At 40.2% G+C, this 134,027-nt stretch overlaps 5 protein-coding genes and 1 long non-coding RNA gene across 9 annotated transcripts in view; 3 read left to right on the top strand and 3 right to left on the bottom strand.

The window, feature by feature from the left end:
• LOC104929475 (ribonucleoprotein PTB-binding 2) overlaps positions 1-23,350 on the top strand; it is a 33,609-nt gene extending 10,259 nt beyond the window's left edge. Inside the window, exons 2-13 of the mRNA XM_027290432.1 lie at positions 2,355-2,546; positions 8,340-8,460; positions 12,386-12,468; positions 12,563-12,661; positions 13,268-13,379; positions 14,991-15,349; positions 16,412-16,520; positions 17,366-17,547; positions 18,276-18,386; positions 19,079-19,180; positions 20,231-20,446; positions 22,268-23,350. Of these exons, the coding sequence (XP_027146233.1) occupies positions 2,442-2,546; positions 8,340-8,460; positions 12,386-12,468; positions 12,563-12,661; positions 13,268-13,379; positions 14,991-15,349; positions 16,412-16,520; positions 17,366-17,547; positions 18,276-18,386; positions 19,079-19,180; positions 20,231-20,446; positions 22,268-22,408 (1,740 nt within the window). The 5' untranslated portion in view covers positions 2,355-2,441 and the 3' untranslated portion in view covers positions 22,409-23,350. The remainder of the gene's footprint in view (positions 1-2,354; positions 2,547-8,339; positions 8,461-12,385; positions 12,469-12,562; positions 12,662-13,267; positions 13,380-14,990; positions 15,350-16,411; positions 16,521-17,365; positions 17,548-18,275; positions 18,387-19,078; positions 19,181-20,230; positions 20,447-22,267) is intronic.
• Positions 23,351-31,426: 8,076 nt separating this feature from the next.
• On the bottom strand, positions 31,427-63,140 carry jak1 (Janus kinase 1). The gene is made up of 25 exons (XM_019265251.2): positions 62,863-63,140; positions 55,452-55,663; positions 54,266-54,389; positions 51,546-51,699; positions 50,792-50,946; positions 49,775-50,043; positions 48,899-49,014; positions 48,544-48,726; positions 47,529-47,686; positions 46,878-46,992; positions 45,111-45,309; positions 42,324-42,433; positions 41,651-41,803; positions 41,432-41,519; positions 41,205-41,332; positions 40,905-41,043; positions 38,550-38,701; positions 38,297-38,447; positions 37,394-37,482; positions 36,786-36,978; positions 36,417-36,541; positions 35,848-36,020; positions 35,066-35,183; positions 34,416-34,526; positions 31,427-33,701 (listed from the first exon to the last, which is right to left on the bottom strand). The coding sequence occupies exons 2-25, from the start codon at positions 55,654-55,656 to the stop codon at positions 33,582-33,584; spliced, it is 3,528 nt and encodes a 1,175-aa protein (XP_019120796.1). The 5' UTR covers positions 55,657-55,663; positions 62,863-63,140; the 3' UTR covers positions 31,427-33,581.
• A 3,823-nt stretch (positions 63,141-66,963) lies between these two features.
• LOC109141050 (uncharacterized) lies at positions 66,964-69,447 on the bottom strand. The gene is made up of 2 exons (XR_002042640.2): positions 69,023-69,447; positions 66,964-68,502 (listed from the first exon to the last, which is right to left on the bottom strand). It is a non-coding gene; the product is annotated as an uncharacterized LOC109141050 (long non-coding RNA).
• Positions 69,448-70,103: 656 nt separating this feature from the next.
• On the top strand, positions 70,104-77,923 carry ak4 (adenylate kinase 4). The gene is made up of 5 exons (XM_019270001.2): positions 70,104-70,600; positions 71,358-71,477; positions 74,421-74,593; positions 75,264-75,382; positions 76,004-77,923. The coding sequence occupies exons 1-5, from the start codon at positions 70,459-70,461 to the stop codon at positions 76,128-76,130; spliced, it is 681 nt and encodes a 226-aa protein (XP_019125546.1). The 5' UTR covers positions 70,104-70,458; the 3' UTR covers positions 76,131-77,923.
• A 1,432-nt stretch (positions 77,924-79,355) lies between these two features.
• On the top strand, positions 79,356-117,952 carry dnajc6 (DnaJ (Hsp40) homolog, subfamily C, member 6). Of its 4 annotated transcripts, XM_019270031.2 has the most exons (19): positions 79,356-79,698; positions 85,192-85,336; positions 91,963-92,113; positions 98,715-98,764; positions 100,292-100,440; positions 102,099-102,221; positions 103,723-103,856; positions 105,584-105,778; positions 105,889-106,006; positions 106,848-106,927; positions 107,023-107,216; positions 108,999-109,343; positions 109,471-109,614; positions 110,484-110,585; positions 110,820-110,957; positions 111,042-111,344; positions 111,453-111,601; positions 112,023-112,199; positions 115,091-117,952. In XM_019270031.2, the coding sequence occupies exons 2-19, from the start codon at positions 85,324-85,326 to the stop codon at positions 115,190-115,192; spliced, it is 2,667 nt and encodes an 888-aa protein (XP_019125576.1). In that variant the 5' UTR covers positions 79,356-79,698; positions 85,192-85,323; the 3' UTR covers positions 115,193-117,952. The 4 variants fall into 4 exon arrangements, with proteins under 4 accessions (XP_019125576.1, XP_019125575.1, XP_019125573.1 ...); XM_019270030.2 differs by lacking the exon at positions 79,356-79,698 and having other exon boundaries at positions 84,669-85,336; positions 109,471-109,539; XM_019270028.2 differs by lacking the exon at positions 79,356-79,698 and having other exon boundaries at positions 84,669-85,336.
• On the bottom strand, positions 112,210-114,616 carry LOC109141055 (syncytin-2-like). Its single transcript, XM_019270032.2, has 2 exons — positions 114,131-114,616; positions 112,210-114,019 (listed from the first exon to the last, which is right to left on the bottom strand). Exon 2 carries the CDS (start codon positions 113,900-113,902, stop codon positions 112,658-112,660), a length of 1,245 nt encoding a protein of 414 aa, XP_019125577.2. The 5' UTR covers positions 113,903-114,019; positions 114,131-114,616; the 3' UTR covers positions 112,210-112,657.
• Positions 117,953-134,027: the final 16,075 nt, after the last annotated feature.

The raw sequence follows: 134,027 nt of genomic DNA, 5'->3' as shown, positions 1-134,027 counted from the left end.
CCATTAGCTTTAAGCCATGAGAGCCTGCCTGCATTATTTAGCTGCTCCTCACACACTGGAAATGACTTCATGACAGAACTTTTTCAGAAGTAATGTTAGTGGTCAGCAGTACTGTCTGGCCTGGAGGGATTCATTTATCGACCAATAACCATAAAGAAAATGTAACATGTTGTTGGAGTCATTGTTCAACTTTCCATGTCGGAAATACAAGATAAGTATGCAAGAAGTAGCATGAGATTATTATTTGGTTCAGATCACTTCCAATGTTTTGTTGCTTGTACACACACATGGTGTGTGTGTGTGTGTGTGGACAAGCAACAAAACATTGTGTGCGTGTGTGTGTGTGTGTGTGTGTGTGTGTGTGTGTGTGCACAGTCACTCCCTGGAGCAGTGCAGGATGAGGATGTATCTCTTACATCATGTCATTTTTTATCTATCCTTTAGGAGGAGGAGCTGACACAAGCTATTTTAGCTCCCCCACAACACACAGTTATCTGTGGGTTACTTTCTTTTCACACAGGCCCACACACACACACACACACACACACACACACACACACAAATATATACATGCACACTTGAAAGTGTAAAGGTTGGTGTGAAAAGTTACACTTAACGTACCTTTGATTCTTCCTGTAATCTCTTGTTGCTATGTTTGCCTGAATTTGATGAATACATTTGTACATTTGCCTAAAATTTCATAAAACAAATCGACTGAATTAGCAATGAGCTAACAACTTTAGACTGACCTTACAGTGTCACGCTGGTGCACACTTTTGAGAGGAGTTCATCACCATGGTAACTTTGGCTACATAGATAGCCTGTTCTGAGGAAGATTGCATTTTGGCCATTGAATCCAAATCTATTTTTTTATAGCTTTCTGGATAAATGGTATCACTATTCCTAGATTGAGCCATGGACCTGATGCAGAAATAGAAAAGAGGCTGTTTGCAGGGACCTCCTTTACTTGCCCTGGTGATTTAATAAAAGACAAAATAAATGAAAGTAATGTTTCCAGGCATTTGGCCCTCTCTGGTGAAGAAAAAAAGAGGACTTCTATTAAGCATAATGGACTTATATTAGATGATTACAATTATCAGTGAGTACATTTTCTTTTGCATATTGAAGAAAAAAGAGCTACTCTAACAGACATACTCTCCATTAAAACAGCTCTTAGTGATAATGCCTCTGATGGTGTATTTATTTTTCACTTTCTGCGGATAACTGGCAGAGTCTGAGAGGGGGAAATGGGCGGTGTGCATTAAGTTTTAGTGTTGGTTAATAAGAAGTCAAGATTTGGCAATCTAACAGCGGCTTGAGTGTGATCATGTCTGGGGCATAGTTTCATAGTTTCTTCACTTCTGTCGACAGATTGCTGTACATGTATAAATCCACAGGGGTTGCGTATTTCATTTTACCCACATGCTCCTGAACGTGAACATCTCCAGTGAGGGATTTCAGAAAATACATGAATCTGTGAGTACATGAACCCTTACAGATCTAGTAGGCTACCTGCTCATCCTGTTCATGGTTGCATGAGGGGTGGCTCCTCTCCATCACACTCGACAAATCAGCAGTTCACAATCACAGGGCATCATTTCACTTGATCTACATGTTCTTGGATTTTGGGTGATCAAAAAAAACGAGACAGTGTAATAAAAGAGGAGTGATGATCAGAAGATGGGTAACATGTTGGTACAACTGATGAGGCATGTCTGGAATGGAAGCGTGTACTGGATTTTAGTGAAAGTGTGTAAAGCAGATTTGGATATTTTCTGTGAGCTAACAGGTGAGTTAGCTCAGATGCTTTTATTTTAATCAGACCCTTGAACAGGGGAGAACAGGCATCGGCTTGTGCACATAACCCTAATAATTATATGAATATAACCCAAGTAATAATGAGATTATACTGTGCCCCAGTAACACACATCACACCGCAGAAAGCCCAGTTATGAAACAGTGAAGGTTTAATTAAACTTTTCTTGGAGCAAAGCTGCTGGAGAAGCATGAATGATCTTATTGGTGGTCAATAAGGGAAGTTTTTCTTGCCCTGAAGAACAAAAGGATCACAGTGCACTGTGTGTGCGTATGTGAAGGGTTGAGAGTAAAGTCAATACCAATTATTTCACTGTGTGCTGACTTTTCTGACTTCCCAGTCTCTACTTCTCCTCATGGCAGAAAACAAAACAAAAAAGTGTGTGTGATAATATTAAGCTCACTTTGTGTGATGTCACACAAACGTTTCAAATTTAAGCGCACGATATGGACATCTTGAAAACATATCTATGTAAAATTTAAAAAACTGTGTCTCTAATCATATCTAATAGTAATTGAATGTCTTGTCTATCCTCAAGCTTGCTCAGGATGAAGGCAGCCCAGTCCGAGGCTTCGGTGTGGTGGAGTACGAGAGCGCAGAGCAGGCAGAGGCTGTGCTGATAGAGATGGACCGAACATTGGTGGGAGGACAGGAGGTCCGTCTGTCACTCTGTTCCCCCGGCACCTCAGGGAGAAGCACCCTGGCTGCTCTCATCGCCGCCCAGGGTATGGTGAGTATGATTCACGCAAGAGCAGCACAAACCACCATATTGGAGACGTATACTTAATATACTCACCATCACATACGATTAATGTTAGTAAATCTAGATGTTAGAGATCACTGGGGTCCTCAAGTAGGCTATTGTTTTGTTAAGAAGACTTAAAACGCAATAAAGGATAACTGTTGATGGTATTTTTCTCTTTCAGTGTTTTAATTTCCCCCTGAGAAGAACAACACAAGTCAGATATCCTATATATCAAATGAGGTCTCTTGTAACAGATGCCAAAATGCTTCTAAAGAGCCAGAGCCAATTATTATTTTACACGTTTTGCCTTTTTTATATGTCTGTGTTATCCTGTCCACAGAAACTCACATTTACACTTTATCATTACTTGCTAATAATCTACACATTTTATATATGCACCCTGTCAACCAGGGTGATGATGACTTTCGTCCATGGGGATCTTAGTTGTAGAGCCTACAGGGGGATGGCGCTGCTGGTGGTGGTGGTCTGGAGGTGGGCTTATGAAATGCTTTATGAACAGGAGTGAGTGTTGCAATTATAGCAACAGTTTCCGGTGAGCAGTGTAGCAGAGCAGAACAGGAACACGAGAGCAGAGCAACATCACCCAGTTACAAGGGCCTTGTTGAATGCATGTTGCGGAGTTGAGCAGAGTTTGTCCTGCATGAACATAGAAGCTTGCAGACTTTATGTATGCATCCTATCTGAACAGCCTCTCATTGCGCTGGTAGCCTATAGTACATGCACAGAACTGAATTGAGTAGATCCATCTCTGCATCAAACAGAAATATATTAAAGGAATGATTTTAGGAAACAAATGTTTAGAAAAACATTTCCTTAAATATAGAAGTCCAAAACATCAGGCTGGCAAGTAAACATGCAAACTAGCTACATCTAATTGTGAAGCCAGTGCCAACAGGTTATTGCACATCCAGCACTCATATATACTCATATATACTGAGGTTTGACATGGTGCACATGCTTGAACACTCTTGGGCTGAAATAGTGTTTGTAGCTGTGGTATCCCTCCTACACAGTGCTGTGGTAGCAGAGAGGCACTGACACGATAATTATAGTTCTATAGACTGATTGGGCTCCTCCACTGTCTCCTGCTGCCTGAAATAAACCAAACTCACAGCCTGCGACACAGTACGACATTCATACATACGCGCGCACACAAACACACTCACATTCAAATAGATACACACCGGCAGACTTACACACACAAGATGTAACTACAAGTTGCAATCAGTTGTGAGAAAGGAACAGTACTTCATAAGTACATGGATTTCTATAATTATGTATGCAGAGGTACGGAATTTAGATACAAAGGTGGGTAAGGGAACGTTTCAAGCTGAGTTTTAAGGTTTTTGCAATCAAAATCTGAGTTCCGGGTGTGTGCACATGGGTGTAATCTCCCACAATTTTCAAAAGAGAGAAAATTGTTCCCCCAAAAATCTGTCAAGTTCAAGCTCCCAGTTTTCTGTGTTTAATTACACTTGGTCAGCTGAAGGCATCATTCGTTGTGCTGAGGGAAGTGATGTGCAACAAAAGAAACAACAGAAGACACTCATGAGTCTGTGGGTGTATGTGTACTGGTACGAGAGACAGTGGAGGACAGAAAAAAAGACTGATGAGGTGCAGGTTTTAGATGACCATGTTAAATAACCTTCAGGTAACAATAATGTTGGCAGCATGTTCCGTGTTGTATTCCAGTTCAAGATTTCAGTTTGTTTGAACAAAAAAAAATAAGTTTGCAGAAGTTGTCTAAGCAGTCAACCTCCAACAGAGTCTTTGTCTGTCTTTGAGTTACTTGCTTTGACATTTGCATTTGAGGACAAGACTCAGATGTCTTGATAAATTTGCACACTATAGAAAGATAAACAACTTTCTGTGACTCTTTGTCTCTTTCTCAGTAGAGGAGGGTAGAGGTAGCTGAGAGGGAAACTAGTGTAGTGTATTGTATCTTCACCAGCTGGTTAGATTAATGTTGATGGGAGGTGTTAATACACCAATCAGCTGTAGTGTAGCTACAGGAGACTGCAACTACGGTCACTCTTGCATCTTTTCATTTTAAGGGTCACTCGATGTGCGCGGTGTGACCCTTCAAATGTGGGGCGTGAACAAAAGTGGTGTAAAATGCTTCATCAATACTATTAAAAGACTTTATTTACTAACTTTTTGTATGTCAAGATGTGTAAAAATGTATCTGTTATTGAATATTTATCATTATATCATATCATTTAAACAGAAATCCTGTGCATGTAGTTGCATGTTTTTAAGATATTGTTTTTAGAAATTTCATTTATTTTATTTAAAAGATCTAAACACTGACTGACTTTGTGTTATTCTTCCCTACAAAGATATTAAAAAGCAGGTATTGTGGAGACATGGTCTTGTAATCTTGTAATCTTACTACAGTTTATTTATTGCAAGAGCCACACCAGGCCCATATTATAATGCACATTTAGTATTTCTTTTTTATTTGTTTTAATATGACTCTACCAGTAAACTCTAATCAGCCAAAGTTAATGGTGCCAATCATTCACAGTGTCCGCAGTCATTTTAAACAGCTTATGGGCACAAAATACAACAATGTTGCTCCAGTCACATGGAAAACCTCAATTATATTTCCACATGAATTGCAGGTTTATGGTTCATTATGAGTTACCCATAGGCCATGGAAAACCATTACAGCTTTTTTACTCTCATCTGATGATAAATATTTTAGATTAGACTCAGTGAGTGTACAAAGGGCCACAATTAACGGAAAAAGACTAACTGCAACTGCTGTTGATCCAGTTTTCACAAAATGTCCTGTACACATTAACCAACAGTCACATTAGTGACCCTGTAAATTATGGCACCATGTTACTGTGATATGGTTTATTCATTCTTAAATTTCAAACTTCAACACTACCACTTTAGATTTTCTTTTTCTAATTGGTGATTTGATTTTTATTCTCAACTGGAGGAATTTCCAGGTACAGGTAAAGGGGTTGGAGCCTTGAGGTGGATGGTTAGAAGATTACAGGTTGAAAAGCAGAGCAGTGACGTTAACAGTGCCTGAATTACAATGAGGAGGATGTAAAGACATTGAGGGGAAATGTGTTTCTGAATAAATTAGCCTGAGAAGATAAGACAGACGTGAGGAGGAAGGAAGACATAAACACAGTGAAAGTAAAAGGTTGTTTGAGAGAGAGACCAGTAAAAGAAAAATGAGAAGGCTCCTTTTTAAAATTATTGAAGTGAATGTGAGCAGCTGGTGAAAGAAACATCAGACCTTCAGAAAGAGATCAAGACCTACTCCTGGCTACACTTCTCCTCCGAGGCGATTCTCTCATTTCTCCAGTGAGTGAATGTGAGTGTGAACGCGAGGACCAGATGGCCTCCTCCTCCCTCCTCCTTTCTTCTCCCTTCATCTCTCTCCTTACGCGATACTTCTCGCCTTCCCTTCTTCGCGGCTTCCTTACCTCCCTTGCGTGTGTGTATGTGTGTGTGTTGCTGCGTGGGTGTGTGGCTGGATTTTGTGCCAGTAGCCAAACAGACTGATGCATGATGACATTTTCTTCAGCAGAAAGAAAAGAAAAGGAAAGAGCTCTTCTCCCCCTCCTCCTCCTCCTTCTCCTTCTCCTATTCCTTCTCCTGTCCTCCTCCTTTCTCTCTCTCTTCCCTTGAAAGACACTGTCAGCCACGACTGGCCTTGTTCAACACCGCCATACACACACACACACACACACACACACACACACACACACACACACACACACACACACACACCAATTTTCCATGCTATAACACACAAATACACATAGTGTATGTGTGGACCAGACTCTCCTCTTCCTCTCTTTGACAGGCTGGAGTCAAACCCACTCCATCCCCATCAGTAATGCTCTCTCTTCAGGATGTGACAGGGAGGAAACAAGGTTGACTTGAGCTGAAGTCATGCTGTAGCTCAGGGGCAGACGAGGAGGAAATATCACCATCCTGCTAATGTTGTTTTAAATAGCCGTGTCTTTTGGCCAGCCAGCGAATACTGCCTGCACTCTGTCAGTGCTGAGGAGGATCTACAAGGGCTGCTCCATTCGATTTGACGCAGTCTAATTCAATAGGATTTCATCTGAGTCCGTTGAATTTAATTTTGCAACGTAATGAGTGATTGAATTCTTATTTGGGGGTGAGCCTTACAGTACGTCTTTGGATTATTCCTGGATCTGTTTAGATCCAGGAAGTGCAGCTCATGTCAAATATAATGCGTTGCTTTTAACGGGGGAAACACGCAGAGTAAAACTTGTCTTCCATGTGTGCTAAGAACAGAATGAAATTGAACATGCAGCTACAACAACACAACGCGTGAGACGCATCTTGTGGAAGAGTAACTAAAGCCTGGGCACCGAACGAGCAGGCAGAAACAAGTGAGCCGTGCTAAATAGATATACTGTAGACTGACAGGTTGAGGTGAAGCTAAAAGCTGAAAACATAAATCAGTAACTCTAATTACAATGGTGCAGACTCTTTTTCCTCCTTCTACTTAAGACCTATTTTCTAACATTTTTAACAGCTCAACCTCCTTAGTTGATGCAGACCTTACATGGCTTCAATTTAAGCATGGGACCATTGTTGGACTGTCATAAAGGCCACTCTCTCCACTCATTTCCTTCATTATTTGTCCTGCTATCAGCTGTCTAATAAAAGTGAAAAATGGTGTGTAGGTCGATCACAAGAGACAGAATCAAAGTTTAAAATGATCCACCTTGATCACAGAGACCAGCTTCAAATGGCATATTTGACTGAGAAATTAGTTTAGAGTGTAATCTGGTCAAATGCTGAAATTAGGAAGCTGTTCATCCCCTTTCAAATATGGATTCTGTGACATTTCTGGGTCCATCTGTCTTTGGTCCTTGTTATGTAGCTTTCAAAATCTCTCTGACACATAAAATATTTGAAGGTCCCAGGAAGCGATTTTCTGTATTATCCTCTTATGAACCAAGATGTCCTCCATAAACACACAACTTTATGACGGACTGAGCCTTTGTACATGGGGCAGTTCCTCTACCAACTGAGCTAACGCCGCCCCATGGTTTCAGCAATAATGAAATCTGATGACAGTTGTTGGGTTGTTTGCTCATGTTGCAGAGTCAGTGGCCTTCCAAAGTTAACTTAACCATGTGTTTAAGGGCATAAAGTCTCACTTGCTTTTCTCTTCGTCTCTTGGTTTGTACACTGTACAAATAATTGTCATATGTAAGACTGTCTTGTTTGTGCCTTTTACTCACAGTGTGATTTCTCCTTCTCACACCTCCGTATTGCAAGATTGCAACAGATTGCCACAACTTGGACAAGAAAAAAAAAAAGTCTCACATGCCAGTTTCACATGTTGACATGTGAAACTGGCACAGAACCAATGAATTAGTGTATGTCTGAAAGTAGCCTCTGCTTTGTCCTCCCAATTCTTCTTCTGCCCTTTTTTTCCACATTTGTTTTCACATCTTTCCCCCTTTTTTCTTTTCTGTATCTCAAACGGCGATGTCCCTCGCTCTTTTTTTCTTGCCCATTTTCTTTTGTTTCACAGATCGACTCCCCTCTACTGACATCTAGACATGTCCCGATGATGTAAACTAGTGTAATGATTACTACAGCCTTCGGGGACTCCTAATGATAAGATCAAAACACATACTGTACACACACACACACACACACACACACACACACAGTCTCACTTTTCTTCCTATAACTTGTGTATGTGTGTACATTTTTGTTGTTGTTGTTGTTGTTCTCCAGATTCTGAGTAATCGGAAAGGTCTGCTACCAGAGCCAAACCTAGCCCAGCTGTTGACCAGTATGACCAACCCTGCTGCTCTGCAGATCCTCATGAGGCCGTATCATACTGGGAAAAGAGGAGGTATGGTTGTGAATAAAAGCAGGTGCATTTCAATCCACCTGTTTTTAATGCACATTTTTAATTTGCGCATAAAAACAGGTGGATGGAAACAAAATGAATCACACAAAAGCTTTTCCACTTGGATGAGGTGGAAAAGTTGGTGTAGCGAATAAAAGCAAAATGCAACAGTGTGCAACGGAAACATTGAATGAATCGTGACATGCATGGAGCGTTTAACTTAAACGTCTGAAGAGACGAACAATGATGGCAGACGAATACAGATCAGATCTGGGTGGTAAATGAGTGGACTGTAACATTCACCTGGCAATAGTGGGTAAAAGTGGATCACTGATCGGCTTTTAATTTGTTTTTACGTCTTACAATAAAACCCCAGGAGTTAGGATCTATAGACATTATTTTAACACTGAGCCCTGAATTTGTAATATACCCAATAATTTTTTCATGGGTTCTTTTAGCCTGAATTATACATAATGGCTTTTATTCATCAGCATATATTATGGAGTGTGCGACACCTTAGGCTGTTGTTGTAGATCAAGTGCAAAAACTTATATACTGTATCAAGAGGGTGGATGGGAGTGTTGATAGAGATCGACTGGCACGGCTGAAGATGTCACACGTCCAGTTGAAGCTGAAGGTTTGGTCAGGAGAAAAGTCACAATCAAACAAGAATCCACACTCACAAAATGACGATGAAATACAGAAACACATAAATGTAAAAATGTTCCAAAACGCACGTTGTCATCCAGTTTGATGATAAGGTTCAATGATGAGTGAAGAATATAGAAAGTAATATATTTCTATATATATATAGGATATTTAAAAGAAAATACCAAGAGCAAGGGCCTTAATTCAACTTTTCCTGACTTCTCCACCCTATTCCTGAGAAATCATGTTTTATCTGTCAGTCTGACATGGTGGACTCATAAGGCAGTCAGAGGAGTGATTACAATCAAAATGCATCATTGTTTAAATTTGTAAGAAGACATGGTGCTATATTTGTTGAATTCAGCCAAAACTGAACTGATTCAAATTGCAAATTGTGTTTTAGTTTGGGTTTGTGTTTGAGTTTTATGCTCTGTGATTGGATGTTGTTTTTTTATTATTTGCACCATAAATGTTATAGTTAACTTCTCCCTCAAAGGTTTTCTGTACACAGGCTACAGCCTGTTGAATTTTCATCAAAGACCCAGACGTTTTCTTGCTCATTTGTTCCAAGCTGTAAAAATGCTTCAGCTGTGAGTCACATACAGTAATGTTGTCTGTGGAAAGATGAATAGAGCTTTGACATCCAGAACCAGGGGTGCCCAAAGTAGCATCTCCCACTCTGAAACTCCAGTTAAAAACTTTCAACTTTAAAACAGCACATCAAATTTACATGTACACTGCACATTTAGACAATTTTAAAACGAATAAACGTCCTGAACTTGCTCTTCTGAGAACTCGTTCCACACTAATCAAAGATCTCCCCTGTATTAGCCTGTCCCTCTGTTAGGCCCTCTTATATACTGTAATCACTTTGTCGACTGCTTCATTATTTGATGAATGGCTAATCAGGTATTAAAATGAAATCGTGTGACATTAGCGGAACAAATGAGAACAGGAAGGAGAGAAAATGGGAGAGGTGGGGGAGCTCTCTTAAAGAAGAGCACGCACAATTAAAGTCTAAAATTAGGACCTTGATTAAATGTTAAACTTTCTCTACCTATTCTGGTGGAAGCTACCATTAGCATTGACGCTTACATTTATTATGAGGAGACCTTGTGATTCAGACAAGTAACGCATGCACACACAAAAGCCAAGAAAAGGGGTGTATAGGTGTAGGGCGACAATTGCCTAAAGGTGAGAGACACCTTCTTGATGATATGAATCCTGAACATGGAAAATGTGTTAATTGTGTGAATGTGGGCAAACCCTCTCAAATTTTGGAAATCGACATACAATTTGTTTCATGAAATAAATAAAAAAAAAAAAAACTGCAGCTTAAAAACAAGTCATGTCCACCAATGCAAACTTACTTATTGTTGTTGCTATGGTGACTTGGTTAGCGAGGCGATTGATTATTCTGTGTTCAATTCAAATTATTCAGCACTGCGTAGAAAACCACACATAGTTACAAACCACCAAAATTTGGCGGTACTTCTTCTTCTTCTTCTTCCTCCAGACTTTGTCAGCATGGACAGCAGGAGGAAACTGTTGTTTATTCATCGCTTGATTCTTCTTGGAAGAAAGGACGACAATTATCGGTGGACAAAAATACACAGCTTTAGTATTTCATTACAGTTCTCAACAACCAGGTTGTCACAGCTACGCAGTGCTAAACACACTGCCAATAAAAGTTAGAGACAGCAGTTGGTCATTGAGTTTCTAATTGAAACATTGTTTTTATTTGAGAACAAATTCAATAATAGTGAATACAAATGGTGGGATACCATCAAGAGTTAGAAAAAAATTTTTTGTAAACGTGAATAAAAAGGATCAAAGATCAACTTTAAACCCCTGTAGGAAATCAGCCAGTTTCTCTACCAAAGGTTATTTGATTATGTTGCTATCGAAAACAATCAAGGTCTGAGTTGTAGCCCAGCACTCTGTTCATGGTGAAGAAACCATGTTCACAGTTCAGTGTTGTGCAAGCTCACACTTTACAAGAGCGAGCTTGTGTAACTCTCTGATGGCAGTGGCACTCGCAGGTTGACTCATGTTGCAACAGCGCTGCACAGATGCGCCCACAAATACATTGATTTCTGTTAGAATTGATATTTGGCGTTATTTTTAGCATTTAAAAAAATAGCTGAAACCCCCACCAGGCCAAAATAAATTCTACTATTGTAACTGAAACACTGCTGCCTTTTTTTAAGATTGCAAACTAGTTTCACAGCCATTTAGTCCTTTACATTACAGGGAATGTACACAATGTACATCAACATCTCTCTTGAAATTTTGCATGTTACAAATACAGGCAAATACTTTCTGAATTGTGAAAAACAACCAGTGAGGTTGACTGATTTAAATCTGTATCATAATGCCTGTGTGATGCATCAAAAAAAACATCTAATCACTGGGAAAAAAAGAAGACTAAAAAGTACCAGCTTCTGGAACGAGCTCGATGGGAGTTTAAAAATGATGAAATCCATGTCCACCTTCAAGAAAAAGCTGAAAATTAAACTGATTCTTATATATAGAGCTGCAACCTCTGATAAAGCTACAGTTAGTATGTATGGGCACCATGTTGTCTGTCGACTAATGTCTGTTAATGTTCTATGTAGTGTATTGTCTTGTTTTGTATGTATTGTATTGTTTTGTTCTGCTTGTACACAGGCTCCCTCAATAAGCTTTAGATAGCTTCTACGGGAGACCTGATTCACACACAGGTGTATAATCTTCTTTTCTTTTTAAGTTTAAATAATGACAATTACTGGATGTCAATATGTTGTGTGCGTGTGTGTGTGTGTTTGTGAATAAAGAATAAAGAAGCAAAGAAGGTGAAGCTAGAGTCTGTTTCTATTGTTTCTGAGAAAGCTGTCGGTCGGACTCAAAAAACTCTTTGAAGAAGTTTGAAATTTGCATTTTTCTGCTTTTCTTCTCTGCATTGATTTTGTTGTTGTTGTTTGAGCTTCTTTTCAACTGTGTCTTCAACATCCAAAATGAAATCTAAGCTTGGAAAAAAAGTTAAAGTTATGAAGGTGGCAATTTGCTTTGTGCTAACATAATATCTCAATATTGTGCTTGTTTTAAAACAGAAGGCCGGGTGATTGTTTGAAATGTGCTGTATATGACTGATGGTGTGCTTGTTTGACTAATAATTCTGCCTGTGTATCACTGTTGAGAAAATGATTGATTGCTGCATGAGTAGCAGAATTTGTAAAAGCCAGTCCCAAAGAGAAACACTGAGCAATGCTTTGATTTGTTGTTTGTCTGTGTGCTTTAGGGAAGTATGGGCGTCACACCAGCCTGCCGTTCCTCAGACCTCCTCTCACCACGGCTCTGCTCACACTGGGAAAAGCACACCAGGTCACAAAAACATCAACATCTGTGTGGGATTTATTTTTTTGTCTGTGTGTGTGCGTGTTTGTTACAGTAATGTCTGTTTTCCTTTACTTTGCAGAGTGCTATGCTTGGCAATGGACTAGTCCTCCAGAACCTCTTGCATATGCAGCTCGCGCAGCAACAGCTCCTACACATCAAAGACAAACGCATCAGCAGTGTAAGAAACCTGTGTGTGTGTCTGTATGTGTGATCATTTGCATAGAGCAGTGGTGAGGGTTAAAGTACTATCTGTTGGCATGTGTCCTTACGTTTTTATCTACAGCACTTTATGCATAATGAAGCTAAACAACATCAAAATCATGAAACCTAATTGCTTCAGGAAATACCTTGAGGTGTGAATATTCCCTCCACATTTTGATTTACATATTTTAAAATGATTCTAATGTTTTCTTTAATTGCAGTGAAAGCTAAGTCACAGAAACTGATTTTTGGAAGATTTGATATTGTTTGTTTTTTTTACTTTAGATTTGTTTATCTGCCGTAGTTGTAATAGCGCAGAAGGGGATGTGAAAAATGTATTTATTCATGTATATTTATACTTGAATAGTCACTGCAATAGGCGGAGCTGCTGTTGACTTCATAAAATCGCATGTGTGTGTTGTTGTTTCTGCTTTGTTACCATCCTGGGCTCTTCCATTTCTCTCTCTCATCTTCTCTCTAAGCTCTGCTCTCTCTGTCTCTTTTTTCTTTTTTGATAACGTGTCCCTTCTTCTCTGCTTTCTTTCTTTACATAATGCTCTTCAATCTCGTCTCTCCTCCACAGGTCTCCAGTCTGCTCGGGGACCCGTCCAGGCTGTTGATGCAGAAGGCTTTGTCTCTGCGGCCTCCAGGCCTTGTGCCTTTGGGGAAAGGCCTCCTGGGAGACTCACCTACAGGTGAGCGAGGCCAAGTACGACTTGGTGTAATTAATGCTCACTAATGACATCTTACCTTGTCTCACAGCTGTGTTTTTGTTAATGCTGCATTTATAAAATGCGTTAAATCTCTTATTTTCTCATATCTCATTGTGGGAGCATCTGAAAACGTTTGATTAATTATTAATCAGTGCCGCACCCTGTTTATTTTATGGGCTGTAAAATAGACACATATGACATATAACCTATGACTTCTCAAGTAGATTTCTTGCCCATCTGTTTTTTTTGTTTGTTTGTTTGTTTTTATAATGCGACCTCAGTGTTTTCAGATTTCATGCAATTTTTACGTCACTCTAGATCGACATTTGTTACAATCCTGTCACCCGGCAAAAGGTAGAAACATGGAAGACAGTTGTGATGGAGGAAGTCAGTGGATGGATTGCTCGAGGTGTAGCAGTATCTTTGAACAGTAACTGGTGTAAAATAAAATAAAAAAAGGATCAAAGCACAGCAGAGATTGTAATGTACAGGTACAAGGATATGTAAATAACTTTCAATCATAATTTGTTGATGTCAGGTGTCAGAGTTGCCCCTCTGCAGGTCCCTGAATGTCTCACAGTTGTTTTTTTACTGTACAGCTGCAGTGCATTAATGATTCAAATCCCCAGCTGAGGAGAACTGTTGTTTTACATGTAAATGATATATAGTAGACTGAGTGTACACACACACACCTACACATTTGTGTTCCTCTTTGATTGTGTGCATGAGTTTGCAATTTTGAGTGTGTGTGTGTGTGTGTGTGTGTGAGTGTATGTGTAATGTGATGTGAGGCTTTTATCGGTGCATGCGTCTGCTGGGATTGTTAGCTTAAGGCTTGTTAGAGTTGATTCTTTTATTGTGCTGTGGAGGCCATTTGTCACGACAATATTGGATTTATAATAAGTGTGTGTGTGTGTCTGTGTGTGTGTGTGCGTGTGTGTGTGAGTGTTAACCTTTAGTGTCTTTAAAAGATGTGCTCATGCTTTTATGTCTGTATGTTTTTTTGTGCTCGTGTATATGGGAGTGTGTACATATTTGTGTTTATTGAACCCCGGAGTGAGTGAAATATTGGGATTGTGGAGCAAAGTGCTGCGCTGTAAAAAACAAACGAAAAAAAAACATGATAAGTGATGATGTATGAGCCATTCTCTAATATTACTACTGGCTCTGCAGAGATGGTCGGACTGAGCTCTCAGTTTCCAGCCGTCTGGATGATTCGTCTCCGTCCAGATGAGACAGAGACGCTGATGGTCATCAGTAAAAAACATTTCACATGTTTATCTGGCATCTCTCCTCTCCGTGCTTTCATTTCCCTTCATTCCATTTTCTTTTCATTGCTGCTCTGCTATATTTTTTTTAATGTATTTTCCATCTTTTTCTTCTGTTGATCTCTGTTGATTTTCTTTCTTTTATTTCCCCCTTCTCCTTTTTCTTTCTTTCTTTTTTCCTTTCCTTTCCTTTCCTTTCCTTTCATTTGCTTCTCCTTCTTGTCCTAATTTTCCTTTTCCTCTTTCTTCTGTTCCTTTCCATTTCTTTCTACTTTTCTCTTCTCACTTATCCTTTCCTTCTCTTTCCTTTCCTCTCCTCTCACAGAGTTGAGCCAAGAGTCAGTGCCATCATCCACCCATAATGCCACAGTAGTGGTATCAGCAGCAGGTGTGATGCCATACCTCCAGGGTCGAGCTGGAGGGGGAGAACAAAACATCACCCATTCTATTTCCACAACTCCTTCTGCTTCTTCCTCCTCCTCCTCTTCTTCTTCCACCTCCACCTCATGTGACAGGCAGCCAGCTCCTCCTGGGACCATGGTGAGCTCCCACCCGCAGGGACAGAGCTACTCCTTGGGTATAAGTAACTCAGGCCTTGGTCCGCCTCCACCTAACCTACCTGGAGGGGTTTATACGTCAACAGGCCAGCACAACAGCTCAGATGGCTGCCCCCTGGCTAGCATGGTGAGCAGAACGAACACAAATTCACACACACACACACACACACTCACACACACACACACACACAGGAAATACACACCACAACTTCTACATGCGGCATCATCCTTCATCACAATTTCTCCATGTGTCATAATGTATCTCTCAGGTTGACAGAAAATGTATTTTAGTAGTAGACTGAATATATTTTGACTTTTGGTTGCCCCCCCCTCCTCAGTTACTGTTGCTACACCTGTCAAGCTTTCCATTTTGGAACTGTCTGCACTGTTGCAGTTTAGATTGATAACTGTGGCAGATATTTTGCTCAAAATTTAGAGTCATTTCTGAAAGGATGGGTCCTTGATATGAGACGGAGGTAGACAAATACAGCTTCTCATTTCTAGCAGTGGGGAAACGCTAAATAGATGGATACGCCTCTGTCTCTTGTGGATTGATCTTTATATTTAATTTAGCCTCAAACACACACATTGCATGAGCATATGTATAAACAGCCTCTGTCCCTCGAGAGCTCTTCCTTTTGGAAGTTCATGCACTACAAAATTAATACTATACTTGTCAGCCTCTGCCTGCCTAGCCTTGTCTCTTCTGGCCTGTCATCCTGTCTAGAGCCCCATGCCTATGTTGCCTGTTCACCTGTATGCCTTTCTGCACACTCTGAATACCTGTCTGCTCTTTGACTAGGCCTGGTTTAAATAAAGCACCGCTATGCTTACATCACCCTCCATCATAATTCAGTGTACTGAGATAATCACAGCGCCGAAGTTCTTCAGGGAACTGTTTCTGGTCCCAACGCTGTCTTCTGTTAATTCTCCTTAATGGAGTCAAAGTGTAATTAAAGAATACAATCCTCCTTTGAACAGCCCTTCAGCACTTCAAGGGAATCTTTAAAACATTAAAAAAAAAAACATTGAGGTTGGTAGAATTGATTTTCACAGTAATACACCTGACAACATAGGCTACAGTGCTGCTTTGGCCAACCCTGCTGTAATCTAAAGTGAACTTAAGATTAAAAAAAAAAAGCGGTGTATCAGACAATATGACCATTTAAATCTGTTTCTGTCTCTTTAGGTGAACAGTGGTCAGAGCTCTCTGTTGGGTGATCCTCCTAAAGAAGTCAGACTGCCCTCCAATCCTTACCTGAACCTGGCCAGTGTAATGCCAGGTGTCGTTCTGCAAGGTGAGCAACACAAACACACAACAAATGAACAGGCAACAAGTGAGGTTTGCTCATGTGCAAACTCTTACCCTTGTTTATAGAAATAGGAGTTGACAAACTCTATATGATGTAATATTGTTAATATACCCTAAAAATCTGCCTTTTCACTATCAGAGGCTAACTGCCTGTAGGGCTGAGAGGTGCCTCTAGCTATGTGAGGAGGCAGCTGCAGTCAGCTTGGATTCAGTGCGGTTACAAATAATTTCAATAGAAATCTGGAGTAAGGACAGTGTAACCTGTTAAATTATATTCAAATATGCACAGAAACTTTCTCAAAGCAATAGTTCGACATTTTAAGATACCAGGAAGTCACTGCCTCTGGCCAAGAAATAGTCCCGCTCATCCTACCCCACATAAAGCCACAACCTTACAGCAAACACTTTGGTTTTTAAACAGATAAAACAAATCTGATTTGTGTTGTTTAGTGAGCTGTAGAGGAGCCGGTAGGCAGTTTTGTTTAACCTTTGGACAGAGTCAGTTTTTATGCTAAGATAGTCTAACCAACACCTGGTTGTAGTTCCATATTTTATCGATCTTCTCATCTAACTCTCGGTGAGAGAGTAAATGAATATATTTCAGAAAATGTGTGCTAAATACACTGTCACTATCGCCTCTTCAATGTTCTTCCACAAGTTGAGTGAGGACTTTGGTACTTTGATACAGATCGACTCTGGGGAAGGGGATCATACTAGTTTCAATGGCACAAGCAGATATTTTTCAATGTTGGATGCTTATGTTCGTGTTATTACCCACAACATTATCTCACTCATTATGCCTCCTCTATTGTTCCCTCCTCTGTTGCTCAGGATCGGTGGGGAGTAAAGCCCAGGGAGGACAGCCTGGCTCCGGGATGTACGGCACCTCAGTTGCTCCCGTTGCCTCCCAGGGTTCCAGTTCCTTCTCCCACGGCTCGGCAGCAATAACCACAGCTCCATACAGCACCGATACCTCCACTGACTACAGCCAATACAACCAGGCCTACACACAGGTACTGCAGCTCATACAGACACACCTGTTGAGAGAGGCAAATGAAAAAAATATGTTGGTAGGTGCATGGTGTGCCTGCCTGTTCACCATTGTTTTAAGTGTTACTCGGCCTAAAATGTGAGAGAGACAGATAATGGCTGAATAGATGATGGATGGATGGATGCATAATGAGTGGATAGATGAGTGCGGCAGTGACAGAGTGAGCTGTAACTATGAGAGGAAGGGAGGTGATGAGATGAGGATGGGTATGAATATTTGGACAGACAGAATGAGAGAGGATTTGGCAGAGAGCGCTGTGTCTTTCCATCTGTCCTCACTCCCTTCCTCTCTCTCACCACTCCACTCAGAACAAGTCATGAATCCTCCCTACTGGGTGTTTGTCTGCATCTCTTTCTCTCTCTCAAATTTTTTTGCCTCCTCCAGCAGCAAGTGGCATATCTGATATTTGCAGCGTGGTACAAACCCAATTTTAAATGTTAATTACGATCTACTCATCCAAACAAATGAATCATGATTAGATATCCAATAAAACGGTCGGTTTCATTTGTCTGGAAAGAGGAGACAAAGGAGAGGAACAGGGGAGAGCCGCCGGCAGGAACAATAGTTAATGAATGACAAAGAAAGGGAAATAAAGGAGGGGGAAAAATCGACAAAGACAAGAAAATGGCCGAGCATCTGCTCCAGCCGCTTCACCTGTATGCGGTGTGTGTGTGTTTGTGTGTGTTATAGGAGGCCATGCAGCAGTGGTACCAGCACTACCAAGCAGCACAGGCTCACACCTACAGCACTGCTGCTCCACAGGACGGTACGGCCACAGACTACAGCAAGGAGCACACACAGGTAACACGCAGTACACGTGTGAATGCACACTAAGATCCAATCACACATGTAGCCACGTTCTTTCTGCCTAGACAAAAGTATATACTCATTTTGCATCATATCAAAGACATAAACAACAGGCAAAATGGATTCTGTGGATGGAGTACACACCAACACGAAGAGTCAGTACAGCCGAAACTGGATGATTCACATAGCAACCAGAAATGCTGCATGTGTTTATTTGCACATAGAGCAGAGAAGTGAGATCCGATTACAAGTGGTGACTCGAGACGAATGTGGAGATGTGTTCTAATGTCTGGTGTGAACCGATGTGCTTACAGCTGTCGACTTGTGACTGGTTCAACCAAAGACCATGTTAATGCCAGGCGCAAACGGTGCCACGCACTCATTTGTAACCGTGAATCGGCGTGTGTGCTGTTATGTGTGTTTGTGTTCGCAAGAATTATGGCTCGTTCACTATAACACGTCAGGTGACAGAAAACAGGAGAGTGTAGAATAATGACGGCAGCTGATAAATGGAGAGAAAACTATTCATCCAAGTTACTAAAAAATGAACACTTAATGTTTTCACTGAACATGATCTTTTAAATTTTTCTTCATTAATCAATGAGTTCTTACAGGATTAGTAAAAAAATAAAAATGACAATAAAATAAATAAATAATAAAAATAAATAAAAATAATTTTGTTTCAGGCTCCACCAGTGACGACCTATGGGGATTACAGTTCCTACATGCAGGCGGTCACTCAGTACTACTCCCAACCTGCAACAGCCAACCAGGCCTATGCCAGCAAGGTACCCACACACACACACACACACACACACACACACACACACCACCAACCATGACATAATTCTAACCACAACCCCAACAGAACAGCTCAAACAGCTCATTTAAAATCCACATTAAATGGACCCCCCAAGAGGTCCAAGGCTGACCAGCAAAGGGCGCACACCACAGCCCATTTCAGATATGCAATATGTAACACTGATGGCATTACTAACACATGACATCTTTCAGAAGCACAAAATCACATAGTTTGAGGCAATGAATCACTCATTTTTTTGGGCAGTAGTTTGTAGTCCCAGCATATAAATGACAATTTTTTCCTCACAGATGCTCAGAAAATTTGATCCATGATACCTGACACGCTCCAAACAAAACAGAAGCTCTTTAAAATCCAACTTATTTGAGTCAAACAACATCCTGTCCTGCAGTCACAGTGTAAATGATCTGGATCAGCAGCCCTCAGAGCAGCATGCTGGTATTTACATGCACTTTGTCTGCATGTTTATTTGGAGAAAGTGACCTCTCCATGAGACACTGATACCGCTTTAAAGGGAACATATCACTCGGCACCCAGCAGCTGATACCAGACATCTCCACACACCCTAAGCAGCCAGGTCCAGGCTTAACGGCTGCTGCTGCAAGAGTGTGTGTGTTTGCTTTAAGATGCAGCTATGGATCTCACTATGTGGCAGGGTTACCATCGGCTACACTCAGCTCGATGGAGTTTATTTGTGGTCTGAAACTGACCTAAAGAAATGTTGATACGGCACTGTAGCATTTTGTTTTGGCTTGTTGTCCTCGTGAAAAATAACAAGCCAGTACAACAGCAGACGGGGGGTGAATGAGTGATCCTGGTTGAGTGAAACATGTGTAGACATTCTCTCATAATAGCCACTAGAGGGCAGAAAGGTTAACATGAATAAATAAATGAATAGATAATAGAATCATGAGGTGCTTTCAACAACAACATGCCACATATCAAAATAATTGACCCCAAAATGTAGCCTGCAGTCAACCACCTGTCTTTCACTGTGTTTATGTGTGTATTTTTCTAGGAGGTAGATGTGTGTAAGCCTCTAGGAGTGTCTCTGCACGCGGTCAGTAACGGCGCGGCTCCTCCACCAGCCGTCCTACCAGCTGCTGCCGTGCTCCCAGCCTACAGCACCCTGCCTTTAATGCCCGGCTTCCTCGGGGCACCACACCCAGCGGCGGCGGCAAACCCCGTCACGCATGCACACACTGCCGCCACTGACTGGAACACCTACTACTATGTGAGTAGAGAAAAGCCATGCTTTTTTATGTGGGACATGTGACACTTTTAGTACATCTGTGAGTGAAGCTGGAGGAAATATCTTTTTGGGGGGATTTTTTGTTTTGAGTTAGTGAGCACGATCAGCTCAGGTGACAATCCAAACATTTCATATTGCAGCTAACTACTTTATTGTTTCTCCTGTTACTTGTGATATTAACGGGCGGTTTTGTGTGTTGAGAGTAGCTGAGGGAGAGGAACATAGTTCAGCTTGTTGAATTTAAAGTAATATGTCAGTACTGGGTGCATTTCTGTGTAATAAAAGACCAAAATAATATAATAAATATTAGTACATACTATTATCTTACACATCTGCAATTCTGTAGTGAATGAGTGGTTAGTCATAACAATGTTTTCTAAATTAAAAATGAATCCCTGAGGCTCAGTGGGAGTCTCAGGACAGAAGGCAGACCTAATTTTGAAAAGAATAATGAATTTTTTAATTTCATTCCATCCAGTGTTCACCATAGCAACATCTCGTCACATGTGTTTGCTGACCCCCCATTCCATCAAATCTACAATATAATCAGTACAACACATTTATTTTTTCAGACTTCACTCTAATGTTTCGTTGTGAATTACTGAATCTTATCACCTACATGTATGCGTTACTCTTTGACTGAACTGCTTGCGACCACATGACACACGCAGCTGGTTGCAAGGAGTCACACGTATGCATATTTGTTTTCAAGGGTCACAAGCCGATTATGGAGATAGTAGATCACCTACTAACTTCTTCATGTGGTGACAGATCCACAATACCTCCTCATATACAGGCTGTGGAATCAGTAGAAAGAAGACGAGAAAAGGACTCAGAGAGACAGAGAGCATGAGGACATTAGCAAGTAGGATCCAGACGCCTGATCTAAGCCCCGTCTCTTGAAAGACTTGGATGTGTTTGTACAGACAGCCACTGTGGCCCAAACTTATTGACCTTTAGACTGCTAAACCCAGAACACACACAAACACAGGATGTTTGCCTTGTTCAAATTCCACAATTAGTCACATTTTTAGCTTTTATTTTGATTGTTAGTTCATCTTCGGTTTAAGGTGTCAATCAGCTTATTGGTGCAAACATCTTGTAGACCGGGGCATCTTATATTGGAAATAGCAGCTCAGCAGTGTATTCACAGAAGTATTCTACAACATCTAAAGGCTGAAAACTTGAAGATTAAATGCAGCTCAGCACGCCGTGTTAAGTTTTAGTTCCGGCGCTTGTTCAGTTATTGAAAGTGTATAAGGGCTTAGAACATTACGACCAAAGTATATGATTGACATTCCTATGATGTATTATGTCTCAGCTTGTTGCAGCAGTTGTTTGTTTTTTGTGTCATTTTTCAAGCTTTTATCTGACAGAGACAGCTGAAGAAGTGACAGGAATGTGGGGAGAGAAAGATGGGGAGTGACATGCAGCAAAGGGCCGCAGGTTAGATTCATACCCTGGGCTGCTGTGGCAAGGACTGAGCCTTTGTACATGGGGCGGATTCTCTACCAACTGAGCTAACCAACACTCGTCTCAGCAGTTTTTAATGCACAAAATTGGCCCAAAAGTAGTCATTTTTAGAACTAAATAATTTATTTAAAAAGGTACGGTAGGTCTCTACTTTGTAGTTGTTCAGTATCACGAGGCTGGGATTAGCCTAGAAAGCCAAAGTTTAGCCTTCTTCTGGACAAGCTAGTAAGACAGTAATGTTGCTGCAGAGTGGAAAGGGTTAAATTGAAATGAAAAGAATAAAATTATTATTATTATTTTTTTAAACTCTTCTCATTTCTCTCTCCTCAGAACCAGACGAGGGGCCACAAGAGGGAGTACCCTCAGTTGGCGGTGCAGGAAGTGACATCTTCAGACGGCGCCTACATTGGGCAACACTCCCAAGGCCTGGGCGGCCAGTACGCTGACTACTTTAAGAGGAAGAGGCTCTAGTATGAACCAAACCACCTTAAAGCCTAAAGCTTATGGAGGGAGGCACACATACACACACACACACAGCGTCTGCTGGATGTCACAGCTCCCTCTAGTGGCCTTTCTGTGGCAGCCATTTTGCATCCCTAAAGTAGGTATTGCGTTTAATAGAATTTGGGGTCGCAAATGGCTCAAGTGAAAGTAAGCCATAGTGCTCTTTGATCCTGGCACTTATGTACACACACACACACACACACACACACATACATACACACACACAAACACACACAAACACACACAAACGCACACACAGACACAAACACGGTGTTGCTTTTGTCCTGTTCAAGCCTTAACTCTTTAACTTAAACTGTTGTTTCTCAGTGTGTCAACTGTACTTAACTAATATTCTAATCTTGTACATTTTTTCTAATATGATGTAAACTTAAGTATGCTGTATCTGTACGTATAAGCTGCTTTTGTATTTGCAGCCAGGCGACCTGTCTGCCTGCTGAAACTGTCTTAGGACTGGTCTTACAGTCAGGTGTCTCCCTCTCTGTCTCCTTCCAAAAGATAAAACGTGTCAGTTGTTGCACACTCACGCTTTGATTAGTCAGTCGAACTGACATCTGTTCGTTCCCGCTTCAGTGTCTTTTCTCTTTTCCTTTTATTGCCCAGGTTCCTCTTTTATATCTCCCTGCGGGGATTTAGAGTGTGTGTGTATGTGTGTGTGTGTGTGTGTGTTTTATGCGTGTTGTTATGCTGTTTCTGTAGGAAGTGTCAGCCATTTCAATCCCAAGGTTTGGGAGCACATCAGGAAAAAAAAAAGGGCCTGAACCAATCAAAGCTCTTTATTGTGGTGACTTACAATAGCTTCCCTCGATGAATGGACCTTTCTTCTAAAGACTGGACACAACATAAAAGGCTGGTGTAAATACAGTGTGTAATAAAGAATATATAAAGCCATGCGTAACAGACAATATCGTAATCAATGGACATTTCCCAGCTCTTTTGTGGGCGAATTGTACAACATGAATGAAAGAAAAACATTTACTACATGTCTAATTTTTCAGTATATGCTGTTATCTATTTGTAATATAATATAATAATATTCCAAGGCAATTCAAGTCATTTATTAATATTGAAATTGTGTTGACTTAAATGTAATTATCTGCTTTGGTTTTTAACATTTAAGCCAAATATTTGAACACAGTCCTCTCCTCTCCTCTCCTCTCCTCTCCTCTCCTCTCTGCTCTAACACATTAAGGTGTTTTGGGGGATGATTTGTTGGGACTGTAACAGGAGCTTTACTTCCATTTGCAGCTACCATTACAACATAAGGGTTTCAGACTGTAAGTGTGTCCTGAATCTATACTACAAACTAACTCAAAGCAGGTTTTGAGTGTGTTTGCAAACTGAAACCACTTTTTTTTAGTGCTCGGTTGATGGAAATGTAGGAGCTGCTCACAGACAGTGAACCGGCTCTAGGATCACCTCCAGAAAAAAATAGCCATGTTGCTGTGTCTGAAATTTAGGGAAGATATTCCAAAGTATATTTCATCATGTCCTGCAATAATATTCAGTTATGTAGTCTGTAGTATGAGTTTGGGACACAGTTTTTTTTATCATTTGAGGGGCTGTATGATTTTCTGAATCAAGAAGTTTTAGCATTATAGTTATTTTTTACTCATCACTTGCTACTATAACAGGCCACTGTGCATGTGGAGTTTTTGTTTATAACAGCTGAATAGAATTTCTGCACCTTTTTTTAAGTTCTTAGGGCAAAGAGGAAAAAAAAACAAGTATTAAAATCTTAATGTTTATCTTTGATTTCTTCTCAACTGCTTTTACAAAAAAAAAGAAACGATTATTAAGAAAAGATTTAAGAATTATTATTATTATTATTATTACTATTACTATTAGAGCCAAGGCTGGGAACTGAATTATACTTCATGTCCAAAAGGTTTGTTCAGAAGAGGGCTTGGTATTCTAATATTACCGCTTGGACACTGGGTTTGTTATGTGCACAGGGCTTTTGTCTCACAGACTGGCAATAACTAAGGCTCCTACTACTGTAGAAAGATGAATGTAAATCTTTATTTCCTATCCACCATCCACAAAACATCATATACTCCTATGTAACAGCTGTCTTTGTGTCTTTGCGTTCTGCTCTTACGGGCACGGCAACCACCACGCTCACACACTGTGATTATCTAATAGCAGGTGAGATCAGATAATGTGTACCTGTAACACATGTCTAGATGTGTGTTGTGAGTTTTTGGGATAAGAGCTGGTTGTAAACAGGATCTAGTCGTTGTTTTACATGTGACACGATATCAGGAGAGTATCTGTGGTTCATGTACGTGTGGTGGTGTGCAGGTACGCTTATTAAGTACTAATAAAATGGCTTAACATTAAACTAAGGGCAATACATATCCCTCTATTCTTTGTATCATTCCATCACCTCTTTGTAGACTCTCTGTCTCACTGTCTGCTCTCCAGCCGATTATGTTTTGTAACTCGGATGTTTTTATGGTCTGAGTCCAACAATGAAATATTAGAATATGGTCAAAACAAAGACAAAAAAGGGGCCCTTAGTGCATTAATTCTGATAAATATCTGCAGAAATACAGGCAGGAAGTGTTGGAGAAATTTCTGAAGTCAAAGGTCAATGGTGAGATCAGGAAGGAAGAAAGAGTTCAGGCGCCTCTGATGTCTTATGCTGTATTATTTATTGACGCTTGGCCAAGGAGAATTAGAGACACTCTCAAAGTACATCAGAAGTGTCTGAGTCGGTCTCACATTCTGCCCAACTCATCCTGGTGGATAGACTTTAAACCCCAAGATAACACCACAAATGCTATGTGCCCAGAACTAGTCAAAGAGAATGTTTTTACCCATGCAGGTGTTATTGTCAGCATATTCTAGCATGGAGACACAGATGTCTGTTTACGCAGATTAGAACATCAACAGCAAGCTATGTATTATGTCTAGGAAGGCAGCAATAGGTTTCTTCGACCACAGTGTTGAGATAGACTGACACCTAATGTTCCCAATCAAAGCCAAACAGTTAGTACTGCCGAGGACCTCAAGGCCCACACATGACCTCGTGTAACCTAAAGATAGAAAATTCCATCACAGGAAGATCAGCCAGAGTATCTGTTGATCTAATGACATTTCTCAGTTTTTTGCGCTCATTAGCTCCCTTTCTTTTGTCAATGTCCTATCATAACCTGTTTTTCATGGATTAGTGGAGAAACTTCCTGACATTCAAATTCAGAGAATTGATTTCCTGCTGTCATTTGAGTAAACTTGAGTTTATGTATGTTGTGTGTGAGGTACATTTTTTATTCAGCTTGTAAACCTTTTAAAATTTTGTAAAAGTTTTAAACACTTTCTATTTCGCACACATTTCTATCTTAAAACATGTCTTTGCACTTTTGTTGCTTATGTCTTTGTCTGTGTCCTGCACAATTGTGATTTCTAGTGTCTGTGCTTGTTGAAATGCTTTTATTTTTGTGGTTTTTGTTCGGCTTGCAGGCCTGCATGGTATTATTAAAGTCAGATCACCTTATATTCAACCATCTTACCTTCACCAAATGGACCAGTGTGACTCCAAATGAACACCTTCCAACCTTTTGTTGTTGTTGTTGTTGTTCAGGTTTGCTCTCAATCTGTCTTTGCAACTGATTTCCTTTAATAATGGTCTTCAAAGGGCTGCTCTGTCAGACACAAGTGTCACCTTACACAAGAGAAAATGTTATTTGAGATGCAGCTGGGACTCCATGCTTTAATTCTGTTTTTCAGTTCATGTATCACAGTCCCTTCGCACAAAGACAAAACATCAGTATGTAGTACAATAGTGTAGGCCTGTAACATCTTCCCTCTCTTACTCGGCTGTGCTGCTCCAACTCCTGAACTGTCTGTTTGCCTAGTCTGGTTTGTTGATTTTTCTGTCTTGAAATAGCAGAGAAAAGACAAGAGATCCAGTCAGCCAGCCTGCTAACACAGGGAGTTTCTGTCTGTAATCAAATCTGCTCCAACGTGACGTTTCTGTCTCCATCTGTGTCTGTTTGTAGAAGCCGTTCTACATTCTCTCTTCTTCTGAAGCACTTCTTTTAATTTATTTTTCATACCATACCACTCTTTCATCAACCTGACCCATCAACCTGAAATGTCTGCGTGAGTGCGTGTTCGGACCAGAGACCAGAGGGCCTCTGTGTTTGTGGATGTGAACAGCTGAGGCAGCAGATTTAAGACAGCACTGTCTGCTTGTCTGTTTTGTCCCTGTCTGTCTGCCGGCCTGCCTGTCTGTTTTCCAGACCGACTGTCTGCAGGTACTAAAGTCAGTCAGGGCTGAATTATTTTAGTGGTATTCCAACAGTTGTCAGCTTTTTCTCTGCATTATGTCTCGCTTGCTCTGAAGCCATGACGGTATATACGACAGGGGTGTGTGTGTGTGTGTGTGCATGTCAAAACTAGGACAAAACTAATTTTAACTCTAATCTTGCAAGTCCTGAGTTGAGGGCACAAACACTGAATCCTGAACAGAAGAAGTTTGGAAAGTTTGTGAGGACAGAATCAGGAGCGCAGACTTGAATGAGCTTCATTCCACTTCAACAAGAAGTTAAGGTGTCACCCTGTTTCCAGTGTAGTCCACCCACTTTCACATTGTTCACTTTGAGGTGCAGGGAAGTCAGAACATGTAATTCGATAGGTGTTGGTTGGGTTGCCAACTCAAGTGTAAACATCACCCGTTGGTTTGTGGACAATTGTTTTGAAGCCTTAAGTTTTGCACTATGCAGGTTTCCATCTTGGTTTTTTAAGAGCCAGAATTGAACATAGTTGGACAAAAGCGTGGATCTTGTGCATTGCTTTTGACTCTATACAAACTTTCCTACACAGTAACTAAAATGTCTCTGAAAACATTTAGGGAGAGTTAAAGGCCGTGAAGTGACAGAATCTCCATTCAAATTTGAGCAGCACTGCCTTGTTTGGCAGTTTGAGTTTCATGAGTTTGCCCCAAAGCATACCCTGCCTTTTCATGTGTTTTACCTTAAAAGGAAACAGAATTTACAAAATGATGATCATGCTGTACGGAAGAAGATTTGAAACTAGTGACTACTGATTGAGACCATAAACATAAGGAAACTGTGTACTGAGGTAATAAATCAAGTGAGAAGTAGGGCCCACGAGACTCAGTACAATTGGACTTCTTTTTGCAGCCAGTGAAGCTGCTGGCTTAGAAAGAATGCAGGTTTGAAAAACACTTACAGTATGCATTGGCTTCACTTCACAGCCGTGAGCTAACAATCCACTATTGTTGTTACTGTCAACGGGCTGCCACCAATTAACTGTTAAAGGCTCCGAAGACCTTGATGTGTTATTGACAGGCGATTAGTCTAATTGGCAAGTTGGAGTTGAGAGAAGGTGACTGTTAGAAAAGCGAACCTGGCTGAGTTGTCACCATAAAACTTGCAAGCAACTTGTTCAAAGTGAAAAAAAAAAGGATGTTGGTGAGCATCCAGAACTGGATCAGTGAACAAGAACTAGTGCAGCTCCGTTGTTTGACAGTAGTGGAAACAGTTGTCTTTATTTTCCAAATGAATCTGGCATTGACCGCAATGCTGCGTTTACCTACTTATACATGTGTTAAACAGCTTGTTGGCGACATTAAACGTACAGCTTCCCCCTTTTTCCGTCTCTCTGCCTCAGATACACACATGAAAATACAAACTATAGTGGGTTATTTTGTTGCCCTCCCATTGTCACGTTGTCATAACAACCCACTGTGTAAGACATGTGGATGTGTTGCGGTGCGGGACCTTGAAGTTGTTGTTCCCTCAGTCTTTTTTGATTTTATTCGCATCTAATAGAACCGCCATCCTGGTGTCTGTCTTGGTGATTTCTGGTGGACTGTTTCAGTTTCTAAATCAAGTTTCCTGTACCTTCAAATGTGAGAAAGGGATGACAGCCAGTAATGTGAACGTCTTGCTGAAGACTGCCTGCCAGAAATTGTTGGTCAGAGATGTGATTATACACAAAATTTGGGCTCCAGACATGGTTTACACTTTCAAAACTGCTCTCACAGCTTGACTTGCAGATTGATTAAAGTGTGTGTTCCTTCGCACAATTGCTCGTAATAGTTTCAGCGTTTCTGAGCTTCCATAATGTTTCTGAATTGCAGATAACGAGAGTTTAACTACTTCTACTGGTCGTGTGTGTGTTGGACCCAGTAATTGTGGATACTGTCGGTGTGTGTGTGTGTGTGTGTGTGTTTCTGTGGGTGCAGCTCTCTAAAAATGTGCTCTTGGCAGGTAATGGGGGTAAGGAGAGACAGGCTGAAAGAAAGAGAGGAATGGAAAAACAACTCCAGCTGCCTCCAGCCACTCAGCCTGCAGGGATTTTATTTAAATTTTTTTTGTTTTCTCCTCTTCTGTCTGCTCGCTCAGTGAAGACTGTTGGTTATGTCTGCCAGACTCCTGCATGTTGCACGTACCTGTAGAGCTGTTACACACACACACATATACTCCAACACACTGAATATGTCTCCACTCTGCTCTGGTATTTGTGTTAGTTGGACTCTCATAGACCATTTCTTCCCAACACTCCCCAGTGTGATCCAAATCTATATGAATACATTATCGCCCTCCTGTTTTTATGCTCATCATCGCCTCTCCTGCAGAGTAAAAATGCCCAGTCTTTTCGATATCAACAGAGAAAAAAAATCACAGTATGCTCTTTCTTTTCTTCACCTGACAAACATCTATCCTCACTCTGTGGTGAACAGAGATCTGAACAGGAGTCTTAATTGTATTGCTCAGATACAGACACGTGAGGTCAAGTGAGATGTTCAGAAAAAATCTGTCCCATTGAAAAGATAAGGTGAACAAATCCAATGAAAAGACCAAATAACAACACGTTAGTCCATCTCTTGATACTTTCTGGCTTTTACTCCGACTGTAGACATAAATCTTTAAAAAATGGATTACAGTTATACTAATCATAATAATAATCTCAAAAAGATTTGTCTGGGACTATTTTCAGCTGCGGATTGATGCTCTAGTGAGAATCTGTAACAGCAAACAACTCTCATTGATGTGTCTCTAGTATTTTTGTACAATGAGCTCTACAGCACAGAGGTCCTTGTTGATTTTTATTTGTCTTTTCATGTGATTTTATGACAGGAAGAATAATATAGACAACCCCTTACTTACCTTTTAAAAGAACCTATAATGTAGTTATAACTGCTGCATCAGTATAGCCTGGTTTAGCTTATGTGATTAATCATTAATTTTCCAGAGGACTCTTCACTCCCATGGGAAATGTGACCAAACTGTCACTGCAAACTCTGATCCGGTGAGTTCACATAAACCGGATCAATAAATGCCACTGTTTGTTCTTGTTAGCAGCCTGGACATGTTCTCCACACAGAGAGTGACATACAGATAACACTTATATAGATATAGTTGGGCTTCAGTGTTTATTCTTGGCCTCCTGTCTGTCTTCAAGGACCTCCTCTTTTATCTTCCTCCGGCTGACTTGTGTTGATGCTGTGAACGGATTTGTTCTGGTTACACAGACAGCTGTTTTTTTCTGATTTAGTCTTATACGTCAGCGCAGTTTTCCTCTCTCTAGGAGTGTTTGGTTTTTAGGATGTACAAGCAGAGGTGTGAAGGTGTTCATATAGATAATCTAGTTATGTTTTCCATGAATCTGGGATGATCAGCACTGGATCAAAGTGGGGTTGAGGTATAAGTTTAACACCTTTTATGTTGAAATGTTTTAAGCACCTTCGGGAAGGAGGTGCTGATAGAGCCCACCAGCCCTCATACTTTCATCCTCCAAGACACGGCTTAATGTTTAAACGAGAATGACGATTTTTGTCGTTTCATCACATCACCTACATTTTTTTAAACTCGTTTGGTTTTTTTCAACAAAGGACTACTTCAGTTACTCTCTATCCTAAGGTTTTGTAAGCCTTGAGTTTTTTCAAATGATAAATATATCATTAAACTGATGTTGCAATATTATCTTTTAAACTGCCTCCCACAGTTTCAGCGTGATTGTACAAAACACAAATAGTTCTACAACTGGGTATGTGTGTGGTTGATTACCTTTGAAAAATATTAGTCATCTTCTTTTGTATTGGGAAATGTTGCGTGCTGTTGACTGGTTGGACTGACGGAGGAAAGGTTGTAACTCTTTCTTTTTCTGTGCCTCTCTGTGTCGCCAACTAGACGTGACGTCCTTGTAATGATTGTACACAAAGGGTTCAGGGTTCCCCCTGAGATAAACATAGCACAAACAAAGCCCGGTCATGCACACAGGTCAGAAGGATGTTGTTCAATCTCATATAAGGCTGGTAACATGTTAAGTGAGCCAGTTGCAGTTTGCACCTCGGAGAGTTCAGGACAAATTCTGTTTGGGTGTAAATGCAGCCTCAGCTTATTTTTGTTGGGTCTTTAGTTGTTAATAAAGTATGATATTGAAAATGCAGTCGATTTTATCGTTAGAGAGTTCTTTTACATTAGAACAGAAAATCTTGTTCGTAGTAAACGAACACAGCTGAATCACTTCAGATTTTTCTGTTCTTGTGTAAACGAAGTCTCCTCTAAGCTTCAGTGCTTTGCCATTGTATGTACTCTGCATATTACACAAGGTCAGTGGTGGGGCTGGACTTTGCAATAGTGAATGACTGTGTGTGTCTGTGTGCGTGCGTGTGTGTGTCAAACACAAAGCTTTGCAATACTCAAGTATCTCTGATTTCCTGACACATTTTAATGGCTGTAGATAAATCTAGATTTGCTGTGCTTCTTGCTTTGTAAACGGTTTTTTGCTTTTTAAGTATGTGGATTTTTTTTTCTGACCTGAAATATACTGTAGATTTTGCAAAATTTTATATCACACTGACATTGCTATTGTTTTACTGTGAATAAGGTATTTCTAGAGCAATTTTAGCATGCCTACTTAAAACTGTAATATATAGAACAAATTGTTTTCAGTAGTTGATAATATATTGCATTTGGACTGACACAGACAGAACACAACAGACGTTGATTTTATTTATTTTTTCATTGTGTATTTATGGATACTTTTACCTTCCATAAGTCATACTTTCTGTCTTATTTTTTGAAAAATATATATATATATATTTCTTTTCTCTTATTTTGAGCAGAAGGAATTGTCTTTTACATTCCTAAATAAAATGTGGACTGAAGCGCAACTTTGTCTTCTTGACAGTCCTTTTTTTTGTTTTTGCCTTCCTGCCGACATTCACAGTTAAAGCCATACAGTTGCATTAAGTAGAACTGACCATTTCTGAACTCATGACAATATCTGACTGAGCGAGATTTTACACAGCTCACATCGACTGATGGATTTAAAAACAGAAAAAACCCTCTGCTCAAACCCTTTCACATACATGCAGATAAAATACACTTTTAAAAATTTTAGGACAATATTGGAGGATTAAAAAGAAATGATACAAATAAAATGCACATACATAATATGAATGTTTCATGTCACTGAAAGAAATAATATTTTTTCAAAACAGAAAACATAAAAATGCCATGTCAATCAGTAACTGATTATACTTTCTCACTTCAAACCATGTGTATCGATCCAAGTCCTTCCAATATACAATCTGCAATAATGGCAATTGGCTCTTTTTTTGCAATATCATATAGGGTATATAGACATTTCTTATGGTGGTTTTAGAATTGAAGTGAAACTCTACAAACCAGAGAGAAAAAGTGAAGTGATACTGCCCTCAAGTGTCTATCACATGTATTACATCGCTAACTCAACAATTAACAAAAGTGATGTATATTCAAGGACTATATAGATGCATACAGGTCCTCATTAAAAGATCCAGTACATGATTTAACAAAAGTGAACTCAATCAGATTACTAACAGAACCACCTTAAACAAACAGAGGACCTTACAAATCTTAAGATCAGGCATCCTGCAAAAGAAGTGATTTGAAGAGCATGAAGACAAGAAACAAAATCAGTTAAAAAAATAAAATAAATGTAAGATTTTCTGTTCATGTGCAGATGCAGCTCAAACAGCTCCCTCACAGAGCAAGTATTCGAATTGGTGTCTGTTATGTATTTATCACATATTTAAAGAATGCAGTTCTCGTTATGGTTTCATCTGTGCATTCTTTTCTCGGTTGGTCTACAAAAAAGTCCGTAGAATTGTGAGAAGGTTTCCTTGAAGCAAAAAGATGCCTTCCAATTTCTTGTTTCGAAATTTTCACAATTAAGAAGCTAAAACCAAACAAATTAAACAATTTCTCTAAAACTATGACAACACAGTGAGAGGAACATTGCTGGATGATTTCTGGCTTCTGCACATGAACAGAAAACAACAGATCATTTCATGGCTCTCTCTTTAAAAAAACAAACAAAACAAAACATTTGATTTTCTCCAACAGAAGACTCCATGGAACAAACGGCAGTGGCACAAAATGCTGAAAAGCAACCTCTTCAGTTTCTGTGTTAATGCCCGTGTTCCATCTTCTTTATCTTATCCGAGCACTTCTCGACATGATCAGTGATCCATTCGGTGTCCGTCACAAAGTAGATCACCACGCAGCCATTTGACTGTGTGAAACGCGACCGTTAAAACCATTCCTGTCCGTGCTCAGTTTCCATCTCTCAAGCTTCCATCATCAGTGAGAGCAACATCAGCCATAAGTCAACAAAATTATAAGGCCTTTGCAGCACATTATGAGAGCGACGAGTCCACAAGTTTGACATTCCTCGCAATGCACACAGCTAGAACTGTTAGATACTTTTTGAAGTCCTTTTTTGAAGATATAAAGGTCACATTAAGCGAGGGCTAAGGCTACACGATCTGATGGGGTTTGCTTGTTTCATTCAACTAAAATAAGGAAGTATCAGAATAATATAACAAATATTGTGAGCATCAAGTAACAATGTTAAAAATATGGCAGACTACATTTATAGTTGATTAGGAGTAAAAGTTCTTTATGCCAAAGTTAAGGAAGGTTTATTTGATTAAGAAGGAGCATGGCTTTGTGTGACGCTCCTTCACGACTGTCTCTCAGTACTGTAAAGCTGCACAAAGCAGATGCTGATCTGGGGTCAGTTTTGCTGTTCTGCGTCTGGTCCCAAGTCTGCAAGCAAAGTCAACTTCACTCCCAAATCGTCAAAGACCTTTAAAGGTTTAAAGATCGTTTTGCGGCTGGAGCTGTTGCTGCATGTTGGTCAGCTCCTCGATCAGCCGCTTGAAGGTGATTCTCCTCTCGGGCAGTTGCTCCCAGCATTTGCGCATCAGCTCGTACACCTGTTGAACACGATTTGTATTAGACCACAGGTGGTAAAAAAAAAAAGTCAAACATAACACAAATAAACTGCAGCTGCAGAGACATCAACACGTTTCCCTCCCTGTAGGTGGCGCTGATTAGCCTGTGTTAGCTCAAAGGTAGGTCAGGGAGGTATTGTGCATCAAATAATGCTCCAGTTTTTTAAGTAAGGATGCACTGGTGCCAGTACAATCTTTTCCCAGAGGTAAAGTCTATAAACTCTACATTATTTTTATATTTTAAGCCAGAGATTATTGTCTGTAAACTAATGTGGACACCCAAACTCGGCTTACAAAAGTAAATACAAGCACAAGCAACCCTACTTTAAAATATAAATCTACTCAGAAACTGTCAAACCATTTGTAGTTTGCCACTATGGTATTATATACTGTATTTCATGTGCAATTCCAAAGATAATCTGGATAACAAATGTTCATTCTGAGATGATTTATAAGAATTGTGGTACACATAATTTTCAGAGGTAGATGGAGTCTGAATATTTATAAAGACAACATCTTTAAGTCGTCTTTCTCCAATCTGTTGCTCCTAACCCAAGCATTCTCACCATCTCTAGTTGGTATTTTCCTTCTTTATGCTGTCTTTGCATTCATTCGGTAAACAAAGACAATCCTTCATAACTAAAACAACAGCGTGCGTCTATGTCATTGCTGTGTTGGTCAAGAGATGACACTTACGGGCTCAGGACAGCCTTCAGGACGTGGCAACCTCCTCCCTTCTGTCAGCACCTTCACCAATCGGATGACCGTCATCTGACCGTGACTTCGACCAATCATGCTGAGGAAGAGCTGTGTGGGTGAGGACGATAATGGGTTAGAAAAGAAACGATGCACAACAATATTCAATGCTGGCTCTATTTTTATTCAGACGTGAAAAATCTGACTGTGATGAGTACAGAGTGATGACAGCTTTTATCTTTCAGCTTCTTTTTTTGCTTTTAACATGTCTCCTTTTCAACCTTCATTGACCTGTGCAGGTTTTTATTACTAACTGCCTTCCAGTAATAGTTAATGAGGATAATGGGGGCAGTTAGCAGCCTCATGTAAATGAAAGATCTTCATGATAAACTAAGCTCTTTAGTGTTGGCACGGGCTGTAGTTTGGACACAGCTCCTGGTGGAGTCTGTCATCTGCCGCACTGGACAAAGACTGACACCATCTGCTATATACAAATGAGTGTGTGTATCTGTGTGTGTGTGTGTTCTTTATTGCTGCAAGACCAGTACAATATCTGTTATATGTATTTACTGTGGAATCATTGTCCATTAATAAAGAATTTGAATGTCTGTGTCATGGTGAAGTCGATCAGAAGAGTGCTGTGTACTGACCGTCATCGGGCTCTTGGAGGAGTCGCAATAGGTGATGAGTTCATACATCGTGACTCCGAAGGACCAAACGTCTGAAGCAAGGTAGAACTTACAGTGAGTCAGACACTCTGGAGCATACCTGAAAAACAAAGTGCATGAGCGTGAATACTTGTCCGTTTGAATGAATTGTTGCACAGTAAGTTTTTGTGCTAATGTGAGATATTTAAAATGTTGTCTTTGTCTGACTGTTCTAAATGCAAATTACTCAAAATGTCTTATCAAATCCAGCATTACAAAAGACATTCTCCAAAGTAACCAGGGGTCAGTGAACCAGGGTCATCTATATATATATATATACACACACACACACACACACACACACACACACACACACACAGTCATTTTAACAGAATCTCTTCCAACTCAGTAAATACAGACCCAGTCTTTTGTAATTTAACCACCTGACTCAAACTACTCCACTCCTCTCATCTTGCCTTTCTGTTCATTAACTAATTCACTTCTTATTCTTCTTAGTCCTTCAGCTATACACTCAAAGCAAAATGTCACCTGACACCAGGTTCAATTCACTGCCAAAAATAATTTTAATTAAAGTACCTGATGGATGAAAAGTACTTTTTAATGAAATCCCTTCACCCTCTATATTTCTCCTACCCCTTTTTATTCTCTCCTTCCTTTACAAATCTCCCTTTTAACAAGAAGATCTCAACTATCATAGTCGGGTCAGAGGGTAAAATGAGTAAAATGCGCAGCTCTTTTCTAACTTCCATCTCCCCTCGACTAACCAGAAAACAGGGCTGTCGTTCTCGTCTTTAACCGTGTAGTATCCCTCGTTGTCCTTGATGCTCTTGGTGAGGCCAAAATCTCCGATCTTCACCGTCCTCTCGTTCTCCACCAGAACATTTCGGGCAGCCAGGTCACGGTGGATGTAATTTTGAGATCCAAGATAGTCCATCCCCTAAAAATAAAAAACACACAAACATCATTATGCAGTACTTTTGAATGAGCCGTTTGGCCAAATGTGCTAAAGGTCCTCTCTTCTCTTCTTCTCCTCCTTCTTTAGCACCAAAACAATACCGTTCATTCACAGCAACCATTTAAAAAGGTTCACACCTTTACCAAATCATTTGACAATCAAATGACTACTGTTTTGGAAAACAGTTCACCACCACTATCTAAACAGGAAAACATTTCAAAACAGTCTGAGTGTGGGTGTTAAGATTTCCATGTCATTTATCTACACAGTGGTCAGGTGTTAAATGCTGAAGGCTGGTGTTTTACTGTTAGACAGCTAAATGCTAAAAGAAGACACAGAAGTGCCTGATGGTGCCAGCTGGTCTGAAGAAAGCATTACCTTGCATATCTGGGTAGAGTAGCTGAGCAGGGTGCTGAGGCTGGTGTCTTTTTTGTGCCTGGGTAGATAATCCTTCAAACTGCCCAGTGAAACGTACTCCATGATCAGCTTGATGGCCTGTCCACCTACAAACAAACAAACACACGGATGCAATCAGAGACAGAAACGCAGCAGCAGAAATTGTGCTTCATTATATATAAATTTTTTGGTCAAAGCGCTTTGTAAACTCTGTTTTTAAAAGGGTACTATATAAATAAAGTTATTATTATTATATTATTGATGGAGTGCTTCTAATACGCATGTGGGTTTCTATTTGTCTGCAGCGGAATATATGTGTTCATTTTTGTGCATCCACTCTTTACATCTCACCTTCCTCTTGGCATATGCCCTTGTATTTCACAATGTTTTCATGGTAGAGTGCCTTCAGGATGTCGATCTCACGTGCGAGGTTGGTGCTCTGCTCCTCCCGGTTCTCAGGCTTTAGCGATTTCACTGCCACCTGTTCACCCGTTCTATCTCCCCGAGGATCATAAAGACAAAGCTCCACCTTACCAAAGTGGCCCTGTGTTAGAGCATGGGAGAAACTGAAGTTATTTGCACAATCATGAATGAGTTTTAGTCTACTTCCTGTGCCCTTGCTTAACTGTGGTCTTGTAGATACTGTTGTCTGCATTTTAATACATTTATAAAGCTCATGTTATGTTCAGAGATCATACTCCTGGTGGCATTTTTTAGTAGAGGTAAGCTGAAGTCACCTGTAAAATGAGAACATATACACACCAAACTACTCACAGTACAGAATGCACTTAAGGTAATTAGAATTTAATATTATAATAAAAAACATCTACCCATACACATAAAGAAAATGACCAAGTTGTTTTATTTGTGCAAATGGTCAGTTTGATGGTCCTTATAAATGGTATGATCTGCTGCACAGAGCTCAGCACAGAAGCATAAAAAGAGCAGGGACAGTTTACCTCTCCCAGCTCTCTGATCTTCTTCAGGAATCTCTTTTCAAACACAGTGGGGTCTACCTCTGGTGTAGGTTTGGGTTTGATAGATGGGTCTGAGAGACAGAAAAAAACGAAACGTGAAACACGCAGGGTTCTTTGCTGAAACGTGTGCACACATGTGTCATAGGAAGTCCATTGTGGTTGGCAGTGTCAAAGTTTTCATCAGAATTTTCTGTGGTTATGTAACTGCTCACTTGCTCTGGTTTCCACAGAAAAGGCAACTTATGAAAGACGATTTATTATTCAAGCATGACTCTTTCAGTCTCACCATTATCAATCATTTAAAATAGTTTTTAGGTCAGATTTTTTTAAGCCTTATTATGTGCAATTTATTATGTGATATAGTTAAGGGGACTCTGTAACTGTTGTGAATTTATATAAGGTTAATGAGCTTTTGCTTTAGTAAGACTGACTGCAGTATCAAAGTCTGAACAGCAGGTGGAAGAACAGAGTTCATAATGTTGCCATGGGGCCCAGCTGAAGGGCAATTCAGTGATAATGCACCTAGTGAACTTCCTCATGAACATCTGAGTTGAGTAAACAACTCTCTCTCTCTCACTCGCTCTCTCTTTGCACTGCATACTAGGCTGGTGCTAGGTAAAAGACAAAACATGCAAAACATTCAGATCATATTCCAACTGTTAACTGCCTTGAATGTTTTAACCAGTAACTGCTCTTTAACCTGTTATTCACTGTACACTCAGTTCTATTCGAAACATCTATTGGGAAACACCCAAAAGACAGAAAAAAAAAGTCTGACGCAGTGGAAATAAAACTGCTGTTAACTGCAGAAACAAAATGAGGTTTTGGTTCATAGATGCATGCACAACATGATGTTAAATTACCCAACAGATAGCTGATACATACTCTTTTCCTCCAACATGTCTATGTCTCTGACGATAGCCCTGAAGAAAGGTCTCTTCTTTGGGTCGTAGTTCATGCAGTGGGTCATCAGTTCAGCCAGCTCTTTGCAGTCTGGCGTGGCCAGTGCGGACTCGGTTTCATAGAACCTCTCCTTCTGCTCAGCAAAAAGACATGAAATAAAATATGGCATTAGTTTAGCTGTATGTATGAGTATATACAATCGTTGTCATTTAAAGTTCTTGCGTGTGTCCCCTACCTCTGTGAGTTTCTTGTCTTTCAGGGGGACCTCTCCATCATAGCAGATCTCCCACAGGGTGGTACCAAAGCCCCACTTATCAGACGCGACGCTCAGGGAAGATGTGCTCTTCACACACTCTGGAGCGATCCATGGGATACGATGCACACACTCTGCAGAGTCAAATAAGGTCAGCTTTATCAACTGTAAATCATTTCAAATGCATCTGTTTCAGTCTTGAGAAAAACAGAAGAGGATTTTGGGAGAGGTGTGACATATAGAAGACAGGAAGATTCATGAGGAGGATGAGTGTGGAGGCCCTCAGAGGCAAACCTTGCCCTGGTGAGACACTGGAAGATGTGATAATGGAAATGTTTCTTCCATGTGTGAAATTTTGATTTAAAATAGAGAGAGAGGGGGACACGTTTTTACTGACCTTCTTACACACAAAGACCTTTAACAAACTGAGATCTCACATTAAACAGACATTTTTAGAATAGCTTAGAACGACCTCGTCCTCATCAGACCTTAAACATTCATATTTCTAAATACATTTTGTGGTCAAGGCTTACCAATGCACACAAAGTAGCTCAAAAGGTTTCGCTGTTCCATATTCTTCATAAATGTTTGATTTTTTTTTTTATATGTCTTCTCGACATCTTGTATTTATGTTGTTCAATATTGTTATTTGTTGTTATGTATGGCATCTATTGACTGTTGGGCCTGGAAGAAGGATCCCTCCTACACTGTGCTGTTCTTTTCTTCCTTTTCGCTGATTTCTGCACGTCATGAAACTAAGGACTTGTCATTCTGGGCTAACTAAATAAACCTGTCAGAACATCAATATTTATATGTCACTTCACATATCGCAGCTCCATCAGCAGTACATTGTAAAACCAGGAATGACAGGAATGCGCAAACTAAGAACAGTTTTTTTTAAAGAGTAAAAAGTATGATCAAAACAAAATCTCAATGCAAAGTACTCATAAAAAAAACTATTTGGCAGTAACAGGTGCAACCTCATGGGTCTGAGACAACTCTCACCATGTTAATACCAGTATACGACTGTAAAATACGTTACAGCTCTGACAGCCTGACTGGATGGGTAGCGGCCGTAAAATGTTGACTGAGTGCACCCACTGAAGCTAAAAGGCCTTGGCATCGTCTGGCTGAAATATATTACTCTGACAGGAAGGCAGGCTAACTGATTGGCTGACCTCCACTGTTGGCTTTTTGGCTCCACAAATCCATAACATCAGATGAAAAAGGGTGTATGTTAGTAAGTGCATGCAGTTCAGACTGGAACACAGGATTACTGACTGTGGGGAAAAATGAGGAGGAGGAGTTAAGAGAGGAAGAAGCAGTGGAGGGGCTGAATGGAGAGAAGGGGGGAGATGGAGACAGAAATGAGAGCAGGAACAGACATAATTGAGTGTCAGGACAAAACAAAAGAGAAAAAAGAAAGTGAGGAAGCAACAAATAGATTTGAGGGTTTGAGTAAAGTGATCAGAGATTGCTGGGAAGAAGAGAAGCTCCCAGTGGGTTTCTCAGCACTTTATCCACTATATGTTCAATCAAATCTATGCACAAGGACATCGACGTGTAACTGGAAGACTGATTGTTCTGCAAAGTGGTGGAGACAGAAGAAGAAATCTTAAGAGTTCTGGGAACAAAGAGGGAGGAGCATCCCCAGGGGCGTGTGGCGATGGACATTTGTGCGGAAACATTTCCAGTCCGTCCTGCGGTTTGCCGATCCATCTGCACAGCCGAACTGTGTTACATCACACAACTTCTAACTCTAATAGACAAAAAGAAACATGAGGCGGCCATTTGAGGGGAACTGTGCAATCTGAGAAATGTCCTTGTTTTGCCATCTTCCCTGAACTCAGATCTAGCTTTTACAAAACAAATTACAGTCTAAGAGGGAAATGTGCACAATGTGTATTGATTATGTGACAAATATGATTCCTATTACTGAAGACCTCTGCTTGATCGGAAAATGCTGCAGAGGACGACTCAAAGCGAAAATGGTCAACAGGACAAGACAGGGATGAAAATCCAGCTCAGACAGGGCGGTGCATAGAAGAAACTACTATTTTTTTTAAAAGTTAACAGTTGAAAGTGTTAAGGTGCAAGCAAGAAGCATATTTTGAAATTAGTTTGATGTGGCCGATCATCAGCCTCACTGACCAAGACAGTCAGTGTGTGTTAGCACACGCGAATACACTTCATTATCTTGGTTTCAGAGTTTTACAGCTGAGTGAAAAAGAAAGTGGAAGTTATTGTGAAATTTTCCATGGTATTTATTTTGTAACCGGTTAGGTTTCATTTTTAGCAACCATGAGTAACAGAGTACGTCTGTACTTTTAATCTCACCCTCTCTGGTGAGTACTGTGATTGGTATTCCTGGGTCGCTGAGCTTGATGAAAGGCCCTCCTTCGTCGGTGCCCAGTCCGTCTCTGGCCAGCAGGATGTTTTTAGCACACACAAAGCCATGGACGAGCTTTTTGTCCTCCTACAAACACACAAAACACAGCAAATCTATTGGTTCACAATCAAAAGGGCAACAATAAAGATGAGATTAGCCTGATGTGGTGCAGTTAATCTCATGCTTGCATGCTTACAATCACACAGTTGGTGTGTATGTGTGTGTGTGTGTGTGTTTTTCTGTCTCACCAAGTAGCTGAGGGCTGCAGCCAGCTGCTTGGCCACCTGGAACTTCCATGGTGTGCTGAGTGGGCTCTGCTGTCTCCTCATGAACAAATCCAATGGTCCTAGCTGGACAAACTCCTCAACCATAATATCTGTTCCACACACAAAAAAAAGAGGCCATGTCAAAAATGTTAGAAAAAGGCCCACACACTCATACATGTGCGCACACACAGTTCTCAACATGCACTTACTCTCCTGGTGGCGGACACACACTCCATACAGCAGCACTATGTGTTTGTGAGAGACTTGTCGCATCATACTGGCAGTTTCGAAGAAGGCCTGTGAACAGAAAGACAAAGATGGCTCAATGCATAGCACATGACTCAAACCCTCCTGGTCAAATACATTTTGAAACAACTTGTATTAGCTCTCAGTATGTTGAAGAAAACATAGCTGTGAGTGTTTCTCACCAAGGAGATGTCCCTGTGTCCAGAACCCAGCACCTTCAGGACCACCTTTACCTCCTGGAAGGATGAGTAACCTGCATCCTCATCCTCCTCACTCTTTACCCTCAGTGTGCCTGAGTAGATGTTGGTTCTTGTGCCCAGGCCAAGGTGCTCCTCCTGGTTAACACAGCAAGGAGCAGAGATTAGCATTAAACAGTTACACCCAGTATCGAAAACTTCTCACATACTTGGGTTTTCAACACAGTTATGGGGAAACAGAAACTACCGTGGAATAATTCTAATGAATGAATTAATTAATAATAAAAAGACAAGTAATCATTGATAGACAGAAAAAGGAACAACCGCTCTATGTGGAAATACATACGTGTAAGATCAGAGAGTCATATCGATCTGATCACACCAACACAAATGCAATCTTCTGTGTTAATACTAGACTTTCAGTTGTTTGTGTGTCGCCTGAACTAAAGTATGTTTTCAGGCTGTACTTGGGGTGATCTGGTATACGACTGAATTATATACAGTAGCAGGCTAATATTTTGTCATTTACATATATAACATGCAACAACACACTGGGAGCTTAAACTATATAAACAATTATTTTTAACATTGTAACACATTATATGGACTACAACAGGTCCATGGTAACATGGGAGACACACATAAAGATGAGGTGTACCTGTTCAATCTCCTCCTTCAGAATGCGATGGAAGCTGAGCTGACTCTCCTGCATTGGTGTCTGAGGGGCCGGTGCTCTCTCTTTAGTGACCACCAGTAGGTTAGATACCTCTGCAACACAAACAAACACTTTTTTAAAAAAGAAAAGAAAAAAAAGGAAGCTCAACAACAAGGTGTTCACATTGCAGCTGACAATACTCAAAAGTACGACAGCGTTTTAGATTCTTCTTAGTCAAAATCATTGTGTTACATAATCCCTCACAGACAAATGCAATGTCTGTTTCTCCTGTTGCCAGGGTTATGTTATTGCAACACTGTGGAGCCTTCAGATTGATTTAAAAAGTCTGCACTGCATTCACGCAACAGCATTGAACTCACAGTGAGGTAGAAGTGTAAGAACGCTACAAATGTCTAGGCGCTCATATATGCACAGTTGGCATAAAAGCAAAAACTGTGTTTACATGTGGTAAAACAAGTTCTCAACAATTACGTCAATGTGGCAATGATGTGAAAAGATATTCAGGTCGGGTTACCATACTGATTCAGTTTATTTTTTGTATATACAAAGCTGTGTGTGGGAGACAAAATGTGTCTTTGTGCCCGTACTTTACGTGCGTGCGTGTCTGTGGGTGTCTAATGTTGTGACAAAACCAGCGCACTGTGGTTAAAGGGGGGAAAAAGGTATCTGCACTCCATCAGCCTCACCCTACATTCTCTGCCAGGGACTCTTAAAAGCATTTTCATGAGATTACAACGCGCACCCACACCTACCATCATATATCACATACTACACTGCACCCACTCCTTAAACTCTTGACCTAATCCACGACTAACCTTTAACCACTCCAAACCATTAAATCATTTTTACACACATCTTATTATTTTCATAATAGGTTAAAAAGATGCACAGATCCAAAACAACACTAATTAACAGTGAACTATATTATATTCTTAGTATATAAGTGTACCAGTGTGTTAGAGCAAAAGCAAATATTATAAATATTTTATCATCAGGGGCAACAACATAGCACACATTCTTTTATTTATCTCTAAAGCAGACGCAGACCATGACGCCAAAGAGTCATGCTTTATGATAACGATCAGCACGACATAATCCAAACAAACAAAAACAGCTCAACACATCCATGCACACATGCAAACATAGCTCCACCTTTCCCTGAGTGAAGTAAACAAAGAGTGCTAGTTTGGCTCCGGAAACCCACATTTACAACTCTCTTCCTCCCTGACACCATTTCATACAGACACACACATTGTTCATGCCAGATTCACACATCTTCTGTCAGTGAGAGACACAAAAAAGATACATGTACTGTAAAGAGAAACTCGACTCTAAATTTTATACGGAGGGAAGGTTTTATCTTTACCGATATCTATGAGTTGAAAAGTTTGTTTCTGTTGCACTTCTGACCTCACCCAACATCAGTCAGGTGTGGTCTGTTGTGCTAGTTACCACACCTAGCTGTGATGTAGTTTTGCAGATGTGCATAGAGAAGTGTAGTACTGCACGGGATGGGGACTGAGGAAGCAGGTTGCTGATTTCTCAACCAGCTGCTCCTGTAGCATCTTTCTGTTTTAAATAAGTGAATGCAGCTCACTAGTCAAAGGGTTTTGTTTTTTTGTTGTTTTTTTGCATTTGTTGTTGCTTCTTGAAATGAGGACCTTTGGATCAAAGTGGAATCCATGTTTTCACAATCATAATGGAGATTTTCCACTGATAATAAATCATAGGTGCTGCAGGAGGGTAGAAATGTGTTTCAACACTGTCCTCAGAGCTTTATGTGAACATTTTCAGTATTTATTAATAAAGCTACTTGCTTCTAAATCTTTTTATACTACATGCCTCGTGTTGATGACATCTGTTGGTTCTAGACACGGTGCTGCGATGTGGCATCCGCAAAGCCGTTTTGGACCGTCCTCCACACTGCTTCATGTTTCACCAAGTTTTGTCAGATTTGGTCGTTTTTCTGTGATTTTATTATTAAATAATCTCCCCTTTGTCTGTGTTTACAATCAAGAGTTTGCTGTTTCTCTGCATCCTACTTCCATCCAAGTGCTTGACACTGCTGGTTGCACTTTCGCCAAAAATAGACATTCCCTGTGGAGACCCCTGTGGAGTAGTGTGGAGAGCTGCTTCTAAGATGCTAGTGGAATCACAAGCTTCAGCAGCCATGTCACAACCATGCCCAGTGGAAACAAGCTGTCACACAACACCAAAGCTCCTAATCACACCAGTAACTGTCTGCTGTCTATCATCGCAGGTTCTCAATCATTCTGACAAACTGTAGTCATTTCAACGGTTTTCTGCTTGAATTCTAAATGGTCCTTCCCTTTTCATCCGAGTCATCAACACTTCTATTATCTATTGTCTCCGTTGTCTTTTCTTCTATGCTCTATCGCTGCTTGCTCTGCAGTCGCCTGTAATATGTGCATTGCAAATTGTTTGACAGATTTTCATTTTAAACGCAGCTGGCTTTCTACAGTTTTGTTTGCTTTCTTGTAGCTGAAGAGAAAGAACAAACTGAAGGGGAATACATATTGTTTATTTAGCAAAAATCCAACATTTTTGCTGTCAAGTCAATCCTTTTCTATGAATTATTTATTATTCAAAGTCCCTTAAAAGCACTGCTTCCCAGAGGCTGAACGTCTGTGCTGAGCCTTTTCTGGATTAGTGAATTTTGTGTGCCTATTTGGGCACTGGATGTTACTGCGTGCTCCTTTGTGTAGATCACCATGTCACTTTCTGTATCTGTGGAAGGATTAAGCTTACCTCGAGGCTGTGGGGGGCAGCAGTGCAGAAGCTGGAAGTGGAGGTTGTCGGTGCGAAGACTTTGGCCCTCCAGGTGCTCCAACAGCTCCCCGAGAGTGTTACGAAATGTCTCCGTGCCGTACAGGCGGTATCCATCGTTGGACACTTCGATCTGGAAATTCTTATACTGACGTATAGGACGAGACTCCCTCAGGTCGATCTGGAAGGAGAAAGAGAGAAATCTTAACTGACAACACAACAAAATGGCAAACATGGTGGAATGTGAGACACAAGGTAAGAAGGACAATTTTAGATCAGGAGACCAAAAATTTGAAAACTTTAGAACACTGAACGTTAGATTGAATGAGGGGGTAAGAACAGAGAGTGGGAGTGCCCGATGCCAGATGCAAAAAGTGTAATAAACTCAAGCAAAGCAAATTGTCATTAAAAACTAATGATTTAGCAGCCGATCACACTAAGATGTATTGCTAGAAACACATCACCAAAAAAACATTGTTTTTCTTCTGATGTGCGTCGGTACAAGAGATTGTACCACGTGTGTGTAGTTCTAGCATGTTTCAGACATGCATTTCCAGTGCAAGGTGCACCGCTCATCAATGTCACACTTAGCCCAGGCAGGCAATCAAATCAAAGAAGGGGAAGGTTTGATCAATTATTTATTGTTTTGATGCTGGTAGATGTGATAGTCATCGTGGAAGAATGGAAAAAGCAGAGAGGTTCGTAACACACTGAAGGGATTGTGGTAATCACCATACCATTCCAGTTTGTTGTGAACCTAAACAACAAACACCTCCACCTTCTGACTTTTTTCCTTCCTCATCCAGTAGCACCACAACAGCTAAACATGTCATGCATGCAACCCTGCTCCACCTGCTGTTTTTACTGACACGCTTCGTCAAAATGTTTATTTGAAGTAGCTGAGACTATATCGATGCACCTCTGTTTGATTGGCTGCATAAGAGTTTTTTTGTTTTGTTTTTTTAACAATACTCATCGTTGAATCAGTTGATTTTTGGAGAGAAGGTTCATAAAGTTCTGTTCTACAAACACACATAAACACCCCAGAAATGTGTCACTGCTAGAACACTTTAACATTTATTCAGTCCTCATATAAACCCACTAGGTCAGCTTGTGTGTGTGTGTGTGTGTGTGTGTGTGTGTGGGTGTGTGGGTGTGTGGGTGTGTATGCGTGTAAGGGAGTGTGGGCGTTTCCTCCTGAGGAAGTTGCAGTGCAGTACTGTAGTGACCTCTCTTCACCTTAGCATCCTGTAATCCAATATAAAATAAACAGACAATATTTGGTTTGGTGTGTCTATGCGTGTGTCCTGCCATCTGGTTGGTTAATATACTACACAAGGGGCCTGTCCACTACATCACTGGGATGCCAGTCCTTATCTGTTGTGATAATACAGCGCTGAGAACAATTTGTAGAATTAATTTGCTAATATGATACTATGAGGACAAGGATAGATTACATAAGATGACCTCAGCTTTTTATCCCTAAAACATTTTAATAGCAGAGTGGGCTTTAGTAATATAATAGACACAATAACAAAGGCAGGTATGGTCTTGATTTCAGTCTTAGTAATAAAACTTAGTTACAAACCTATTGTCTTTTGTCATTTTCAGTTTATACTTATAGGGACTTGTGATCTAATAATGCTTACAATACTTAGTATACTACTAATGCATGCAACACATATATTTACCAACAGAAGACCCAGAGATGTGGAGGGTGAATTGAATTCAGCTTCCTTGCAGACCTACCTCATTGCAGACCACAGTGATGATGATGTACTGGTAGTCAGTGCAGCTCCAGCGCAGGATGTAGGTGCCCTCCTCGTTGCCCTCCTGACGCAGCTTGTGGATGGCATACTCCGTACTAGAGGGGGCGAAAAACACAATAAATGGAGGCAGTGATGGGGTACTAGTATTGGATTGTGTCTTCCAAACTGTATGTGGTTTGTTGTGACATGGCTTACTTGTTTTTTCTATTTTGGTTTTCTCTGTTTCTGTGACCAAACCAGTTTTTCTGCTCTGGATTAAAAACAGTCACCTGTCTACCTGTAATTGATCTATTTTGTGTGGCTAAAGATAGAAAGCACTAAATTATATTACAACAGATAGAACAGAGGCAGATGGTTTGGTGACTGCACTGTACAAAAACAACTTATACAACTTAAATGAAAAATGTATTTTAATGATGAGGATGACAATTAATTACAAAACCTTTATATTTCTATGCTGACTTTTAAAAGCAGGGTGATCTTTGTGCAGTAGGAAGCAGACCGGGTGTAGGCAAATACAGATTAAGGTCAATAACAGATGGTTCATGATGAACGTGCATAATAAAAAACGCTGTGTTTTTGTGAGACACAACACACACACTCCAATACCAATAAATAAGCCAGTACAAACCAGATGGGTCCGTGGCAGCCGTTGTTGATGTTGTGCACCACTGAAGCAGGGGCCACCTCCTTGCACAGGAAGTGGTGGGCATCCACTGTCAGCCTGAAGTACCCATCCACAAGGGCTGCAAAGGACAAAGCCTCAGCCCTACAAGCCATTTGCAACTCCTGAAAAGAGAAGAGATGGGGAGAAAGAAGAGAAGACGAGGGGAAAGTGGTGATAAGAATAAGAGCTCTTACAAAGCCACAATACTGCAAAGGGCTCTAAAACGAGTGGTGTAGGGCTTTTCCATACACGTGTGTGGTGAATCATCCTGGCATGACAGAGATCTGCATATCCATTACAACAGAAAGTAAACAAGGAGAGGGAGTTTCTTTAGCGAGAACACAGCAGTGAATCAGAGAAATAAATTTTCTTCTGATAGTTTCACAGCAGTTACGTTCTAGAGTACAAATAAAACAGCCACAAGGCTAGAAGATTACACACTGTTAGATTTTGCCATCAGCTCTATTCTCTCTGCTCTGTGTGTAGGTCAGCCCTGCCCTCTGTCAAGCGGACAGAACGGCAGCTCTTAAAACATCCATGTACGACGAAGCCCATCTGACCTGCTTTGACCCACAGAGGGATCGGCTTTAAGACTCACCGTGTTTACATAGGGAATAGAAATGCAAATCAATGTGGCATGGTTTGACTCACCACTGTCTCTTTTGGTGTATTGCAAAACTTAATCATTCCATTTTTTTGATGAAGCATGGTATCATCTATTTATAGCTAACAGCATGTCGGCACAATAACTAAAATAAGCAAGTCGAGGCAGCAATTCAGGTTACTAGAGAAATGAATCCTATTATCACATCACAAAATTTTGATCTTTTAATTATTAGAAGGCTTCAGAAAAAAACCTAAACATGTTTTGAAAACGTACACACACATTAAAGAACACCTGGATATAAAATATGAGTATATTATGGAGGTCAATCCAAGTCAAAACACTGATCTTTTCTGATTTGTTTCTATGTCTCACCATCCTCTTGTTGTCCTGTCTATAGATGGTGACCGTTGCCTCTTTGATGACAGTGTGGGTGATCTCATGGAAGTCACAGAACACCTGCCAGCCTTCGTCTGCCTCTTTCTTTCTGTCGTTTTTCTGTTTTCCATCCTGCTTGTTCTTCTTTGACTTGCTCTTTTCTTTAGAGATCATGGCAGTCTATTTAAAAGATACACAAAGCGGACACACAAATTATGTAAGAAATTAAACCATCGGTATTCTCAAGTAATGTCAAATGTTGCCAGCTCTTCAAAAGAGGTTAAACCTTACAGTAATTCAACGCTGCCATTTCATCTTGCAAATGGTTAAACTCACACACAGTTGTACTTACTGTAGAAGGCTTCTTTCTCCAGGAAATGCCAGTGGTACCGGTAATCAGGACATGCATGTCATTGCTTGTCTCTGTGTTCTGACTCTGGCTCTGCCCTTGGCTCTGGTTGTAATACCCTAGAAACAGAAAGCAAACATTACAGTTACACATGCAACCACAATATTTAATGCTAGAGTTAACACACAAAGACAGCGGACATCTTAGTCTTTGGAAAAATGTTTGTATTTCAATTAATTAGTTTCCTAATAATATGTTTTTGGAAAACCCCACATGGATTATGCAGAGATGAATGAGTAAAGCCAAGGAGGTGCCTTATTGGCTGTGACTACTGTACGTTTAAAATGAAAGAAAGTTTGGATCTTAAGCAAGTTTCTCACACCGTCGAGTTCAGCCTCAGTGCTTTAAACTTCACACATTGGCTAGAATAATCCAGGGTCTGGTCTACTCTGTGATAACTGGGTTAATGTGACATGTAAACATCTTTGTTCCTTTCACTTTTGGTTTTCACGATTTGCATAAATTCGCACAATGTTTTTAGGTATATTCACATGACTATAATCCAATGTAGCTGATTAAAACTTTGTAATAAAACTATAAAAACAAACAAATTTGAATCCCAGTTTTGTAATAGAGTAATAATAATAATAATAATAATAATACTAATAATAATAATAATATTATCTCTTGGCTTGCCACCATGGCAAAACTATCTATCTTCTATCTTTTCTACATCAACTCCCACTTTATGCTGGTAAACAGTTTTCTCTGAGTCATCTACAATCTCCAGAAATTCTAGCAAATGCAACCCTAAGCTGTTCCCAGAAATTTAGCGTGGTGTGTGTAAACTTCTTGATCGTTATCTTTGTGAAATCTTACCATAGTAACCTCCATTGCAGACCTCTCCTTCCTGCACTACGCTGAGCGAGATGGGCTCAAACAGCTCGCTGCCCAATCCGCTGGTCAGGCCCTCCAGTGTGGCCAGGTACTTGATCTTCAGGTCATATGGCGTGATGTTGCTGTCCTTGACTGTGCGGCGATTGAACTCATTGAGGAATTTCTTAAAGACGTTGCTGATGCGGATGCGTGTCAGAAAGTTGCGCTGCTTGATGTTTCGGTTCAGTGACTCTGGGATGAAGCGTTTGTAGCTGGTGGGATGAAGACAGATGGAAATTTATAAACAATTTCTTTCAGTACTTACTTTGTATGCTTTGTGCAAATTCTTAGAATGAAGAAGGGAAGAGGGGAGGTAGGGGGTCCTGAATGGAATTCCAACAATGATCTGTCTGAACAAAACAACATTTGTTTTCCCACAGAGTGTGAATACACCTTGACGGAGTGCAAACTGCTGCTGCATTTTTGGAACAATATGTGTAAATGGGAAGCAGCCCTTGAAAAGGAAACTTAGGACTGAGCAAGTAGATTCCATCAAAGTTCTCCAGAGTGCAGGGCCACTATCATTCTTTTAAAATGATAGCAAGTGTTTTGGCTGCATAAAAAAAGGCCCACCTACACAGATACCAAGATAAGGCAGTGGCAATATGTCAATTATAGGTTACACTTCAACAGGAATTGATCTTTTTTAGATGGCTAAAACACATTTTTCTGCTGACCCCGTCCACAGCAACGCTTTGCTCTACTTCTGTGATGGGACTTCTTTCTGCTTCTCCAAACTGGGGATGTGCTGACCGCTGTCTACTTTAGACAACACACTGGCTATCGATAAATACCTCATACCACCCCACTTCAAAAAAACCCATCTTACCCCTTAAAATCTCAATCAAAGCCTGGTGCGGCCATTCAAACTTGTCTAGAAAACGAATTCAAGCACACACTATAGTGCTTATATGTAGGTGTGTGTTTGTGTGTGTGTGTGTGTGTGTGTGTGTGTGTTACCTGTTTTCATTGGAAGTACCCATATCCTTGTTCATGTCATAGTGAGTGATAGCAAGCACAGCCATGCCCAAACACTCATTTTCTATCTCGTGTTGCTCTGCCTCCGACTGGGATATCCTCAGTGGAACCACACCTTTCTGAAAGTCATGCTGGCCCTGTCCAAAAAAAACAAACAAAATGTATTTACGTTTAGTAGAAAATCAAACAGAGACACACCAAACACATAAACATAAACACCTAAAAAGAACTCAGGATTTTAAGATAAGACTGTATGAATTTGTTATTTTTTGTGGAACACAAATTGTGTCAATATGACCAGACCGCCTTATTTACAGGACAGCTTCAAATAAGTTGTTATTTGAAGTCTGGAAGCACATATTTCACTGTATTATAACTTCCTTCTGTTTAATATTTTGAAAAAACTGAAAGAATTGAATTGACAACAGTGTGTCTAAATTACACAAAAGAGATATGTTGCTCTCTATTGTTAAACTGCTTAAATGTGCACTTCCTGGTATTGTTACATTTCCTCTCAGGTGTTGGTGTTTTTAAGCTCAACTGTGAACTGTATTGATGTTTAGGCTTTAATCAGAATGTACTTTCAAATGGAATTCCAAGAAAAGAAATAATTAATTCAAAAGTAACTGTTTTGGTTATATACTGTTTTGTTTTTTTTAAAAGGTAGTCTGCCCAAATATTTTCTTGAATGCTAAAATCCTCCATGACACCATAAAGAAAGTCATTATTTTTCTACCTGGGAAAACAGGTAGTTGAGAGAGGCAGCATCCAGTAGGGGTGTCCCTTCTGGTGTTTTCTGTGGGCTAGGTCCTCCTCTGAGTTTACTGATGCAGTGTCTCCAAACTGGAGACTCTCCCTCAGTGGTGCCATGCCAGTTTTTGAAATAAAACCTGAGAGGACACAGAAAGGAGACAAATTAACAGACGTAATACAGGAAGTATGTATGGCTGTTAGAAAGTGCCCAGAATATGCAGTGACATTACAAGATAAGATCATCTGTGTCCAGGAACTTTGAAATTACTGTACAAAAAGAAGTAGGATGTTAGTTTTCATAAATAAAAAGGTGCACCATTAGTTTTCCATTGATGGAATTTTGGCCTTTGGGTAAAAGTGAAGGCTGCCAGCAGTGGAATTTCAAAGACATAGTGTTGAATTCATTATAGGCATGTGGCTGAACTACTGGTATGCACTAAACAAAGATCCAAATAACTATGAAGTAGTGAAAGTAAAAATGGCAAAATCAAAAGCTTTACCTCGCTGACCTGTATCATAAATAAGCTTTGTCATGCACATGAGCGTGCACAGTGAAGCAATACAACAGGATGTTCTCTATAGACTCCTGTACTGTATGTAGTGATCAAAAAGTGTAAAAATATTCATGACTAACACTTGCCCAAGCACATTTTCCCCCATTTTGTTATCTCAATTTTCCCCTTTTATGCAAATATCACTCAACCAGTTAGTATTTTAGTTCTGGGTAACATTTAAGTTTTTTTTTTTTTGGTTTTCAGCTATTTTCCTGTTTTCTGTGAAATGAGGCAATATTTCAGGTAGCCTGTGATGTATTTCAGAGGAAATACATCATCTGTGTGTTCTGTGGCAGTGGACAGGGAAATTGGTTAACATTTGAAGAAGGAACAAAAGACGACATACTGATGACACGACTCCGCGATGTTTGGCCAGAACAAAAGACTCGGTGACAATGTCATTCAGGAACAGTGAGGGCTGGGGGAGGAATGCACCTTGCCATTCTGGTACCTGTCCACACTTAAGGTTGATAATATTGGCCTGTCTGTTGGTCTGTCACCCAGTTTTGTCCAGATTGATATTTCACCGACTATAGGATGGATTTCCATGAAATTTTGCACAGACATTCATGCACCATATTTCACTGGATAAGTGAAATATCTGCAATTTAATTTATTTCGATTGGCACAAATGTTTGTACAGACATTCGCACCTCCCTGATGATTCCCCATTATCATCAGATCGCAGTTGTATCTTGTGTTAAGCACAACTTAGCAAACGTTAACAGGCTAACACGCTGAAATAAGCTACTGAACATGATCAACTCTATACCTGCTAAACATAAGCATGCTGTATTGTCACTGTAAGCATGCTGATAATAGAGCCTTCAGCTCAAAGCACTACTGTGCCTAAGTTCAGCCTCGCGTACCTGCCAGTGCGGCTGTAGACTCTTGTTATTTCCTTTCTTTCTTTTTTTTTGTTGACCTGATGGGAATCCATCCTGGTGGAACTTTAGTTAGCATGTGTGTGTGCTCAACATTTGTTTATGCCAAAGACTGTGAAGACTTGACCACAGTACTCTTGTTTGTCAGACTGCACTATAGTATGCAAAGCAGGCTGCAGCAAAAGACAAACACACACGAACACAAGCCACAGTTACACTCTATGCACACTTGCTTTTCACTCCCCTTGTTATTGTCTAAGCAGAGCAGAGAGAAAGAGGAAGTAATTTACACCACAGTAGTGTTTTCTTTCCTCTTGCTATGCTACCAAACTTGGAGAAGGACTCTCTTCAAAGCAATCCAGCCAGGTACAAGTATGACAATGCTAGGCTGTCTCATAAAATGATTCACTCCACACTGATTATAATGAGCAATTTAGTCTTTTATCATTGGATCAAGTACAGTTAGAATCTACTCTTGGCATCACATGCAAAAGTTGTAAGACGTCATCTATTCCTATTCTAAGATTCTATTTGTGTCTGACCAAAGGTTTAAACCACCCTCTGAAGTACTGCTAAGCTTCAGCTTTTTCTGAATTACAAACATTGTTTGAGATGCCCTTTTCTTTCTTCTTACTAAGCACTCTCCAATACTCCAATACTCGGATACAAGGAAATAGCCATGCCCTTATCCAGGGGTTTGATTCCACAACCTGTGCTTAATGTAACAGTGAGTTCAACTTCAAGGGTTAGCTGCAGGCTGGTTTGCTATGGTATGATATTGTTCAATCTCTTGCTCCTTCCCGGAGACATTCCACATCCCAGAAACCAGTTTTAATACCCATGAGTCAGCATGCCAAGGTGCAATCCACCGCTCCCTACACCTAATTTTGGAGTCGAATGAAAGGGCGCGATTTAGAAAAGTGCCAGTTTCAAGTCTGGACAAAGTTGCTCTCTCCTGATTTGGGCTATCCATATAGCTAGGATATAAAGGCCAGTAGAAATGTCAGAGCAATCACGTCAATATTTTATTACAATGTTATATACAAATGTTTAGTTGGCAAGGAACAATATTACATGATTCAAAAGTTAGTGGCCATTATTTAGCGACATCATTCTTTAGTCCTGTTATCTCTTGTACAGTACATAGACACAGAAAAAGAGTTCCTAAGTGAACGAGCCATCTCTCAAGTGTTGAATCATAAGGACATTAGACATATGGTATATTCTTAACTTGCTTAAAAAAATGTATTAATGCCCATTCTTACCTCATGCGATAGCACAATTTGAGATTGGTTTCATCTGTGACTTTGAACTCGTAGTTGGGCGGGTACCACGTGCCAGTTGCCTCATTGTACAGGGCAAATAGGTTATGGCACAAGGGAGAGATTGCTGAGAAGGGGAAGAGAAAAGAAGGAAAAAGATCAATATTCAGACCGATTGTTGGATTGGGACAGTGGCTGATGTGTGTTAAGAAAGTGACTTTAAGACTAATGCCAAAGAATCTGCTTAGAAAACAAGATGAAGAGAGAGAGATCTAAAGGGTCCGCCATCTTAATCTCACTTACTTACACTGTGTTTTTATATCTTAGCATTGTAAAAGAAATATAGGACTCCTATTGTATTCCTGTGTTTAATGCAGGACATCAAATGCTTGAAATGAAAAGAGACATTTTTTATCTTAGTCCAGCTAAACTGAGCCAGCTACGGATGAGTAACTGAATTATTACTTTTGAACTGTGGTTGCAGCTGATTTGAAGCAGCGCGATGTGTTACGATTATATTACTAAGGGGAGTCATTGATTCTCCAGCAACCACAATGTCCATCTTGCTAATGCATTTTATTTCACATGTTAGCAGCTCAAAGGTACCACAGCAGTGATCAATGTCCATCTGGAATATAAGAAGTTCACACAGGTTGCTGAAAAATGACATGTTAATGACATTAACAATTTTGCTTACTTGTTATAGAACAGGACATTTATAATGATAGCTAATTACCTGTCAGGGTGGCTAGTAGAAGAGACACATTTGATAAACAGGATAACTATACTAAATATCAGTGTTTGAGTAGTGCAATCTGTGTTTTATGTCAGTCAATCTGTACTACGACAATGTCAAATCTTGTGAATACCACTATATTTCATACTATACTGTAACACCAAATAACCAACATTGGATGTGTTGTAATCATATTTATTTGGTCTAAACAGTTTTTTTTTCTCAAAAACATCCTGAAAGAAAAAAGCTAAGCCCTGGCAGACAGCATTATCTAATGGTGAGTAGGGGCGTGTCCATATTAGAGCTGAACAGCAAACCTTTACTACCAATTAATGTCATTTAAAGCTGGATTTTGTTATCCCCAAATGATTTGGCACTACATTCCACATACTATATTCCTAAAATCTCGAGCACACTCGTCATTATCAACTTGTCAACGGGTCAGTTACTCACAGCATTTCTTGGCAGCAGCGACACAGATCTCCTCAGCAGTGTAGCAGCCACTGAGGTACTCTAGCAGGTGCACCTCCGGTGTGTAAAAGTGGATCTCCAGGCCCAGAGTGGAAGTGGGAGAAGAGGAGAATTGGGCCTTCCTACTGGACCTCCTCATCTTCCCACAGAGTTGCCTGCTCAACTCCATCACCCACAGAGTTGGCATTCAGACACTGGATAAGTGAAGTGAAAAAGAGGAATGGGGAAATGGAAATGTTGGATTAAACGTTTGTCTTAAGGTCATGGTTTCTTTTATGCAGCAACTTTTTGTCTTTCATATTGTGTACACCATTTGTAAGCATTGCATTTAATTCAGTTTGGGATAGATTACTTACATTACATTAGGTCACACTTTCTAATAAAATGTGTGACCACAGTGTAGTAGGTGGAGAATAATTACACACACATCCCTGAGCTGCACGGCCATCAGAGGACAGCATCTCACTAAGCACTCTCTCCAGGAACCCACGGCAAGACTCCAAAAAGGCCACATACAAGCAAACAGGCCTGTCCCTATCCAGGAGTTTGGCCTAAGAATCCTGTGCTTTATGTATTAGCGAGCTGAAGAAATGGTAACGCCTGACCTGACAAAGATCCAAGTGGGACTGAAATGTATATTGGTGTGTGTGTGTGTGTGTGTGTGTGTGTGTGTGTGTGTGTTACAGTAAGGCAGTATTGATTGTGTGGTGAGCTCAGCAAACAGCCACAGAGATTCTGGAGTTCAATGTTCATTAACCTGATGACTCATACCAATATAGTGCAGAGCCTCAACACAGAGCACGTAGAGGAATACGGTGACGTCTCACTAAAGTGCAAATGAAATGATGTCAGCCTCTAAACTCAGCTGATGACATCAACACAAGGGACAGATGTGCATGGACTATGGGGCTGAGTCTACTGGATGTGTATAATAGCCTGTCTACACCAGCTGCATAACAAAGGCAGCATGTCAGCAGAGGCAGCCATGAGTCCTCATCAGCGTTTCTACGGGATCTATTCACTCACTGTTTTGTACTGTTGACTGCTACGTCGATCTGAATGCTAAGCCTATGCCACGAACTGCAACTTCACCATATTGCATGTCATTCCCCATCTCTCTCATCCAATTTCCTGTCATCTATCTACTGCCTGGCTATTAAGACAAATTAGTCCAACGTATTATTAGATAGATCAGCCTATTTAAATATATATCAATTTACGCAACGCTGATGATAGGCTATCTATGAATCCACATCCAGTATATGCAGTAGGGAGTGCCTGCTTCCGCTCTCATGGGGCAGTTCCCCCGGGCTCTACTGAATCTGTCTAATAAAATATCACTTGAAAAAACGCTAAGACACACAAATGCCTCTGACAGATACAGTAGGCAAACTGTATCCCTCACACTACTTAGTAAATACCAAAGGGTTTGTTTGTTTAGTTTATTAACAGTTAAAAGACATGTCACATACAAATCTAGGGCAACAGTGACATCCTGCAGGCTGAGCATATGAACTTTGTGTTTATTTTATTTCAGCAACAAAAAATAACCAAGTGAAATGTGAAGAGAGATTGTGATGTCGATCTCGACATCAGCTGAAAATGATTATCTTCCCATGGTTTATTATTAGTATTCAACTTTCAAAAGGAACAGACTGGTTCTCGGCACAGAGCATGTAAGTTGATCACTGACATAAGACAGGAGTTTGTTGACTTTATCTCCATGTACGGAACAGATCCCTGCTAAGCTGCAAACAGATGTTATGCGGATCTTACTGGAATACACACACAAGTTTCAAGCCTTGTTTCAATCAGATCTAATACTACTAGGCTTTGTAGGTGAGATGGACTTTAGTATAGCACTAGGTCTGGCTAAAAGCTTTTAAACAGTGGGTCTACTGATTTCAGATACATGAACATAACAGTATGAAAAGAGGTCAGCGAGACCCTGCTCTGATCAGGAATCGAATTCTTGACAAAAGAGACAGAGACGCATCGTGGGCCCTCCGACATAAATTGTTTAGGTTAAGTAGCGTGAAGAAGACTGATATGTCTTTGTTTTATCACTCTCCTTTCGTGCTTGTCAAAACACCTGTCAAGTTCCCGTTAAGCAGACAGGTTGGACAGAGGACTTCTCTGAGCTTAAACTGATGATATCTAAATCAACTGCCAAACGAACAAAGAAAACATTGGGCTGTCCTGTGTTTATTTTTCACTTCAAAAGATAACTTTGGGTACACAGAGTAGTCAGCTTAGCAAGAGTAAAATCTTCTAAGAGTCATTGAGAGTTACTCATTTCTTATGGCTGAATTTCTCAAGAAGAGATTTTCAGTGAGTCATCCGTCCGTCTTTCACGGGAAGTGAATTAATCAGTCTGTGTTAATTCGCTCACTCTTCCTACATCATTTCAACAAAATACTTCTGAATGTTTGTTAAATGCAACAATGCCTCCGTTTTCCTAGAGTCATAGTTTTGTAATCATTAGACCACAGTTTTACTACTTTTCCAAAAGACACTTCAGCTGAAAAGCACGTTCTTCCCTCTCCCACTCAGTGACGTGGTTCTGCATCATCGGCATGCCTTTATATTTGAGAAGGGAAAGTGACTGAAACAAAAGCAGAGACACTGGAGCAGCAGATAATGAATACTTCAGCCTCCATCTGTGCCCGTCTATTCCATGAAACCAAAGTATGCTTCAATATGGCTGCAATAATTACTTTGCTTATCAACACATGACGCATTGCTTTGGCCGTTATATCAGTGGATGGGATGTTCTACAAATTATCATTATCCCTCAAACTTGGCTCTGAAAGTGGCCAGTGGCTCCACCAGTCGTATAAGGAAGTAGTGTAGCAATCGGTGCGCACACACCCCTATGTTACACACCAACACACCAATCAACTGAGGGAATATCTGAGCTGACTGGATAAATAGATAAATAGAGAGAGATAGAGAGACACAGATGCACAGCAGCAGCAAATCAATAACTAACTATAAACTGTAACCCTAAACCATGTCTCCTAGTCAAACAGCTACTGTACATCACAGTTTCCACAATCATCAGGATCAGAATCATAAAGAGGTTTATTGTCAAACAGGTTTTCGCATACAAGGAATATACTTTGGTGTGGTCTGTGGTTATTTCAAATAACAATATTAGGCTAGCTTAGCTTGATTGAGATTCCTGTAGATCCCTAGAAGATCTTAGGGATCCCTAAAGATCCATGAAATCTAAAAGATCCCCAAAACTAACCAACTAAAACTTAAATCTCCAGCAATGTGTTACAGGGTTTGGTAACTTGGGTAGCCTGAGACAATATTTGTACAATTATACACTATGCTGGTTGGGTGGTCCAAAACAATTAAAGAAAAATAAGAAATAATACAAACAACAGACAACCATCAAATAAGCACTTCTGCATCACTTGCATGAATTCAGAGAAAGGTGACCCATCTAGAAAGTTGAAATTAAAAAAATGAAGCATAACCATCATGAAGACAAAGTACTGCTGAAGAACAATAACTGAAATGGAATGAGCTTCCTTTTCCCCATCACATCCTCACCATTCATTACAACTTCCTTCCTGTACTTTCACAGTAAAACCCTCCCAGCAAAGACTTTTTGTTATGTCTTTGGTAAGCCCTTGTTTACACCATATAGTTAGGTGCTCATTCAATTTTCTATAAGTCAGTTGATTTTTCCATGCAGTGACTATTTGGTTATTACAAAGCACCATGATAAATAATCAAGGTAAGCAATGATTATGGCGTTTCCTTGGCAGGGTTATAAAACAAGGCTACACAGGCGTTCAAGTGACAATGTACACAAGGAAACAAGCTAACAGCCAGCTTCTCTTACTGTCAAAGAAGTCACGAATTTCCAGAAGAAAGAAGTGAAAACTAACTGAAACAATGACATGTCACTAATTCGCAGCAGATAATTGGAATTGAGAAGTACATCTCAATCAGCCTTTAGTCTGACTGTAAGAACGATTCATTCTCACGCAGCTGACTGCAAGGCTCTTGGCAACCTGACCATAGCTTATCCCAATTACATTTAACGATCATTTTGTAGCCGGTGAGTCTGACTGTTTTTACCATTGACACTTTGTAACCAAACTGTTTCTAATGGCTGATGTACAATTTAATTTGATCACTGGATAAAACTGAGTTAATCTCAAAAACAAAAAAACGTATATTTGTGACTTCTTGTAACTGCTGTAACTTATGTTTTGTTCCAAAAATGTTTCTAATTATCAGGTGAAAGGACATCCACCCATTAATTAATGCCAGTTGTTAAAATAGTTTTATGGCTTTACTCAAACAATTGGTAAAGATTCATTTAATTTGAATCATATATAAATAAACTAAATAAACTACTCTATAAACTGCTGCTTTTGCTCCTGCCAAGATTGGTATAAATGAAAAATGACATAGGCAGTCAGGTCTGAGAGGGAATTCCTCATCAAACATTTTGAGCCTTTACTCTCCAGCGCTTATGTTTCAGATTAGAATTATCAATAATGAGTGTACTTTACTCACTGAATAAATATGTACTTAGATTTAGTCATACTTAAGGGCGGACTAGATAGCGCTAAGTTAACTGTGTATGGTCAGCTTATGTTTGTCTAGACTTATCATCTCACTGCCTTACCACGTGTCAATGATGTGTGTCATCAACAGTTGCTGATGATAATTATCTTATTATATTATTATTTTAAGTATTTAAAAATCAGTCTTGTTCTTTATCTTATGTTTTGTGAATCCTTTTCACCACTTTCTGTGAAGCTTGTTTGTCATATGGCTTCATTGCCATGCTTACACAAGGCAATAAAACTTATCAGTGCTTCATTAAGGATAAATTATTTAATTAGTGCACTGCTGTACCAGGGATATTTCTGTACCTGTTTTTGATGATTCAGTATGCCTCTGATGACTGATCTCAGTCACCCAACAACTCAAAGCTGTAACTATTTTTATATGTGTTGTTCATTAAAATGGCTCTATTGTGCTATTTTGCAGCAAAAGATAATAAAACTAACAAGGGCATGAACAAATGATTCAAACTTGAGGTCTTCATTATGGGCTCCTTTAGGATGTAATTTAACCATATGTTCATCATAATCACCATATTAACTTAATATTAACTTTGCTGTAAAACATGGGCTCTGAATTAGGAATAGTGTTTATAGTAATTTTACTGATTAACAGACTGTATACCAAACTGATGAGTGAAATATTATAAGGCAATAACATGGTCTTTTACTTCAGCAGTAGATAATGTACAGAGCAGGTACTCAATCATTTAATAAGTCAGTTCAATAGCCCATGCCAACTGAATTTTATAAACTAAAATGTAAGTTTGGAAATGGGGAATGTTATTTTAAAAACACTGTTCTGTTATTTGGATGAGCAAAAATGTATTCACCCTTTTTAAATTACCATCTTGCTTCATTTAAGCAAAGTGTGCTACACCCGGTTTGAAAGCCACAAAACCAATGAGCCTGAAATGAAAATACAGTGGGCAGACGATGGGCTAGTAAAATAATAACGTCACAGAGGCCCCTTGGTTATCGCAAGAAAATGTCAACTAAGTTACTAATCAAGTGCTCTTTTATGTTAAATGTCAAGTTGTCATGGTGAATACCAAAAGTGGACCTAGTTCTCCTCTTCAACTGAAATAAACTTCACACTTAACTAAACTACTACGAATGGTTTAACTTTGATAACAAGTTCATATCAAGTACATTAAAGATTTGAGATTATTAATCCATATTTATTACAACTTGATAATCATGTTCTGCTTGTCATTTACTATTCCAAATGTCAATTTCTTTCATTTTACATTAGCCACAGTCTATATTTGGGTAAAATAAATGACCCGTCATTATTTAAAATGCTGAACATGAAATCCAACTTTATTGTGTAAAAAACAACAACAAAAAACCCACTTTTGTCGATGTGTTAGTAGTAAAAAATAAAATCACTCGGGAATAAGTCTGCCACTTGCTCATTCTGTTGTCAATAAAATACCGATCAAATGTAATTGTGTGGTTCAAGTGCTTTAAAAGTTCAAAGTCTGACAGTTCGGGTTTCTGTTAAGGGTATACTCAGAAAAAGCTACAAGAAACCACGTCCTTTCATTGTTTGACATGAAATTCTGGTGAGTGGTGATGAAGCCAGAAACTGTGTGTGTGTGTGTATGTGTATGTGTATGTGTGTGTGTGTGTGTGTCTTTGTGTGTGTGTGCGCGCTGGGCCCAGGAGGAAGTGCCTACTTTTTTCAACCTCAAACGTGTGAAGCCACTTAGTAACAATATTTATATTACAGGTACGGCTGCAGCTGATGATTGTTTTCATCTATACCTGTAACATCTATTAGATTTGCCTAGTCTCTAAAACGTGGAGTGTAGAAATGTACAATGTAGAAAAATTAAGAAAATGTGACTTCAAAACGACATGTTGAGAAAAAAACCCAATAGTATATTGAGCTTATTATCACAGAGACAAAACATAAAACAGAAAGCATTCACATGTCAGAAGGAGGAAACAGGGAATTTTTGAGATAGTTACTTGAACAAAGACAATATTGCTCAACATCACTCATCAAAATAATTACTAAATTAATTAAGTGTCTATATGCTTATGGTTTCACCTCTGAATCTAATTACAGGTGATCCAAAGAGCCATTCTCTGTCTGTCTGTCTGTTACTGTGTTAAATGCCAGCTGACAGAATAACAATAAAATCAGAATCAAATCTTTATTTTAATCCCTGGTTTAGCGATAAAGCGACAGTGCTCTCTGTCACTTGACAAACACGGTGAATGAACGTGGATCGTTTGGATTCATCAAGATGTTTTTCGCTTTCTCCGCTTTCGGTTTTGCAGTCTGTGGTTTAACTGGTCAAATGTCCCCCAGTAGAAGTCAATACAACACCAAGAAACATCACGGAAACACAGATTCACAGTCCTTGTGAATATGTTTCCCGGTATTTGTCTTTCGATGGAGTCAAACTTTTTTTATTATTATTTAATGGTAGGCCCTGCTTATCGATGGCGTTTTTGTATTGGATTGCATCATATTTTAAGATATTTCTTACATTAATTCAGTATACTCCTCTTACTTTAATTCCATTTTAATCGAGCCGTCCTTCTCTCTGCTTGTATTGTGCTCACAGGACCTGGATGCAGTCTGACTGCTACAAAACCAAGTGGACTAACGTTGGTTGACATTAGCTTGTTAGCTTTTAAAGGCGGCCAAAGCACACGGCAGCTGGATATTTCCCCGCTTGACAACAACGGAGAACGATGACACATATGTGCTTGTGTTCAATGGGCCAGAAGACAGACGTTTTCTTCGATGGGAACATTTAATAAACTGATATTTTACTCACCTAGCAAGCTTAGCCAGGCAGCTGGCAAGTTACTTCCGTTTCGTTTAGTACATTAGACGCTTCAACCAAGTTGGAGCTCCTGGCTGAACGGGTTTCAAGTGTCGCTTGTCGTTTTTTCGACTCCAAAACTTAGCAGGAAAATGTCCAGTATCCGTAGGGAAAGAAATATTGGGTTAATTCCACCAAATTAGTTGATATTTTCTGAGCTTCAAGCCGAGACGGAATCCACCTCCTCAAGCGAACCCTTCCTGACAACTAACGTCCCCTTCCCGAAAACAACGCCGTGGCCTTCTGTAGAACTTGGCAGCTGATTGGCTACTCAGCCCGTCACTCGTCGTGACGTCATTAACCCATTGTTGGACGCTATTGCGCGTTCAGACATGGACAGGCAAACCTTGTTTTACTGCTAACAAAAACAGTGGGGACTCACCAAGGCGTACTCCCCATAAGATCAAATATACAGTGTAAGTATTTTTTTTCTTCAAATGCTGTTTCCAAGCTCAAAAATCTCAAAATTCAGCTTTCAAAACCTATGTGTTTAAGATAAGAGATAAGATGGACTTTAAAGATCCCACACATTCTGAGAGGTCTCCAAAGTGTCTGCAAAATAATGACATTTGTATTTGTCAGGTAATGTGCAAAGGTTCACGGTGTGCAGACTATTTTAAATGTGCAGATCTTTATCAAAATGAAGTGAAGAGTCTGAAGATCCTACATCAATGTGACGTGTAGTGTCTGGGGTGGAGGGTGAGAGTGTCAGAGGGGGCTCCCACCCAGCCTTTATTAATGCCAATTAATCCATCACGTTTAGGTCCTGATAGACGGCAGGGGAGTGTCTCAAAGAGGCTTTAAGTTTATATCTGAATTATTGTTTACACAGATACAATAATTCGTTTTTTGGACTCATAGATACCCTCCCTCAACCCACCCATGATGATATTCAGAGGGCATACAACAACATAATCTCTGCATATTGAACATTCATAGATATACAAATAATGTTAATTAATGTTAATTAAAGAACAAACAAATAAACAGAAATATATGATAAGTTATTAGGGGTCAAAACTAGTACACCCATATATGTAGGAAATAGAAACAAGCACCAGAAGGAAACATTAAGACATATCAGGGATCTTTCCAATGCTTAAATTCTGATGCTCATAGTTCCATACATATACCAAAGACTTTAATCAGACATACAGTTATCAGTACAGCTACAGAAAGGTTAGCATATCAATGCAAACCTTTCAGCTAAACCAACAATAACCTAACAAAATACAGCACATTCCTTATCCATTGTGCAAATGTTGTAACATTAGAATCTTTCCAATTAACCTCAACAGAATTTTAAGGTCAGGACTCTGATTGGTTATGTTGTGTTTATGTTGCAAGGTATATAGATCTTGTTTTAGGACAACAAAAAAGGTTCTTTGAATAACAGTTAGTGTCAGATATGTTTTTTCTTCCAAAAATAACAATTCACTTAAATTTACTAAAATTACAACTACTCCTTCATTGAGCCATCCAGAATCTATGAAGCAAATATTTTAATTTCTGAACAATTTTTGTGGTGACGAAATTATGCTTTCATTATGATTTCAAATTCACAAATTCTACATGTATATCATTCTGTAACATGAAGGTCAAACATCCAAGTGAAGTAACAACACAGTTTTGAGTGTAGATGGTTTAGATGAAGGAAATTTTCCAGGGAAAGAACGTAACTCAATGTAATGTTTCTAAGTGACAAAACAAAAAAACTTTTTACTTTTATGGACACAGTCGTGCACACCTTATTGTTCATCTTTGCCATTCTATAGGTGGTAAAAATGTAGGTAGTTCCTTCCAGGCTTTGTGATTGTGTTTCGAAAACCTGACTATATGTGGTCAAAGCCTATGTGCGTGATTGGCACCCATTGCTTTAAATTTGCATAACTGTCCTTTTGTATGTGGTTGTTTGATGAAACTGTCAGTGCATTCCTTTGGCGAAGCAGTTCCCGTTTCCTAAATGTGTTTAGGCATTCCACACTTCCAAGTCATACAATACATCCGTTTCTGCTTTTTAAGAGAATTTTGTAGCAGGGTGAAAATTAGGAACCTCGGACCTACAAGTCAGACTCATGCTTAAAACTAGGAGTCAGCAAACTCTCTGGATGATGTCACCACAAAAACAAATAATGGAGTTTCCCCTCTGACTGCTCACAAAGATCAACAGAGAACAGGTGTGGGTATTGACACATTTATGATTATTAATAAATAGTACTGTTATAGCACTGTCTTTACTATGGAAAAAAACACAAACAGGTCAAATATGTCACTATGTGTTATGAAGAATGGAAACATTTTATGGTTTAAAACTCACTAACTGTGCACAACTATAAGGACATTTATTTGTCTGTAGTTAACTCCAATGTAACCATATTTTATGTATATGTTTTATGTTTAAAATAGTGTTTTATTTTAATACACCAGCCTCCCGCTTTAAGCATGGTCACAAGGAGTCAAAGTTGTGACACTTATATATTACAACTACATTATAATGTGTTATAAAGTAAGTTATGTAAATGTTTGTGTTCTACTTAGAAATGCTAAATACATGTTTTATTTACAGTAAAGTGTCCCTAAATTGGTTTTGGTATTTTTGTATTTTCTCATCCTTCAGTATCTAGCTTGTAGTGGTCAGTATCAACAACTGTTGTTGGCCTTTAGCATCATATTACATCACTGGTGCATTTATCAACTGCAGGTCACTTGGTCTATTGTTCCAGCAGCTTAGGCCATATGTGTTCATGAAATAGAAAACTTCCTACTTCCTACAACAAAGAACAAAGATGTTAAGACATAAAAATGGGTGGTTCAATTAAAGAGAAGGACCTCCCATCCCACATCTCAGTAATCGCTTTGTCTTCCATTAAAGGAAGTATGACAGAAATTCCCCATGATCATGGCCGGCCAATGCTAAGTAGAGTTTTTGATGTTTACAAAGACAGTGGAGAGTGGAAAGCCTGCTCTCGTTTGAAAAAAAAAAAAAAATCCCAGTTCTTTCAACGTACGTAAAACTGACTTGGCTTTTCACGTCCTATTATCAAAAAAATATGCTATACCACAAAAACACATGTGAAAAGTACATGTGAATCAAGGCGAGTTGAGCACATTGAGGTTAGAGTGAGACAAAAACAAAATATGTATCATGACTCTTTGGGGATTTCCACAGAAGCTACAGTATGTACCCTTGCATGAAACATTGTATGGACAGGTGCAGACTGACATGATAAGACATGACTCAAACAGTGCATATATTATTCAAATCACTCTTCTGAAAAGTATGATTCATTTCGGCGTATTAACATCACAGATCACTGTACTGTTTAAGTGTGGTTTGATCAGTGACACGTGTATATCATATATTAAACATTACCTAAGATTCACCAAAACAACAATGACTTAGCAATTTATACCAAAATGGAGGTCGTAGCTGCCATTGTTGTGAATCATGCATACTGTATGTGTGTTTATGGTTCAACTGCTCTATTTTATTGGAAAGCAACTCTTAAAGTAAGTGAAACAATTAATTAGAGTTTATTTTGTGTTAGCAAAAATATATTCAGCATGAATCATCACAAATATTTCAATTGTTTTAGTAACTTTTCCATCAACATATCTATTACACATACTCATTATTAAGGTTTAACATAGATGACAGAGTGTGACAGAGCTGGATATCTTGTCAGTCAAACCACAACGCATATCCATAATAGACCTTTAGCTCCCCCTGTTGACAACAATGTAGAACAGCTGTTCAGGACACTTCTGCATGTGGACCAGTGCTCCCAGTGAGCCACAGCCCGATGTAGATCCTAATAGTTTGGTCAATAACAAATGTGAAGAACACATCGTTATTTTGAAAAATAATATTCATAAGTTTTATGATGCATGTTGCAATCAACGGTTCATGAGCATTCATCATTAGGGTAAAGCAGGAAATAAATGTGGACATTAGTTTATAAAGCTGAAGCTAAACTTCAGGCAATGGATGAGTGGCTGCAACTTTGAGAATTTTCAAAAGCAGAGATAGATAAAAGAACGTACGCATTTAAATGAAAGTAAATTCACTTTATTTCATAAAGTTAAGCAGATGTTACATGAGAAGGGAAGATAATATTAGAATAAAAATGATGTTTCTTCAATGTTTCCTACACAATAAGAGTCAAATTGAATAATTTGTCATTCAGCAAGCCACAACCCACAAATGTTTCTCAATCAACATACCACAACATTTTCCTCCTTCTTCTTCTTGGTTCTCTTTCTTGTTAAACTCAATGGACTTTGATTCACTGCACTCGTGTCAAGTTGGCAGCCATCCTTCAGTTATCACAGTACTGTACCTTCGATGGGGACAGCATCAGCACTGTGATAACTGAACCAGGGCAGCCTGTCAAATCTAGCAGTCCGGGGGCTTCGCTCCATTTGTCATCCACCCATAATGTCTGCGCTCTAGGTCAACAGGTTGTCAAAGATAACAACATGTACCTCTTGCATTTTATTTGCAGCTTATTTAACCTTTAACATATTGAAAACATAACAACGATCACTAGTAAAAAAAAAAAAAAAAGCTGTCAGGGAAAAAAAAGGTGCAAAACATAAATCATATTTCATAGTTTGATTTGGGGAACAGAAATAAACACAGATTTTGTTAAAAGAGGATGTGAGAACTGGACAAACTCTGGGAAAGTTAAATAAGCCCTAATGCCTTATCTTAAGGTCTCCAGGTTTCCTTTATACTACATCCTACTGTTTGTGTCAGACAAAGAAAGGTCTAGATTTGGTGAAATCAGATAGTCTGGGTTTTTGAGATTGGGGTGAAAGTGGGTCAGCATTAAGTGTCGGAAGTTATAGGAGTTAGCTACTATATGTGCTTTTGAAGATTTTACTGTCTCCACAACCAAAGTGTTTGATTGTGCTCTGCAGCAGACTGACTCTGTTGTTCATTATATGACGAAACCTGAAGGGTGGACAGTTAATAATGCACAACCCTGCGTGTGTAACTTGAACTCAGTGACCTACAGGATGCGAATCTGTGATTACAAACAAGATGTGAAATGTGAGCAGGGTGCTTTCTTCATAGTGATACGGTATTTTGCGCATGTTTTGCTCTGTCTCTTTCCATGAAACTATTCTTTGATTATTTCTTTGTTTCCATCCTGCTCCTGCACAGTTGGCTCGTTAATGTTTCATTCCATAAAACAATTACAGGCACAAAGTTGTTTTTGTTTTTTTTGTTTTTTCCTAACCTTTCCTTTCCTTCTAGGACCTGGTCGAGACAAACTACTGTATATTATTCATACCAACCACAAGGCCGAGTGACGTCAGACTTGTTATGATTCTCCTCGCGGGCTCCGCCCCCCCTCCTCCTCCTCGGCGCGAGCAGCCTCTTCCCTCTCGAGCAGTCCGGTCGCGTCTCTGGTCGACGTCGAGGCTCCGCCTCCTCGCCGTCGTCAGTCCGCCCTCCGCACTTCATGTAAACAACTCCATTAGCCCCGCTGCTTCGGGGCTCTGGCCAAAAATGTTCCGTGTCGGACGTGAAAAGCGGGGCAGTGGACAAACACACCGTCGAGGTTGAACGGTCCCCGTTTGTGCCTGTGTAAAGAAAAATAATAATAATAAAAAAAAAGAGAGCGAAAGCGCGTCCATATTGCATAAACCCTCAATGTAAATAACTGGCTTATAACCTGGTGGAGACAGATAGATAGATAGCACGCAGCCATACATATCAATGGCTCCGAGGCTAATGCCAGAAAATGAGGATAACAGCGAGAAGTGGGAGCTGTGCCAAAAGCTTGTTGCTGTTTTCTACAAATAAAACTAAAGTTAGCCAAACCTAAGCAACGCCGTTCATAACGGCAGCGCATTAAAAACACGCACGCCTGCTGTATTTATGCTAGATATGCTCTTTAAAAGGCGACTAAAGGCACGAATAATAAATGCAATGTTCGTACTGAATAGTGTGCAGCCAAACGTTAACGCCCAGCATTGCATACACACCCCTTTCCTAGGCAAAAACAAACAGCATGCTGTAGGATCCAAATATAGGCTAATCGTTTATTATTACTTACATTCAGTCCGCATTCAATATATAACAAATATCTGACTCACTTACCTGCAATTTGCCCGTCCGATCCCCCGTGTTTACATGAATATTTTTAATGACGCAGCAAGACCACACAGAGCAACGTGATTGTCGCCATTTTTTGTTGTTATTGAATTCTCCAAAGCCATGTGACAAATTGATAATGACTTTAAAAACAGGCTTCCGGGTGTGGACACATCAACTAGTTTTCGCGAGGCTAAAAAAAAGGTTAATCTTTCCGAGTTGTTTGTCTGATGGATTAGTCTGGTTACTCCACTGACTGAAGGCTGTGCGCAACATTTGACAGCTCCGGGACGCTGCCGCCGCCGTATGGCTCGCAACAAGTACACTCACTCGATTCCTCTAGTCCGCAAACGTTGCGCGGAATGACAGCGACTCATGTGCTTTTGTGCTCCCGCTGCCAACAGTGCAAACCCCCATGCGAAATAACAACTCCTATGAGCCGCAAGGAGAGAAGAAAGAAAAAAAAAAGACAGCTCTGATCTGAAAGAAATGCTGTCAACAAGTGGTGGAATCCAAGAAATTCTCACTTTGTCAATTAGTGAGGGAACATGCATGGAACAGTAACTCTTAACTCTTCTTTAATATCCTCTAAATTTCTCTAAATTCATCAAGTGTCATTAAATTAGCCTTTTTATGGCTTTTAATAAAGTATTTAGATGACACAATCATCTCCACAAAGTCTTTATTAAAGATGGGATTTCCTGATATCCCTAGAAAAATAGTTGTACATCAAAATTCTTTTAATGTTTTAATGTGTTATAGTGATCTGAAATGGCTAAGTGACTGTATTTTATATGATTTTTGTGTTTTTGCTTGCTATGAAGGAAAACATCCTGTCTTAAAACCTTCTCCCTCTTTAGAATATACGTGTAAGGACGTTTTCACAGTTTCCTCTCTTTCAAATAAAACTAACCAGTCACCGACAGTAACGGACTACATTTTATGTTGTTGTACAGCGCTCCTGTATACATATATATATAAAAAACTACAGTAACCAGTTTACCCCGCGAGGTTCGTGCGACTCAGTCATCCGCATTTTTCCTGGATGATGTGCGCAGAAAAAATAGGGCGTTGTGGCGTCTCCCTCATTCATTCGCAGGGAAAAGTCTCTGTCCTTAAAGACGTAGACGTGCGTAGTGTATCCAAAAAAGAGCTGAAAGGGAAAAAAAGGAAAAAAGGGAGAAGAGAGAAGGAGAACCCCAATGTGCGCAGAGAGTGGGCTCTGCGTAAAGAAGCACAGACTCTACAGATAAGCTGAAATTTACTTCGGCAAGATAAGTTCATAAGCCATCCAGGCTTTGTGGACCCGTTTGATCGCCCATGCGTGCATCTGGTCAGGAGTTTAATTAAGGTAATTTACTTTGTCCAGACGCGCACAAACGGGAACTACCAGTTGTGCATCCAAGAGGTTTTACAGTTGCAAGCCCGTCTTTGAGGAAGACATGGCCAAGTTATTTCGAGCTGCTATCATGGGTCCACCAGGATCAGGGAAAGGAACGATATCCAAGAGGATTGCGCAAAGTTTTGGCCTGCAGTATCTGTCCAGTGGCCACTTTCTACGAGAAAGCGTAGCGACAAATACAGGTAGGATACGTCTGCACAGACGTCAACACTGTGGTGCCAACATTTTGAAGAATGGGTTTTCAGGAAATGTGGGACCAAACGCGTAATTTTCTACTCTGAACGTGCATTTTTCTGTTTCTTTCCCTTTATGTCATAAGTGTCACAATCATGTCTGTTGCAGAAGGAAGTGAGATTAACTCAAATTTTCTGTATTTGATTTCAGTCTAGTGTTTAGCCTCTGGACGATATGACTCACAATTATTCAAGTTAAAACCCACAATCACAACTTTTGCAATAATTATTTTCTCAAACTTACACCGTAAACTATTGATTGTGTTTCTTTAAACTTCCTAATTATAGCCACCAACTGGCATTAATTTAATTCTCAGAATGTGCCAAGCCCATACTGATAATAAAATTGGAGTTCAGTGCAGAGAGCTTAAGTAAAAACATATGTGCTTGGTTGCCATTAGTGAAACATTTCAGTAAAGCTGGGTCCTGCTGCATAGGGTAACTCTAAACAGCCTAAACCTAAAACAGGTTTCAGGATTGTAAACCAGTGAGTTCAGTGGGTGTTTGTTTAATGATTTCAGTAACTTCATTTATCCATGTCATTGTTTGTGTCAAGAGTTTGTGACAGTTTGTATCTCTTGACAGATTAACCAGTGGTATTAAAATGTTTTCTTTTGGATTCATTCAACAGTTCCCGCCCTGTCTTGTTTTTGAAATTGTGAAACAGACATGCATTGTCTATCTTTACCTGTCTATTGTGCATCAGATGCAGGTGTGCCGGTGATGACCTACATAGAAAGAAGCATGCTGGTACCTGACCATGTGATGACCAGATTGATGCTGCCCAGACTGGAACAGCTGAGAGGTCAAAGCTGGCTGTTGGACGGTATGAAAAATAGCATGTTTATTGTTTATTTCTATACACAAACTCAATGAATGAGTTCTCACAAACAAACAAAAAATAATTGCGCATCATCTGGTGTACAGTGGTACAATAACTTTGCATTTTTTAAAAATCTTATAGCAGCCTCCGTCTTCATTTTAAGTGAAGGAATATGTTCTTTATAATGCAGCGTCATTGCCAGTGGTGGGAACTGCCAGCCAACCCTTGAATCTGATTGGCCACCCCAGGTGCCACCCCAAAAATCTCTGACCAGACTCATAGTCATGTTAGAGGCAACCTTTTTTTTTTTTTTTTTTTTTTTACACTTCTGTATGTTTAGAAACATGACCCACAAATTGTCATACTATATGTAGTGTCTGTTTTATTTCTGAGTCTGAGAAGTAAAATCCTGCTCTACATTATTCTACATCTGTAGGTAATTAATGCTCTGACACACTGAATCCTGTACCAGTAGGTCTGTACATGCTCTTAACAGTCACTCAACTTATATTTATAGAGGATTAGCATCCGATTCATAATAAAAGGTCAAATCAGTTCCCTTTTTATTTCACAATATAATTTTCTTCCTTGTCAAGCTGTGACTCAGTGACTTTTGTTGCAACATTAGTGATTAAAATAAAACATGTTTATATGCCTTTTCTGGTGGAGATCAAGTTACTACAAAGTGATAAAACCTGTAGTAATATTATTACATTCGATATGTTAATACATATATACATAATAGTTCACAAATATATAAAAGTACAAGTGGAATTTGGTGTTTTAGGTTAAGTGGGTTATTGAATATAAAACTGAATGTTTTTCCGATGTTATCTGTTAACATATTTAGTTTGAGCCATTAGTAACATATGAGAGTTAAACATTACCCACTGTCTTCAAGAGACATGCCAAACATTGATGAAACAAACTGGTTGCTGTTGTATATATGCTTAAACCTTGACACATGATCGCTGAACAAATAATTTGAGTTTAACAAGAAAAAAAGGCAGCCATATTCAAGGTCACGCACACACAAACACAAACACACACACGCGCGCACGTGCTTGCATTTATCTCATTTCATCATGTTTGTCTCATGACTCAGATAGGCTGAGTTAGTGCCCACAGCATATTGGCAAGGATTTTATTCTTCATGAGCTCACAGACACATCTACACACACATTTATATATACTGAAATATGTACAGACATGATTTTGTGCCTGCTCGTTCTCTCTTGTAACTATTGATGCCCTCCTATCTCTCATTTGTGCGCAGCAGATACTGGTGGTTAGAGAGATTTAACAGCTCTTAACAAAGGAGAATACAGAGTGGTTGCCAGTTTCCGTTCTTACACATTAAGGAAGCAATAAACTGAATCCAAGCCCAAATGTTTGCATACCAAAGCGTACTAAAGCATACTTGTGGGTACTATACCATCCTATCAGCTAGCAGTACTTTGTATTTAGCGTTAATCAGCAAATGTTAAAAGCTAAACTAAGATAGTGACCATAATAGAGACACATGCTATGTATTATGCCTAGGAAGGCAATAGGTCTCTTCGACCCTGGCCACCACAGTGTTGAGATAGACTGACACCTACTGTTCCCAATCAAAGCCAAACAACTAATACTGCTGAGGACCTCAAGGCCCACACGTGACCTTGTGTAACCTAAAGACAGAAAATTCCATAACAATTGTGAACATGTTTATTCAGTCTTCAGTTTTCATGGGTAGTGACTGTGTCGATCATGAGGGAAAGGCAGATTTCACAAGTTTGCAATAAACCCATGGGACTTCAAGCATGAGACAGACAGAAGAGTGAGTTTGATAGGGTCCTGTACTCCAGCATGATGCTGTCGTTATACACAATGCCATTATGAGTGTCATAGGGTAATGAGTCTGAGAGCAGAATAATAAACTGATTTTGGTGTTTGAGAGTACAAGCAATGCATGTCTGTACACTATATAAATTTCATCTAGAACTGAACTACCCTTTAACAAGGGAAAGATGGATCTGTTTCTATACAAAAAAATATAAATTAATAATCAACCCAAATACCTATATAATTATACCGTGTCATTCCTACAATATTGCTACCGTTCAGTGTAGATAGCTGTAGGCTATTGAAATCAGTATCATTCATTTTTCATTCATCAAAACATTATTTTTCTTACATTAAATATTAGTTTGATTTTGACAAGTAAATGAGAGTTGTAGGTTCTCAGCAGCAGGTCAGAAAAACAAAACAGAATGGTGTCATCTATCTATCTATCTATCTATCTATCTATCTATCTATCTATCTATCTATCTATCTGTTCTGTCTGTCGTGTCTGTCTGTCTGTCTGTCTGCTGCTGTCGGCTGTCTGTCTGTCTGTCTGTCTGTCCATTTATCCGTCCGTCAACAGCAGGAAAGGTAGGCTACTATACATAGATCTGAAACTGCACCGGTAATGTTAATAATAATAATGTAATAATAATGATAATGTGAATTGGGAATGTGATGTTATGTTAGCATGTTGATCCCCTATGAGACGCTGAAGGAGAGGCTGAGTGACGGCTGGATCCATCCAGCCAGTGGTAGAGTCTACAACATGGGCTTCAACCCGCCACGAGTGCAGGTCTCAAAAGTCTACCATTGCTTGGCATTTAGAATTTTATCATTTAACCAAAGCAGCACAAGGTCTGAGTACAGCCTCGCAGAGCTGCTAGCATCATTGTAGACTCTTGTCTGGTTAGTTCATCCAGGTCGTGTAACTGAGAGCATTGTTTTTCATTAAGTTCATTAACATGTACATAATCTTGTTATTATGTCACGGCTACAGACTATAACTATAGTAGAAAACCAAACGCACATGCATATGCATTGCAGTCTGAAATGTAACTGATTGAAAATTACACTGTTCTTGGTTGACAATGCCTCACTTCTCTCTGTTTTTTTGTCTAGGCTTTCCCCGGACTCTGGCACAGGCCCAAGCTCTGAACAGTTTGTATCAGCTCGACCTGGTCATTAGCCTTAACATCCCCTATGAGACGCTGAAGGAGAGACTGAGTGACCGCTGGATCCATCCAGCCAGCGGTAGAGTCTACAACATGGGCTTCAACCCGCCACGAGTGCAGGTCTCAAAAGTCTACCATTGCTTGGCATTTAGAATTTCTGTTGCACTTTATTGATTTTCTGGAGGATAATTTTGTCCTTTCAGTTTCTTTCCCACCAGATTTGTGACAGTGTGTTTTGTAGCTGGAAGGGATTTAATGTCTGGTTTCAGCAGGGTGGAAGAAAAATGAGAGACTGCAGCTAGATGAAGGACAACTCACTCACTACTTTACCCTCCTGCACAGCACTACTACAGCTTCTTATTTTACTTTACAAGGTCCTTGTAGACATGCTGACTATTAATTGTTATGTGTCTTAATCTGTAGTAATAACCTTTAGTGATTTGAACTTTTTCAAGTTGACAAAGAGCAGCTTCACAGACATAAGAATTGATAAACGGTGAACAAGTAGTCAGTTGAGTTATGTTGACTATAAAGTTTATACATTAACAGTGACTAAGAACGTGGAAATCTACCAAATTTCATTTCAATGTTGATCTTCTTGTCCCATTTATAACATCTGAGCTCTAAAACATCCTGATACTGATGATGTAGATATATGTCTACTACCCGCAGAGTGATTATCTGCTTTCTGCGTTGTGCTGTAAATCCTCTGTGCTGAGATTTCAATGCATCGTCTCGAGCTGATCTTTGTTGCATCGTTGCATGTGTGACCTTGTGTTGCTTTCCTCAGGGTAAGGATGACGTCACTGGAGAGCCACTGATTCAGCATGATGATGACAAACCAGAAGCCCTGATGGCCAGACTGAGACACTACAAAGATGTGGCCAAGCCTGTCATAGACTTATACAAGTCAGTAAACACATCTTTTCATGGGACAGTCTACACTCAGTATTTTTTGCGATTTACCTATGAGAAGCCAGCAGTGTCAGTTATTCCTGTCAATATTCCCTTAGGTTTTTCTGGGTGAGGCCCGGGGTATTCAGTTGGTTGCAATCTGCAATGATGCCACTAAATTCTACACTCTGATGGTTAAAGTGGGAACTCCATCGAATAAAAAATAATCCAAGTTTTTGGGGAGTACTACTGATGCCTTTAGTGGGTCCAGAGAGAGGTGCACAAAGTCTGTTAAACTGCCTCAAGTGATGTCACTCAAGTCAGAGTCAAGGTTGAATACTACGAGTTTGAAAATAAAAAAAAACCTCTATGAATTACACCTCTACAGCCCGCTTCTCATCTCTGCTTAAGACCTTGAAACTAAAGGCTCAAGGCTACATTAGCTGCAACTAGCATAGCACATCTAAATCTCCGACCAAACTGTAGGTGGTTGGTGTAATTGTAATATTGTAATATTGTAGATGTCAGTACTCCTTGGACATGCATTCTGCTATTAAATCAATTGATCTATCAATTAACCAGTATTATAATTGAACCCAGCTTTGTTCTTATTTGCTCTCTTGATTCTTCACTCAGGTCACAGGGAATCTTGCACTCCTTTTCTGGTACAGAGACAGATCGGATTTGGCCTTATATCAACTCCCTCCTCAGCACTAAGATGCACATACAGCCATCAAATGTCTTCCAAACCCAGACGCCCTGACATTCCTCTGAATGAAAAGACCAAAGGGAAACATCGAGAAGCCGCCAGAAGAAGTGGGGTGATGTTTCAACTTGCTGGCCTCAGCTCTGAGCTTCCTCATTAATAACGAAGTTTAGAGTGATGGACAAGGACACTGATCAAAAGTCTAGGTTTAGTCCAACATGTTTGTGATTCAGTAATCTGTTGGTTCAGATAAATGCTTGCAAAGTTTTATTGGTTATACATTGTCAATGTTCAAATCCTTTAAAGGAATATTAAAACTGATCAGTTTTGTAAATAATAATTTTACATAAGCACTCACCATCAAGCGATTCTTTACAATTTAGTCTTTTTATTTGCAAGTGTTACAATTCCCACACATTGCTCTCCATTCTAAAGATTATTCCTTTTTTTTTTTACTAGAAACCAATTCCAGAGTTGTAAGGTAACTCCAGCAATATTGTAAACCAAAACCAAACTCTTAAGTGTCTCTCTCCAACATTAAATATGCAAGAACAAATTATTGTTGTAGCGAAAATAAAACTTGAAATAAAGGCAGATGTAGGAAATGTTCTTTAGATAGTCTGTGCACATTTGATTGAATGCACTTGGATTTGAAAATGAAAATTGGATTTTTAGAAAGTAAGAATACCACATTTTCATCTATATAAATAGACAAATTTAAGACTGAAACCCTTCTTCTACTCTTAAATGTGTGGAGTTGTATTTTTCACTGAGCAGAATACACAGCAAAATACATTTTTATTAAATTCAGCCTTAACTCAAGACTAACATATCTAAAATCAGACATAAGTCAGACATAATTTGGGTAATCATTTCTTTTCTAAAAAGTTGAAGCATGTCTGAGTGCTGTGTAATATGCTGTGCATTATGCCTACAGTTCAGCTGTAACATTCTAGGTTTTTAATTAGCTTGGTGTTTCTGGAATATAACCATCAATTATGCAAACAGTGTGCACTGTGTAAACTGCTATGCTTTACTTTTCCAATGAATGAAATGCTGCAGATTATTATGTAATGTGCAACTATTAAGATGCAGGAGAATCTACTGAGCGGGTGTTGGTGTAGGAAGCCTTCAGAATCACTCTATAGCACACTCTGTGACACTCGGGTGAAGACCAACGCACAGAATATAGAGTGCCTTTATTGTTGTTACATTCCTTTCAATATATATCCGTACTTTATTTGCCTTTTTTAACCTTTGCCTTGCCACAGTGAACAACGTGTAAGACTTTTTGAACATTTGTTTTTGTAAGTGATTAATGAATATCTTCTCGAGATGTGAGTCTGCCTTTTCCAATAACTTTCGCACTAGTGACTAACCTGTGCAATAAAGCCCAGCAAATAGGGTTTAATTGTGTTTTCCAGCTCTGTTAACGGTGCCTTTTGCAGTTCTCAAACGTTATATTGAAGTGTTATCACCTGAACTCATTGTGAGGGCTTGAAAAAACTGCTATATTTTTGGCTTGAGTGACATTTGGATAAGATGTCTCAATGTCCTCAATGCTAAAATATGAAATCTGTAGATTTAAAGCAGTGGTAATGTGTCAGGAGGTGTCTCACTTACAGCCTCTGATTTACACTTTGGTTTCATGTTGGGTGGAGCACAGTATGCCTGGATGCTCAGTGTGTGTTGTTGTTCAATTATGGGCATCGTGTGAAAGTGTTGTGTTGTGTATGACTACACCCAGCTGCTGTTGTGCAATACCACAGTGGATTTTTTTTCTTCCCTATTTTTAAACCATGCTGTCCAAACATGTTACATTCCAGGGGCAATAAAACTATTTTCTCATGGCTGCATTCACTTTATTGTAAGTACTGCACATGCACACATCTAGTGTTGTGTCTCTCCTGAAGTACAGTTTTGAGGTATTCCACTACAATTTTGGAAGTCTTTATATTTACTTGCTGGCTGTAGTTACTTTACAGATTTAGACTATTCCCACAAAAGACTAAATATTAAAGTTAGTTGAAAAAAGGAGCGCACACACACATGAATGCATCACTAACCGAATACCCCCCTCACCTCACCCTGTCCTTCCAAGCATGTAGGAGAAATACACAATGAGTTTTGGCCACAAATCTCATGAAAAACACAAAAGGTCCTATCTAGTGCCAGTTGCTACAGTAGAGCCATGGCAGTGCAACATGGTGGACTCCTGCTCTGACAAAAACATATTTTCTGGTGATTATACACTTATGAACACATAGTTATAAATGCTATATTACATTTCTTCCAACAGATCCCTGTAAATATTACCCACCGCACCGTTAAGTATATTACAGCTGATACTTTTGTACATAAGTAAGATTGTAATTTCAGGACTTATTGCTGCTGAATATTTCCAGCATAAATGTTAGACTCAGCTACTTAAAATTAATTTGATTATATGTCTAGATGCAAAATTCTAAAACATTCAAACAAAATTTACAAACTTTGAATTATTTGAATCCTATATTCTTTCTTTCTTTCTTTCTTTCTTTCTTTCTTTCTTTCTTTCTTTCCAGCAAGCATAAAAATAATAGGCTTCTTTGCTCCTCCCTTCTTTGCTCCTTGATCTTTCACATCATGTGAGAAAAACAGGAAGCATCAGGAGGGTGTGCTAACTTGCACTAAACAAAAGCTATGGTGTGTATTTAAAACACGTAAACACGCGTGCGCGCGCACACGCACGTGCACGTACTCTACATAAGAATACTGTATCTCCGTCTCCCTTGTCCAGTCCTCTCAGATCTGTAAATGCACGCCCTGTGAGTCAGAGCTTGTTGGTCACGGATTACAGTCTCATCTGTTCACCTCTGACATGCATGAAGTGTGACGGGGATTCACTGTGTTGTTACCTGTGTAACAACATTACCTGAGTGTCTCAGTTGTTTTCATGCATTTCAGGGTTTTGTCATCGCCTCATGATCACTGTTCATATGGGGACCTCTACTGTAGGAAAGCGGTGTTTAGCTGTGTTGTGACCAGATAAAAAAGTACAAATAAAAAATAAAAACATTTTTAAATCTCTATAATAATCCTTTCATCATTGCTACATATTACTACAGTTGATTAGTCGACTGCGGCACTTTAGTTTTTGTGCGTAAAGACATTTTTCTGCAGCAGATCCACATTATTCGCGATACTCAGCCTGTTTCTGAAGTCCATCCCAGGTTTTACCATGCTGGCTGTGCCTCGCTGTCAGCTCAGGCAGAATGCGCTGAGCGGCGCAGTTTCCACTCTACAGATTCATGAACATCCACTCTTCCTTGTTTAGGCTCATCCACATTTTCTACAGATCTACGAATCGCCATAGCTGGACCTTGTTTGTTGCTCATATGCCAAAATGTGATAATATGATGCAGTAGCCCTGTGCTGCTTTTAGTAAATTTACCGACAGGTCAACTGGGAGTTACCGGGGGGAATCCTTGCAGGGCTGTTTGACTCACGGGACGTTTTGACCTTTGACTGTCAGCGAATGACAAATCAAAGGTCGGTGTCTGTGAGCGGAGCCGGGGTTCAGAGCGCATCTCCACCACGGCACAAGACGGCGCTCCCGGGAGAATGGTAGAAACCGTTCTGACAGGTAAAGTCATCTGCACCATTTTCTGTTTCTGCTCAATTTGATGTGATTCACGAGGCATGTTTTATTACCGTGGGCTCTTTCTTAGACCTCTAAGCAGCCAGAGAGAGGGAGAGCATCACGATCCGTGTTTGGATGTTACGTAATATTAGGCTGCCTCTGGAAATCCACACCTCCCCTGTAGTGCATCTCTGCACGGTGGATAGAGAGGATATGATCATCACGCACTTGTTCCACGGAGGAATAATCGGTTTCATTTATGTAAAATCATAAACTTCTAAAGTCTCTGTGTTTGGGGCCTCTGTGTGGCTGGATGCGCACACGAGCATCATGAATGACATCATTTGGGTTATTTCTGTTCAGCATGTGTCGATTTTTCATTTCATCTTTTTCTAAAGTCAGTTCATTGCTGGTGTTTCTTTAATCCCACGATGATTGACACGCTCGGGATTAGTTTGAATAGACAGCGTGAAGGTTGCCACTTCAGCTGGATTTTTCTGTCAGCTGATGATTTCGGTAACGGCATTTTAGGACACCGGTTAAAGGCACAGCACTCGGTCGTCAAATCGATGAATTACTTTAAGAGGACAGGTGTTTGTTTAAACAAAACAACACAAAACAAACAAACATGATCAGGTGTTCGGAGGTGATCGGCCGAAACCAGATCCACAATATTATCAGAAATCATCATCTTCATCATCGATGGCAGGAGAGCTCCTCTCTCGTATCGTCCAATGGCGATCGTCGCATCACCGCCAGCGTCACGCACGTCACGTGAGCACCTTGACACAGCTTGGTGTGCGCTCGTGTTGTGATGATGCGTCACCTTTTTCTGCCTCGTTCAGCTGTCGCGATTCGGTTTGGTGCATTAAAAAAATTACATATCAGACTGACACCTGATGTTAAAGTCACAGTGAAACGCAAAGCTGAAGCTGTTCACGTAATATGACGTATTTTCTACAGGATTTACAGGCGCGGGGTTTAGTGATCCAACAAAAGTGTACTTGGGGAATACCCATGGACAGTATAGGGAATACCTTATGGAGCCACTGAGAGATACAGAGCGCCAGAATTACAAGGGGAGGAGGGTTACACTAATAAATTGCATGTTGAACACATTGTTTGGAAATGTAACCAAAGTTGTCTCCAGTTAACATCCAAACACAAACCACCTTCTACCATATTGCTCTGGTGGTGGAAGAAGTACTCAGATATTTTAATTTAATGAGTAAAAGTAGCAATATCACAGTGTGGAAATACTCTTTTAGAAGTACAGGTCATGTTCAAAGTAAACATACACAAGTATGGTTAAAAATGTGCAGTGTGCAAGATTTCAGGGGCTATATTTACAGAATATTGCAGAAATTGAATATAATATGCATAGCTATGTTTTCATAGGTGTATAATCATCTTATGTTTTTGGTACCTGGTAGAATGAGCCTTTTATCCACAGATTGCGTGGGTCCTCTTCCATGGAGTATGCCATTTTGGACCACCATGTTTTTACAGTAGCCCAGAATGGACAAACTAAACACTGGCTCTAGAGAGAGTGTTTTTTCGTGTAGTTTCTCATTCATGCTCAGGTTAGGCGATCGGACAATCAGCAACTACACATCTATAAGCCACGAAATCCTACATATTGGTCATTTAAGTTACCAAAAGCAAAATAGGCCCATTTCAGAATAATGTTTATTATATAATTGGATTATCATTGTTAGTGTTGTTTTATTAGTCTTAAAAGTAGAACACCTGTCATAGCTGTCATGATATCACATTTTCACATCACGATTATCATAGACATAATTATTCATTGCAACATTATCATTGTGATATCCATGAAAAATCTTGAATAAAATAGGTCAAGTGATTTGAGGCATAGATCTAGAGTAAATAGGCAGTATAGAATCTGTGTCATACTTCAACAGGATAAAAAGGATAGTTTTCAGTCCCTAAAGTAGGCCACCGTCCAGCTCAGTGGTAGTGGCAAACCAGGACAGCATGGAAGCTATTGTTTTGCTCTGAAGACACACAATAGCCAATGCGATGTTTTAGCTTTTACCACAGGGATCGAGAAACCTCGGATTACAGGATCTAAAGTCTCACTGACTTAGCCACAGATTGTCAAGTGACTCCTACAGCTGATCCAGCAGATTCCTGGATTCTGCTTTAACTGTTATGGGGATAATCATTAATCCTCATTCTATCCTTCAGAATGGTGGTAAAAACCAACGTCAGCATTGTAATAAAACATTTAATATGGCACTCTGCATTGTGTTTAAAGGCTTTTCATGAATTTTTACAACAGGTGTGTACATGAATGCGAAAAATTAAGCAGCAGCCTCTGTGGCTATGAGATGAAGCCAATGCAGAAGTGCCAAAAACTGCAGTTCCTCGAACGTCCACTTGAGGCTGGCTTTAGAACAAGTCAATCTCCATAAGTCCCAATATTAAAATGTCCAACTTTACAGCAGAAATAAACATGTTTCCATTCAAATTATATTTAGGCTAAAAATTATGCATAATTAACAGCATCCATTGACAAGTGGGTGCCATTACAGGTGGCTCTTTTGGGCACCCAGGTGTCATTCGGCCAATCTCAGGTCCATTGATGATCCACACTTAGATTAGCTGGAAGGCAGCAGTGGCAGGACTGCCAAGATGGCGACAGCCAGATCCACCACCCTCTGAGCTTCACATATGGCTGTTCAGAAACCTGTGGGTGATGTCATAGATACTATGTCCATGTTCTATACAGTCTATGCTCAAAAGTCATCATAAAGTCACCAAATCTAGTCTTATGGGTGTCGTGATATCACTGCAGGTCACTAAGGCCACTGGTGCACATGCTTTTCTTGTGGGATTTACTTTTTGTTGTGAGCCATATCTATGCAATGGTTGGTTCAACTAAATTCCATAATACAATGTCTAAAAATGTTGTTGATATCAAAGGTCTAATATAGACCCAAATATTCTATTAGCTTTTTAATGTCTGCACTGTTATTGTACTTTATTAGCATGCCCAAGACATTGTGTTTATTATCATATATAACTGTTTCAGCTCTGTGAACATGTTTGATGGGGTTTAGGCTTGTCATGTCGTCCTGTGCAAACTGTTTAATCATGGCAGAGATTGTGATGTCCTTACTGCACCTGCTGGTTGTATCCTGAGCAGGGCAGGAGGAGGAGGAGGGCATCAAGGGGTAAATACTGGTAGGCATGGTTAGGAACAAGGCAGGAAGCTCAAACTCTACAATGGAGCGGCAGCGCTTTGCGTCCGGTTATGGCGGGGGTATCTTTCCTCCCTTTTGGACATTCCGTTCCCGCTGGGCTTTGAGCACCCGTCTGCTCTCCGAAAAGAGTTTCCCAGGCTCATGTCCTCTTTTCAGAACCATGCAGGGTTTCTGTTGCCAAGGGACAAGGCCAAGGAAAGAAGCATGCCATCAGTGGTCAGTGTTTTGTCCTGCACAGATCCAGATCATTGCCCAAAAATGAGAGCTAAAATTACAAATTTGGGCTAAGATTAAAAATCTGTTGGATTTGAATTATATTACAAAGAGCCTATTAAGATTCAAGGCTGCTGCTAGTCAAGTAGAGGCTGAGAAAACTCCCTGTGATGCAGAGTGAGTTTCCTTTTTCTGACAAAGCATGGTGCTGTTGACTTGCAATGCTGACTACAAGACACCTCTTATTTGAATTTTCTATTATGACGAGACCAGGGGTCCACTTCACATTCAGCACAGGACTCAAATTAGAAATTTGCTCCAAGTGCCAAGACTCATAATTTGCTCCTGATTTATACCCAAGAAAGCAGGCCATAGCAAGAGAGCATTTTTAATACAACTCAAGAAATCTTTCAATTCTTTGCACTTTCTTGTTGAGGACATTTGTTATATTAGTAGATGACACTGCAGAAGTTCTGAGCACACTTTAAACCATTATCACTTGTGCCCCATCCATCACACATCCATAATGCATCGGTCTTGCATTTGCAAGTGGGGCAGTTACTTTGGTCTGCTACAGAAAATTATTTGTCAACTGTTTTGATAATCAGTGAACCATTTGAGTCATATTTAAAGCTAAAATGTCAAACATTTGCTGATACTACCGAACTTTGAGCTATTCTGCTTTTCTCTGTCCTATACAATTGTAAATGTAATCTTTTCTTGAGTGACAATTGCACAAAATAACACATTGACATATCATAGACAACAATGAATCAAGACAATAATAAATAGAGAAAATAATGAGTCAAAGATAATATTTGTATAGCCTACTTAAGGCTGCAAATCTAATTCACATAGGAAGTATTTAGTGAGAACAGCTAATAAGATGCAGTATGGAACTACCACCTCTTCATAGGACGAAATTATCTAGAACCCAACAGACTTTCTGTAAAAAGCCTTTAAATGAATGATGAATGATGGAAATACACCCAGAATTCAAACTGTGACATTACTCACAAAACTGGGACATGTGAGCAAATTCAATAACATCAAATGTGAGAGTCGTGCCTTCAAAGCTAAAGACACATATAACATTAATATACTGTTTTTAATGTGTCTTAGTTACTATGAGGCATATCAATATGATATTCCCATAATATACTGATGGGGAATTACTCGCCTCTACTTTATGAGTAAAAGTACTAAATGCAAAATTGCTTTAAAAAGTACCAAAGGTAAAAATACTCATTGTGCAGAATATGCATATAATAATGCAGCTATAATAATATGTCATTATTTATTAGTTGATTCATATTTTGTATCAATAATCTAAATCTGCAAAGTAACAAGTAACTGCAGCTGTAAAGTAGCACCAAATGGAAATAAAAGTACTTAGTACTTAGTTACATTCCAAAATTGGTTATAGTATCCCTGTGGTTCTCAAAAGTAATTTTTACTTTATGATATATTACTAGGACATTATTTTTCTAGTTTTTACGTGACATTGTCCTGTATTGAGGCTGAAAAGCGTATTCCCTGATTAGAGTATGTGAATAATAGATGCAGCAATAACATTAGAGGATTGTGTGTTGGGGTGGATTTCCCTTTTACTCAGTCGGGGACTACAGCAGCATAAGCAGCAGCAGCAGCAGCAGCAGCGTCGTCGTCGTAGTAAAATGCGGTGCTGCTGAGAAAAGCGGAGGCGATAGACAGAGAGAGAGAGAGAGAGAGAGAGAGAGAGAGAGAGCTCCAGGCAGAATATTCCTTTCAGCAGAAAACAGAGGAGACCGGTCGTCCTCTCCTCCTTGGACATGTGGTGCACCCAGCAGCAGCAGCAGCAGTAGCAGCAGTTACAGGACAGCAGCAGCAGCGGCGGCGGCGGCTGTGGCGGTGGCGGCGGTGGTGGTGGTGGTGGCAGCGACGGCGCGGCGTAGCCTACTACGTCTTTGGAGCTTCTTTTGTCTTTAATTTCATTTTTTTGTGTCCTTCGGTTATGAGCTTGCTGGGGGCCTACAAGAAAAAGACCAGTTACGATGGCTATGAATCTTTGCAGTTGGTCGATAGCGGCGGAGATAGCTTCAGCGTCGGCAGAGGGAGCAGCAGCGGCAGCGCCACACTCGCAGGCTCCATAGCGGCCACCCTTGGACCGAAGGCAGGCCCGCTGAGAGAGGAGGACTGCAGCACCATGGACAGCTCAGGTAAGAGTCCTCACCGCCTCCGGCGACTGGGATGGCGGATGTAGGCTGTCGTGAAGAGTGCTTGAGTGAGATGTGCTGACTTTACACAGTATTAACGTGGCCTGTAACACAATGGCTAACAATAGTGAAAGTAGGTATACAACGATGCTGGAAGCCCCCCCAGAGCTCATAGTGGCTCCACCTAAATGGCTATATTGGGCTATTGTGTGCAGAAGACATGTCCTAGTGCCACTGGTTTTTGTGTAAAATCACCTGCACTGTGCCCACTTCTATACGTCTCACCTTAAAAGGTGTGCTTTAGAAAAGTATTAAAAAGTATGTAGACATTCATATGAACGTGCAAAATATTTAAGACACTCTAGCAGCACAAAATACTCTATTCTAGTGGCTATAAGTATTAAAGTGTACGTATAAAAACTCAGTTTGCAGCCAGTTTTCAGTGATATCTACCATTATAATCACCTTTTATAGCCTCTTTACTTTTCAATATGGGATTTAAATATGAAATGATCTCTCGTTAGAGGAGTAAAATAAATCCTGCTTCAGTTTTAAACAGCAGAAACACAAAATACTCTGTTGGAAGTTTACTCAACTGGCCATGATGGATTATAATCTAATTAAAACCCCAAAAACCAAATACACACGCTAATCTAATAATCTATCAGTTTATCATTATTCTGATAATGTATTTTTGACAGGCTTAATTGAATTCAGTCGTAATGAACCATTTGTTCTGACACTTGGTCCTCACTGAGTTGTATCTAGTCCTCTGTAAAAGAACCTCTTGTGAAGAATAAAGGATTTATTATGACAGTTAATGTGACTACTGCTACCGAGACCATTCCTTCTGCCACTACTACAAGTACTACTCATATAACTACTATTTTATGTGTCATGCCAAACCTTTGGGGCATCCTATATGACGTTACAAGACACCACTATTTAATTTTTTTTTTACCTCTATATTGTTTCAGAAATGATATTTAAATGATCTGGGGTGTTTTTTTTTCAAGTATATTATACACTGAATGGCAGAAGAAAGAAAACGATAAAGGGCATTGTGCATTTCCCAGTAATAATTCATTCTGCTATAGCTAATTTGGGGTGTTTCAAGTTAAAGTCTGTGGAGCCAGCCCTGTCTTCACCACACTGCAGTGCTCTGTGGAGTCAGCCTGCCTCCAGGGACAAACACTTGTGTGAAACAAAAGAAGCTGGATCAGGAGGGTGGAAGGGTCAGCGAGGGAAGGGGATTGGGGTTGCTGATGGCGAGGATGGTTCGGGGGGGGAGGGGTGGTGGGCTCCAGTGTCAGATGTCTGTCTGGCCTGGCAGGCCTTACGGATGGGCTCTTTCATGTGTGTGTGTGAGTGTGTGTGCTCGTCCCTGTCTCTGTGTGTCTATGTATCCGTCTGTCCCATTCACGCAGCCTGATACTGAGGGCTAAAGGTTGGCACACTAGAAGGAGGCAGACACATTCAAACAAACCATTGATCCTTCTGGAGCTCTCTGTTATGTTGATGTCCCGCTCTCTCTTTCTGTGAGTGTTTGGGCTCTCTGCTGCTGTATTTACCTGATGGAGCCTGTATCATAGCCTTCTCTTAGCGTGTTAGCAAGGTTTGTCACTGTAACTGGCTCAACAGTCTGCACACTCCCACATCCATCTGGCCACTGACACAGAGGCACACGGACCAGCTAACAGACAGAGAAATAGATAGAGCATAAAACAGAGACAAAGCACAAGACATGCAGGAGGAAAGGAATTTAGGGAGCAAAACGTACGCAGACATTGCTGATTTATACAGCATCATTCATACGGAACTTGGGAAATTAAAAGTAAATAAACAAACAGCTAAATCAATATTTGATAGTGTTAGAAATGATTACATAGAGGCAGTTATTCAAGAAGGTTTTAATCAATCACTTTGGCAAAGGGACTTTGTCAAGGAAACACAGATTAGTTTGACTGTATTTAGACTGATTTCTTTTTTTTTTACATGTATGTAGTTAGCAGTCAGCAGCTAGTTTATGTTTCTAGTTTGTATTAGTCTCCAAACTAATCTACAGACCAGCGGTCCCAAACTCCCCTAAGATGAATCTGAGAAGTCACGTGAGGATTATTATTAAGGCAGGAAAGATTTTATTTTCTGGCTTTTTTTGTAATCTTTTCTTATTTCCTGTGAAAAAACAAAAACAATCATCAACATGATCTCAGCACTGCTCAGTTCTAAACATTACTTTATGTACTTTTCTGTGAATAAGGCATGTGTCTCCCCTCTCACTGGCCTTGTTTACATTTTAATCAATGGTGGTAAAAACCAGCCTGACTCTCAAAGTGATGGATTCAGCTTGTTATGCAGCGATGGACATACACAGTTGAGGCGCTGACCCCAAACCCTCTCTTTCCTTATTCGTTATCATATCACTGCTGTCAGAGTGATAGACAAATTAATCTGACCTGTCACATTTGATGGCAAGAAGTACAAAAAAAAGCAGGATACTAATGCACTTTAAAGAACACTGGGGTGAAGAGTTAGTTAAGAATTTCATACCTTTTATATTAAATTTTGTTTGACCATTAAACTGACCATTAAACACCTACAATTTGTCACAGTTTCTATTAATGTGCCATGCTTTCAGCAACCTGTAATAGCTTGCTTGCCGTCCATAGCAGTGTAATACTCCCCTTGTTAAGCTGCATAGTAGATGATTAATCAAACACCCCTTGTCTCATAAGCAGTATCTATAATTAAGCAGATTAGAATACAGGTTTACGTCGCAGTCATTCAGGTCCAGGACATGACAAGGCCCGGCACATTGTAGTAGCACTGAGATCGAGTGCAATGCACTGCGTTTTCTTGTCAAGCTTTATTAGTTTGTGTATGCGTCTGTCTGTCATTCACACCAAGCCGGATATTGAGGGAGAAAGGTTTGGGGCCGTAGGAGGAGGGAGACATATTCAGACAGCTCACTGATCCCTCTGGACATTACTGTCTTTCTCTCTCTCTCTCTTTTTCTGTCCCTCAGCCATCTCTCTCTCACCCTCTCTCTATGTCGGCTCTGTGAAAGACATAGGGGGAGGTGGTGAGGAGGCAGAAAGGGTGAGCTATTGGCCTGGTCCTGTTTTCATGGAACAGCTCTCCCTGTAGTGAGATTTCTTTGAAGTATATATTTTTTCATTCACCATCACAGATGCCTCTTTGCCTGTGCAGACATCTGATTGGTAGATCTCCCATAGCTTTGGATTTTCAAGTCAGGATCCAGGTTTTCCTAAAACATTTGAATAGTAAGGAGTTTAAAAATCGACAAAGACGTACAGTGTTGCATGAAGAATCCAAGACGAATACTTCAGTTTGTGTTCTTCAGCATAGACATATTTATGTGGCTACCATATTATGGACTATTCCTTATAGTCCATGATTTTGGGAAATAAACTTACTCTCTTTCTTGCTGAGAGTTAGATGAGAAGATTGATACCACACTCATGTATGTACAGTAAATCTGGGCTAGTAGCTGGTTAGCCTAGCTTAGCATTAAGGCTGGAAACAGGGGAAACAGTTAGCCTGGGTCTGTCTGACGGTAACAAAATCTGTCTTCAGACCCTTTTTTCATGGATTAAAGAATAAAATATAACATGTTAATTAACATGTTGATGGTAAGAGCCAAGCTATCCGTTTCCTCTTGTCTTTTTGCTAAGCTAAGCTAACCAACTGCTAGTTGGACGTGATATTAAACGTCTAATGTCAGCAAGAAAATAAAACACATATTTACCAATGTGCAAAACTATTTCTTTAAAAGAAGGTTAAATGGTAACTGTATGGCATTAGCCCAGAATACAAGCAACACATGAAATGATTAAAAGTTAATTCTGTCAGCAGCAGAGTAACAGGGTTATTCTCTGCGTATTAGGTTTGGCTGTATGTCATCCTCCCTTTCATTTTCTCAAGTGTTGACACATAAATAAAGATGAAATGACCTAAGCTCCTAGAAATGTCACCTCAAAAAGCTGAGGACAGTACATCAGTTTCACAGGATGCAAAAAACTAGGCCTGCTGTCAGCTAAAGGTTGCAAGGTTTAAAGGCACAGATGTGGTAATGTCAGTGGTGTAGTACTTAACTGGAATTGTGTTTCCATATTCGTGTTTTCAGGCAAAAACATCAAAAATCTAATTTCAGTGTATTTCTGCTATTCATTTCAGTTGAAGAAATGCAGGGACACACATTACAGCCATTGAGCTGATTATAAATGTGATTTATGACTGATCAGACCTTGCTTGCCTGGGTCTGTCCCAGTTGGTGTTGACTGTTGACAGATAAAATCATGCATGTGATATGTAATGATTCTAATAAGCCTTCAGATCCAGTTGTCTGATATTTGCAACTGACATCTGTGAAAGAAACTGTACCAAACGCCTCCTTTTTTTGGCCCTTTTAGCGCAAATGTCACTGCATGTAAACAGTTGCTGCCCATGTTTGTTTTGGTACAGAACATAAGATAATTGGCTTTCTTGCTGGAGATCTGCAGGGTTGACCTCCAACAAAACTCCAGTTATTGCTGACCAGCCGGTTTATTTTTTATTTCATACATTATATGGGTCATAAGTTTTATATTCTTTCCCGACTGTCAAAACATGTCTTTTTCAGTGAAATAGGAGGGCTCAAACCAAAGTAGAGGCCGAGATGTCTGTACTTCTAACCTAAAGTTTGGATCAAGCCATAAATCCCTGGATCCTGCAATTCAAATAATGCATACACATCCTAAATTTATAAGCCTATAACCCAGTCTGAAAGAACTCTATAACATATGTATTAAACTTTTTTTAAGGCAGCCATTACTGAACTTTAGTCACTATGTGAGTGCCCAAAAATGCTATTCAGTTGATTAGACAGATATGTTTTGATTGGCACAGACAAAGTTCTATTTAAGTTCTGGAAAATGTCTGTGCTTGTGTGCTGTTAAGCAGGAGCTTTATTCTTCAGAAAAAAAATAAATCCCTGTCACACATTTCAGGCCTGTGGAGTCGGAGATGAAAAGTCTAAATTTGGAATTTAGTGAAGAATCGTCAGGGAGGAGGTGGAGGACAGGATGGACGGATCTGAAGAGACAAGTCATGTTTGTGAAGCAGTAAAGAGAAAAAAAAAGAGAAAGTAGTTAGCGTTTAAGATAAATCAGCAGATTCTCTCTAGACCTCTTAAGAGACTGTGTTTGTAATATCTGCAGTTAAAATAATCAAAGTGTGCTTTTACATCACACCACAAATCTTATCTAGTTATTATGTAGCTGATAACATTGGCACTGTATTTGAGGAGAAGTATGACATGGACATGAACCAGAGACCTGAAAGCAGATTTAAACCAGCCTGAGCTTGAGTTCTTTCATCAGACAGACAGAGATATGATTGCTTTGGATGCACAGAATAGTTTTCTCACATATGAAGAACAACTATACTGTAAGTGGCCATAATATCAGTAATAGGTCTCCACAGAAGGTACAGCGGCTCAATCAGCACAAAGCAAAAGTATCCTGAAATAGCCAATTAGCTATTCCTCTTAGGTTATGTCTAAGTGGGGATAATATGAAACAAATTGCAGCCAACTACCAGGTAATGACACAATACGTTCTCATTATAATGATCCCTCTTCTTCACCTCAATATGATGCTCAACTTCTCTCAGTATTGGTGGTATTGACATGGCTACTATACTCAGCTTGTTTCCCAGCTGAACTTGAAATGTTAGCCCAGTGTCATAATGCTTCACAATACAGCTATCTCCTTCTGGATAATTGGGCATTTCGAGAAGCTCCTCTTTTAACAAGGTTTTATGTAAGTCCTTCCATTATTGATTGCAAGGTTGAGGTAAAATTGATCAGAAATACAGCTTTCCAAACTAATGAAACATGTAAACTACAGTCTTTGTGTGTCTTCATCTTTTCCCATTTTGGAAAAATACAATAAAATATACATGCAGGTAGTAGGACTTAGCTCAAGGTCCTGATTGTAGGACTTTTACAGAGCCCACTGACCCTTCAGACTTCAGACAGATGATAGGCTTAGAGCACTACATGATTGATTGTTGTTTTTTCTGTGGGTGGTTTCCTGTGAACAAGAGTACAAGAAATTTTTAATGCACCCAGGCGCTCAGAGGAGACTCTAGCTGGAAAATGCTTAAAAATCCCCTTTTGTCTGTAGATTTGTCAGCGCTGCCAAGCCACATTTCAAGTGATGCCACTGTGTTTCAGTGTGTGGATATATGATGGGAAGAAATAGAGAGGGAGAGGGGAAGCAGGGAAGATCTTAGATCACTAAAGGGGTGCTGACTAAGATATGACACTTGAGTCTATTCCAACACTCGCTTATTCTTTACAGTGCACTCACGCACACACACAGACACACACACAGAAATAGCAAAAGCAACACACAGCTCCAGATGGTATGCATTTTTATTGTCTCTTGTGTCCTTTTCCATCATTCCTTTAACACCTACGCAAATGTTTACTTGGTGTGTTTTGCGATGACTCATATGCTCATGACTGAAGTCAAATGAAGTCTCTAAACTATATCATTTGCATAGAAAATAGCAAGTATACTTCTGTTAAAAAGTAAGACAGAACTTCTTCTCATGGATTAAAGGTCCTCTGTCCCCAGATATGGAGGCCGGTTATGGCGGAGGACTGTTGGATATGGTGAAGGGAGGAGCCGGGAAGTTCTTCAGCAACTTCAAGGACAACTTGAAGGACACACTGAAAGACACATCCACCAAGGTCATGCATCAGGTCTCCACGTAAGTTACATTTGCATTCATACACATGCTATTACATAGCACCCACTATGAGCTGCATCATAAAAATACCTTTGATTCAACCTGCTGCTGTATAACATTAATTAAAGGATCTCATTTAGGGACAGCTAGATGTGGAATAGCTGTGCTCTAAGCTTTTTAACAGGATTCTCCTACAGGACTCCTTGAAACTCTGTCAACCCACAGCGCGTTTTCTTTTTCTTTCTTTTCTATTGTCCTCTGCATCCATGTCCCCTTTTTTCTTTCAATAAATAAAATCTGGTCATGAGCTCTGCCCTTTCACATTTTCCTTTCTAAATTAATCAGGACAGTGCGAGAGGACAAAGGACACGGGTTGACACTCGCTGCCTGCTGGTGGTGCAAGGGAAAAATTGCTTCATTTGCAGTTTTAAACGGCTCCTGCTATCACCTGTAATTTTCTTACCTGTATGGCACAGGTTTGAAAGTATGTATAGGTCTGGAAAGGGCCAGTGCCACAGCTCTGAAACCGGATAATATCCGTTGGAGCTGGTTCAGCTTCTCCATATAACATAAGATACTTGTGTTGATGAGGAAAATCAGATCCTTTAAAAAGGTGCCCTTAGCCTGCAGTGTAATTTACAGCTTCTGTGACCAAAGTCAGCTCCTGACAGTGTCAGAAATTGAGGATCAAAATCCCACAGTGTGACAGCGGCTACAGCCCTGAATACACCTAAGAGCTAGTGCAATCTACTGCTGAGAAACATATTTACCCCAAGGTTAGGTTACGTAATCAGCCCATCAGTCCACATTCACCTACTCTTGTTTTTCTTTTTGGGCCAGCACTATGTCAACTTGTCTACATTTGCAAAGCATGAGAGCCGTGTTGATGGATGACATGAGTTGTCTTGGCTAGCATATTTTAAAGCTTGCATTCATTGCATCTGAAATATCTTAATACTGATCAGGATATTCTGCAATAAATTTTGACATCTCAGTGTGACTTAACTTACCTGAAATATTAAAAATACTTGTCTTTTGTTCATGTTCTTCTAATTCATATTAAAGGCAATGATTACTTTGATTGACTGGATGTTGTTTCAGCTGTTGATTACAATGTAAAGTGAGTCTCCAACAGTTCTCGAAGTGAAACAGAGCAGTGTGGATGAAGGGAGGTAGCAGAGTCTGGCACGGCTCGGTCGTCCCAGTGTGTTTGTGCACAGGCATCTGCACAGGGCAGCACAAAGGGGCCTCTGTATTGTCAGACACACACACACACACACACACACACACATTCGCAGCTCCTCTCTCACTATTGACTCAGCAAGTTTGATCGTGATTGTTTTTCTCTTGTGTCTCCCCTCTCCTCTGCCGATCGCATCTTTGCAAACTCCCACTTCTCCTGTCCCGTCGCTCCCTTATGTATTTCAGGCTGCCTCTCCCCTCTCATCTCGGCTTCACCTCTTCCCTCCTCTCCTCTCCTCTCCTCTTTGCCGTCTCTCGCTCCTCTCCTGGCTGCATTATTCATGGCAGTTCATTGTGCCAAATGGCCAGTGTGCTGCTGATACAGAAGGATTCATTTCATTAGGGCCCTGTCTGTGTTGGTGTGGGTTTGTGTGGCCTGTATATGTATGTGTGAGTGGGTGGTTTGGATAATAGGGCGGTGGGAGGCAGGCTACCGTGGAAACCGGCTGAAAGCCTCAGAAAGCAAAGGTAGATGGGCAGAGGTAGAATAACGTGCCACAGTTTAGTACATTGTGATAATGATTTATTGTGAAAAAATGAACTATCTGGTTGCAATCGGGCACACTGAAGAGTTAATTGTGCTGCTGTGTGCATAACATTTAATAACTTTATTTAGAACTGCAATGACGGGAAAGAAACGGAGACAACACACAGGTTATTTACCAAAGTTGAGGGTGTGCTCTATGGCTTATTGCCCTCATAAATAAATAAACATCTTTTGAACGGAGCTATACGGCTGACCATAATGTGATGATGTGCAGAGCGGTTTTAAGCATAATAGTGAGATTAAATATGATGTTTTTCTGCGTCTTGCCCTTCATTGATGGTTTCTCTGTGTTCCTCCATAAGGGCAAATCTTGGAGTCAGCAGTTAATTAGGGAGATAGAATAAAGAGCTGCAGGATCTAATGATGTATTCCCGAGAGGTCGGCTGCTCTCTTTAAAGCTGCAAAAAAGGCGATTCAAGGAAGCAAAATATCTTATTTTAGCATGATGTAATCAGGTTTTTCTTATTCAAGATAGATAATCTCGTCAAGCACCATTTGCTTTAGACCATTAAACTTTGTTCAAGGTAATTGGCTCTTGATTTTCTTAATAAGGGATTCACTCGTTTCCCTTTTTTCAGCTAGAACTGACATGAATTAAGTCTAAAGTGTGACTTGTCAGACATCTATTGAGAGGAAGGTATAATAGTCACGACTCAGAGCAGTCAAAACAAAAACAACACTGCAGATTTTGTTGATTTTGTCGAAGCTGCTCTCATCTTTGTTTTTTATAATAACAATGGATGCATAACGTAAAATAGATCATCGTCTGACTCAGCTCATTGTTTCAGCTTCACAGTCTGTAACTTCCCTGTTTTGATTCAGTGTCAACTCCTCTCATCAACCTTGTTTTCAGCCACAGCTGGCTGCTGTTTTCAGTGAGGAAAAGTGGCCCATCGCACGCTGTACAAGACAGGTCCAGCACCGAACAACAGACAGCAAAGCTAACAACTAGCAGTTGGACATAGTGGAACAGCTAAGGACAGTAAATATTGGAATATTGTCGGAAAAGACTCAACAACTAGTCTACAGGAGTAGGCAAGAAGGCCAAATAAAAATCAATAAAAGCAGGTTTAAATCAGACGTAACCAAGGAGGAGGATCAACTCCTCAACCGTTGTTTTTTGCTTCTTTAAGGTCAGGTATTGGGCGTTGCGCTGATATTTATTCTAGATTCCATAATCTTTGTGATTTCTGTTTACCCCATTGGCAGAAGAGGATTTAAAGAAGAGGATTTGTTGCAGCTTGAAGCTTTTCTGGTAGAATATGAAGCAGAATTTCTTCCGGGGGTTGAATATGTGTGACATGGACTTCACTGACCATGCTTGACATAACTCAAAACCCCTGTGAGTATTGCTGGTAACCATTCACCTAGACTTGATTGTTTCCTCTCTGCTTCTGTCTAATCTACATTCAAGGCGCAAAAGGCAGTTGCTGAATTATTTAAAGCAGCGTCCTCATTTGTTTACCTGGCTGAAGAGAAATTTTTGCAAGGAAACCAATCTGGCAACAACTGCTCAACTGTGTGTCTGTGAGAAACACAACGGCGGAAGAGTCTGGGTGGCTGTTCTGGGTTTGTGAAAGGCACAGTGTCCTTGGTCTGCACCCAGACCGTCACCCCTCCCCGCCACCCTCCCCCACCAGACACACATTCATCTCTCTCTCCTTTCTGTGTAGTCTCGCTCACGTTAACTGGTTCTCATCGGTCCTCTCACACTTATTTTCATTTTTGTGTCTCTTTTGCCTTTACTTCATGAACACTAAACTCTCTTAGTTTCTTTCTCCATTAAAGAACTGCTCTCCTCTCTTTCCCCCAGTGGGTATCTTGTGCTAAATTTGGATCGTGTAGGTTAAACAAGTCAAGCGGACTGAGATGAACTGAATCAGTATCAATTAGAGAAAAATCTGGTGTAGCGTTAACTTCTGGCAGCATTTTTGATTCAGTCAGTCCCTGTGGTTAGCGGGCTGCACTGCAGAGATTACAAAGCCAGTGCCTTCTGTTACACTTTATATTGGTTTTCATTTTCTGCTTTAAAATGTCAATTATGAAGCAGGTATGCCACGAGAATGCAGTTCTAAAAGACAAAAAGGTTGTAAAAATGCAGGAGAGAAACATGGAGGGAATGTAGAAAAGCCTAATCTTATATCCATCGGGATCTAACCCACTTACACTGTGTTTGTTTGAATGTGTCTGTGTGTGCCTGTGTGTGTGTATAGCCACTGGAGACTCAGTTATTACTTGCTCACTATGTGTGTAAGTACTCAGCTATGCAGTGAGCTAAAACACACTTTGAGGTTTTTACTGAAAGTAAAGTTATGAAACTGTGCAAAAACAATATTGGTCAACAAATTAGATTATAGTGATTCAGTTAAAAAATATGAGATGCCATAAACAAGTGGTAGACCAGAGGTACTGTAACAGTGAATAAGCAAGAGTTAGATTCCTAAAAGTATAAACTAATTGCCAGATTAGTTAGAAGGATCAAAATTAGTATTCTTGGGAAGTACAGTACTGTTGATCTAGTCAATATACACATGGAAAAAACATAGAAAAATGAAAGAGTCAAATAACAGTGTTATTTACGGTTAATGGACTACAGAATGTGGTGAAAGTGTATTAGCGTGTGTTAGCCTCAGACAGCGAGTGTCGTGGCCAGCATGGTTTGCAATTAATGGATCGCAGAAAAAAAACGAAATTCTCCTAAATCAACAATCGCAAAACAGTGGTAATGAAAATAGCATTTACACTTATGTTTTGTAATGCTCTAACAATGACATTTGGCATTATATAAAGGCCAAGTGCAATAACCAATGATTTGCTCTTTCTAAACTTGTCTTGAGCAATATATATGGATATAGACAATGCAGGAACTCTTCATGTCCATATTTCCAAGCTTAGCAGTGTCAGTGTTTGTTCAGTGTGTTTCAGCTATGTATACTTATGTGTGTGTGTGTGTATATATATACAAATCCAGGCACACAGCCGATATAAAACCAATCTAGTAATAAATGTAGTCATGATACAACATTGCATCCATCATATTGATGGTGAACATTTCCTGATCAATTTCCATAATTAAAAGGAAGAAAATTCCCCAGGATCATATTTGCCCTTCTTCCTTCCAACCATGTCCTTACCCTCATTTCACTGTCCTTGCAGTATATTTGAATTGGCTGGTCAGGGAAACTTCTAATTTGCATAGTGCACGGCTATTGGCCATGACCGTTTAAACCTGAATCCTGACCTGTTTCTCTCTTCTTATAGGCAGCTAGCTATTTCAGGATAGAAGCAGGTAAAACTGCAGATTTACACAGCACATTGATGGCATCTTGCAGAAATCCCATCACTTAAAATGGTAGAAATGAATGCATTCTTTTCAGTTCTTTAAAGTATTTTTTTTCTGCAAGTAATTAGTTGCGCTATAGCAACCCCTCATTAAGGTTATGTAATCTGTGTACTGGCTTAAATAGTCCAGATAGTCACCTTCGAAACCTCCCTGGGATAACCACGCAGAATCGGTTGAAAATAGAAACCTGAACTGTGGTCTAATTACTTCATTATCCAGGGCTTACAGACACAACAGGAGTCTCCTCCCACCATTCACTCGGATGAACTCAGGTTGTTTGTCCCTTATATTAGCGGTCTGCTTTTTCAAGGCTTATGCACACATAGTTTTGATCGCCATATATGATGCTGTAAGACAAATCACAATATTTTATGTGGAAATCCTAAGACACACTTAGCTCTCACTTCCATGCACACTAGTTGAGAGTAGCACAGTGTTACATAACTAGGTCTAGGATTGCATCAGGGCCATATGGCACTCCTCCATGACCACACAGAGTTGACTGGCCCAGATCAGCTCTGCTTGGGGGATTTTCACAGTAGGCAACAACTCAACTCAATCTGATACACATTAGCCTGCTAATGTGTTTTGCATGATAATTGCAATACAGTGGGTAATCGAGCCGTCTGCTGCATGCTGTTGGTGTTGCAGCTTTCTGTTGCTCTTGATTTTTCTTAATAGATATTAAGATATTCAGTTGCTACTGACAAGAAAGTAGTCATGGTTTGAATAATTGTCACACACATATTAAGGGCATCTGTCGAGAGAAAACTAGATTGATTATTCCAAGAATAAATTAGACATTTTAATGTGTCTGTAGTCTGTTAAAACAAATCCCACTCTAATTGCAAACACCCCACCCTGCACCTGCTTCACAGCGTTTCATATGCGCCGTGTTCCTCTGCTTCTATGATGCAGTAGTACTCGATTGCTTGTATGTGTGTGCACTGCAGCTGCTCTCTCAGTTTCAAAAGAAAATCTCCATCTGGGTAGCTAAATTTGGCTATGAAAGGCAATGATGCTCAACTGAAGAATTCACACATGGTATTCCTTTGATCTCGAGCAGTTCATCCTCATGTGCTGAGACTGAGAAAGACAAGTCAGACACACGGAAGCTTCTGGACCAAAGCCTGTTGAGTCTCATTACTTAGATATGGACGACATGCAGCCTGATTCGCTTGACAGCGAGAGGCAGAGAGGTGGATCAACCTTCTGGTTGTCATGTATTGATCTCTTTTTAAGGATTTGATATTTTGACCCGACTGAGTAAATGCTTGTCTGACAACAATCAACACGTGTGCCTGCTGTATCTGATATCACACTATACTTGTAATACCACAGACTTCACAAAAGATTTGGGGTGTCAGTGGGCTTTATGATGAGGTCATTTGAGCTTTTGTTTGTAACCTTTACTTCCCTCATGTCTCTTTCTTTCTCTGTGTCTTGGGAATTCCATGTAAAAAAATGTTCTTCTGAAACATTTGTTTCAGGTACACTAAAGGGGAGCTGGACATTGCCTACATCACATCGCGGATCATAGGTAAAAACATTTGATTGTACAGTAGTTGATGCATGTGTGAGCTGTGTGTGTATAGACATTGTCACCAAAAAATAATACATGAGGGAAACATCTGTCTGATCCTTAATATCTAAAAAGCTGCATTACACCCTTTTCACAGCAGCCATCTTGACATGAAATAGTAGGTAAACACAGTCATTAGCAATGATACTAATTAATGAAACAGAGCTTTAATTAGTATCATTGGTAACACCTGTGTTTACCTACTATTTCATGTCAAGATGGCTGCTGTGAAAAAGGTCTGTTGAAGTAGAAAATAAGTTAAAATGGTTTCATAAAGAACTTAACACTCACAAACTTGCTAATGAGCCCTCTTTAGGACTGTTTAGTTTGACCAGAATTGATTGATAGTGACCAAGAGTGGCAGGAAAAACAACAAAGGCCACAGACATGAGGAGAGGGAAGAATTACAAAATAAAACAGGAAACACTAAACCATGAAGCCAAAACTGTGACCTAAGTATCATTAGTTAAATATCCAAATTTTGTCGAATGCTGATTAGTGCATGGAATGGAAAAATAGTGTTTTCCTGTATGTATGTAACGAGATTTGCTAATTTAGAGTTTATAAACCAGAGATGGTGCCTTTAAGAGCCCAGTGTGTATGAATACACACAGACACACAGGTAAGGTTTAATGATACTTGTATTACATTTTTTAACAAATATAAGTGCAAACACAAAAATGGGCATTTTAGTTCAATTTATAAAATGTAACACTGAAATCTATTTACTTACTAACCACCTTAAAGTAACAGTTTGTCTATGGGAGTTCTACAATGTTCAGTGTACTGTACAGGAGCAACACCAACAGGCCATAAACAGGTTACGCAGAGATAACTCATCTCACTGCTGACTGGAGAGGATTTGATCTGTTGAGAACGCTGGACATTCAGCTTTGTCTGTAGAGTTGAATGTGCGGAAGAGGATGCGACCTCACCTGTGACCTGGATATTTATGTGTTGACGAGCCGTCCAGGACTTGCTAGATTATTTTTTATCTTTTTAACCTGGGTTACAGGAAGGATCCCCTGAATACAGAGTAAGAAGCTGATTAGGAAAACTACTTAAAACTTACAGATATATGGTTAACATGTTATATCTGCCTAATGTAAGAGAACAAGGGTTCATGTTTCATCCTAAAATTGTATTGCACATAAATAGACACCTGTACCCTCAATTTCTACTCTGTCCTCTTCTTTCATTCTCAAATTGCTTACAGCTTCACATGGAGCAGCAGTGTGTCCTTTACAGAACATAGTCAGCCGGACATTTGTCACCTAAGGGCTTTCTATCCCATAATGCTTTGTGTGCAACCATTGATAGTCATGCTTGGATGTGGACCTACTCTCCTAAATCCACTTATTGTAGAATAATAGTGCAATAGAGTGAAAGGTAAAGAACATTGTGCATATAAACATCTGTACCAGCAATTCATGAAACCCTTTGAAACATCTCATCCACCAGCTGATTAATGGATTCTTCTTTCAGTGATGACCTACCCAGCAGAGTCAGTGCAGATTGGCTACCAGAACCACGTAGAGGACATTCGCTCCTTCCTTGACAGTCGCCATGCCGACCACTACACTGTCTTCAATCTGTCACAGCGCAACTACCGCGGCGCCAAATTCTCCAACAGGGTGAGTGTGCTGCGTCCTCATGAAGCTACAGATGAAGCCGTTACAGAATTATTAGTTTGTACCTAGTTGTTAGTGGTCGCTCTCTGGATTATTACAACACTTGAGACAGTTTGCTGCCTATTTTTGATGTGCCAACACTTTAAGTGGGAACCATCGCTACATGTGTTCATAAACTATGGCAACACCCAGAGTGAAGTCTCTAATTAAGTTTACCCATTTGGGTCTGTCATTGCTGGGCGCTCCTCTGTCATTAAAGCTAGAATAAAAGAATTTATGTCCACTGGAGAGTTGTCAGGCAAATCCACAGAGAATTATCACTCCACAATTTAAATCCCCACATAACATTTTGCATCTTTCTTATTGTTTTGGTTTCACGGCATGCAACTCCTTATAGTTCAGCCTCAACACTTTCATCAGTGTCACTTTCGATCACAGAAGGCAGCTATTTTTGGACACTACCTGTTTAACACAAAACAGTAAATAAGGGACAAAGTTAGAGACTAGCTGGTGAACATAGTGGAGCATTTAGCCACTAAAGAGAAAGATATGTCCCTCAGGAGTTGGTGGAGACCAATAATGGAGCTAAAAGAAAAGTCAATATTCGACTTAGATTCATCAGTTGGACAGAAACAACTTTGTACAATGCTAAAGTTGCTGCCGTTCGTAATATCAACTATAACTAAATTCAATCCAAATTAATGCTAATATTAATATCTACCTAAAAGGTGATGATATGTCATGTTGGATTGTGTTTACAGATCGTTTCTTCTGGCCTAACCCTAACCCAAAAGTCAGTTCATGCGAGTTTAATGTCTGTCTAACAACCAACAACTTGCTGACTTCAGTTTTTTTTTATAGTTTTATGGAGTGCTTTCATGGAATACTAGCAACTCTGTCATTTTATTGCAATATTAAAAAGACAGACTCCATCTGAACTCATAACTACATTATACTGTAGAGCAAACAACAAAGTCTTCTTCCTGCTAACTGTTTTTGTGGATGAACTATGAGCTGGAAGGCTCATTTTGGGATTTGAAGATGGTCTTCAGTATATATATTTTCTGTAGAAATAATAAGCATTATTTGCTGTTTTTAATATTCAAAAGACGTAACACAGCAGTGATTTAACATGCAGTGTATTTTTTTTTACACCCTTCACCACAGTAATAACCACTTGTGACCAGAGACGTCTCTAAATAAAACATATAATTGATGGGTCACTAATCCAATTATCCCAGCTGAATTGCCATTCGAAAACAGAATTAATTTGGATGTGGATTCAAGTCAAGGCACATGTGGGACCTGTGTAGATAAAAGACTGCCACCCTCAGGCAGAAACATTCAAGAAAGCTGAGGAGTCAAGATGTGGAGTTAACTTGGCTAAGATGGCCCCCTGTCTGCTTGTAGAAGTCCTGTATCACTAGTAGATGACTCATCGTGGCAACTGGTATGTTGTGTTGCTCTGTTCCTGCAGTGCTGTTGCTAACACCACCTCTCCTTTCTCCTCCCTGCCTGATTGTAATCTTTTTTTTGTTTGTTTGTTTTAAAATTTCCTATCCCATCCCTCTGCCTCCTTTTGCTCTGCCTGTTTCCGTGTCTCTCCCTGTTTTCCACATTCGTCCTCCCTTTTCTTACTTCATTTGTCAACTCTTTTCCAGGTTTCAGAGTGTAACTGGCCTTCTCGCCAGGCTCCCAGCCTTCACAACTTATTTGCTGTGTGTAAGAACATGCACAACTGGCTCAAACAGAATCCCAAGAATGTGTGTGTCATCACTTGCTCGGTAAGAGTTCACTCACATAAATTAATGCACCTTCATTTTATTTCCCGTTGATTGTTTAGATTATTATCGTTTTTAGTATATGCTTTGATTGTCACAACACATCCCCGGATATGTTTTAATTACCAGTTGAAACTTTCCCTACAGTCCTTTGGTTTTTCTTCTACAATCAGGGCCACCTTTTGTTAGAGGGTCACTGCACTATGAATAATTTGATGTGCATTTTATTGCCATACATTTCACTGAGAAACTTTGAGAAAGCCCAGATGCTGAAAATCTCTCCTTAATCTTGTTTTTCTTCTATGTAAGTAAAAACAAAATTTGCTAGCTTTCTATCAAATGAAGGCTACAATAGCACACAGTGAAGGGAAACAAACAGATCTTTCAGCCTCTTTCTCTGCTCTTCCTCTCTTGTTGCCAAACCCCGAATTCAGCAATGTTGGTCTGCCTTTTTAAAAACATTTAAAATACAGTAAAAATACAGCTTGGAGCTTTGTTTAGTTCCTAGTAGTCCTTTCGCCTTTTTCTACCTCTGCTGTTGCTTAGCAGTTTAGTGGCAGACAAAGTAGAGGACAGGAGTATTTTAGTCCAGCATGTTGGCCATGGCGCTCCAAGTTCAGAGAAAGTGTGGATGTGAGTCATATTTTAATAGTTGGTCATAAATAGGAAATGTGTCTATTTTAGTGTCTGTGCTTTGTAAAAGAGATATTACACACTGTAAAAAATACATGTATTTAGCTTGACAGAGCTCAGTTTGGAAAACTCAACAAAGTTTCCTCAGCAACCAGTCACACTTTTAGTACCTAACCCTAATGTCAGACATATTGCAAGCAAGCATAACTAAAACCCTAAATACTTTGAAATACTTGTGTTTTGCACTTGAGTTGCTACTGAAGTATTCCCTAAAACTGGACTTTCTGTCTTTTCTAATTCAGTGACAGCAATACTGTACACTGTCATGTGGTGGAGCATGTTATTGCCAAGTCACTGCGGCTCGACTGTGGCTTGGCAAATTGCTCCATCTTGCATAACCTCCAGCAAACGGTTCCTGTCTAAAAACAGTTTTCTCTGCTTCAGATCACAAGAATGTTTTTGTCTCCCCATAACCTGAAATGAACTCACATTTGATTTATAACACTGAATACATTCAGTGAATAAAAATATGCACAACCATAACGTTTAGTGTCGGCCTATTTGAGCACATGACTTCATCATGAGGTGAATTTTTATGAACGTCTTTGAAGCGTGACTTGAAGCAAGTCTGAGGAGTTACAGTGCAGATGTACATTGAGCATTCTGGAAGTTTGAGTCACTAGGTTAAATAAGGTGATACTTGAACATGCATAGATGAACTTACTCAACCCAGTGAACCACTGTGATTTCCTAAGATGTAAATGGAAACAGTGCAGAGGTTAAGAAGAGAAGTATAAGTGAAGCTTTAATGTGCGTTGCAGGTCAGGCACACTAATAATCTCAGTCTCTCTTTGGTTGTGTGTGTTTTCAGGATGGTCGTGCTCCCTCTGGTGTCTTGGTTTGTGCCATGTTCTGCTTCTGCCACCTTTTCAACAACCCGGTTCCTGCCATGCAGCTGCTCAGTGCAAAGAGACCAGGCTCTGGCCTCTGGCCGTCACACCGCAGGTTTGCATCCTTGAACATTTGTGTCTGAAAGAGAGTACAGTTTGGCTTCAGACATATTTCCTCTTAGACATGATTATTTATTGTATGCAGATTTGATATTTATCAACTGTGTGTATACATGTTTGCAAAAAGGTTTCCAGTATACATATGTGACAGGGAAGGTCACAGTTTGGTTGTAGCATAGCTAAAGGCCCTGACACCCATCGTGCTGGTGACAGTAGACCTGCTGACCAAGACTATAGGGAGCGAGAAGGAGTCTCGAGGAGGTCTGTGAGATAATGAGGAGATAGGTTGAAGTGGTATGTGCTTTAAATGAGATGTTTGCAATCCACTAAATATTGGTTATGTGTCTGGAGAGTATTGTCCACCAACACCAAGACTCTTAACCTGTGTTTAGAAAGGTATGGTGGGTTGGGTAATGGGAAGTGAGGGTTAGACTGTAGATTTAGAACCATCCATCTATCCATTCATTCATCCATTTTCTTCCGCTTATCCGGGGTGGGGTCACGGTGGCAGCAGGTTTTGCGGGGTGCTCCAGATGTCCCTCTCCCCAGCAAAGAATTCCAGCTCCTCCTGTTGGATCCTGAAGCGTTAGATGGAATTTATAGTGGTTGTGGTTCTGGGTTTGCGAGATTTCCTCCCAGTTGGACGTGCCCTCCAAAGGGAGGCGCCCAGTGGGAAGGAGCAGCGGCTCTACTCCGAGCACCACCGGATATCCAAGCTCCACATCCCTACCCTAAGGCTGAGCCCAGCCACCTTGTGGAAGCTCATTTCGGCCGCTTGTATAAGCAATTTCATTCTTTCGGTCACTACCCAAAGCTCATGACCATCGGTGAGGGTTGGAACAATGTTTGAAATGTTTGTTGTCCCATCTGCCCCCGTAGAAGGCTTTTGCTTGTAAGACCACAGAAAACATGGTAGTCACATAATACAGCCAACAGCCCGCAGTTTCCTCATCCTGAGCATGAATCTTAGACTGCAGAGCTGGCAGACCTTCAAGGATGGACATTTTATTACCGTACCAGCCAGGAGTTGTAGTATTTATCAGTTTATGCTCGAACAAGATCTCTCTCATGAGTTTTAGTGCAAGTTGACAGAGAGTTCATGAAAATTTCATCAATAATATGATTCTGGACGTTGTCCAGAAGTCCTTAAGTTGATTTGCCGTCACTTATCAGTGCGTTATCGCATTCCTGTAACTGTGCTGGACTTCTACAGCACAGTTACTACTACTACTACTACAACTTATTTAAATATTTGCACATGTCAACCCACAACTTGTCAGAAGGAAAGCAGCAGCAAGAAGTGACATGCTTGAGACAAGTTTTTAATTTCCTGACCTGCTGACTTTATGAAAATATGTGGCTTCAGTTTGGGAATGACTGATGATATGTAAGATACATAAGAATGTACATTTGATAATCAATTAATTATTTGAGTCATTTTCTAAGAAAAAATGTACAAATTCTCTAATTTCAGCTTAATCCTAACTGAATTTCTTTGAGTTGTGGACAAGACAAGACATTTGAGGATGTCACCTCGGGTTCTGTCAAACAGAGATCTATTGGATAAACTTCTTATCAACCAAACAACTAATCGATTAATTGAAAGAAAGAGAGAAAGACAAGAAAGACAAAATATTTGTGAGTCGCTGCCTTACATTGGACATTGCAAAATAAAATGAGATAAAAACTAATTATAATTTATCTTGTCTTCTCTCCATGCAGGTACATAGGCTATGTGTGTAGCATGGTATCAGAGAAACCCAGTCTACCCCACTCCAAGCCCTTGGTGATCAAGGCCCTTACCATCAGTCCGGTCCCCTGCTTCAATAAGCAGCGTAGCGGCTGTCGACCATTCTGCGACGTCCTCATCGGTGAGACAAAGATCTTCACCACTGCACAGGAGTACGAGAGGATGAGGTAGGAACAAGAGGTTTAAAAGGACAAGAACATTTTCATACAGAATTAACTGGTCATGTGACATTGTTACATTAACATGCCTGTTTCTCCCTTTGATACTCCATGTCCAGAGAGCACAGGGTCCAAGAGGGTAAGGTAGTTTTCCCTCTGGGTGCAAGTGTGCAAGGAGACGTTGTTGTTTCAGTCTACCACATGAGGTCGACTATTGGAGGGCGTCTGCAGGCCAAGGTAAACTTAATGTGCTCTACGCAGTATCCTACAGAGTCGAGGGACCAAACTGCAAAGCGTGTCTGTGTACTGTCATCATCTTAATCAAACTTAACAAAAACAACATGTTGAAACTTAGAAAATCTCAAAAGATCATACTGAACTATCAACTATCAAACGTCTCGGGATGTGGTTGCAACTTATTTGAATATTTGCACATGTCCAACCCACAACCCACAACTTGTCAGGAGGAAAGAGGCAGCAAGAAGTGACATGCTGGAGACAAGTTTTTAATTTCCTGACCTGCTGACTTTATGAAAATATGTGGCTTTCCACCAACATCAGCACTAGCAGAAACAGTAGACATTTCATATATACACTGTAGTTAACATTAAAATGATTCTCTGTTTCTTTTTTTAACATTCAGGATCTCTCATTCCCTCTGATTGTTGTACCATTTAACTTTTACCAGAATATATACTGATATAATAGTTTAAAGGTGTACGCCCTCCAACATTTCCTTTATAGATCTTAATTGCATTGTCAAAGTAGATGCTTTACATATACAGCTTTTAGAGTAGGCCAAGTGTCCCTCGAACTGACCATTAGACAATTTAGATAATAACTTAGCAGTTCGCCTTCTTCTCCAGTTTTGTAAATCCATTCAGATAAATAGCAAAAACTATAAAAGACAAATTCTTAAGGATGGCAAAGCAGCATGCAATTTCTCTGTAAATGAACATCACATAATCGAACAGAACGTTCTGCTTAGAGTTACTACACATTTGACTATTGATGCGATTTGATATGATACATTAAAATATCACATGATCCAAACATACATTTGTTCTGCTGCTGGTAGGTATCCAACACCCAGATCTTCCAGATCCAGTTCCACACAGGCTTCATTGCTCCTGGTACCACCGTGTTAAAGTTTAACAAGTAAGGACATTTCTTTTATTTAATCACTTCTGAGAGTATGACAGGAAAAAAGATTTTCACATTTTTTCTCTAATGCACATGCTCTTTCCTCTCAGACCAGAGCTGGATGCATGCGACTCTCCTGAGAAGTATCCACAGCTTTTCCACGTAATATTGGACGTGGAGGTGGAGGGAGTGGACAAGCAAAAAGACCTGACGCCTCCGTGGGAGCAATTCCCCTGTAAAGACCTCAGCCCCAACGTGCTCTTCTCCTGCCACCAGGAGCATCAGGATGCACTGGCTATTGCTGGTACTGTGGGGACGTGTACACTGGGGATAAATGCAAACTGTCAGTGCTAATGTGGACATAACATACTCTGTGTTACTGCCTCTCCTCCTCTAACTCTTTAAACAAAGATAAAACAGTGATTTTATTGTTAATATTCAATGACAACTTCCCTCAGGACTTTGAAACACTGTCAAAGCCTCATGGGAGCTGTAGTTGTTGAAAGGTAACTGTTAGTCTTTATTAAAATGACAAAATGTCCAATTTTACAACAAACTACTTTAGTAGCAGTGGTAGTGAAGCTAATAATAATGTGGACAAAAATCCTTGTATCAAGTTTCGGCTTGTTACCTCATGAGAAAACACAACAAAACTAAAAGTGGAACACCAGCTTCTGACAAATCTATATTGGATTCATTCAGCAGCATATAACCTGTGTATTTCAAATGTGTTTGGACTGACGGTGTGTAATTTTTTTTTTACTTTTACTTGTCTCCCAACCTGAATATAATGTAAATTCAAAATGTAACAACTGCTAAATGCTGGTTTTTTTTCTCAAAATTCTTTAACAGTCAACTATTCAACCTTTTTTAAAAATACAAATTGACCTAAAGTAACCCTAGACCTAAGTCCTTGTCCTAAAGATGACTTGTAAAACAGTTGTCATTCTGAAAGTCTAAAACTGTCTTAGTTAGTCAATGTCAAGCTAATTTGATGTATTCATCTACTGTCTGTTAGGTAGTTTAATCTATAGTATATTAAACAGATCATGCATTTTTGCCTAAATACTGAAAAGTAAAGAGCAAGTATAAAGTAAAGTAAAATGTAATGGAGTAAAAAGTAAAATATTATAGTATAAAATTGCATAAAATGTATACTCAAGTACTTCAAATGTGTGCTTAAGTACAGTAGTTGAGAAAGATCATGGATAGGTTGGATAATGCTGTATTAGCAAAAAACACATTCACATTTAGACGCATGAACAAACTAATGGACGAACTTTCATTTTTGTTTCTACAAGATGAGATGGAGGGATTGGATCTGGAGGGTAAGACAGTAGAGGAGAGCACAGTCCTATTAGAGAAACCGTTGAGTACAGTGATAGTAGTTAACCAGGGTTTGCTTCAATTCAATCAAACTCACTGACCATATTGACGTTTACATTCTACATTATTGGAAAATCACTTAGCTGTTTCCATTTACGATCTGTATTGATTGAATTGAAATGAACCCCATCCTTGTTATGCAGTGATATATCAGTTTGGTGGATGATTTTAATCTGTCTCTTGCATTAAAAAAAAGGGAAATGGGGTTTATGAATATGTAGAAGTGATAAGGAAGTAAAGTGCTGAAGTGGTACAAATTTAAAATGTTCCACCAAAGTGAAATATTGCTGTAGATTTATACTAGCGTCATACTGTACATCCCGTCCCTTCTTTAAAAGCATACTGTATATTTTATTGATTGGATTCTTTCCAATTTATTTATTGTTTTAAAATGATCTCCTCCAATTACTGCAGCTACTACCAAACTGCAAAGTGTGCAGCATAATGTATTACAGCACACAGTATCAGGAGAAAAGCTGGTGCTTGTAGCAGAGAAGACCTGCGTACTGTAGTTGCCCATTATTCCCTACTTCGCTCTTGTCCTTTTTTCTCTTAACCTACTCTGTATTTCTGTCAGCTTTGCCCCAATTAATTCCCTGCTTTGTTATTTCTTCCACTCTCTTTCTCCACTGAGCGTCTCTCTTTCTCATTTTGTAATTCACTACATTTCTCTTCTGTCTCTTTCCTCATCTTCCTGTAGAGCCAAGCCGGCCCCAAGGAGGTCCAGAAGGTCGGGGCCACGGTGAGGAGAGCGAACCCTCTGATGATGAGATGCTCTCCCTCTCCAGCCAGCGAAGCAGCGCCAGCGGGCCCCCCCAGAGACCCGACCCGCCTGCCGCCCGAGCACCCGCTGATGAAGTGGATCTTCTTGGCCTTGACGGAGAGACGGTCAACCAGCCCCCGTCTACTGCAGCCGCCACCACGGACCTCCTAGGGGACTTGTTCGGGGGGCCACCTCAGCCTACCAGTTTGCCGTCATCTGCCCAGTCCACACCACATAAAGTAGTCCCAAACACTGCCTCGCCATGCCCCTCTCCTGCACCAGGTGAGATACCAAGTTTGAAAGATGATGACATCTTAAGATAATTTTGCTTTTATTTTGGTGGTCAGGATTACTTACTGTGGCTTTACGCAGTCTGTAATACAATGGTGGGTATGTTTGTTTTCCTCAGCGTTTGATCCCTTTGGGGCGGGTCCCATGCCCAAGCCTCAGGACATGATGGGTTCATTCCTTGGACCAGGTAACATAGGGCAGCCAGACCCCTTCCTGCATGCTGCTCGTTCTCCATCACCCACCCCGCAGCCTTCAACCTTGGGTAAGGCATGCTTCTGCTGCATTGCTGCACTCTCTCACAGCATTTTGGATGTAATAAAAGTCCACATCGGGGTAAGGCGTGTTATAGAGTGCTATGGTAACTTGCATCATGATCATCTACGCTTGTCAAACCTGGTTAGATTCATCAGATCGCACCACATTTTTAATAGATTTTTCCTCCTTCCTTTTTTATTCTTAATGCTTTAATCACATGCTGGCTTTGCAACAGTATTTTTGGTGATCAATGTGTTTGCATGATGTATGATGAGTATCTGTCTGATTAGTATTGCACAGAGGTTGTACAGGCTTCATATTTCACTAGCAGCATGAATCATCCCCCATGAATCAACAACATTTAACTTCAATCATGACAGGGCAGTTCTGCTACTTTAGGTGTAGCACAAGTGTGTCAAACTCATTTTAGTTCATAGGCCACATGCAGCCCAATTTGATCCCAAGTGACTTGGATCAGTAAAACCTTCATATAAAAACATATAAATAACACAATATTCCTTTTTTATGGTAAATACGTACAAATACAGTCTGAAAATGAGACCACAGCAATATTATGAGTGTGCAGGCCTGAACCCAACCTGAGCTGACAGTAATTCTCGTGAAAACGGGTCTGAATCTGTCCTATAAACATTTACATGACCTGTGCAGTATAGTGTGACCCTTTCTGAGTGTATTTCAGGCAGGGAAATGAATTTAGTTTCAAGAGCTAGTTCCATTCAGACATTCAACAGCCTCTCTAACGCCTCTCATGAGACTCAACCGTGCTATTATTTTCTCTGGCTGTGTGGGTTCCTGCTGCTCAGCTCCCATTCACTGTGTGCTCAGTCTGTGACAAACCTTTATGTGCTTGAATAGGCCGGAGTTCCCCTGTCCCACCCACCACTCCAACCGTCAACATTCAGCAGCAAAACGCCATGGGAGGATGGGACTGGAACAGACCTGCTACCACAAGCACAGGTAGAATTTACTAACCACACACACACACACACACACACACGCACGCACGCACACACACTTGTATAAACACAAACAACACTGAATGTTTATCAAATACTTTTATTGGGGAAGCTAAATAAACCTTCTTGTGTGTATTCACGTCAGTGGAAGCTGGTGGAGCTGATTGCTAAAGACTAAAAGGACTAAACTATGCAAATGTTTTCTCATGTTGTTGTTGTTTGTTGACTAATCCAGGATCAGGCTTTGGTATGGGCAGTCGGTCAGCCACTACTAGCCCCACAGGCTCGGTCCACAGCACCCCCACCCACCAAACCAAGCCAAACACCTTGGACCCATTTGCTGACATAGGCAACCTCGGAGGAAGTCTTGGAGGTCAGCCACGAGAAATTTTCTGAAGAACATGAACTGAGTCTTTGTTGTCTCATGTCCCCTAATCTCCGTCCTTTCCTTCAACAGGTTCTGGCTTCTCCAGTAAACCCACCACCCCAACTGGATCTACCCCTTCCATCCCTCCCATGGGCTCCCCATCGCGACCTCCTCCATCACCCCAGCATGGCTTTCCCTCGTGGCAGCCAGGCACCGGAGGCGGTGTAGGATGGCAACCCCAAGGACAGGGCCCTGCCTCGCAGCCAAAGCCCAGCCCCAGCCACACCCCCATGCCTCACACATCACCCCAGAACCGACCCAACTACAACGTCAGCTTCTCTGCTATGGGAGGGGGCTCGCCTAGTGCAGGGGGCAAGGCACAGGCTGGCATGGGTGAGCAGGAGATGTCAAATTAGTGCAAATGTTGTGGTCTAATAGTCCAGCTGAGTAGCTTAACAAACACATGTTTCCTCTCTCTGTGTTTGTATCCCTCTCTGCCAGGTTCTAAGCCCAAGCGCTTGGATGCCAACTTTGATGACCTGCTGTCTGGTCAGGGCTTTGCAGGGACCAAAGAGAAGAAAGGGCCCAGGACTATAGCTGAGATGAGAAAGGAGGAGATGGCCAAAGAGATGGACCCTGAGAAACTAAAGGCAGGGGCTTTTTTTATCGAGTAACATCTGTGTACAATAAAAAATAAGGAGTAGTGTGAAGTTTCTGTTAGAAACGTCCCATGACCTTTGCATTTCTACATCTGAATAGAATTACAGTCTGACATCAGTTCATTGGGTTCTTGTCATCTGTTTATCCAGTGTAGCACAATAGAAGCGATTCAGCAAAGTAGGATAGTGTACTTGAAAAGCTTTGGCTGTGAAAGCCTTTCTGTTTATTCCAGAATTAATGAACCAACCAATGTAGGTCTCCCATGACCAAACTTTGGTTCCTCTAATTACTCCTTTTAAAAGATTTCACCAGAGCCAAAATCACTAAAAGCATTTCTGCTAATTATTGTTCCAAATCTGATCATCACTGGCTAAAGGCTCCTGTTCTCTCATGCTCCTGTTTGTGACCCAGATTCTGGACTGGATCGAGGGGAAGGAGCGTAACATCCGTGCTCTGCTGTCCACCATGCATACTGTGCTGTGGGAGGGAGAGACGCGCTGGAAGCCTGTGGGCATGGCTGACCTGGTTACTCCTGAACAGGTCAAGAAGGTCTACCGCAAAGCAGTCCTGGTCGTCCACCCAGATAAGGTGAGATAGACAAAGACAGGCGACCTGGAAATGAGGATCTTTAACTGCCTCACAGGTGCACGACACCAAATGTAAATGATTTCTTTGGCAACTGTGCACACAATTGAGCTCTTAGAAGTGAGGCCTTTTATATAAAAATGAAACAGAGGAAATAACAACACAGAAGTATAATGTAACATTCTGGTTTATGGCACCTTTATACTTGGAAACATATCTAAAAATTCCATTCACTTTCCTAATACAAATACTGTAGTCTACAAATACATCATACCCCTCTGTCCTATTGATTAAAATGTACAGGAGAATGTCACAGGTAGATGCATTTACCAATTTGCAAGTACAAACACCAACTTTGAGTGAAGCTGATAAAACAAAACATGTACTCATCATTGTGTTATGAAGCACATTGTTATAGTTGTATTGTGACATAAGAGTCATGTAACATCTGAAAATCACAGTTAACATTTGAACAGGAACTTTTTCGCGCATGTTATAAACACAGACACAAACACAATGAAAAGAAAAAAAATAATCAGCATCTTAACAAAAGGATAACCCATTGATGCAAAGTTAGTTTTCAGCCAATCAGATAAAGAAGTAGTGTCATCCTGGTGAACGGACTTAGCAGTTTTGTGAAGGTGATTTACTATATCAACAACCGTAGCATTATAATCAGGCACAAAGGTACAGCACTCAGAACCAATTATGGCACAAGTTCCTCCTTGGGCTGCTAAAAGAAAATCCAAAGCTGCTCTGTTTTGTAAAGCTAGGAGTCTAACAGAGGCGAGTTCACTTGATATCAGCATGAGAGCCTTACCAGTTACATTTGCTATGACTTCGATGGCATGAGACAAATCTGCAATTTGATCTAACGCAGACATAACTCCGTAAAAAGGAAGAATGGTACCGAGTGTGTTCTTGAAAGCTGATTGATAATGAGTCCCAAAGATATCTGAGAGTCCACGTCGTACTCGTTTAGGTTGAGGTTTCTTGGGCAGGGCGTGAGCCACTCTCATAGCCGGGACGATGTATGCCAAGCCACAGCGTCCATTGTAATCCACAGGAAGATACGGGTATGCAAGGTTTCCACATACCCAGTACATTCCTACAGGAGAGGAGATGGAGCATTTCGCAGTGCGGTGAGCTAGAGCATTGAGGCGAGCCTGGCCGGCTGCTTCCAAACAGTGCTGGGGTACAGAATTCAGAGGTTTGAAGTCAGTACTTGTTTGCTCCTGGTCCCATTTGAACGTATGAAGGCAGTCAGATTTTCCTACAGGGGTATTACCGTCATTCTGGAGACACCAAGGGAAACGCTGAGGAATCAGCTGTACGTGAACCGGCTTGGGACTTTTGAGACATTTTTTGCAGTTTGACTGTCCAGAACATTTAAGCGGTCTCATCTTGGAGATTCTGGTACAATTAGTGTCAGAATAAAACCGAGATATGGGAATATGCATCAGGTGGCATGTGTCACAGTCAGAGGCAGGTAAGGCCATCAGCGGTAAACCTTCTCCAGCTGTGAAGGGCATCAGGCCGCAGACATAACAGCTGGAATTAGTCTTTATGTGTTGGGCTACTTGCCATGCCATAGTCATAAAAATATTGATATTATCCACTCCTGCGTCTGGTGCTTTCATGACCTGTGGAGCTGCCCTAATGGAGCCCACCAGGATCAGTGTTAGGAGTTGTAGGATCAGGGACATTCTTGCAATGTGGATCCTCACAGTTAGACACTTGAGCAGTTTTTCTTGCAAAGCTGAGACACCAGCCTCTAGTTGAACATCAGCACCATCATCAGTAGTCCAGGAGGGGGTTTGTATCTGTGGAATGAACACAGTGAACAGAGAATGACTCACAGCGTGACAGCAGACCTATGTTCCTCATTGTCCTTACATAGGGTAAGAAAAAGGCAATCATGACAACAACCTTACCTGTGGTTTCAGTCTTCAGGGCAGGCTTTTTCTATTTACCGTCAGCAAATTGAGGTTATAATCCTGAGATCTGTGGGATCATAGCAAGTCAACATCACCAGCATGCATGCAAAGAGAAAATACAAGACTTGTCAGCTCTCAGTTCATCCTCTCTTTTATCAGAACGTAGGCACAACCCAAAATGCACAATCAGGGGGGCCAAGTGAGTGACTCACAAGATCAATAGTCACTGATTGGCCATTACAAGACGGCAGGGTTTTAATCAAAACAGGGCAGACTTAGAGGCAGCTTTATGTCAGATATAAAACGCTTACATGAGCACATTTATTTAGGACAAACAAAAGTAAATCAACATAAAGGACACATTAATGCAGAGTTATGTCGATACATGTAGTACACTACACACATAAACACACACAAGGATGCATGCACATACTTCTAGACAAGCATTTAAACATGCAAACAAATGTCGAGAGGAAATAGAAGTTAAATCAGTCATCCTGAACATTCAGGTACACATCAGTACCAGTCAGTCAGTCAGTCAGTCAGTCAGTCAGTCAGTCAGTCAGTCAGCATTTGGAGGATGAGCATTGTTTTTTTTTTATTGTGCATAGTTTTAATTTTTTAAATAAAGAATATTTGTGATTTGTAGTTTAAATTTTCTTCAGAATCTTTTCTAGTTTTTGTGTTTCCTTTGTGTGCTCTAGGATCTATTTTTAGACCTGCTGGTTGTTGACAGCCACCCACCTTTTTTCCTTACTGGCTCCTGACATATGTGTGCATGCATCCACAAGGCTGCAGCCATGAATTAAATCCATGATGCATTCAAATGTCTGGCTACAGTCCAATCTGTTATGTCAAAACAAGTGTTTTATATCCAGGTGTTTTGCCACCTGCTTTGCACGCATAGGTGATTTTCCTGTCTTGTGTATAACTCTGTTTCTCTCCCCTCCTTCACAGGCGACAGGACAGCCCTATGAACAATATGCCAAGATGATTTTCATGGAACTAAATGACGCCTGGTCAGAATTTGAAAGCCAAGGACAAAAACCCCTCTACTGAATAAACAACGAGATGAAGGACATCCCTGCTGATTCTGTCATCTAACCTTAGAAATGTGTCACCACCTCTGGTCAACATACTACAACCGCACCCTACAACATCTGCCTTTATACTTGTGCTTTGACTCCAGTGCCCACACTCAGTAAAACTGAACTAATGACTCCCTGTAGCTCAAATGTACCTACCTACTGTATGTATGTGGTGCAACATTGTCCTTCCTTGTCGAGTGTCCTTAGCCCTTAACCAATCCACCAATCAAAACAGATGTCGCCGGGATGTCTAGAAAAAAAGAGAGAGGCTAAGCTTGATTCAGAGGAGTCAGATTAAAGGAGAGCGACAGACGATGGACACACAAGATAAGAGAAAAACACATCAGGGAGTAAACTGAATAAGCATTTCACAGACTGCTCGAAATAAAGGATTCAGAGCGCCAGACAGTCTGTAAGGCACAAAAAGCATTTAACAGCAATCAAGCCATTTACCCATGCAACCTTCTGTTGGTAGAGAAAGTAGATTTTGCTTTGAACTTTGTGTGAAAGGTGGATCCAAAATCAGTTCTGCCATATCTAATCCGGTTTTTCATTGAATGTTAGAAATACTGAAGTTAGACCTGCTCTAAGTTTGAAGGTACGACGTAAAAATCTATCAAAGTGTTATATAAAGAGAATGAAAGCAAACTGCTGTTACTGCTTTTGACAGGTTACAGGTTGGATTTAAATTTAGTCTGCAGAGGATGATCAAAAAAACAGTAAAAACACACATCAGAAGGCTGCTACATTTTAAATTCCCGACTTCATATTCATGTGACAGATTAATAAAAAGCTACTGTAAGTACTGTAGGAGACTGATTTAGCATCGGTGTGTGTGTGATGTAATCAAGCCTTGTGTGTTTCCTTGGTTGCAAGGAACTGTATTTTAGGATTAGCACATGTACAGTTCCACACACGAAGCACCGTGAGGCCTCATGCATACTCACTCATATGGTAGCATGTATTTTTTGCAAGGGAGCTCTGTGAAAGCACAAACGGACAACTTGACAGCCCTGAAGGACAGCCATTGTTATTTATTTATGAGTTTTGTTTTGTTCATCTTTATTTTGTTGCGTTTTGGTTTTAATGAACTGCACATGTCATCAGTTAATATATGTAAAGGACGTGTTTGGAGTTTTTTCTGGGCCATTAACTCATCAACTGGCTAACTAACAAAACCAGGGAATAATTTGTCAGACTATATCACAATTTCTGTGTGTATAGCCTTTTATAGTCTGCAATATCTGTTTCTAACTTACCGAAATGACACTTATGTGCTTACACACTGCAGTGCTGCTCATCTGACATTTCTCTTGACCCCACAAACTCCCTACATGCTCAAAAGAGTTGTGGTATGATTTTGCTGATATATTTTTCTCACGAGATGACACATAAGCTGTAAGGCTGATGAGTGAATTAATGTGCTTTAATGTATCTCACTGCTTCATACCATACATTCCTAATCTGTCTATCTGCTGTCATTTCAACAGTGATTTGCAGCGATTGCATTTTTTAAAATCACGTTATGTAATTTGTTTACATTTGTTCTGTCACACCACTGACACTTGTATTTATGATTTATAATCATGTAGATTTCTGTCTGGATGAGTACGATGTCACCGTTTCATATCAAAATTGAGGTCGACCCATGGCTCAAAATATCAGACCTTTTTCTGGCGTCCATTTCTAATAGTTTGAATCCAGAACAGATGTCAATTATCTCCATGTAATTACACTAACATGCTGACTGACGTGATTGTTCCTCCGTGTGTCGGAAATTGACTTCTGACATTGTATTGTTGTGTATAAAGTATTTCATAGTCCTGGAATGAAGTCTGTGGGCCACTGACAAATATATGCAAAAACAAAATATGTGTATTTACTTACTAGGAAATGGAAATTGAAGACTTTTTTTTTTTTTTGAGGGGTTTGATGTTTTCACAGGACACTAACGATCCTATAGCATCCTTCCAGCTTTGTGTTACTGATCCAGCTCCACGGTTTTTATTTTACCATCTGTTATAAGTTTAAAAATGTGTTTAAAATCAATTCACACACACATAATGCCTTCACATGTTCATAAACTGGTTACTGTTTTCATGCTCTTTCTGTTTTGGAGATTTCAGATGAAGGATTAGATGATTTTATTTCTTCAACTATCATCATGTTTTCTCCCTTTGTTGGACTTCATTATTACCCAGCATTCACAGTTTGTTTATCTGCGTTGAGGACTCAATACTGATCAGTGGAAAAAGAGCCTGCTATAAAGCGCTGTTTCTTAAGCTGGTTTGGGATCACATCCCTGAATCAGACACTGAGTATGAAAATGTTGAACTCTGATCGAGAGGCTACTGCTCTCTTTGGTGACTTACTAGACACAGGAGGTGTGTAGTATGTGCTTCTCTATTTACACCGAGGATCTACATGTAAAAAAAACCTCCATTAGCTCCCTCGCTGACTGAATTCTCTATCTGCAATCTTACGGCTATGTTAAAAAGCTAACCTCTATATTGTAGTCAATGGATGTGTGTTGTTTGAAGTCGTGGTATGTATGGAAGTGATCAGATTTGGGTACAGATTACTGTACATTATGTGTTTGCCTGTCTGCTGTTCAAGTATTACTAAATTGTGTACAAGTTCTGTTCATGTGCTCCTTTTCAGCTCTGTTTACCGTTACAGGATGTACATAATGATCAAGTGCAGTGCACAGAAATAAAAAGTAAACAGAAAACAAGAGGGGTGAGCGGCGTTCATCGGGTTTCATGTGTCTCATGGTGTTCCTCCTTTTGATCACTAGAGGGTAGCAGCCCGCTACACATGACCTACACTTGCAGCATACAAGAGAAGTTTGCAAAAATCCTTTTCTGTCTGTTTTCCTAAATCATGGAGTTTAATTGATGTGCTCAATCAATTCATTAAGTCTCAGAATTTCATAAATCACTTCTTTATTGTGCACTCAGGTTTATATTATTTAAAAAATGTATCTGTCATCGATATTCAGATCACTTATTTAAGTAAAATTACAAGTGCAAGAATCTAAAACTACGTTTTTACAAGTCTGTCATACAAAAAACCCTAAAAACAAAAAAAAAATATTACCAACAATACATTTAAAGTCTCGTCTCGTCTTCTCCCGCTTATCCTTTTAAGTCGGGTCGCGGGGGCAGCAACTTCAGCAGGGAGGCCCAGACTTCCCTCTCCCTGGCCACTTCTGCTAGCTCTCCCAGGGGGACCCCAAGGTGTTCCCAGGTCAGCCGAGAGACATAGCCCCTCCAGCGTGTTCTGGGTCTTCCCCGGTGCCGCCTCCCGGAGGGGCGTGCCCAGAACATCTCACCAGGGAGACGTCACGAGATGCCCGAGCCACCTGAACTGGTTCCTCTCGATGCGGAGGAGCAGCGGTTCTACTCTGAGCTCCTTGCGGATGGTCGAGCTTCTCACCCTATCTCTAAGGGAGAGCCCAGCCACCCTGCGAAGGAAGCTCATTTCGGCCACTTGTATTTGTGATCTTTTTTCGGTCACTACCCAAAGCTCATGACCATAGGTGAGGGTAGGAACGTAGATCGACTGGTAAATCGAGAGCTTCGCCTTTCGGCTCAGCTCCTTCTTCAACACGACGGACCGGTGCAGAGTCCGCATCACTGCAGAAGCCGCACCGATCCGCCAGTCGATCTCCCGTTCCATCCTTCTCTCACTCGTGAACAAGACCCCGAGATACTTGAACTCCTCCACTTGAGGCAGGATCTCATCCCCGACCCGGAGGCTGCACACTCCACCCTTTTCCGGCTGAGAACCATGGCCTCGGATTTGGAGGTGCTGATTCTGACCCCCGGCCGCTTCGCACTCGGCTGCAAACCGCTCCAGAGAGAGCTGAAGGTCACGCTCCGATGAAGCCAACAGGACTAGATCAGGGGACACGGTCGAATGCCTTCTCCAAGTCCACAAAGCACATGTAGACTGGTTGGGCGAACTCCCATGCACCCTTAAGGACCGTGCTAAGGGTATAGAGCTGGTCCATAGTTCCACGACCAGGATGAAAACCACACTGCTCCTCCTGGATCCGAGGTTCAACAATCTTGCGGACCCTCCTCTCCAGGACCTCCGAAAAGACCTTTCCAGGGAGGCTGAGGAGTGTGATCCCCCTATAGTTGGAGCACACCCTCCGGTCCCCCTTTTTGAAGAGGGGAACCACCCATCGGAGGCACTGCCCCCGATGTCCACGCGATGTTGCAGAGACGTGTCAACCAAGACAGCCCCACAGATGGGCGAGACCACCACAGTGTCCCCAGCCTCCTCAAAGGAAGACGTGCTGGTGGGATTGAGGAGGTCTTCGAAGTATTCCCTCCACAGATGTCCCCAGTCGAGGTCAGCAGCACCCCGCCCCCACTGAACACAGTGTTGACAGTGCACTGCTTTCCCCGCCTGAGCCGCCGGATGGTGGTCCAGAACCTCTTCGAAGACGTTCGAAAGTCTTTCTTCATGGTCTCACCGAACTCCTCCCACGCCCGAGTTTTTGCCTCCGCAACCGCCGAGGCCGCACTCCGCTTGGCACGTCGATACCCGTCAGCTGCTTCAGGAGTCCCACAGGCCAAAAAGGTTCTGTAGGACTACTTCTTCAGCTTGACGGCATCCCTCACCGCCGGTGTCCACCAGCGGGTTCGGAGGCTGCCGCCGCAACAGGCACCACCCACCTTACGGCCACAGCTCCGGTCCACAAGGTCCACTCGGACTCAATGTCCCCTGCCTCCCCCGGGACGTGAGTGAAGCTCTCCCGGATGTGGGAGTTGAAACTCTTTCTGACAGGAGATTCAGCCAGACGTTCCCAGCAAACCCGCACAGAACGTTTGGGCCTTCCATCCTCCCCCACCATCGGAGCCAACTCACCACCAGGTGGTGATCAGTTGACAGCTCCGACCCTCTATTCACCCGAGTCTCCAAAAAATGTGGCCGCAAGTCCGACGACACGACCACAAAGATCATCGAACTGCGACCGAGGGTGTCCTGGTGCCAAGTGCACATATGGACACCCTTATGCTTGAACATGGTGTTCGTTATGGACAATCCATGACGAACACAGAAGTCCAATAACAGAACACCGGGGGAAACAAGCATTCCCATCCTTGCTCTGCGCCTCTCGCCGGGGGCAACTCCAGAGTGGTAGAGCGTCCAACTCCTCTCAAGGAATAGGATATATTTAAAGTATTAAAGTCAAAGTATTGTGCTGAAAAATGGAAAATGTGACTAATATCTTATGATCTTTGCATTACTGGTACGTCAATGCATCTTTTTGCATCATTTTCCATCGTGTAGAATTACAGTGTATCATGTTTTGTTAAATACATGGATCTTCATACTTTCCCTGCTGTGAAATCCAGGCTTTATGACTTGCATTTAAATATTACCATTTCAGTTGGACCAGCTTGTTGCTCCAGGCTATATTCCTTTTGCTGTTTATGAGAAAATATTAAAATGTGAGAATTTTAGGTATTTTAGTCGAGTGGGTCAGGCTGCTGTTAGTGTACCAAGACAGATCTGAGAATTCTGCGTGCAACATTCTGTTGTTCATATTTTGGACTTTCAATCTTTCAATCTCTCAAAACATTTGAAATGTGACAATGGGCCCCAAACGTACACTAAAGTTTAATATTTTATAATGCACTGTATTTTATAGACTTACATGTTTTATTGTAAAAACAATCTGGAACTACAACTGTCAAACAAATGTAGTGGTGGAGAAATATGAAGTAACACTTTGTCACTGTACTTTCTGAGTGTTTACAGGAATATTACACAAAATCTTGGTGTTGTTTTAGGTTGTTTTTGCTAATGGATATCTAATTATATCCAAGCAGCAACTTCCATGGCTGTGAAGTGAAGAAGCCAATGTAGAAGTGCCAAAAACTGCAGTTCCTCGGCTACAGAACGAGTCAATGTCCACAAGCCCACATGTGCAAATGTCCAGCTTTAGGCCTTTAGCTAATTTTCCCATTTAACAACGGGTGACAACGGGTCGGAGGCTGAATTTTTAAGTAACTAATTTAAATCACAAAGTTAACGTTAAGCATACTTGACAGTGTGGTTTTGATTGACAGGTAGGTACCATTAGCAGTGGCTTATTTGACCCAGGCATGGGCGTTATTCAGCTTGCCTCTGGTGATCCACGTCTTTGCTGATTTATAGATTGAAGCGTTGGAGATAGCCAGAGGCATCACCACCTCAGCTTCAAAACAGCTCTTCACAAACCTGTGGGTAACGTCCTAAATATTCATATTATACTGTCTATGGTTATAACATCATGAGTAAAAAAACCAACACGCTATGTCTGCCGGTTGGAAAACAACTTTCAACAACCCTTTCATAGAAGTGTCTGCTCTGTCTTTCTCTCAGTGACACAATATAAACAGTGTATCAACATGCTGTCAGTAGATGGTGCAGCATTTCAACACTTGTGGTCATGAAAATAGATTATAACAATATGCAGCATTACAATGCTGCTGTTCACTACAGCTCCCCTCATATGTGACCAGTTATGGGGTGATAAGTTTCCCCTGGGGCTCAGATCCGGGAAAACCAGGACTGCAGTGTCAGTGTTTGACTATCCAGAAGGAAATTTAGGGTAATTCACAATCAGTGATTCATTGTAAAATAAGGTTACTGCTGCACTCTTCATTTTTTCCCTCCTCTAACTCGCTCTGCTGACGTTGCTGACGCACTTCCTGAGAGGGATTCAGTGCTGATGGATGTAGACCATTAGCACAGGATGATGTTTTATTTTTCATGGGGGTCCTACAACATTAGGCACAAGTCTCATCTAGATGTTCAGCTGACACAAACAAACACACATACACACTGTTTCATATAACAATCTTGAGACCAGCGGGACCTGGTTGGAAACAGATTTGCGCCACTATGTTACTACTGAACACATTCTGAACACAATATGATCACCACATGTGAAGCTGCCACACTTTTTGTCAGCTCTATGTGCTTTTTCTATGACGCGTAGTAGCGTCACAGCTCCAAACACAGAACCTGAATGCACAATTCAGAAGGCAATGATACAGGAAAAGAGCCTTTACCAATGAAATATTCAAGGATACAAAAGCCAGGTAAACAAAATTCAAAAGGCAAGGCCGAGGGAGAATCCAGATAGTCATGACTTAGAAACCTAGAAATTCTGTCCATAAAGGTTATGAACAGAACCGGTGACAAAGGGCAGCCCTGGCGGAGTCCAACTCCCACGGGAAACAGGTCCGACTTAATGCCGGCAATACGGACCAAGCTCTGGCACCGAGAGTACAGGGACCAGATAGCCCGTATTAATGGGTCCGGAACCCCATACTCCGGGAGCACCCCCCTCAGGACTCCCCTCAGGATGATGCCTTCTCCAAGTCCACAAAGCACATGTAGACTGTTTGGGCGAACTCCCATGCCGAGGGAGAATCCAGATAGTCATGACTTGTTAAATAAAACAGAATCAGGATTAAAAACAGACAGGGATGTATCTGGGCACTGCATAGCTAAGGCTCAGGGCACAAAGACCTGGAGACATCCCACCAGGATGACTCCATGATGACTACATTTAAACCAGGTTTTGCCATTTATCACAGCTAAAGTAAACCATCTCTCTCAGAGGATGAATCTGTTACTTATAGGAAAATTGTTATCAAGAATAAGTATACCATGAAAAAGAGCATGGAAACATTATACTACAGATATGATTAAGTTAAGTTGAGTCATATGATAAATCAAAATTTCCTGTCTTGCCCTGGGAAGAACATACACCTCTAGTGATCTATTTTGTTTGATTAGGTTTTACTTATTTGACTTTGATTTCACTGTTGGCAAAGAAAAACAATTACTAACAGGGCGATACGGTGATGCAGTGACTTGCACTGTCGCCTCACAGAGAGCACATTTGACTGGTGCTTACCATTACTGCACAGCTGTACTGCTCTTTTTACTTTTAAAACATACTGTGTATATATATTTATATTGTTATATTTTAATTGTATATATTTAGAGAGTGTTTGTTATGCACCAACAACACCAGAACAAATTCCTTGTATGTGTAAAATTGTACTTGGCAATAAAGCTTTTCTCATCCACTTTCTGGAGTGCCTGCCAGGGTTCTCTCAGGTAACTCTAAATTGTCCAAATGTGTGAAAGTGAGTGTGAATGGTTTTTCATCTCTTTGTGTCCGACCTGTGATGAACTGGCGGTTTATCTAAGGTGTAACCTACCTCTCACCGAGCGTCAACTGGACCAGCTCCAGCCCCGAGCAACTCTGATATGGAGAAGCGGTGATGGAAAATGAATAAATAAATGGGTTGGAACCTTTAACTAACACTGCTAAATTCACAGTGCATATAAATGACCATGTGAAGACAGAGAAGGAAGTCTAAAATAATCACACTACAATTAAAGTGTCTGAATTTAAAAGAAGATGTCAGATTTAAAGCCAAGCTGCCAAAAGACTGACATGCTCTGAGGGAAGAGGCAGTGTTTTTTTTTTAATAAGGACAGGGGGCAGCACATTTTCACAACATATCAGCTGGTATTTAACCATTTAGCATCCAAACTGTTGCTCCAGAGAAGCTGTTAAGTTGTGAATAGACTGAAAAACTGAATAGATAATGCCTCTCAGTCAAGCACTGCTGTCAATTTACCCACACAAAGCACTTAACCTAAGTGCATCACTGAGCACCGGATAAAAAGATCTCCTGCTGGTACCCGCTGTGACTGACGGCGTGTAACTGCTTTCTTGTGAAACAGTCTAGAAAACTCTACTGTAAGTAGAAAAAGTGTACAAATATAAATCTGTTTTAACTTTAGAGTTGTTGTACAAGCACATGATGTACTGTTGTTATCTTAAAGTCAGATGACAGGCTGGGGAAACCACTTGTCTCCAGAGATGCTATTACTCCAGTCTGGGAACTCATTAGGAACATAAAAAAAAGAACATGTTTTCACATGGCCCCTTAATAGCCATTTAAAGAAATACTGTGTTCTTAATGTGGTTTGCATGTACGAGGAGACAAAGTGACAAAGAGACAAACAGTGCAGTGGTGCAATAAATAAAACAACAGCAACAGGTGCTAATTTGCACTAAACACAAAGTACAGTTGAGAGTGATGGTAATGTCATTATTGTAGAAGTTATTTGCTCATGAATTGATTTTTTTTAACCTGCTACTTGACAAGCTAAGTGATCAGAAGATGATTATGATTTCTTATCCGTGAAACATGAACATGTGTGCCAAATTTCCCGGCGTATGAAAAAAGATCATCAAAGAAAAAAAAAATACAAAATGAGAAACCGCATTGAGATTCATCTTCAGTCTATTAAATCTCTCAACTCTTACCTCTTCCCAAAAATATTTGAATCTCTCTGCATTGCCAAATACAATCACACAATTATGATGTTAACATATTTTACTGGAGAAGTGGAAACTTTCACCCAATGAGTCATGAGGCATTGAGGCATGAGGGATATCTTCATAAAATATTATGTTAGTCCATAGAATAGTTAATTATATACATATAATATTTAAATTTGTATCGATGAGGGCCCTATAGAGCTACATCTGAAGCATGGCTAAAGAGCACAGACTTATTTTGAGGCGCAAACACTGTGGGGAAAACAGGAAAGCAGCCTAATTTAAAATCCATTTCTTCTAGTTATTGCTGCCCAACATAATTGGCATTATGATTGTCAGGAGACAGTTAAGTTGAGTCAATAACATGTATTTTAAAGCACTCTCTGTCCTCCATATACTGTTGAAAAACCTCTGCAATATTGAATTAATTTGTCCACAACCCTGCACTGCCTGCTGTACTGTAAAATCCATCAAATGCAGCACAGTGTTTACAATGCAGCCACTGAAAGGTCAAAGAAGGTGCACTGATGGTGTCCTCGAGGTTCTTTGTTGGTGGGTTTGCAAGAGGGGGAGTGAAAAGAGTGCGTATGCTCAGGTCATTGACCCTCAAAACAAAAATCATGTTTTAGGCTTGCATGTCAAAGATTAAAGCCACGTTTTATATCTCTGTTAAACTCCTGAAGAATAAAGGGCTTCATAATGATCGTTTTATGACTGAATAGTTTTATTACCGCTGCTGAATCACCCACTTACGGTATATATTTCCACATAATTAAATTGGCTTCAATGTGCTCAGATTTCCCACTCATAAATTACTATCTTAACTCTTCTCGCTACATGTAGTGGCTTGATGAAAGGCGACATTTTGCTACCTTACCTTATGTGATGCAATAAGATATATTAGATATTAGTTTTGGTGTGTGTGTGTGGGTGCGTGTGTGGGAATAGGAATGTGTATCTTGCATGCCAAGACACAGATGGGTGTGTAGATCGCACACATGAAACAAAACTTCAGCATTCCCTGCTCTGTTGCTATGAAGTAACAGACAATAAGCTGATTTTCACCCTGTCAACCAACGTTTTGATGTTGATGGAAATACTCCCCTAGTGATCAGAGACAGTTCTTCCTCTGGCTTTTGAAGTTGTCAGTTGTAAACCATCCAACAGGTCATGTGAATTATTTGAATACAGAGAATGACTCATTGTTCAGTGCCTGGTTCTTATAGTATGTGTGGACTCCTTGCTTGCTGTCCTGGGCTTGGTTGAAGTGATTCGCTGAGCTGGAAGACTCATCCTGCTGGTCAATACACTGGTAAGTCTCTCTGTTTCGTGATGCAGAGGAAGCCAAAGTTAACGTTGTAATCTCCTCCATGTTCGCAATATGTTTGGTCGACAAAGAAGCAGGATGGCCTGCTGTTCTGTCCTTTTGATGGCTTACGAAGATCTATACTAAATGAAATGTCCTTTCAAAATCCAGAAATGTTTTGGTGCACTGATAATGATAGAATCGGATGATTGTTTCATTTAAATGCAGAAAAGTTGTCTGATTTTGTTTCTGAAACATGGAAAAAAAGATCGCAAATAATGGTGTCTTGTAAGCTTGTTTGGGCTGCAATCTCTTTATAAAGAGAGCCTAAAAATACAATCATCACTAACAAAAATTATTTATATTGTGATAAAAGCTACCCAGGAAAAAATGCTTGTAAAGATATGTGCTCAGGTTTGCTTTATGATCATATGTCTTATGATCATATTACACCCTGTTTCCCTTCTGTATCTAAAATAATAACTATATATAGCAATATAGCTATTTGTTTCTAACAAATCTCTGGAGTCAAGTGTCAAATTGGTGAGAAACATTGGTTTAATATCTCACAAATTTAAATGAAAAACTCTTCTCTGGCGCATGAGATTGATTTCTCCAATGCACTTTTATTCCCTTTGTGCCATTTGGAGCAACCTAATAAAGCTGAATGCAAGTTCAGTCAGGAAGACTGTCTTATGCCTCATTCATTCACTCTCTCCTTATTAATCAGCTCATTACAGCATTTACTCTTCCAGTTAAGCCGACCGGATTTTGGCACGATGAACTTTATCAGAAAATCATGCTGTCGTCAAATTGTCAGCTGTCCGATCCCGTTTGTGCTGAGGTTCAACTCAGAATTGATTAAACAATATATTACCGACCTTCCACATCTACCACTCTTTCTGAGCCTGACGTCAAGGAAGGCTTTCGAGTGAAAGGCTCAATAGCACACATTCTCTAGATGGCCCTATCCTACCTGGACTGGAGCTAGTTGTTTGGACAATTTAACACCATAGTTCCTTCCAGGCTGGTCACAAAGCTCAGAGACCTAAACATCTCACTGTGCATATGGATCCTTGACTTTGACAGGTAGTGAAGGTAGGTGGACACACCTTTTCCACCCTCGTCCTTAACATTCCATGCTGTACTCCCTGTACAGACACGACAGCAACCGTTCCAACCACTCCAACACCAGTGTTTAAGTTTGCTGATAACACAGTGCCTTCTTCTTCTTCTCCTTTCGGCTTTTCCCTTCATGGGTCGCCACAGCGAATCAGTTGCCTCCATCTAACCCTGTCTTCTACATCCTCTTCTCTCACACCAACTTCCTTCCTATCTTCCTCTAGGCCTCCTGTCTGGCAGTTCAAAACTCAGCATCCATTGATAACACAGTGCCTGCTCACTGAAAAAAAAAAGATGGTCCAGGACAAAGGAGATGATTATGCAATTTGGGTGTGTGAGTGGGCAACATCAAGAACCTTGGTGTCCACATCATCAAGGGCCTGACCTGGACGCTGCATCCTGACTCTGGTGACAAAGGCAAGGCAGAGATAAGTTATATAGACTGCATACATTCCAGATATCCTCTCATATACAGAGAAATTTTCAAGAGCAACCTGATGGTAAAAATGTCTGTCTGGTGCACAAACAACACAGAATTGACCCTGCCAAGTGTTTTGTTCAGCTGAATGTACAATAGGTGGTTCTCTACCTGCCTAAAAGACATCTATACCAGATGCCATAAAAATAAGGTTAGGAGAATCTTAAAGGATCCCAACCACTTGGATAACAGGCTTTTGTCCTTCTGTGATCAGGAAGAAGCTTCTGGATACACATACTTATTTAGTTCCATTAAGAATGAATAGTATGAGCACAGAAATACAATTCACTATAATTGTTTCTTTATAGTTATATGTGAATGTAACTCTCTTTTTAGTCTTAATGTGTTTTATTTAACAGTAGAATGAAGATGTGCCTGAAGCAACAGATGATGAGGACAATATTTTTGTACCGAGTAACCAATCAGATAATTCAGAGGCAGAATAGGAGCACGAGTGTGACAAATTTAGCCCAGAGGGTATGAACTTGATAGCAACATAGTGGGTCACAGTGCAGTGACCACAAAACAATGACTTGGTTCTGGCTACTATGGTGGATGAAGTGTACAAACTTAAACTGTTATAGATGATTTAAAGATATCAGTGAGTTCGGAAAATAACATATTTGGCATCTGTAAATCATCATCAGGTTTAAAGCTGCATGGTGTTTTTTAACCTCTTCAGGTGTCATGCAGGTCATCTCTGCGGCGGTCGGCAGAGTTTTGGTGTTTTACTGGCAGTTTAAAAATAGCGGCCTCCCCTTTGGGGGTGCCCCTTCACGAGCAGGGTTACATGTAACTGCAGCTGTGATGGAAACTAACAATGGCACTACAATAATAACATTTACAGGCATTTCAAAGATTATTTTAAAATAGAATGGCTGTTGTTGGGGTTTGTTACGATTTGCACTTTGTCAGGTTTCTGGCCACCTGGTGGATGTACGTATATATCCACCCTCTTTTAGTTCTGCTTTTGGTCTCCACCAACTCTTGAAGGAAATATCCTGAGCTAGTCACTTACTGTGCCTGTTGGTGCTGAGTAGCTAGTGTACTGATGGGGTTATAGAGCTAAAAATGAGGTTCTGGGAGTGTTAAAAGTGAATATAAACAGTAAAAACTGCAGTGAGGAAAACCAAAACAATGAGCTGAAAGGGGGTTAAAATGCTCCATAGAGCTGAAGGCAACTGCAACTGATACACACAAACATTTGAACCACTGTTTATATTAAAAATGTGATTATAGCAAGTTCTGCATCTGTTGCAGTCAATCCTCGGTCACCTAAACAGTTTATTTTTGCACTTGCAACAGCATCATTTTGTTAGTGTTTTCCCCCCCATATCGCACTGATAAATAAAGCAGGGTTGTAAACCCAAAATATTTGTTTGGCCTGGTCAGGATCAGCGTGGTCACAGAGGGGGCTGCTGTAAATGGTGTGGCATTACAACCCAAAGTCAGCTCTTGGCTCGAATGCGTCAGAGGAATTATGGGATCAAATGTCACTCGCCACATATACAAACACACAGGCACACAGAAAACCTGTCTGTACCTCAACCAGAGGGGAAAATTTGAGGTGACTAAACTGCCAGAGGGCAGGCTTGTCACTAAGCTCTGTAAGGTTTTCTGAAATCCTTCTTGTGCTCACACTTTACACATCAGTCCATGTACATGCACACAGAAATAGAGCAAGCTTTTATCCAGTAAAATCTAATCCCTATCTACACTTGCCGTGGACACCTGCAGATAAAGATTCGTGCAACACATGCATGCACATCTTGGCCTGTTGTGAGTGATTGGTATGTATTCTGACACCGTGTATCAGAAATAGCCCCTCATGCCCAGTGATACACTGCTCCACATAAAGCCACACTGTGTGTGGGACTTGTCAGTTCCCAGTCCGCTACTACAAATGTTCAGGATATCAGGTGGAAGGCAAACTTTATTTTCCATGTTGTACTTTTCGAGATCTGCTGGTGTGGCGCAGCTGGTGAGTAATTCTTTTCAGCATTAGCCTACAATAAGACGTTTAACAAAAGCTGTACCATGAATGACATCCCACACAAGCTACCCACATGTGAATCACACCTCGATGATTGAAAGAGTTTGCTTATTGTTTTAACACTGAGTCACTGGATGCAATAGCAATAACATTTGAGCTCAAACTTCAGTCTCTAGCACGTTATGTCTCCCTTTCTCTAATTAGTTACCCTGAACTTTCTTTGTTGTTTGATAAATTGTCTGTCTGATGTTCTCTTTCTCTCTCTCGCTCTACATTGTGTGACGATGCCGTACAACAGGAAACACAGATATGATGACAGTTTTGTAGGTTTTTGTGAGAATTAAAAAGTTAGGATATAGGCTTAGTGTAAATATTTTTTTTGTAAGAATGATTTTGTTTGTGAATACATAAAGGAATGACTGAGAGATGTGAAAATCTCTTAGGTTGTTTTCAGCCTAGCTTAGCTTAAAGACAGGAAGCGGCGGGAAACAGTTATCTCCAAAGTTCAAACATACTGTACGTCTCTGAACCACCCTACAACCAACTGATTAGAACTTGTTTCTTCTTTCTATCTGTAAAAACTATGTAAAAGTGACAAGTTGTGGTTATGTGCTTGACTATTTCTTGTCCCAGAGCAGTGACTTCCTGGAGTTTTGTTGACTAAGGGCTGTAACGGTTTGTGTATTCATGCTGAACCCATGACGTAGTATGTGAACTGTGTTTGTAACGCAGAACAAAAGTTCACGACACGCGCAAAATGTGCTGAGGTTAGCACAACAACAATGAAAAGAGCTGTGGTGGATAGGTTGGTGTCTATTATAGTTATTTGGTATTTGATTTAATGGCATAAGAGATGCTTTTCGGTTTTATAACCTGTTGCAGAAGTTGCAATGCAGAAATGTTCTTGATTGTTAAAATAAAATTCCTACAACAAAGTGGCCAGTGGCAAAAATCTGGCACTCTCCCCAGCAAGACAATTTGACACTTGTAGTGACATCTGTTTTTGTTTTTTCTGAACTTGCAATGAACCATCAAGTCTTAAACTGCTATGAAGCAAATGTAACATAACGGAACATGACCCATTGTGTTTCTGGACATCTCAGGTTTGGGTTGGGTTTTGACAGCCAAACAGTAAACGAAAATAATTAGCATTTACCGTTTAATCAGAGTTTTGTGAGCCCTGTGTTTTATGTGAGATCAACTCTCTGAGACTTGTCAATCACAAGGTAGCCACCTTAATACCTGCTGCATACCTGCTTTATCATCTATTTAACACTAAATGGAACCATAATTTATAACATGAACATCATACTGTATGGAAGAAAACTAGCAATTGTGACCATAAACTCATGTTTGAAATATGATTTTTACAGTTATACCAAAAGAGATGTAACATGTTTACATTCAATTTAGAGTTTCTGGTAGGAAGATTTGGTTTATCTTTGTACATAACCAGGTTAAGCTCACTTTTAAATACTATGTCACTTTTAAATACTACATCTTTTAAAATGAATAGCATTACCTTCCCCCATACTTTAGACCAATCTTATCTGAGATTAAAAACTTCTTATAGTAAACTTTGCTCTATTACATTTTGTGCTTTAGTACAAAAGGGGTCATTTTTTTCACAACAGTAAAAAACAAGCCTCATGTTCAGACTGTGAAGAGCTGAGACGAGGTGCTTCGGCCACAGACACATTTCACACACGCCTCGGGCTAAAGCTGACCAGGCTGACTTCGATCGTCAGTCCATTGTTAGAGGTAGAGTTCCGTTTTTACAATTTGTGTCAGAGCTAGCAGCCTTGGCCATTTTGCTGCCCATTTGACCATTTGATTTATTCAAGCTAGGAGTGCAACAGGTGTGATTGTGACCACAAGGATCTCCATGGTGATGACCAGCTTCTGTACTTTCCTCAGTTGGACGTCTAGGGATGAATTTACACAGGAGCTAAAAGTGTAAATGATTCTTTAACCCTGTGCTAATCCAGTTGATCTTCATGTTCAAATTTTACACAGGGCTGTAGCTTCCAGTAAAGTCTTTGTTCCTCCTTCTTCTTCTGGGAATTTGCTATCCAGGGGAGGACCTGGAGGAAGGGCTAATATACCAATAAACACATATTTTCACTTTTAAGTAATGGATGTGTTTTTTGGTATATTAGTCCTTGCTCTTCATTCAGTTTCACAGTGACCTTGGGTTTTGGGGCCATACAGAAGAGTTTTATTTATTTCCCCAGAACATATACATATATATAGATAAGATAATATATATAAATATATATATAATATATAATAATATAATAATATATATATTATATATATATATAGATATATATATATATATATATATATATAGATAAAATAATATACAACGGGTCCAGTTTCCTCCCAGAACATATATATTATTATATATATATATAGATATATATATATGTTCTGGGGAAACTGGACCCGTTGTATATATTTTTTTGAAAATATCTACATTGTGTACTTCCAGTAAAATTAAATTCTCCACTTTGTCCATCCTTTGTGTTGCTTTCTCTCCACTTTTTCCATTTTCTGCCATTATTGCTGTGTTTAGTGTTTATCTCTTGTTTTCTCTTTATACTCCATATGCAAGCACTCTCGTCATTTTAGTTTCTCATTCTCATTTCTGATCCTAATGTGTTTTTTTCTGCTTAATTAAGGAACATAAAAACACAGGTAGTAATGCAAGCATATGACAAAGTGCTCTTCAGTCATAGGTGGATGTGTCATTAAAAAAGTCATGGTGCATTAATAAAACGTTGGAAAAGCAAGACTAGACAAACACGTATTCAGTTCAATTCAATCTTATGTGTATAGCACCAAATAATAACAGAGGTTATCTCATGACACATAAGGAGTAGGTCACTTTATAATATTGTCTCGAGAGACCCAACATTACCTAACATGAGCAAGTACTTGGTTACAGTGGCATGTTTGAAATTTAGCTAACTAATTAGATTCATCTGGCTCAATCAATAAATATATTTGAGTCATTGGCAAAACAATGTGAGTTAATGGAGTGATTACTAATAAAGTGGCCAAAAGGGGTTAAATAGAAATGGTCCAAGCATAGAACCTTGTGGAACTTCGTAACTAGCTTTGGTCTGCATGGAGGATTCATCATTAACAAACTGAGATCAGTCTGCCAAACCAGTTTAGTGTTGTTTCTTTAGTGCCAATTGTTCTAGTCTCTGTAATGGGATGTGCGTTTTGTTAAATTTCAGAAACACTTGAACTAATATAATGGCATTAGTATGGATGTGCAGTTCACATGTCAGTTTACAGTTTATTCTTTAAATCGCACTTTTTAAACTATAAAAAATTTTCATGTGGAAAGCTGAAAGACTCATGGCAAGCTGTAAAAAAGAAGCTGCTTGATTAGAAAGAAAATCAACAAAATGCCAATTATCAAAGGTTTCAGGCAACAAATAAACAACTTAAACCACCAGGTTTGCAAGGGAAACATTTGAATGGAAAATAAAAAAAACAAACAATATGAGGGTTTCTATGGCCTCAGCCTGGGGAGTTTGATTCACTAAGAGCAGATGGAGTACTTTCATTCAGAAAAACTCTGCAAGTACATTAAAAAAACACTTCCCCAACAGGCTTTATGACCTCCAAGAAGAAATTTAAAAAAAAAGGAAAATTAAGAGATGGCTTAAGGTGCCAAACTGCTGCTCTCTCTCGCTGCTGCGAGGATGCAGGGAAACATTAAGATAGAGCACATGGGGTATGACTCAAAAAGAGAGCCGCCTGGGTAACATTGCCTTGTTGATTGACTGATGCAGACTGCTTCAGCGTGAGTAGGTACTGAATGAAAACATCAGCTCATGTACAGACACAAGTAGGTGGTCGGGGAGTTGTGGGCATTATGTAAAAATGTGAAACTCAATGGGTTGATATGAAACCAAACTCCTACATTCATTTATTGCTCAAATACAATTCATTGACTAAGCCCAACTGAAGAGACGCAGGGTACACAAGTTGCCAGTTTAATCACTGGGCTGACACATAGAGGCAAACAATCATTCAGACATTCATGTCTACAGGCAATTTAGAGACACCAAATAATGTCTTTAGATCGTGGGAGGCTGAAGTACTCGGAGATATCCTACGCAGACATTTGTGGGGGCAGTGGGCAGAGAAGGAGGGGGAGGGGGCCTGGTCGAAGAAGCTGTCTCTCAGTCTGCTGGTTTGTGCCCGGAGGCTCCTCATTCTCCTCCCGGAAGGCAGGAGGCTGAAAAGTTGGTGGTTGGGGTGGGTGGAGTATTTTAGTATGGACAAACAACTAAAACGGACATTTCTTTAGTTTCATTTATTGTGACTATATATGTGTATATTGGGGTATTTTTGGAGATAAGCTCGGTTCTCCAAGAAATATTTCTGCTAAGCAGCGGAGAGAAACAGTTGGTTGTTGTGTCTTGTCAATTGTGTTACTTTTAGTCATGTTCATGTATAGTGTTTTATGTTTAGTCCTGTATGTCATGAACACCTTGCCTTTAGCACT

This window comes from Larimichthys crocea, chromosome XVII (genome assembly GCF_000972845.2).
Source record: "Larimichthys crocea isolate SSNF chromosome XVII, L_crocea_2.0, whole genome shotgun sequence".
NCBI lineage: Eukaryota > Metazoa > Chordata > Actinopteri > Sciaenidae > Larimichthys > Larimichthys crocea.
This window is presented reverse-complemented; position numbering and strand designations above follow the sequence as displayed.

What these genes read in the sequence shown, in the direction of transcription:
- jak1 (XM_019265251.2), bottom strand. Translation starts at nt 55,656, where the DNA reads ATGCCAACTCTGTGGGTGATGGAGTTGAGCAGGCAACTCTGTGGGAAG. An exon ending in GACAGGACAACAAGAGGATG is followed by an intron (nt 47,687 to 48,543) that starts GTGAGACATAGA and finishes TTCTCTTTTCAG; the next exon opens with GAGTTGCAAATGGCTTGTAG. An exon ending in CTGCAGCCCTCAGCTACTTG is followed by an intron (nt 41,044 to 41,204) that starts GTGAGACAGAAA and finishes GTGTGTTTGTAG; the next exon opens with GAGGACAAAAAGCTCGTCCA.
- ak4 (XM_019270001.2), top strand. Translation starts at nt 70,459, where the DNA reads ATGGCCAAGTTATTTCGAGCTGCTATCATGGGTCCACCAGGATCAGGG. An exon ending in AAGCGTAGCGACAAATACAG is followed by an intron (nt 70,601 to 71,357) that starts GTAGGATACGTC and finishes ATTGTGCATCAG; the next exon opens with ATGCAGGTGTGCCGGTGATG. An exon ending in CCTGTCATAGACTTATACAA is followed by an intron (nt 75,383 to 76,003) that starts GTCAGTAAACAC and finishes TTCTTCACTCAG; the next exon opens with GTCACAGGGAATCTTGCACT.
- dnajc6 (XM_019270028.2), top strand. Translation starts at nt 85,132, where the DNA reads ATGAGCTTGCTGGGGGCCTACAAGAAAAAGACCAGTTACGATGGCTAT. An exon ending in CAGGAGTACGAGAGGATGAG is followed by an intron (nt 105,779 to 105,888) that starts GTAGGAACAAGA and finishes CTCCATGTCCAG; the next exon opens with AGAGCACAGGGTCCAAGAGG. An exon ending in GGATGCACTGGCTATTGCTG is followed by an intron (nt 107,217 to 108,998) that starts GTACTGTGGGGA and finishes ATCTTCCTGTAG; the next exon opens with AGCCAAGCCGGCCCCAAGGA.
- LOC109141055 (XM_019270032.2), bottom strand. Translation starts at nt 113,902, where the DNA reads ATGTCCCTGATCCTACAACTCCTAACACTGATCCTGGTGGGCTCCATT.